General features: G+C 29.8%; 7 protein-coding genes across 7 annotated transcripts in view; all 7 read left to right on the plus strand.

Moving 5' to 3' along the window:
• The first annotated feature begins 4,818 nt into the window (after positions 1-4,818).
• On the plus strand, positions 4,819-33,033 carry LOC145243074 (protocadherin alpha-7-like). The gene is made up of 5 exons (XM_080106176.1): positions 4,819-5,572; positions 16,102-16,869; positions 27,213-29,676; positions 32,190-32,337; positions 32,726-33,033. The coding sequence occupies exons 3-5, from the start codon at positions 27,259-27,261 to the stop codon at positions 33,007-33,009; spliced, it is 2,850 nt and encodes a 949-aa protein (XP_079962302.1). The 5' UTR covers positions 4,819-5,572; positions 16,102-16,869; positions 27,213-27,258; the 3' UTR covers positions 33,010-33,033.
• A 561-nt stretch (positions 33,034-33,594) lies between these two features.
• LOC145243075 (protein dachsous-like) lies at positions 33,595-62,621 on the plus strand. Its single transcript, XM_080106177.1, has 7 exons — positions 33,595-33,731; positions 37,074-39,534; positions 39,910-40,072; positions 40,357-40,643; positions 47,559-49,994; positions 50,566-50,713; positions 62,305-62,621. Exons 2-7 carry the CDS (start codon positions 37,135-37,137, stop codon positions 62,586-62,588), a joined length of 5,718 nt encoding a protein of 1,905 aa, XP_079962303.1. The 5' UTR covers positions 33,595-33,731; positions 37,074-37,134; the 3' UTR covers positions 62,589-62,621.
• Positions 62,622-68,589: 5,968 nt separating this feature from the next.
• Positions 68,590-74,087, plus strand: LOC145243076 (protocadherin beta-15-like). Its single transcript, XM_080106178.1, has 3 exons — positions 68,590-71,042; positions 72,214-72,361; positions 73,804-74,087. Exons 1-3 carry the CDS (start codon positions 68,637-68,639, stop codon positions 74,085-74,087), a joined length of 2,838 nt encoding a protein of 945 aa, XP_079962304.1. The 5' UTR covers positions 68,590-68,636.
• Positions 74,088-82,710: 8,623 nt separating this feature from the next.
• On the plus strand, positions 82,711-89,458 carry LOC145243002 (protocadherin beta-15-like). Its single transcript, XM_080106126.1, has 3 exons — positions 82,711-85,182; positions 87,001-87,148; positions 89,100-89,458. Exons 1-3 carry the CDS (start codon positions 82,774-82,776, stop codon positions 89,381-89,383), a joined length of 2,841 nt encoding a protein of 946 aa, XP_079962252.1. The 5' UTR covers positions 82,711-82,773; the 3' UTR covers positions 89,384-89,458.
• Positions 89,459-106,253: 16,795 nt separating this feature from the next.
• LOC145243077 (protocadherin beta-15-like) lies at positions 106,254-112,173 on the plus strand. The gene is made up of 3 exons (XM_080106179.1): positions 106,254-108,623; positions 109,409-109,556; positions 111,890-112,173. The coding sequence occupies exons 1-3, from the start codon at positions 106,254-106,256 to the stop codon at positions 112,171-112,173; spliced, it is 2,802 nt and encodes a 933-aa protein (XP_079962305.1).
• Positions 112,174-112,758: 585 nt separating this feature from the next.
• LOC145242924 (protocadherin beta-15-like) lies at positions 112,759-131,497 on the plus strand. The gene is made up of 4 exons (XM_080106034.1): positions 112,759-112,886; positions 125,671-128,133; positions 128,723-128,870; positions 130,645-131,497. The coding sequence occupies exons 2-4, from the start codon at positions 125,722-125,724 to the stop codon at positions 130,926-130,928; spliced, it is 2,844 nt and encodes a 947-aa protein (XP_079962160.1). The 5' UTR covers positions 112,759-112,886; positions 125,671-125,721; the 3' UTR covers positions 130,929-131,497.
• A 10,408-nt stretch (positions 131,498-141,905) lies between these two features.
• Positions 141,906-144,179, plus strand: part of LOC145242921 (protocadherin beta-15-like) — a 3,930-nt gene continuing 1,656 nt past the window's right edge. Inside the window, exon 1 of the mRNA XM_080106032.1 lies at positions 141,906-144,179. This exon is cut by the window's right edge and continues 189 nt beyond it. Within this exon, the coding sequence (XP_079962158.1) occupies positions 141,978-144,179 (2,202 nt within the window). The 5' untranslated portion in view covers positions 141,906-141,977.

The raw sequence follows: 144,179 nt of genomic DNA on the forward strand, positions 1-144,179 counted from the left end.
AAAGAAACTATATTTTCAAACCAATAAAATATGCCCACATTTGCCTACATTTATATATATAGTGTCATGGCAAGCCAGCATTTTGGTTGTCTCCCTTGTGGCCTTGCTAGATCGCTAATATATAACAAGTAGAATTGTTGTGATTTAATTTTGTTTGTTATGCAACTTTTGTCCTATCATTTTTATTTATTTCTGTATCTGATCATCTGAAAAATAAAATAAAAAAACACATTGGCAGTTCCAAGGGAAGTAACTCTTCTGTGTGTTTTTTTTTTTCACCCATTTTGAGTTTACTTTTCCAACTCAATGGAAGACATTTTCGTAAATATTATTGAAACGTCCTCGCCCATAAAGAAAATTCAATAATTCTCAAATGAAATTAAAACAAAAAAGCATGCACAATATAAAAGAAGCATCTGTGTTTAAGTAAGTAAAGTTGCTTGAAAATAAATCATAAAAGGGCATAATTTCAAATTTCTATTTTAAACTAATTTTAAAGCGTCTAAAAAACAAAAAGAAACGGGTTTGCCGACATTTAATTTTAATTCCATTTTAAACAAAGAAGGTTTCACCTTTTTATTTTTATTTTTTTATTTTATTTTTTTATAAATTGGATTTTTAAAATTACCTGCGAGGATTTGAGGTAAATGTTTAAAATTTGTTTTTAAACAGGTTCTAGGGGTCGCTGACAACGAATCTAATATTCAAACCAGTCGCAAATTTACCGTTTGCATGGGATTAACCCCTGAACCCTCGCACTATTTTGTGCCAACTCACCGCCATCGTTTATGCTATTCTTACATGATGCGTTCGCGCATTGACGCGCGTAGTAAGGTGACTTGTCACATCGCGGAAGAATTCTTAAGCAGACATTTGAAATAACAAGAAAGTTTTCAAAAGCCATTTTTCTGTGTTACGTAGTTTTTAATGCTTTTTAATTGATCTAAAAAGATTAAATTTTCACGAGCGGTTTACAAAAGCATTTTTCTTTTCTTTTTCTTTTTTTTTGGGGGGGGGAGGTGGGGTTATTCAATGATAGAACTTGTACTTGTACAACATTTAAGAGGTGGTTTCTGCAGTTTAACTTACCGCCCCCCCCCTCATCACCGTTTTACCGTAAGTAACGCGCCGACATACACCGAGCAGACCTGTTTAATTTTTCACAAAAATTCTGTTTACATTGGGGGATAGGGCGGTGAGGGGCAGGGAGGGGACGGGTGGTGTCGCGACGGGTTTGAATATCAGATTCGTTGTCAGCGACCCCGAAAACCTATAAAAAAAAAAAAAAAATTTTATTAGTCGGTGTTGACTGTTGGTGTTCTGTTGTAGTTAAAGTAAACATTTACCGGGTTTAAGCTTTAATTTAAAATCGTAAGACAAATATTAACGTTTTGAATTTAAAGTATTATTCTATATATATTATTCCTTAATTGGAATTCATTTTTTTTTTTTTTTTTTTAAAACAACTAATAAAGATGAGACTAATAGTCCGGAATAAAAAATAAATTAATAAAAGTATTATTCTGTTTTCAGAAAATAATTTAAATTTGAAACTGTAAATGACTTTGACTCGAGAAGACAACACAATAAATATCCACCCAATGTTGAAATGTTGACTTTCATGGGTGCTTGTACAGTTTAATCAAGACATTAAAAAAATGAAAATATCGAAAAAGGTTATATTGTATGTATCCGTTTTGGAATGAAGTTCCCCGAAAAAAATTCACTTAATTTGATTGAGTATGTCTTTTTTTTTTTTTCTTTTTTTTTTTTACAACAGAAAAACACATTTTTATGACAGCACGTTGAAGGTAGACATCTTTGAATTTTTAAATTTTCTTTGGATTTTTAGAATACGCTACGGGGAGATAACTCAATTTAAAGCACCGATACTCCCTCCCCATCTTTAATACTAGTACCCTTTAGTTCATTTATTTATTTTCTTTATGCAAAAATAAATAAAGAAAGAATAGGCGGAATTTATATTAAAAAAATGCTTTGAAATAACGAATTTGATGGTTTTAAAGAGAACAAACCATTAAAGATTGGGTACATATACAGAGAAAGTTACTGTACTGAAATAATAATGTTATTAATTAGAAAACTATTCGGTATTTAATTATTTATTTATTTTTCTTTTTTTCTTTTTTACTTAAACAGCAACTCAGTATTCACCGTTAAAATGACAACTTGGATAGGTTATGATGAAAATGAATATCACATTTAAATTTGAGGCAGACAAGTAAATTTCTGGATATTAAGACTTTTATTATCCATTATGTTTTCACTGGCGGCCATGTTTTCCCCAATTGAAAAAATACTGATGCGCATGCGTTTTACAAAAACACCCCCTCTTCCTCATGTTAAGAATGGCGACCGCCACTGACATTCATTAAGTAAAATACATTGGAAAAAATAATAATAATATCCAGAAAACTACTTGTCTGCCCCAAATTTGGATGCATAATTCGTTTTTAGCAGACCCGAAAACGTATAAAAGTCGTAATTTTAAAGGTGAGTGTGAGATAGTTGCCGGTTAATGTGGGGAGGGGATATTGTTGCGTAAATATTCTATGCTTTCACCTAACAATTTATAAAACAAAAAAATACTGTAAAACTTTAATTCAACTTGAAAATGCTATTTTTAAAAAGTGGGGTACTTGTTAAGCTATAGTCGACAAATCGATATTCGTTCTCAGCGTACTCGAAAACTTATAAAAGTCGACAAATTAAAGGTGAATTCCGAGGGGTCGGTAAACTAAAAAATACCGAAATAATATTAAAACATCAAAATTATATTTTTATACAATACATGTTTCGCTTTTCCTATATTTTTGCGTTATTTATTTCCTAATTATATATTTTTGTGTTCTCGAAGACACTCGTTTATTATTTGAGTTTCACAGAACGGCCGGTAGTGGGCATTTCTCATTATTCAAAGAACAGGGGTCGATAACGCGTCTCAGTCGCCTCATGGCACTGTCATGCAGAGTACTAAAAAACTATTTAAAAGTAGCGTGGTACCAAAAATGCATAAGCACCTTTTATTTTTTACAAAAACATTTTAAGTATTCTATTACCACAGCAGACGCGTGAAGCCAAGCCTTAATAAGGATAGGTGTGCTGATTGATCACAAGTTGGGTATCAATTTATTAAAACGTTATAATTGAAAAGTGACCCCGATCCCCCACGTTAAAATTCATTGAATATATATATATATTTTTTTGTCAATTTTTACGACGTGCCCCAGCGTATTATAAACACCCCATCTCCCCATGTTAAGAACGGCTTTCGAGGTTGGGGGGGTGTTTATTCCGAAAGCCGTTCTTTACATAAGTTGGAGCACGTCGTAAAAATTGACCTTTTTCTTTCTTTTTTTTTTTAACCCTAATATAAAAGTTAAGTCTGTTATCGACGATAATACGCGGAAAATTAAAGGATGGGGGAGCTCGTTCAGGTCCGTCACAAAAAGGTTAATTTAAATGATTGTTTAATAACCTAATTTTTAATAGGTTTGCTTTCTTATGAACTGTTTTTATAATTTATGATTTAATGCCTACACAATACCGTAATAATATAACCTAATTATTGCAGTATTGTTTTGTCATTTACCAAATAACGACTAACCGTCTTAAAACTAGAAATATTCGAGATAATAACCTTGTTTTCGTATGCATGTAGCCATTATTTAAACGATTTTGTTGTGATTTATTATTTTTTTCAAATCTAGATCCAATCATACAGAGAGAAGTATCGAAACAAGTAAATAGGAAGTGAATCAGAAGAATAGGTGACTCGATGCCAGTTAATTATTTTTGTGCAGAAAATACTAAATGTCATTGTTTCAATGTTTTCAACTTGGTTTTAGTATTATAAAAATATATTACTTTATAAAATATTTATTGCAATGAAATTCAAAAATAATGACTCATCTATTTTTAGATTTTTTCCCCCATTTATTTACATACAACGTGAAAATTGAAAAACGGATAAAATAACTCAAATTGTCGTCTGCTTTGTAAACAAAACTCATTTGGTTCTTTAATGCTACATGGGCGCTTTCGAAAAATCGAGTTTTCCGTATATTTAGGAATACAAATGAATCAAAATATTTCGCTCTTTTTTTTTAGACTTTAAGTCAAGTCATAAAATATTTTATTAAAGTTTAAAAATCTCTTTTGAATTTCAAATGGCGGCCATTTTATTTTATTATTAATAAATTAAAAAAAAAAAAAAGAAACAATTCCCGGCGTTCTGTTTACTTGTCGAGATTGTTTTGAGTGGTTCTGAAAACTGATTTTATTTATTTATTACTATTTCATTTTTGGGGTTTGTATTAAAATCCACAGAGGTACAAAAAGTAGTCAACAAATTTTTTTCAATATAAATATATAACAAATAAATGTTATCAAAGGCAAGATAAATTACTCTTCTACTTATCTGGAAAGTTTTTAGTGGTTTTAATCACTTTAAAACGTTCGATCGATTCGAAAATTATAGTGTTTATCGATAAATGGAAACAACAAGACAAATAGCGGTGAACTTGTGAACTGACTCTTAAATACGTGAAGTTTGGAAAATTAGTTAAAACTAAAAAAATTATACAAAATACTGTTAAAAACCCACCGAATTGTCACGGTAACATATATGCGGTGGGTGGGTTTCTAATAGTATTTTGTATAATTTTTTGGTTTTAACTAATTTTTCCAAACTTCACGTATATAATAGTCAGCTCGCCATCATTTGTCTTGGTCACATATATCGATAAACACTACGATTAAACGTTCCCAAGTGAGTAAAACCTCTAAAAACTTTTCCAGATAGGTAGAAGAGTAAATTATGACTGAGACCATTTTTAATTTTTGTTCCTTTCTCCACGTTAAAAAACGACCCAGGTGTCTAACTCTGTGCCGTGGGGAGGCATCGTAGGAACTTATATTGCCTTTGATAACATTTATTTGTTATATTTTATTTTTTACTTTTGACTACTTTTTCCTACCTCTGTGGATTCAAACCTCGTTATTTATTTATTTTTGTGGGGTGAGGATAAACCGAGAAAAATAAAATAAACTCTCTTTAAATTGTCGGTACTTATGCATCTATGTTACCACGATAAAGCGTCTCTGTGCAGATAACGGAAAGAAACGGTATATGCTAGAACGCGGAGCCAATCAAATTCAAGTAAGCAGACGATAAAAGAATTCAATCAATTTTTTGACAAAGTTACAAGAACAACAATTTATCGATAATAATTTAAAAAAACATGAATTTATTGCAGCTGAGTGACAAACTACAATCTGGGAAAAGTGATACAATTCTGCCAAGAAAAAAAAAATCTTATTGGCAAAATGAAAAGTTGCTGGGCATGCGAGCATCCTTTCAATTTTTCCTGACGATGGCGATGAAAACTTACCAAATCACCTTCCCCTCCCCCCAAAAAAATCTTTTAAAAAATCATATAACTGGCAAAAAAAAAGAATAAAAAAAGCAATTCTAAAATCAAACACTTTTTCGTGTTTCTGAAAAAAAAATCATAAGATTCCTTCCAAAATTACCAAATCTACCAAAAAAGTAACGACCAAAGTTTTTCATATTTGTTTTATAATTTTTTTTTTCCTCCCCGTTTTAAAAAAGCTGAAACATTAGCAGAGATTTACATTTGCTGTTATCATTTTTCTGGTGCTTATTCTGAGAAGTTATCATGCTGAAATAATAATGTTAATATTTAGAAAGCCATTCTTAACACGAGGAGGGGGAGGATATTTTGTAGTTATTCTGTACTGTCACCTAACAATTTAATAAACAAAAATATCGCAAGACTTTAATTTAACTTGAAAATACTATTAAAAAAATAGCACGGTAATTTCTCATGCATAAGCACTTTATTTTCGTATACATACGTTTCGTCATATCTCGATTCTTTATATTATCTGTTCAGAAACACTCATGAAAGTTCAGTTTTATCGTGGTAACATAGATGCATAAGTACCAAATTGTCTGCATTTTAACAAATATTTTGTATAAAAATGTCTCGATTTATTTCATGTTTTTATTATTATTGTTGTTATTGTTATTATTTATTTATTTTTTAACTGAGAAACTGATAAAATAACACCTTGTCGTCTGCTTAAAACTGGTAAAATTTTACCCTTTGCCCCCACACTTTTGTAGAAATTTTTGATACTTTTAATACGGAACTGCGAGTAAAATATAAAAAGAAAAACTCGTAATTTCTCAAAGTGGGTTGTTTATTTTCTTTATGGATTATACTTCCAAAATAAACTATTAAAGTTGTATAAAAAGTAATAGAAATATTATTTTTTTATTAAAAAAAAAAAAAAAAAAACAGTAATGAAATTAATTGAATTTTACGAGCTCAGTGTTTTTCAATTTTTAAACTTTAAAAAATCGATAAAAAATTTTCTATTTTTACGATATTTTCAGGGTCAATGTGAAATTTTATGCTCTTTCCAATAAACCAAATATAATATTTTAGACAAACGTCTTTTTTTAATTCACGCCCCCTTCATTTTGAAATGTCTGTTAAAAAGTAAATAATTAATTTACTCACCAAGGTTTTATGTATCACAAATTGAAGATAAAAGATTAATAAATAATTAGGCACCGCCAAAACTGGGGGGGGGGCAGGTCAGTACTTTTTGACGGACCGTCTTTTCAAAAATCTACCAAAAATCAGGTAATTATCCGATCAATACGAAATTTTCAGCGATTATTAGAAGAATGAACTTTATAACAGTGTACTTATTTTTCATAAACGATATTTATATATATATATATTTTTGCTTACAACCCCCCCCTTGTTTTGAAGTGGGAACAAATATGCTTAAAATAATCATCTGAAACTGAAATCAACATATTGTGTTGTTGTAAGGGACAGAATTATAGATTCAAAAAAAAAAAAAAAAAGGTACTCCTGCAGTATTTTACCCACCGATTTCACGATCTTAGCCGAGCGTTGATCGACATCCGTCGTAAAACGCCGGAACATGGCGAGCGGTACGATACTCTATCAGCCAATCAGGGCGCTTCAAACGAACGCGCAGCAGACGAATAATTTTCATTGAAATTACACACATAGCGTTTCATTTCAGTTATTTTATTGTTCAAAGTAAAAATACACAGCCTTTCATTTCAGCTATTTAATTTAGCGATAAAAAAAAAACAAAAAAAAACGGGAGTTGTTGGAAACATATTTATGCGAATTTATGTGGAGACAAAAATTTGGACACAACCCTTCTTTTGTCTCTATAATAAATCAAATCGCGGAAGGCTACCCGGTTTGGGAAGGAGCTTCTTTCCACATCCTCTGAAAACCCTTTGCTCCCTACTGTGCCTCTCTACAGTCAGTAGAAAATCTTCCAGTCGGAACTAAAGATAAACAGTAATTGTTGTCCCCCCCCCTACAAACATTACTGAAAAAAAACAAAAAAACATTGTTGTTACTGTTTAATAACGTTTTGTTAAAAACACAAAAAAAAAACATTGAAGTGTTTATTACTGTTGCTTACCCCCCCCCCCCCCAAAAAAAAGCTATCGGAAAACAAAATGAACCAAAAAAAAAAAAAATATTCAACAAAATAAATTTATTTTACTTTAAAAAAACTTACGGTAAGTGTTTGTGATTTATTTTATCCAAATTTTTTGTATTAATTTTATCCATTTTGTTGTGTGTGTGTGTAATATCTTTTCCTTGTAATGTTGTTGCTATTCACATACTTTTAGCGTTCTTGCACCGTAGCTCCGAATTCTCGGCTTTCGTCGGCGTTAACGCCGAAAGCGTTCGTCAACGCTCGGCTAAGATCGTGAAATCGGTGGGTAAAATACTGCAGGAGTACCAAAAAAAAAAAAAAAAAAAATTGTTTGCATACCTTATTTTGACGGCTGAATATCAGAACTTCGATTGTGTTTAATTATCCCGCTTTTGAGTTTTGAAGTGTGAAATTCGGTGAATATGTTAAGTAAAATAATTAATTTAAGTTAAGCAAAACAAAAAAAATTTTTTTTTAATATTTATACGAAAAAAGCTATTTTAAAATTTTTGATAAATAAATTAACAATTTTTTTTTAGCGAGCCGAATAATGCATGACCATTATTAAACAGGGCATGCTTTGAATAATCGATACCAAAAAAAAAATTCGATAAATATTGTGCCCTTTGTGTTAAAAATAGCATTATTTTTTTCGATCCCGTTTGAAAACGTTTGCCGCCTTTCGACTACGGTGGACCAAACGCGCTGAAATAATTTTTTTTTTATTCAGCTTTAAATTGCCCCCCCCCCCCCATTTTGGGGAGCCTGCCCCCCACACACATACACATTAAAAACCAAACGCATACAAATGGTCACCCATCTGGTACTGGCCAGCCTCAGCTTAATAATACATTGAAATTTTCGTCACTGAAAAATAAGTTTTTTTTGGCCTGTTTGGTCTTCCATAGTTTTCTTATCATCAAAAGAAAACGTAAACAGAGTCGATCTGAACTCTTCGTCAACGCGAAATATTTGGTTACCTATATGAATAAGTGGAATTATTTGAAATTCAGGTACTTATATTATAATATTTTTGCATATTCTCTTAGAAAATCATCCTAAATCTTAGTTAGACAATAAATAAATTAATTAATTATTTCAAAAACCCTTTTTTTTTTTAAAATATTTAAGTACGTTTTTTGTGCAAGACAAAAAATGTCAATTGTTAACTTTTTGGGAAAATTTAACATTTAAAATTGAATTAAAAATAGTAGAAAAAGTTTTACATTATTCTGTTTTCTATATGATAAAATTCAGGGTTTTATCTTTCTGGAAAAAAAAAGTTACTCAGAAATAATGGATTTTAATAAATGTAATTTCGTTTTAAAAAACAACAACAACTTGATTTTGCGGCCATTTTTGGCGGTGCCTAAAATAATATATTCAAATTTAAAACAAAAAAGAAGTGTTTTTTAGAAATTTACCTGTAAAGTCCGAAGTTTAAAACCTCTTTTTTTTTTTTAAATCACGTTGTTGTTGTTTTTTAAAATGAAACCTTGGTCCTAGCTCCTTTAATTGAAAAAAAAATTAGGGTTTGAATTACATTTTTCGAGTAGTTATAAGCTTGGAAAGACAGGGGGTCGAATTATTCAATATTTTTCACGAAGTTTCTGACATACCTACCCCCATACTGTTAATAGCAACAAAAAAATTATTTAATTTTATCTATTTATTCATTTTGTGAAATTACATACTAATACTCTAGAAATACCTGAAATAAATAAAATATTGAAAACTTTACAGTGGAGTGTCACTTTTGCTATGTAATTATAGTGTAAACTTATACACTTTCTGACCAGAATGTTTCTAGTTCTTGGCCACATAGCTTAGGAAGACAGAATAAATTACCATTTTCACAACTGGGACTTAAGGTTAGTGTTGCGGTTACTGAAGAGCATTTTTAGGGTCTTTTATTGTTTGTTTTCTGCTGAAAAATAAGGCCTCCACTTCATTTTTTTTTTTTAATTAATTTATTTATTTTTCCTTGTTTTTAAGCAGAAAAAAGCAAACCCCCTAAAAAAAACGTGTCCTTTATTGACACAAATTTTAAGTTCAGTATAGCAACACAAAATAAAAATTAAAAAAAAAAAAATGAAATGGCAATATAAGTAATAAAAAAAAATCTAAAATGTAATAGTTCTGACATTTTGGGGAGGAAAGGTATTTATGCAGAATACGAACTGCGTTATCATCAGCATATTTCAGCAGATTATGTAAATTGCCAGAATGTGCCAAATGAAAACTGTGACTTTTTTTTTTAAAGATGCTGACCAACGTTAAAACACTAGCAAAAAAATAAAGATATTTATTTGATGGCAGATGACAACTTCAGGTTTTATTTATTAGTTTCGAATAAGATGGAGAGATAAATGAAAAATTTCACATATTTACAAATCTTACTTTCATACAAAATGTACAAAATTAAGCCATGATATTGTGATGCAGAATTAAAAACGTAAACATTTTTTATCAAATAATTTTTATTGACTCTGCGTTTGTCTTTTTCACAACATATCAACTCATTTGTCAATTAACACTGAAATATGAAGTAAAACCGTAACATGAGTAAATGTAGAAGAAACCAGTCATCGAATGATAATTTCAATAAAAAAATATTTTTATGTTGTTTAAAAAAAAAATGCAATGAAAAATTAATGAAAAAAATTAGATTTTAAAAATCAACAAAAAAAGTTCAAATAAAAAAAGAAAACACTCATCGTATGATAAGTTTCATGAATAAATATGAAAATTTTGTTACAAAGAAAATATAGTGCAACAAATTCTAGCAAACATTTGTTTTTTGTTTGTTTTCCTTTTATTACTTGTACTGTTTATGGCTTGTGCTAAAATAATAATATTATGATTTATAAATCCAATCTCTACACAGGGATGAAGGCTTTCTTAACTATTCAGTACTTTCACCTAACAATTTAATAAACAAAAGATATCATAAAAACTGAATTTAACTTGAAAATCCTATTAAAAATTAGCACAGTCTATAAATTGCGCAAGCATTTTTTTATCTACTCCTTTTCAACCCTAACTTTAACCAAATTTTGTTGGAAAATATTTTAAAGGAAATATTCTAATAAGAAAGTAAATGATGAAAAAAGGAAAAACGTTTACTCAAATTATTGTCCATTTTTTAAAAATATGTTTTTTTACAAAAAAAATCTTATTCATTTTTGTATGTGCCTTTCATTAATTTACAAAACGGGAAACCTTAAAAATAATAATTTTATTTCTTAAATTGTTGTCTTTAAAATTTATTTTCTAACAAAAATAAGTAATTTATTTATGTCTTGTTATTCATTTACAAACTGATAAACAAAATTAAAATCCTGTTGGATTCATTCCATACTAATTTTCTGGAGAAAAGTATTAACCTCTGCTTCCCACCGGCTATGAATAAACATTTTTTATCTCAACTCATGTTACCGTTTAACTTCATATTTCAATGTTAATTTACAAATGAGTTGATATGTTGTGAAAAAGACAAACGCAGAATCGATAAAAATTATTTGATAAAAAATGTTTACGTTTTTAATTCTGCATCACAATATCATGGCTTAATTTTGCACATTTTGTATGAAAGTAAAATTTGTAAATATGTGAAATTTTTCATTTAATAGAAACATCGAATTTTTTCATCTCTCCATCTTATTCGAAATCAATAAATAACACCTGAAGTTGTCATCTGCCATCAAATAACATTTTTTTTTGTTTTATAATAAATAATTTTTTTCAATTATTATTTTTTAATTGATTCAATAGTTAATTTTTAATATATACAACCCAATCTTGAGTTTTTCTAGGAATATCCTCAAACATCATTAAAAAAAAGACAAAATAAACCTTGTTAATTATTTTTATAATCCTTAAAAAAAATTTTTTAAGTGGGGACGTATTTTAAGTTTGTTATTTCATACACTTTTGGCACCATGCTGAAGGCCATTCTTAACATGGGGATGTCATGAAACTTGAATTTAACATGAAAAAAACTATTAAAAAATAGCACGGAGGCAAAAGTGCACAAGCACTCAATTATATAATGTTGCAGAGAGGAATTCAGAGGTGAATTTATTTTTGAAATATTTGTTAACTAAATTTAATTATTTGATCTTCTTAGAAAATATTCTAAAAATAAATATTGCTGTTTTTTATGGTGATTTATTTTCGTAAATACTATGTTCAATTGAATTAACCAGTTTATTTGTTGATAATTAATTTTTATTTAAAAAAGATACTAAAATTATCTTCTAACTTTTTGCATTTTGAATGTTTAATGAAACAAATCATTTGGATAAATATAATGTAATGTATTTAACAAAATCAACAGCAAACAAGTCAATTGTTATATTATGATTACCTCCCTTTTTAAAAAAATATTCCATCAAGAATCTGTGTAATGCCATAGAAATATAGTTGTTTCATTTTTAAATAATTTGAAACATTATTTGTTTTCTTTCTGTTATATTTGACTTGAAATAAAATTCATAAATTCATTGTTTCGGAGACCGCAAATATCCTATCGACTTAATACTGTGTATTTATTCACTTGAGTTATCCTTCTTTGTTAAACCAGTAGATGTGGATTGACTTAAGATATATAACTTATTGTTGAAATTGGATTATTGTTTGTTTTTTTAAAGATAATGTTTTGGGCTTCCTTTTCATTTGAAAAGAATATTTCAATAATATTGTTTGAACCATATTATTTTTAAATAAATACCCATTTTAATAATATATTTAAGAGTTCTCATATATATTCTATAAAACAATTTAAAATCTCTTTTCCAAAAGAAAACTGAATAAAATTTGAAAAATATATTTTTAAACTCTCACTTAAATTAAGTGAACGTGCTTAAAAATACAAGGAATTTAAACTACTAGTAAATAATAAAAAGTATACCATTATATTTTTTAATTTAATGAAAATGAGAATATGACCCAAATAAAATTATTATTGATAAAATACTGAATGAAAATATTTCTAGAGTATGACGTTTCTCAATTTTTGAGATGAGGATTGTTTATTCATATTATTTGGATTCATTGGACTACTGTTCTCGTCTTGAGTATGATTTTCACAATGTTTCAGTCAATGTAACTTCCAAGGTGTATTTTGTCGAACTTGGAAATGTTTCTGTCAAACTCAGGAATTTGGATGGAATTTGGAGCTGAACCCTTTATGTACTTCATGGGGGTAGCATGCTCTTGTTCCGTCAGCTATGATTGGATAGGGGTCTTAAGTAATTTGCAATTGTATTTTTCAGTTACCCACACTGAGGGTTGAACTTCAACCTTCAGGAGAATATCACTTTTTACAATTGCAAATTACTTAGGACCTCTATCGAGTCATGGCTGATGGAACAAGCGCATGTTATCCCCATGAAATAAATAAAGGGTTCCGTTCGAAATTTCCTAGTTCAACAAAATACACCCGAAGAAGGTCAGAGGTTACATCAACTGAAACGTTGTGAAAATAACACTCAAGATGCGAACAGTAGTTCGATGAATCCAAATAATACAATTTGTAGAGTATTTCCTAATTAATTCTATTACTAAATTAATCCTGTAACATAATATTTACCTTTATAGAAACTAATTTTGTTAAGTATTTCACATAATTATTAAACAGAAAAAATATTATCAAATCTCATTAATATTAGAAATAAAGGTTAAATTACATTTTCATATTTGATGATAAATTTGATATAAATTAAATATTTCCATTAGAGATTATAAAATAAGCTAATAATGCAAAAAGGTTTAGTAGAGTTTTATATTTCAGTAAAATATATGATTACTAACTGAAAATGTTTTTTTCCTGTTTCTTCAGAATAAAGATACATATACTGACAACAGCTATATATTAAGCAAATTCAATCTATAACTAAGAAAATAAATGTAAGAAAACATGGTTATAGATACATAAACAATAATTTATATAAATTTGAAGATATTAAAACAAAATATATGAATAATGCTCCTTTTTCAAAAAAAACTGTTGTATTTTTAGTTCTCTCTCTCTCTCTCTCTCTCTCTCTCCCCCCCCCCATTTTGTGGTGCTATTAACCCCCGAGGGGCTCAGCTGCTTATGGAGAGAGAAAAAGAATATGTCCATGTTGTTGACAGTTGTAGTAAATCTGTAGATTGTGTGTGTGTGATTTACTGCAAATTTTAAATAAGAGCTTGATCATATTATTGAAAACATTTTGTAAGGTTTATTTGAAGATATTAGAAAAACAAAACAATGTTATGAAATATTTTATTAAATGATTAAAATAGCATGGCATTTGTAGTATTTCATAGCATGTTTCATAATCTTTTTTATTTTTATAATCTTTTCAAGTTAATCTTACAAAATATTTTCAAACATATGACCAACATATGGACAAAAATCAGAGGCCTGCAGTATTAATGCTGGAGTCCCTCAAGGGTCAATCCTGGGCCCAACTCTCTTCCTGATCTACATCAATGACCTCCCTAAACACATGCTTAAATCATTCGTTTACATCTATGCTGATGACATGACCATCTACGGCAACACATCAAAGGCTGTAAATGACAAAGTTCTCTATGATTCTCTCTCCTCTGATCTCGAACGCGTGGTTCAGTGGGGGAAGACGTGGCTGATTACCTTTAATGCATCTAAAACCAAACTCCTATCCTTACATTATCAACGCTCTGATCCCCATCTGGCTTCAATTGGGATTGATGTCTCTAGTCTGGGAGAGGCCCCGTGTTTTGACAAGCTTCTGGGTTTGACCTTTACTCCTGATCTGAAATGGAACACGTACATCAAGTTTGTTGCCAAGGTCGCTGGAAAGATGGTGGGATCCTTCTACCGCTCCAAGAAGATATCTCACTGCTGATGCAATTCTCTATCTGTATAAAAGCCAAGTACGTCCAAGGATGGAATACTGCTGCCATATTTGGGCAGGAGCTGCTAAAACAGCCTATCCTGCCTTGACAGAGTACAAAATAGACTTTGTGGCTTAGTGGGGGATGCCCTTTTGTCTACCCTGCAACCTCTCTCCCACAGAAGAGACGTTGCGAGCCTATCCTTGTTTTATCGTTATTTCCATGGCAGGTGCTCATCTGAACTCCAATCTCTGGTCCCCGCTTGCCAATCTTTCATGAAAAACACCCGTCTAGCTGAATCCACTGTGAAAAATTTCCCCCACTTTTTATCTGTGCCTAAATCAAAACGTGGATTCCATGAACAAAGCTTCTTTCTTAGAACTGCACGCCTGTGGAACTCTGTTCCGTCTGCCTTCTTCCCACCTGACTACAACCTGGATGTCTTCAAGTCTAATGTTAACAAATTCCTAATGAACCGCCCCCTTAAGTAAACACTTCATCAAATCTCCACTAACGTACTGTACTTGTAATAACCCTTATCCCTGGGTTGCTTCCGGGCCTTGATAAGTGGTGACCACTATGTAAAAAAAAAATTTTTTTAATTCCTAATGATGTAATATATAAAACTATGGTTGTGACAACTTTTGGAATTCAGTTGGTTTAATTCAGTTAACTTTGTTTTAAATATTAAGAAAATAGAATTTGTGATTTTCAAAAGAGGAGAGATAATATAAAATTTGCATTACAGGAGCAAAAATACAAGGATTTACAAAATATATTTGACAGTAAAAAAGGAGTTTCTATTTCATTAATATTTAATAGATGTTCAACTTATATAATGAGAAAAACTTTTGTGTAAAAATGATCATTTCTGATTAAAATTATGCAAGATTTTCCAATCATTTGTTGAATATTTTTTTTTAATAAATTATGTAGATCCAGATCTAATATCAGATAAAATAATTTTTTATTGATTAAGAATAAAAATTATTTTTATTCATCTTAAATATTAAAAAATGTGTTGCATATTTGTATCCACAACTTTCATCCAAAAAAGGCCCGTGTCCATTTTGACCAAATTTGATTCTCTTGGAAATTTTTATATCTAATTTCTTCTAAAACTCTCCTTATTAAAAGAAAACATCATGCTCTTTTTAGCCTGTTGACTTTCTTCACTTTTTCAATACAGCTTTAAATTTTAAAATGTTCATTTTTTTTTATGCTATACTTCAAAAAATTTAAAAATCTCTAAATTCTCATACTATTGCTTTTGTTTTAATCTTCTCCAAGCAGCCAGATATTCATTTTTTTAAGGAAATTACTCCGGGAAAAGCATGAAGCCAGTTGATGTAAGGTACTAAAAAAATACTATTTTAAGGTCAAAAACTTTGCCTACGATAAGTGTTAGATAGATAGATTCTGATCCAGAAAACGGTAATTTTTCACCATTCATCAGAAATCATTAATGAAATGTAAGGACTAAAGGATAAAATGAGAGAAGAGGTACAAGGCTGACAAAAGTAAACTCAGCGTCAGTTTTCGAAATGTGGCTAATTTCCAAACTATGAATTGTGAGATGTATGTTTCAAAAGTTTGTGAAAGACAAATACCATATTTATAAAATAAATTGAATAAGTTCGAATAATATACAAAAATAATGATTTTATTTTTTACATTTTTCAGATTTAAAACCAACAATATGGATGTAACATATTACCCGCATCATACAAAGAACATCAACCAGATAAAGGCATCAGACAGTGACAGTCAAGAGAATGCATTTCTAAAATATGAAATAATCAGAGGCAATAGCAAACAGATATTCAGCATCAACCAGTACACTGGTTTGTTATGTTCAACTCATGTCCTAAGCCAACAAGATGCTGGCTCATATGAGCTGGAGTTTCTAGTGAAGGACAGTGGTAGCCCAGTTCTATCAGCCAGAACTACTATATATTTGACACTGACCGTAAGCAACAAGACATCAGAAATGTTAAATGCTGTTAACATCAAAAAAGATAACAAGATCCACCTGACTTCAGCAATTATCATTGTGTCTGTAGCAGTGACAATAGCTGTGATCATTACAGCTTCAATCTCAGTGTGTATCCTTCGCTGTTGCAATCCTCAAAGTGTTCCAGTAGCAGAAGGTGGATACGTGAGTAGTGGTCAGAGGCATTTGATAAGTCCTCCTTACCCAGCCAATCCTTGGTCTAATGTTGCTCTTCCTACAAGTGATGCAGTTGATATGAGAAGAAGCAGTCAACCACCAACACCCAGAATGCAAACCCATCCTTATGCAAAAGCTCAATAAATGCTGTCTTAAGAGCCTGACTCTTCATATAAGTGCTGTGATGTAAAGAAAGCAAAAGAATTGAAAAGAAAATATTATGCATAAATATTCTAATTGAGTATTACATTTCTACTCAGCATAGTCATCAAGATGCAAAGGTAAAATTGTTTTCTGGAGTTATTAATATTTACTTTATATGTTCTTAACAAATATGAACTTGTTTTGTTTTGTTTTTATGAAGTTTGTATTTTTATAAATTTAACTGTATATCAACTATTTGATTTTTAAGATTATTAAAGTTTTATATTTCATCATTATCTCTTAAATAAAACATTGAATATTCATTAAATTTCTGCCCTATGTCTGAAATGATAAAGATTTTTATATAAAAGTATATCAAATTATATTTCTTATTTTTTTGGTTCCTTTTGGTAAATGGTATATGCAAATTTGCAATATTTTAATGTTTCTACTTGAATGCTAATTTAATTCAAAGTGAAGCTAAAGAAAGAGGGCTATAAAAGGTGAAGATTCCATATCAAAAAGAGTTATGCAAAAGTATGCCAATGTCAGAATATAATCAACGAATCAATGTTTCTCCATGTCATAATAATGTTTAAATGTATTTTTGTGTTTGTTTTTTAATTTGAGCATTCGTCAAACATTTTAGGAGAAATAAGAAATATTTTGTTACTATTACATGTGTATATTGAAATACCAGTAGATATTTTTGTCATCAAATATCTTATATTCTTTTAATAAAATTTATTAAATAAGGTTTGTCAACTTTTTCATAAACTTATTCTCTGAGATTTTCAGGTTCTTTAGAATTATAATTATTCCCAAAATCTTATTATCCTCATTGTCTATGCAGTCACAATCTCAACTGTTAACATTATAGAGAAAAAGGTCACGAGGGATGATAAAGTCCACCAGTATCTGATGAAATTTTAACTTCTGCTGGAGAGTAACAACTGTTGGTGGACTTCAAACAATAACTGCAGTTCTTTAGGCATGTTGTGATCATATATTCTATTTATGTCTAATTTCACTGTTCTGTTAGAGCTGACATTCTCATGGGGAAATTGCTTAGAAGAAAGCTCTCTGATTATGTGGGATTGGTCAGCAGCCAGGATGGAGAGTTAGATGTTTTCCAGTCAAAATGAGGTTCATGTGATTTGCACCTAATACTTTTGCCAGAATCTTTATAACTTTGGACATTAAAGGAAAGCAGCAAAGAAAAACCATTCATAGTTTCTATAAAAGTAAGAGAGAAAAAAGGCATTAACGTGACTGTAGCTGAAAAGAGAACAATAGTAAAAAGCTATATACACAAACTAGGATTTGATCATGTCTGACTGTGCCACCTGGAGGAGGGTGTATGTTGAAAGATTGAAAACATCCGATGATTCCAAGAACATCACTGACAATGTGAATAGATGGAACAGAAAATGTATATTCACAGCTATATAAAATGTCAGTTAGAATTAAACAGAATTACCAGGTCTAGCTAATCTAATAGATATAAAGTTAAAAGTCAATACATCATTTTATTGCAATGTGAATTGAATAGTAGGTGTTGACTAAATCTTAAAAGACAATAGAGTTTGTGATGATATTAAAATATAAGTGAAAGTTAAAGATATTTTTTACAATTAATGTATGAAATAAAGATGAAAAAAGTAATATTTGGCCCTTGGAGATAAATCATGGTGGGATCACTTGAAAGATGTTAAACAACCCAAATCTTCTGACACAATACAAGCTTAATAATATCATTGATGACATCTATTTTGCAAATCTCATTAGTAACTAATGAAAACATCTTTTCTTGCATCGTGCAATGTAAAATGGGATTGATCACAGACAGAAAGAAGATACAGATATGTATGCATATTTCTTATCAGCAAAGGTACATGTGTTCACTGATGATGAGATGATGCTATTCAAAGTTATTGGATAACAGGTGTCTTGAATGTGAGCTGTAGAGATGACATAGAAATGGTGATTTCAAAGGAATGAGGTGGACAGTTCAGTTGTGTCAGCAGAAAGTTATGGTGTTCAGAATGGGGGAAAAAATGAATAGACAAGAAAGTGGAAGTCAGTTGATTTGAGTTAAACCTTATAGATAATAGAGTTGTATGAAAAACACCTTTCGTGATTAATTATAGTTGAAAATTAGATTGAAGAGTGCCAGCATTGATTTTTACAATATTTTATTTTTCTAAAATTCAGCTTGTCACAAATAAATACATCAGAATGCATGGAAGCTATATTGTATGGTTATATTGTATGGTTATATAGACTTGCATAGTCAAATAGACAATTGAAAAGTTATTACTGATGTTTGTTTATAATCTTTTGTAATCTGAGAAATTCAATTTTATGAAATATATTATTGCTTGATTTTACAGCATGAAATGTTTGTTGTTAAAAAACAACTTCAAAATAAAAAATGTTATCAGTATTATTTCAAAGTGTAAAAATTTTTCTAAGCATAAAATAATTGCATTGAAATGTAATACTAATCAAGTTTTCTATTAAAAATATTAAACCACTGAAGTGAAACTGTACTTGTTGAGTATTTATACATTTTTTCTTATGCTTAGAAGTATATGATAAATGTTGAATGGGTTTAAGGAACAATGAGTAATTTATTTTCATTTACTATAAAATAGCAATTAAAAAATCGTTATTTAAATGGTTTGTCATTTGTTTTAATAAATTTGTCACTAAAATATTCCAAGTTTAATTTTTAGAGTTTACAAAGAAAATCTGTTTAAAAAATGAATTTTGTTTCTCAAGTTCTAACTTATTTTAGAAATCTTAAATTCATTAAGCAACAGTTGAAACTTAGTGATCTCAGAGGAAACCTGGGGTAATTTTAAATGGTGTCAAAAATATAACTTTTATTGAAATTAATTTGAATTATACATTTCTATAACAGCCAAACATTCAAACCTTTTCCATAATTTGTCTTCCTTTTTTAAGTTTTAATTTGATTTTATTATGCAGTTTATCTCTATATAAATAAAATGAACTCATTTTTTCCCGTCTGATTTTGACATTAATAGGATTAAAAATCAAGGTATTTCATGCAAATATAATATGCACAAACGGCAGAACAATATCTGAGGTGTGTTATAGGCGTATTATTTCTCAAATTCCTCGATAATCTTAGATTTCTATACTTTTTCTGCTGAGAAGTCACGGCCAAACTCGGTTAAGATCAATGGAAGTGGTAAAATATTTTCTCTCTAATAAATTCCTCCTCCCCCTGCCACCACTTAACACCGTTTGGGGATCGTTCACAAGGAACAGTTGAGAAGAGAACACCGGTTTGGCTTCGTAGTTCTTTCATGTGAAGTTATTTAAAATCACTAAACTAAGCTGCAGTGCTCTGTGGCATATTGGTTAGCATGCTGGACAATTCACATTATATTTTCACGTTCGCGCCCACCTACCGTAGTCGTTTTTTTTTGTTTTTTGTTTTTTTTCCTAAACAACTGGAATAGACTTTTCTTGGTGGTCGAACTGTTAACGTTGCAGATGTTTTTTTTTTTTTTTTCACACTTTATTTTCCTACTTTTACACATGACTCCGGGTTTGATCCTTCCTACTTACCTACCATAACATTTTTTAAAACTCCCCCCCCCCCCGTCCCGGAAACAAACACTCGGGCAACGCCGGGTACCCCCGCTAGTATAGTTAATATATCTGCACATTTTTATTAATTGCTATTCACCCTTTTCTTTAATTTTAGCATCACTAGCAAAAGTTAAAGAAAAGTGTGAATAGCAATATTTGCTAGTTTTAAATAGCTAAATTTGTGACGTTATGACATCTGTGTCCTCGTGTGACCATCAATAAGGCGTTCGCTTACTAACTTGAGTTATGCAAGTTCTTTCCTGGCATGTGTCGATTATTTTTCTTTTCTTTTTTTTTTTCGTTTTTTTGCTTATAAAATTTTGCTTTCAGTTTCGCTTTTGGCTGATGCCACCCAAGATCCATTTTTTTTTTTTTTTAAATGCTGTTTTATCTTTCCAAACATTAGTGCTGAATAAAATTATTACTTTATAATCCAATCAAAACACTTGTTGCCATACTGATTAAGCAGAGAGATTACTGTTAACAGATTGGTATATTACTTATGTCATCCTCATACTCTCCTTTTATACTGCTACTACTCCCATCATCTAAAAGATTCAGTATGCAAACAAACAAGCAAGATTATCAGAGTTTTATTATTATATGAACAGACATTTTTTTCTATTTTCATGCTAGAATATATATAATAATAAAATTCTGATTATCTAATATATAAAAGGCTATATATCTATCTGTCTGTGTGCCCATCTGTGTCTTCATATTTTCAAACTATCTTCTCCAAAACTAAAAGTCATAGATTGGCGCTAGGAGCCGCAAATGATTGGATTTTTACGGATCGTTCTTTTATGGGTCTTTAGCTTGTTAAAATAATTTTTAAGGGGTCAAAAATGGGTCAAAATTGAAAAGATAGTTATACATTTTATACATTCATTTTAGTTTATTTTTAATTTTTAATCAGTCAGTATGCATGTCACGTTGACACAGTGGTAACATCACCTGCTTTGAATGCTATAGTTTCGGTTTCGATTCTAGATGATGGCACCCAAATACTTTTTTTTTACTTTTAAAATCACGACTCAATAATAATATATATGAAATCTGGACATATTAAAATATATTCAAATGTATTTTATACCTGAACAAAGCTAGATGCCCCCCCTCCGCCTATATATAGTAAACTAGGTAGCCGTCTGGCATTACCTGGTCATAAAATACACTTAAATATTTTGATTAATGCAGATTTCGTATTTATTATTATATTATATTGGACCCAATATATAGTAATGATTTAAAAAATTTAAAAAAAAAAATGACTTGTGCATCACCAATGAGAATTAAAGCCAAAACGTTTAGCTTATGATTTACTTTTTCCTTTGATGTTAATGCCTGAGTTATGAAAACATGTTTACTGCAAGGCTAAAAATTACAACATGAACCAATAGATATTACATTACACATGAATATTTGTAATGCTGTCATTTGACCGTCACCTGGCAAATTTAATTTTTTTTATTTTTACAATTATGCACTGATTTTCCCTGGCTTAAACCCAAAAATAAAGGTTTGCATGGGTTCGAATACCCTATATATTAAGTTTCATGTCTATAGACCAAAAACTGACAGAAGAGTTTGGTAGGCAAAATTTTTTCAACAAATATATATACGCATACATAAACATATATAGAAAGAGGTTTGTGTTTACTATAAGCTTTTTACACAAATATTACGCAAGTATAAATCATGTAGAATATCTGCATGAATATAATTACAGATAACAGTTAACTAAAGATGAATATTCCTATAAGAAAACCGAAAAAACTAATAGGAAATTAAAATGAATGTTTAAAAGAATATGCAAATTAGCTAGATCTTTTACTGATGAATGCATTTCCACGACCCATATATAACAAAGTTATATTTTCTTTTTAAATAAATAGAAAAAAAAGGTTTTTAATATGAATATCAATGCACAAAATAACTCAACTTCATAGGAGTATAGATAATGACAATATATAGAACAATCTACAAAGTCTTTTGCATTTTATTCCTATAAGGAATCATCAGGTTAATTTAATTCATCCCAAACAAAGCACATTGTCACTGAGACATGATTTTTTTGTAAATGCTAAATAGTTTGTTTAAAGATTAGTTCAACTACCAATTTGTGCTTATATGATTAATAAATACGTAATTGAGTTATGAAGCTATTATTTGCAGTCTCAAAATATGTTTTCAATAATATGTCTTGTTGTTTGAGATTATGTCTGTATTTAATTTTTAGTTTTCCATTTTAAGGCAAAGCTAGCATATTTTTTACATCCTGTTTGAGTTATAATTAAGAAATATGTAATTAAACATTATAATAATTTTTTACATTAAATAAATTCTTATTTGACATATTCATATTTATGCAAACTTGTATTCAGATTATTCCTTGTTTTCTTATAGTTTTTAAACATTTTCTGTGATATTTCTGCAATATAAAGAAACAAATACAATGAATTTCTATTTACTAAATTAAGAAATAAAATTTAAATCTCTTTCAAGTTTTATATGAGTATGTCTATATTTTTTTAATAAATATCTATATAATTATGTAAATTTAAATTGTCATTGGGAATTAATACTAAAAATAAAAAAAACAAAAATTCAGTATTGAAACATACCAGATCTTTCACAAACGGCCGCCATTATACACATAACACACACCATAGGACTGCTAGTCTCCTATTAACATACACAAGACAAAGATGGACATTTTTGGATGTAGAATAATTGCAGCTGTCGTGATTTTTTTCTCAGAATATATCTTAAATGTTATGTAGATTCCAGTGGATTTTACACTAAAGGTAATTTTGTGTTTAAATTTTTCATTTCATTTTCTTAATTCAAAAATCCAAGTTTAAAGCAGAATTATCCTGTCAAAATGTATTCCTACAACAGCCATTGTTACACCTAATGCTACTTTACATGCTTTGTTTACTCTTAGCTGTTTTTTTTCTCTTCTCTTCTACAATCCCTATTTTTTTTTTCGTTTATCTTGTTTGATATTATATTTCTTTTTCTATTGTAATGTGTGAGATGTTATTTGAAAAAATAACTAGTTTATAAAATTAATAATAGTTCATTATATACAATAAGAAAGATTTTAAAAATTCTTTGATAATATTTTTATTGTACAATTTTCTTTTTTTAATATTTTCATTTCAAATCATAACTACTCGTACCTTATATAAGTATACTTCATAAAGTAATTATTTACTAATACAGAATAAAAGAATATGCATATCTGTAAAATCTTATATTTTGTTTTCTTATTTAGCATTTTCGTTTTAACAAAATGAGTTATATATGCTAAGTATACTGATTACTCTTTATCTTTAATTCAGTATGACTATAATTATGAAATTCCAAGCACATAATGATAATTTGCACATTAGAATTTAAAATGGTGATAAAAATGATATAGGTTAATTTGAACTCTTATAACCACACACAGAAAAAAAAATCCTGTGATTAAAAAAATACAAGATGGCGACAGTTCTTTTTAGGCTTTGTTTAGTGTATGATAAATTATTTATTCACGTTATTGTATTTAAATTTTATTTATATTCACAAATTAATTAAATTTTACAAAATATTTATCTATAATATGACATGGAATAAAATTTGAAATTTTATTTGATATTTATTAAGAATTTGTACTAAATTTAAATTTGCTGAGTTATATGTTACCGTTTAAGGAATATATTCATGATTAAAGATAATTTTTATAGGAAATTTGTCATTTTTACTCTTTTTGCCATTAATAAAAAAGTTGTTAATATTACACATTTTCTATCTATTTACATCAAAGCTGTGTTCATTGTTGGAATTTTTTGAAATCTTTGAATGATTACATTAAAAATTCTTTAATGAGTATAATATTTAGAAAACGCTGATTAAAAAATATTTTTAGCCTTTTTTGATGAGCATGATATCTTAATGTGTTTATTGTATTAAAACATTTTATAAAAATTGCATATATTTCTGAATTATTTTCTTAGAAGATTATTCACTCTAATTCAGTAAAGGTTAAAGAAGGGAAAATTCTTATAAATTAATATTGATACACACATTTTTATAATCAACAATAGAAAATAGAATTATTAAATGTAAGATTAAAATTTATGTGAATATTTAATCTTTTATTTAAATTATTATATAATTTGAAAATAAAATTAAATTATGTATATATATTGGACAAGAAAAGATTAAAAAACACTTGCAAAAATTATCAATAATTATAAAAAATATGAAAATACAAAAAAGACCTGATAATGCTCTGGATTGAATGATGATTATAACTATATATATTTTTACAATGTTCATAACACCACATTATTTTCTTTGTTTTAACTCACCTCCCCTTTTCCCATTTCGCCTTCTATTATAGTTGGAAAAAGCTGAAATATTGAAAATTTTTGCATTAGTATCTTATACATATGATTTAAATTTTATTAAAATTGGATATATGTATTTAAAGTTTATGGGGTTCTGTTCCCGTGGATCACTTAGAGATTAAAAATAAAACTATTTGATCAATTTACATTATTTTTGGAATATAATATTTTTTTGTATCACGAGTATATACATCATACAGAGTATTCTTAATTTTTGTTTTTTAATATAGGGAAAATTCTGGACAAGTACCATGTTACATTTACTGAATACCTCATTTAGACATGGATTCATAAATGTAATGTTATAGCAAGATAAATAGATAAAAATACTATTAAACTGACTTTTAAAATCTATTTTATGCATTATTCTTTAATATAAAGACATTATTTAAAAATGAAATTTCATTTCATTTTTAAATAATGTCTTTATATTTTTAATTTAAATTTCTTTTAATTAACTACTAAATAAATGATGAGAATATTAGTTTTACATACTGACAAATTAAAACAAATTATGTCATAAGTATTGAAATTCATCATTTTTAAGGAATATTTAATATGTTGGAGTATGTAAACATTTTTGAATGAGGGTTATATTAAAGGGGAATAACTCTAGCTTAAATGTTATGTATTCTATTGAATTGGAAGATGAAATGTATGCCGTTTAGATATTTATGAATTACATTTTTTATTTGGTTTGAAAGTTTGGAAAAACTTAATGTTTTTGACAATATTAAAAACTAAAATACATAAAATCAAATTGAATGAATGTTATAAGCTTATACAATATTATATTTTATCAATATAAATTTGGTTTCAAGGATCTGAGAAATAAGCAAATATGAAAGGATAAAAGGGATGAATTTTGGTCTACACCAGTTTCGTTGATCTTTGCTTGACCTTTGCACACTGTAAGCAAATGGATAATTAATCTGAGTTGTTTATTTTTTCATGACAAGGCGGATTTTTAATATAAAGAAAGATTTGTTTAAAAAAAAAGTGGGAGAGTTATTACATATTTATCTTTGGTGCATTTTTTTCTTTACAAAACATTCTAATAAACAAACAAAACATTGTAGAGATTGTGTTTGTGTTTACTTACCGCACCACAAGGGTGGAATGCATAATAAAATAAACATGTTATGCAGGCATCTTTTTTTTCTTTTTCACAAAATTTTTAATAAAAAAAACAGAAGATTTTTTTTTGGGGGGGGGGGTATGTATGCTTCATGTGAACTACATTCATATTTTCAAATTACTTCTCTATGATTATTTAATTCATATTTAAATTATTATAATTTTAATAAAGATATACATTTTTTTTGTTTTAAAGAATAATAAGCATTTTACATTTTAATATTTATATTTTTTCCTAGTATTTTAAGTTTTAGTGTCTCAAGTTCACTTTTTGTTATTCGATTTGTAGTTTTAAAATTACAGGTGGGTTCAAGTAATTTTCTGTTTTGTAGTTTCAGACTAAAAAAAGTAAGTTTACAAATTTTTTTCTGTAAGCAAAACGTATAAACAAACGAAATAACATTTAACTTTTTTTTTTAAGTAAAATTATTCTGCATCGTTTTGTTAATATTTTGTAAGCAATTTTTATTTTTGTCCCAATCCAGAGTGCCCTCTTTTTGTCAGGGTTGGATTTTTTCTATATTAAAAACTGACGGTAGAAATTTATAAAATAATAATTTTTTTATTTTAAAAAGTTGCAAACTTTTTGCCTTCTTACAAGAGCAAATTAGACATGAAGTTGATTTTTAATGTAGGGAAAATCCAGCTCCCCCAAAAGAAGCATTCTGGACTAGGATAACAATTAAAATTGCTTCAGTCTACAAGGATTTCTCTGTCACTGACCAAGTAGAAGAAAGATGAAGTAAAGTATCAGAACAGATACTATACTTTGCTACTAGCGAAAAGGTCAAGGACAAAAAATATATAAATAAATATTAGATTGTATTAAAAAGACATACAGAAAATGTTTTATTCAAATTCATAATGAATGAAATAATTTTAAAATGTGAATTTAGATGATTACACAACACAAATAAAGGCACCATTTCTGCAAGAATGCATTACTTTATTAAAATTTTTATTAAAAAATGCACTAAAATATTTAATATCTTCCCCACCCCTATTTATTATTCTTAAAATAAATCTTTCATTATATTTAAAATCAACCTTGTAATGACAAAGCAAACAATTTGAGTTTATTCACTGTTTGTTTACAATATATGAAAGTCAAGCCGAAGTCCAAGCAACAAGTGTAAACCTGAATTTGTTTTGTTCATATTTGCTTGTTTCTAAAGTGCTTGAAACTTAAACCTTATACTCTTGCTGTATTTAGAGATTTTAAGCTTCAAATATTTTATTTTATTACAAAAAAACTGATTTATATTATATTTTTTGAATGAGGAATACATTGCTGTTTTTTTTTCTGATTTCAGATATTGCAAAATTTCAAAGTGGATATAATTATATTTCACCAGAAGTATGATTTTTATAAAAGTATATATTCTATGGATAGTTGTGCATATTTCGCTATGTGTAGATCTCACCTATTATGTGGAAGAAGGAAAGAGTTCAAATACTTATTTGGGTGACATTGCTGCAGATACTCACTTGATGGATGATGTAAATATTAAGGAACAAAAGCAAATTACATTCACTCAATTACGGAAAGGTACTAATGGGAATTCTAAATTATTCTATGTTTCAAAGAACACAGGAAAATTGTACACAGCCCAAATATTAGATGCTGAATCACTTTGTACATATAATGTAGAATGTTTCCAAATGGTTGATGTTGCTGTGAAAAAGGCATCCACATTCATTAAATTATTAGAAATTAAAGTTATCATTAAAGATAGTAATGATAACCAACCAGAATTCCCTCATAAGCAAGTCAGTTTACAGTTTTCAGAAGATGATAGAAAAGGCGCTAAAAGACCAATTCCTAATGCTATTGATAGAGATGTAGATATTCAAAACTCTGAAATTATTTATGAACTAATTAAAGAAAAAGATGAACCTTTTGAACTATTTGTTTCCAAAAGTGTAGATGGAACCTCACAACTTGCTATAATTTTAGAAGAAGATAAGCTTGACAGGGAAGCTAAAGAATTATACAAAATTCAAGTGATAGCTAAGAATACCAAACCACCGGAAAAAGAGAGCGTCTTAGATATTCTTATATCAGTTATTGATGTGAATGATAATTCTCCAATCTTTTCTCAAAATGTTTATAATGTTTCAATCAAAAACAAACCTGATGCTGTTTTGCCTATTGCTTCATTATCCGTGGAAGATTTAGATATAGGTAAGAATGGGAAAATATTATACAGTTTTAGTTCTAAAACATCAGACATTGTTAAATCACATTTCAATTTGAATACAGAAACAGGAGAAATTTTTCTAATAAAGAAATTTACAACTGGCCAAAAACTAAAATATAAACTTTATGTGAAAGCTTCTGATGGAGGCAATCCTCCATTAAGCTCTCTGGCCATGGTTCAAGTAAATGTGATCAATGAACAAAATAATGCTCCAGTAATTGATATAAATTTTGGATCTGCGTCGAAAGGAAATACAGTTGATATTTCTGAAGATATTAAGGTGGGAAGTTTTATTGCCTATGTGAAGGTTACTGATGAGGATGCTGATCAAAATGGAAAGGTTACTTGTACTCTTGATCACAATAAGTTTCAACTACAAAGTCTGGATACAAAGAAATATCAAGTAATTGTAAAGAAACCAGTGGACAGAGAGAGTGAAGATCACCATGACATTAGGATCAGTTGTGAGGATAAAGGAAATCCTCCTCTTGAAAGTGAAAGCAGATTTTCAGTCCAAGTGATGGATGTGAATGATGAACAGCCACAATTTTCTAAACAATTATTTAAATTCTTCATTGATGAAAACCAGAGATCGAAAATTCCTATTGGCACAATCAATGCCACAGATCCAGACTTGGGACTTGGAGGTAAACTGTCTTTTTCTTTAGTGAGCACCAATAAACAATTTGTACCATTTCGAATCACTGAAAATGGATTAATCTCTTCAATTATGTCTTTAGACCATGAGTTTCAAGATACTTATAATTTTGAAGTGTTTGTAAAAGACAAAGGAAGTCCATCATTGAATAACACAGTGAATGTGATTGTTAAGGTGAGAGATGAAAATGATAATGCTCCATATTTCACATTTCCCAGTGTTAATCCTTATAATATGGATGTAACATATTACCCGCATCATACAAAGAACATCAGCCAGATAAAGGCATCAGACAGTGACAGTCAAGAGAATGCATTTCTAAAATATGAAATAATCAGAGGCAATAGCAAACAGATATTCAGCATCAACCAGTACACTGGTTTGTTATGTTCAACTCATGTCCTAAGCCAACAAGATGCTGGCTCCTATGAGCTGGAGTTTCTAGTGAAGGACAGTGGTAGCCCAGTTCTATCAGCCAGAACTACTGTATATTTGACACTGACCGTAAGCAACAAGACATCAGAAATGTTAAATGCTGTTAACATCAAAAAAGATAACAAGATCCACCTGACTTCAGCAATTATCATTGTGTCTGTAGCAGTGACAATAGCTGTGATCATTACAGCTTCAATCTCAGTGTGTATCCTTCGCTGTTGCAATCCTCGAAGCGTTCCAGTAGCAGAAGGCAGATATGTGAGTAGTGGTCAGAGACATTTGATAAGTCCTCCTTACCCAGCAAATCCTTGGTCTAATGTTGCTCTTCCTACAAGTGATGCAGTTGATATGAGAAGAAGCAGTCAACCACCAACACCCAGAATGCAAACCCATCCTTATGCAAGTGCACAACAAAACAATAATCAACAGACTCTATCAGCTCCACAAGCAAATACTCAATCAGCTTCTGATTCAATTTCTCAGGTAAGCTGACACAATCTATTTAGATTATTTTGTTTAATTTATATCTTGTTGGTATATTTGACTAAAGTTTATTTTACATTTTAAAATAGTCATTTTTTTTTTAGAAAAAATATATCTTACCGATGAACACAGAAATAAATTAGTCATCATTAATTCAATAATGTTATCACTGTTTTTAGAATATATAATTATTACTACTTTAAAGTGCGTACATTTCTGTTGAGTTTTCCCATATACTTTAGTTTAAATTCTGCTCTCATACATATATATTGCATAATTTATAGAAAATGTAATGTATTTTATTATGAAAATATGCATTTTGCTGTGTATCAAGAGAAATTTTAGTCACTTTTTATTATTAGGAAGTAATCTATATACAATAGAATCCCAGGATATGGCATTAAAAATTAGGAACAAAATACAGTAGTGTATATAATACACATATATATAATCAAATAACATTATAAATAACACTGTAAGGCAGGTAAATACCATAACCAGCAGCCAGAAAAACATTGCATTCCATATCATAAACTGAAAAAAAAATGTATGCTAGGGCCACCATATCCTGGGGTTCTTTCTTTTTTTTTTACACAAAGGAGTCACCATTTATTAAGGCCCAGAGGCCACTTGAGGATAAGGGTTAATGGGTGTACAGTAGTCAATGGGATTATAGCGTAGTAATCGTAAGTAGTGGATATTCTGCAAATTAGATTACTTAGGAGGACGGTTGATCAAGAATTTGTTTATGTTGGACTTGGAGACAATCAAATTGTAGTCAGCTGGAAAGCAGGCAAACAGAAGAGAGTTCAACAGGCATGCAGTTCTAAGAAAGAAGCTTTGTTCATGGAATCTACGTTTAGGTTTTGGCACAAATAAAGAGTGGGGAAAATTATTGATAGTGGTTTTGGCTAGACGAGTGTTTTTCATTAAACTTTGACGAGGGAGGACCATAGATTGGAGCTCAGACGAGCACTTGCCATGAAAATAAGAATAAAGCAGGGACAGGCTTGCAACATCTCTTCTGTGGAAAGGAGGTTACAGGAAAAAGAAATGGGCATTCCCCCACTAAGCTACGAAGTCTATTTTGAACTCTGTCAAGGCAGAATAAGCTATTTCCAGCAACTCCTGCCCAGATGTGGCAACAGTACTCCATCATTGGATGTACCTGGATTTTATATAGGTAGAGAATTGCATCAGGAGTGAGATATCTACTGGAGCAGTAGAAGGATCCTACCATATTTCAAGCAACCTTGGCAATGGATTTGATGTATGTGTTCCATTTCAGATTGGGTGTAAACGTCAACCCCAAAAGTTTGTCAAAACATGGAGCCTCCTCAAGACGAGAGCCATTCATTTCAATTGATTCCAGACGGGGAGCAGAGCGGTGATGATGTAAAGATAGGAGCTTGGTTTTAGATGCATTAAAAGAAACCAGCCACCAGTTTCCCCATTGTACCACATGCTCAAGATCAGAGGAGAAAAAGACAGAGAGAACTTGGTCATTTATGACCTTTGATGTGTTGCCATAGATGATAGTGTCATTAGCATAAATATCAACGAATGATCTTAGGATGTTATTTGGAAGATCATTGATGAAGATCAGGAAGAGAGTTGGGCCCAGAATGGACCGCTGAGGAACTCCAGCATTAATACTGTGAGCTTCTGATTTCTGCCCAGCAACCATTACTCCTATCAACCAATCTGACAGAAATGATTTAATAATTCAGAAAACATTTCCAGCTATACAGTAGCTGGATATCCTATGAAGTAGGCTAGGCCTTTATGCCATACCCTATCAAAAGCCTTTGATATGTCAAGAGCAATTGCCCTAGGAAGGAAGCCTCCCTCAAGAGATTCACTAATTCTATGAGATATAACCATTAGCACATCTGCTGTAGATCTAGCAGAATGGAAACCATTTTGCATGTCACTAAGAAGGTTATTTTTGCTGAGGTGGTTGACTACTATTTAACACAGATTCCAGCAACTTACTCATGACACACAGTAGACTAATTGGTCTGTACTGAGAGGAAGATGATCAATCACCTGAACTTTTAAATACAGGGCATACTTATGAGGTTTTCCAGGGTGTTGGGAAGCAATTCTCCTTAAGACAATGCTTAAACAGCTTTGTAAGTATGGGAGCTAGTTCTGGTTGGAGCCTTTTCAGCACTATAATTGGAATGCCGTCAGGGCCAGTTGCTTTACTGGAATCAAGGTTTTTGATTAGCTTGGCAACATTACGCACAGATATTTGTATGTTGCATAACGTGATACAGGCAGAAATAAGGGGATTGATGGCCTACTGTTCTACTGTACTTATAAATTTGCCTTAATTAATATAAAATGTAAGCATTAATTGATGCAATATGACAGTTTTTTTTTTTAATTATTTCTGATTAACTCTAGTATAAATTCTGATTTTATACTTATAATTTTTTTAACAATGTAACATTCATTTATCATGTATATTTTTCTACTTTTAAATTCTTGAATTTTATTTTGGTTAGATGTATATTCAGGACATAGCATTTCCTTCAAGCAGAAATAGAGACAAGAAAAGAACTCAAGATTATTCTAATAAAAGTTCTTTGAAATCTATGCATAGTGGAAATGGAAAAGGATGGAATGAATCAGATACAAGACAAGAAGTATCTGGTAAGTTATATAAACCAAATGATGATTCAGGATTTTTCTATTGAAATTTGTTTGTATTGATTTTTGTAGTCTGAAAGTTTATGAAAATTTTGCATCAATAAAGATGAGATCTATTATTAATTTAATTTTTATAATCGTAACATTTTACAATATATGTATATAAAATGCTTTATGATTTATGTCATCGTTTTCTTCTGAGTTTCTTTTTCTTCTGATGTCTTAGTGAACATAAATTTATATCGATCTTATTCGTCAAAAAATTGTCATACCTTTTCCCTTTGTTTTTATTGGTTTTGTTTATATTGTTTAAAAGAAATTAATTGAAACTTTTCTTAGTTGAATTTGAATTATAAGACTAATTTCTTAAATATAATTTACTATTTTTCAGATGACTACTCTTCTCAGTATTGTAATCCACCTCTTTCACAAAAAAGCCACCAACATAATACAGATATGCGGCCATTGGGACAAACTGTCAACTATCCCAGCGATACAACAATTGTAGCCAGAGGCTTTTACACACCATATATGAACGAAGACAGTCCGCACGTAGAGTCAAAATCTTACTCAGGTGTTGACAGTCAATCTACTAAATATGTACAATCAAGAAATGTCCCTCCAAGTGGGAGTCAGACATCTATCAATAGACCTCTACCTCCTGTACCTCAGTAAATATGCTGACATACATACAATCTTGAAAATACTTAAACAAATACCTTAATTATGTTTTAAATATTTACATTTCTATGTTCATGAATAATTATACTAGAAATATAAAGAATAAAACTTAGTTATTTAATGTTTTACTATGAACATTTTATAAAGATCTATTTATAAAAATTATTTTTCAATAGTAACGTTTAGATAAAATCAAAATTATTTTATTATTTGTTTAATTTATTTATATTTTTAAAATAGTAATCAACATCTGCAAAATATTAATATTAAAATATTTTTATTGAGGTTAATGATAAAATCTGCAACTTCATCCCATCAATTTAGCACATCACTTCAATAAAAAGAAAACAAGTCTAAAAAGGAAAAAAAAAAAGAAAGATCTCATTTATTTTAACGTTAGGTATTAATTTCATAAAATTATCTTTTAATCTTTTAATAACATTGTTTTAAAAATATTAATATGAAACTAGAGGAATAATAAAATATATATAAATTAAAAATATTCCTATTATTTGGAAAAAAAAAAAAGATGTGAACTATTTCATCATAGCAGCCATTAAACACACAACATGTAAAGTAGGACTACTGGCTTCTTCCCTCTCACATAAACAACACAAAGGAATCGTCAAGATGTCATGCAATAGCAGCTGCAGATGAAAACGTTTTTGTGGATTTGCTTTTCATTTTTTTAATTATCTATGAATTTCATATCAAAAGTAAGTTTATTTAAAAATATTATTTTATCTTATCTTTTTGTTGCAATTATAATTTTTAAGATATACTTGAAGAGATATTTTACCAATAATTATTGTGATACGCCATTTTTATTTTGATGCCAGATAGAAATAATCATTTTTAGATGATAATTTTTAGTTTTTTGTTTTGCTATTAGATTCAATTTTTATAAAATAATTTGCTGCAATTATTATTTTAAAAAGTGATAAATTAAAAGATTTATTAGTTCACTATTTCTTAGAAACTGATTTCTTTGTGGTAATTCTTTGTGCTATACATGTGCAATATTACAATAGAGAAATTCATTTATTTGTTATTATGAATTAATTTCTCTTTTGTTATATTTATTATACACTATGATAACAATGTTTAATGTTTTCATTAGTTCAGCAAATATTAGGTATTATAAATGCTGTAATTATCAAGTTTTTAATGTATTTATTAATCAATCAACTTAATTTATCAATGACCAAACATAATTGTGTTGTTCCAGACAAGGTAATATGTTAAAAGAACCATTTAAGGGAAGCATTATAATGAATTATTTCAGAAGTGCACAACACAACGTTATCAAAAAATCCAAGTGTTATCCATAATATTATTTATATTACAGTATTTTATCCGATTCAAATTATATAAATATATGCATATATATTTTATTATAAATATAATAAACATTTCTCAATAATTTTTTAACAATATTTGGTTTACAGTTGTAGATGTATTTAAAAAAGATGTATATATAAAAATAAATCAATAAACCTAATGATTATAGAATACTAGCAGGCCGTCTGACATTACATGGTCATAAAATACACTTAAATATGATATTTTGATTAATGCAGATTTCGTATTTATTATTATATTATATTGGACCCAATATATAGTAATTATTTTAAAAATTAAAAAAAAAATAATGACTTATGCACCACCACTGTGAATCGAAACCAAAACATTTAGCTTATGATTTATTTTTTACTTTGATGCTAATGCCTTACCCATGAAGACATGATTACTGCAAGGCTAAAAATTACAACATGAATCAATTGCTACTACATTACGCATGCATTTTCATAATGCCATCATTCGACTTCACCTTGCAAATTTCATTTTTTTGTTTTTAATTTTCACACTTTTGTACTGATTTTCCCCAGCAGTATCTGTTCCAGCAGATACTACAATCAAAGACCATATGTGGGATTGCCCCCATATATAAGACCATTGCTCTTGAGCAATCAATTTTGGTCAATGTAGGGAAAACCCTTCATACCAATTGTCACTATCCAGTTCCCTCTCGGGGAAGCTGGTCCCCCTCCTCTCTTCTCCACATTAAAAAACGGCCTTGTGCCTAATTTGCTCAGTGGGGAAGCAAATAAATAACTAAATAAACAGAAAAATGTTCACCTTTTTTCTTCTTGGCCTTTGGGCCAAGATCTTTTTTGTTATCAAAGTGTAATATCTGTTCTGGCAGATACTGCAATCAAAGATTATATGTGAGGGCAACCCTACATATCAGACCATTGCTCTTGAGTAATCATTTTTGGTCAATGTAGGGGAAATCCTTCATACCAATTGTCACTATCCAGTTCCCTCTTAGGGGAGCTGGTCCCCCTCCCCTCTCTCTCTCCACATTAAAAAACGGCCTTGTGCCTAATTTGCTCATTGGGGAGGCAAAAAATAAATACAAAAAAGGGGTTTTTAATATGAATATCAATACACAGCAAAAAAGAAAATTTATAGAAGTATAGATATATTACTAATGGTATTCACCTGACATTGACGGTAAGAGATATATTATGTATTCGAAAGTTTTAAAAAATTTATTTTGTAATTAAATTTTAAAATAAAACCATTTTTACACTAGAAAGGCTAAAAATAGCATTTTTAATAAAATTTTAAGTAATAAAAAAGCACTTAACAAAGTGATGTTACTACAAAAGTTAGGTTTCTTACAAACAGCTGTAAAACAGAAAATGGCTTTAACCAAACAAATTCAAATAATTTTTTGCATTTTTAATCTTAAAACTATCAATGAAACTAATTATTTAAATGTTTAAAGCTTTCTAAATACATTTTCATTGATATATTCTTTAATTTTATTTATTTTTATAAAACAAAGAACATCTATATTATAAAATAAATTTTGTTTGTTTAAATTCTAATATTTTTCAGTTATTTTATGGACTAATTTCTGTTTTATGACTCAAGATGAAATAAAGGGAAAATGTCAATGCTGTCTTTGAAAAATGTCAATGCTGTCTTTGAAAATGTCAATGCTGTCTTTGAAAAGATTTACACTTATGGAAAATTATTTGAATGTTCCAACTATAACATCAATTTCTATAACACACAGCCATCGACTATTGATATATGTTTGTATTTGTAATCTTGTTAGAAAACACTGCTTTTATCCTTTCATTTATTTTGTTAAAAGCTTTATCATGTTGATATATATAAGTATAAATTTTATTTTGCGCTTCTTCATTATAATAGTGAAACTCAAAAATCAAAATATTGAATTTAAAGTAAAACCAATCAAATCTACTCTTGTCATGTAATGAACATATCCAAGAATTACAAAGCATAACAAGGTAGAAAAATAATTATTAATGAAAATAGTTTTCAAAGACAATGAGCGAAAATTGAGTTTTGCTAAAACATAAAATAAGAAACCGGAGAGTGTGAATCATAACAAGAGAGGTAATTATTTTCTGAAATCTTTGAAAATCTTAAGCCAATTTAGTAAAACTCGATTTTCACTAATTATCTTTGAAAACTATTTAATTAATTTTATACCTTATCGTTTTTCATAATTTTGGGATATGTTCAATACTGCAATATGACAATTAAGTAGATACTATTGGTTTTACTTGAATTTCAGTATTTTGATTTTTTTTATTTCACTATTATAATAAAGAAGCCTCAATTATTGGAGTTTGGGAACAATTATAAAAAGCTTGACAAGAAAACTATAAGAATTAATTTAAGATAATAATACAAGAATGACTGTTTTATGTGTCTAGTAAAATACCAAAAAAAGTGATGTTTTATATTTTATAACTAGAATGTCAAATACAGTCAACAAAATTATTTTAGCTTAAACAAAATAAATAATTTTTTAATATTTTATTAGTAGTATTTTGCATTAGTAAACTGGGATGTATAGTTTTTAATCAATATAAATAACAGTGACGAATATTTTAAAATAAAAATGAACAGATGGATTTTTCCAAGCATTGTAAACAAAAGTAATTATAATTCTTTAATATTGACATGCACTTCTTTTGTTTCGTTAAAAGAAGTATATTATTTTTTAATTTCAGATTTACAGAATCTCTTCATTTCAAAGTATATACTGCTTGTAGTATATACTTCAGATGAATCATGGACATGTTGATACAAGTATATATTTTATTAGCTCTCCTTCATATTTGCCTATGTGTAGATCTTACATACTATGTGGAAGAAGGCAAGGGTGCAAATACTTATTTGGGTGACATTGCAGCAGATACTCATTTGATGGATGATGTAACAATTAAAGAACAAAAACAAATCACTTTCAGTCAATTACGAAAAGGTTCCAATGGAAATTCTAAATTATTCCTTGTCTCAAAAAACACAGGAAAATTGTACACTGCACAAACATTGGATGCTGAATCACTTTGTACTTATAGCATGGAATGTTTTCAAATGGTTGATGTTGCTGTGAAAAGAGCATCCACATTCCTCAAATTATTAGAAATCAAAGTTATAATAAAAGATATAAATGACCATCAACCTGAGTTTCCTAGCAAACAAATCAATATTGAATTTGATGAAGATGATAGAAAAGGTGCCAAAAGATCAATTCCAAATGCTATTGACAGAGATGTAGATATTCAGAATAATGAAATTATTTATAATTTGAGAAAACGGAGAGATGAGCCCTTTACATTATTTTCATCAGAAAGTGTTGATGGTTCTTCACAACTTGCAATCATATTAGATGGAAACCTTGACAGAGAAACAAAAGACATGTATCAGATTCAAGTAATTGCAAAAAATAAACAACCTCCTGCTAAAGAAAGTATCTTACATATTCACATCTCTGTGACAGATATCAATGATAATTCTCCAATCTTTTCTCAAAATGTTTATAATGTTTCAATCAAGAACAAACCTGATGCTGCATTGCCTATTACTACTTTGTCTGTGAAAGATTTAGATATAGGTAAGAATGGAAAAATATCTTATAATTTTAGTCCCAAAACATCAGACACTGTAAAATCACATTTCAATTTGAATACAAAAACAGGAGAAATTTTTCTAATGAAAAAATTTACTACAAACCAAAAAATGAAGTATAATCTTTATGTGAAAGCTTCTGATGAAGGAAATCCTCCATTAAGCTCTCTAGCCATGGTTCAAGTGAATGTGATCAATGAACAGAATAATGCTCCAGTAATTGATGTTAATTTTGTATCTGCATCAAAAGAAAATACAGTTGACATCTCTGAAGATATTAAGGTTGGAAGTTTTATTGCCTATGTGAAGGTTACCGACCAGGATGCTGATCAAAATGGAAAGGTTACTTGTACTCTTGATCACAATAAGTTTCAATTACAAAGTCTGGATACAAAGAAATATCAAGTAATTGTAAAGAAACCAGTGGACAGAGAGAGTGAAGATCACCATGACATTAGGATCAGTTGTGAGGATAAAGGAAATCCTCCTCTTGAAAGTGAAAGCAGATTTTCAGTCCAAGTGATGGATGTGAATGATGAACAGCCACAATTTTCTAAACAATTATTTAAATTCTTCATTGATGAAAACCAGAGATCAAAAATTCCTATTGGCACAATCAATGCCACAGATCCAGACTTGGGACTTGGAGGTAAACTGTCTTTTTCTTTAGTGAGCACCAATAAACAATTTGTACCATTTCGAATCACTGAAAATGGATTAATCTCTTCAATTATGTCTTTAGACCATGAGTTTCAAGATACTTATAATTTTGAAGTGTTTGTAAAAGACAAAGGAAGTCCATCATTGAATAACACAGTGAATGTGATTGTTAAGGTGAGAGATGAAAATGATAATGCTCCATATTTCACATTTCCTAGTGTTAATCCTTATAATATGGATGTAACATATTACCCGCATCATACAAAGAACATCAGCCAGATAAAGGCATCAGACAGTGACAGTCAAGAGAATGCATTTCTAAAATATGAAATAATCAGAGGCAATAGCAAACAGATATTCAGCATCAACCAGTACACTGGTTTGTTATGTTCAACTCATGTCCTAAGCCAACAAGATGCTGGCTCATATGAGCTGGAGTTTCTAGTGAAGGACAGTGGTAGTCCAGTTCTATCAGCCAGAACTACTGTATATTTGACACTGACCATAAGCAACAAGACATCAGAAATGTTAAATGCTGTTAACATCAAAAAAGATAACAAGATTCACCTGACTTCAGCAATTATCATTGTGTCTGTAGCAGTGACAATAGCTGTGATCATTACAGCTTCAATCTCAGTGTGTATCCTTCGCTGTTGCAATCCTCGAAGTGTTCCAGTAGCAGAAGGTGGATATGTGAGTAGTGGTCAGAGACATTTGATAAGTCCTCCTTACCCAGCAAATCCTTGGTCTAATGTTGCTCTTCCTACAAGTGATGTAGTTGATATAAGAAGCAGTCAACCACCAACACCCAGAATGCAAACCCATCCTTACTCAAGTGCTCAACAAATGCTGACCTCTCAAACACCAAAACCACAACCAAATTCAGACTCTGTATCACAAGTAAGTTATTTATTCTTTTATTTTTAAAGTTAAATCATACCATTGTAAATATATCACTCTTTTAGAATTTATTTATTATGTATTTAAATTTTTGTTTATCTTTGGATATTTTCTATGGTGGAGAATGTTTCTTACTTTAAAGAAGAATAAAATTTTTGTTTTTGTCAGGTTTCATGAATTAAGTAAGGTAGCTAATGCTCGTTTTTATAAATATAAAATTATTTACCTCCAAATTATCATTTTCAATACATTTTTTTTCTTCTTTTAAACTAAGTCATAAGTTTAGTAGGACATCATTAATTTTATTAATATTTATCAAGAAGAAATGGTCAATTTAAATTTCTTTAAAAATCTTTGTTGTTTTTTTTTAAATAGATGTATGTCCAGGACATTGCATTGCCCTCCAGTAGTAATAAAATTAATAAAAGGGCAAACAGGGCACCAGACTACTCCAGTAGAGGCTCAATAAAATCTTCTCACAATGAAAATAGAGAAGATTGGAACAAAGTAAATTCTAGGCATCATGAAAGTGAAACTGGTATGTGATATTTTCTGTTTTCCTTGTTTTGTTTAAAATAGAAATACATAGAGATACTTGAATTAACTAAACTTTTTTTTTATATATATAATTTTAGATATTTTAATTCCAATATTGAATTTCTGAATTTATTTAACTACTAAGTATACTGCATCTATAGATACATGATTGTTTTTTAAAACGAAATTTTCATGTAATAATTGTTTATTTCAGATTTAAAATGTTTTTTATATTGAAGTGTTATAATATGCCAAAATAGACTAATATTACTTAACATTTTTCAGATGTGTATCCATCACAATATTGCAACCCTCCTCCTTCACATAGTGACCAACAAACAAGAATAGAGACACGACCTTTGGGGCAAGTTTCCAGTTACCCTAGTGACACCACAATAGTAGCCAGAGGCTTTTACACACCCTATATGAATGAAAACGGTTCCCAAATAGATGCCAAGTCTTACTCGGATCATGACAGTAATAGTCTTTCTGGAAGAAATTTACAATCAAGAAATGTACCTGCAAGTGGAAGTGAAACTTCCATCAACAGACCACTGCCCCCCTTACCCCATTAAACATTGCACAAAAGCTACCATGTAAAAACTACTGTGAGAATATCTTAATTAGCTTTAAATATTTTAATTACTGAAAAAACTTTGAAATACAGGATGTCCAAAAAATCACTAAAGGATTTTGAACTTAAATAGATTCTTTATTTTTTGATGATATCTTTCTGTAATTTTAACATAATCCGTCTAAGACATTGGAAAATTTAAAAAAAATGCAAAATTCAAACAATCTTTATTTATGAAAAATAATGTCTTTTAAATGTTGCTCATTTTCAGCCTTGCATATTTGTGCTCTTTCATGACAGATTGCAGAATCTCTGGATTGCGATTTAACTCCCTTATTTTGTTCTTGATGTTTTCCTTCAATTCTTGCAGGGTTCAGGGTGTCCAAAAGTCACTGCAAGAATTGAAGAAAAACATCAGGAACAAAATCAGGGTGTTAAATCGCAATCCAGAGATTCTGCAAGCTGTCATGAATAATGTTTTGGAAATAGCACAAATATGCGAAGCTAAAAATGGGCAACATTTAAAAGACATTATTTTTCATAAATAAAGATTGTTTGAATTTTACATTTTTTTTAAATTTTTCAATGTGTAAACTGATTGTGTTAAAATTATAGAAAGATATTAATTATCAAAAATAAGAAATTTATTTAAGTTCAAAAACCTTCAATGACCTTTTGGACAGCCTGTACTGTTTAAAATATACAATAATATTCAGGAAATTAAAAACTTTATTATTAATGAAACTAATGATTTTTTTCAATGCATATAAGGCATATTATTTTATTAAACTTATCTTTTGTCTATGTTAAAAATATTTGTAACATTTTATCAAAGTAATAAATATATCAATCTGTATAAACATTTATTTTTTAGACTCAAATAATGTATTTGGTTTGGGTAGATTGTGAAAAGTATAATCTATGTTTCTGTATAAAATATAAATTTAATTAATTAATGTTAATATTATTCAAATTAAATATTCTGTTGATGCGATTGTGCAGATAAATTTTTTCCTAAAATATTAATTTCCTTTAATTTTAATTTTAATGAAAAAATCATGAACAGATAGGAAAAATATTTGCCCCCCCCCTAAATTAAAGTAATTATGATAAACAAATTAGTTTTTCTATCAACTATTAAAAATAAGAGATAACAGGAAACATAATTAGAAATGATTTTATTATATTTTTTATTGCAAATATGTTGTTTTTTTTTCATTTAAATGGTTACATAATTTAATTATAAAATAAATTGTATAATTAACATACTACTACTTTTAGTATTTGTTATTAAAAAAAAAAAAAACAAAATGAACAATTTGATTCAGCAGCAACCATTACATACACATCACACAAAGTAGGACTGCTAGGCGCCTTTCACTATGAACCATACAAAAAGGACACTCATGAACATTGTTTAATCATAGCAGCTGCAATTTGGAAAATATTTCTTTCTTTCTCCACATGGGAATGTAAATGTATTTCACATAATTTAATTTCATATTTAAGGTAAGTTTGTTGAAAACAATCTTTTCTTATTATTTATGTTTAATTGTCAAGTGTGTAAATATCTGAAGTGTTCTGCTTTGTAATAGCCTTAAGACGCCATTGTTGTTATTAGAATAAATGCACTTAGGAAATTCTTTGTTTATTTTTTATTTTTCTAGTCATTTGAGAAAGAATAACTTGTTTCATTCAGCTATTTTTTAAGCAAATGTTTTAATTTTTATTTTATAACTGCTTCTTGACTGATACATTATTTTGAATAAGATACATTTTTACTAATTTGAAAGATTTTTTAATTTGTTTGGAATTCATTTTAACTTAGAGCATCCGATAAAAATATAGCTAGAAATTTGTACAAAGAATTATTTTACAAAAGATTAATATAATTTTTTTAAATCTTATGTTTTAATATTCAATTAATCTGAATTGAAATATTTTATTTTATATATTATATAGTATTTTTAAATATTTTATCTCTGGACTTTTTATGAAATAAAAGGCTTATGATTTAATTTAATCCATACATTCACAAATAATTTTATTTATTATTAATTATTTTTCTTATTTGGACAATTTTCATTAAATATTTTCATTATTATATTTAGTGCTTTAGGTAATTTATTTTCTTTTTGTTTTTTATGTATAATTTGTGCTCTGATAGTAGTATTAATACTATTGTCTGCCAAAGCACAATACTTTTCAAGCACATTTCCCAGAAAAATCATAAGAGTAATGATTTTGCTACTCACTGGCTGCCATAGCATTATGGAATTGTACCATAACATTTCTTATATTAGTTTAAATTAATTTTTTTCATTAAGTAAATACATTTTCAAACTACTTTGTTGCAAGCCACTTTTCTATTTATTTATGTTTTTTAACAGTTTTATATTTTATTTTATAAAAGTTTAATAATTAAGAGTAATGTTCTTTTCTCATTTATTAATTTAAAATAACTGTCTCTGTTATGGATATTAGAAAAAGATTCAAAATTAGCTTCTTATTTAGTATGTAAAACAAATTATATAATTTAAAAATATTTTCATTCTCTTTGAATATTGTAGCATTTTTCTTCATTTTTTAATTGATGAATTTATTGCATTAAATTTTGAATCTCAGAATTTCAAGAAATTAAAAATTATATTTATAAAAACTAAAACAGTTACAAATGAAAATGTTAAATCTAAAATAGTTTTAATACTAACATTTTTTATTTGGATTATAATTTTATAGTTAGGTGTTGAAAAATTAGAACCAAGCATATTCTTTTTTTTTTAAAACCACTTTATCTAGGAAAAATTATGATGTCATTCATACAGATAAAAAAATTTGCTATCAAAAATCTATTCAGAATGAAAACTGTTAAAAGAAAAGTAGATAATTCAGCAATTTTATTGTTTTGAAAACCTTTTATAATAATAATAAAAAACTTTTTGCAATTAAAACAAATGTTATTTTATTTTTTCATGAAATTGACTTGCTCTTCTATTATTATTTTGTTAGTGTATATTCAGATCTGTCTTTCTCTCTCTCACATCCACACACACATATATATAATTGACAGTTTTTATAGTAATTGTCTGTATTTTTTAGATGAGGTGTTTTCATTTATTGAGATTGTCGGACTGACTTCCTCATCTTGGTTGTTATAGTCACAAGGCAGTGAAAAGTAACATTCAAAACAGAGAATCAGCAACTATGACCCAGAGTCTAGCTGGAGTCCGAACACGGTATCCCCGTAATAATAATAAAGGGTTGGGTTCGAAACTCCTAACAAACGCTTCCCCACTTCGATACAAAACACCTGATGAAGGCCGGAGGGCAAAACGGCCAAAATATTGTGACTATAACAACCAAGATGAGGAAGTCGGTCCGACAATCTCAATAGACAGTTTTTATATTTAAATTTCATTCAGAAAAAGTGTAAATTTCAAAACAAAAATTTATTGTATGGACAAAGAATACAATATTTATATTAATTTTCTTAATCCATGGATTTTCAGTGTAGGCTCATCTCCTCAGGGGAAAAGTCATTAGCAAAATATTAATTTTGGTTTGATATAATTTTGCTATTTAGCACATACCTAGAAAATATATTTTAAAGACTTTAAGGGACATACAGAAAGAAAATAAAGGTTGAAACAAAAAAGGATATTAGATTTTAATATCCAAATAGAATATTAATTCTTTGAATAGAATAGAATGGTGTTATTACGTTCCAGATTGGTTGAAGATTGGCACATTGAAGGTAAAATCCAGTTATATTCGATGAATCATCCAGAGTAACATGCTGTAATCTTTTGCAAATGGAAAATTTAGAATTGTTCCGTCTCTTTTTTGGTTATATAATATCAGTAGAAATATGTTCTCTTTTCACAAACCACAAGATTCGTTAATCTGTGATCTAATGCATCTCATTATTCTTATATATATATATATATATATATATATAAGTGAATGTGTCTGTGTGTACATTTCCCTACGCAATAACTCTGTCAATTTTAATTCTACAGACTCGAAATTTGATATACAGGGTACTGAGATTTGGGAAAATCTTTGTGATCCGGTTTCGGACAGAAATTTGGCTGTTTAGGGATTAAAGTTCAACGATTTGACTTTTGAGAACTCTACCAAACTCCTCCGATAATTTTGGGTCTAAACACTTGAAATTTTAGATATAGGTTCCCTGGACATGGATCTAACTTAATAACTTGATTTGAGCCCAAAACAAATGTTAAGGGGTCATAATAGGGGTCAAAGTTAAAAAAAATTGACCGTTTTTTTTTTTTTTTTTTTTTTTTTTGCTCAACATACACCTCCAAACACCCAGGCAACGCCGGGCACCCATTCTAGTAATATGATAAAATTGTAGTTCTGATTTGTTTACAAATTTTTACTAGAATTTTGGAGACAGATTCCTGTGATCATATATTAATATATCGTAAAAATATATTACCCATAGTACTTGAATAAGTATGTTTCACTTTGCTCACAAAGGGTACAACATTATCGTGGAGTTTAAATTTGTTCTTAGCATTCATTTAAAAAAAATATGATTTACTTTATTTTATTTATAACTTAAAAAATAAGACTAGAAATATTAATAATAACAATAATGAGTTCATGGCTTCGAGTAGGAATTCACAGTGGTCCTCATTGATTCCTGATAATAACAGGATGTGTTGACTGGGTCGGTGTGTATGTGTGTGTGGGGGGGGGGCTAAAGACTACAAATTTACCAAAATTTATTTTAGTTAATGTTACTTTACTTACACTCCCTGCTTGCGATTCAATCAATGCTGAATATATCCTCTTTGAAACTAACCCCAACAATGAATATTATAAAATGTAAAAAAAAAAAAAAAAAAAGTAATATGGTATTATTGAGTGGGTGAAAAATGGATAGGTTCCTTTTGTAATCTCAGGTAATATTGGGTTTTTCTGCTGTGATCATAAATTTTGATCTAGGCATTTCAAAGTATATGCTTCTCTTATGAATATTAGTACCAGATGAACAATCTTTTGTGGTGAAGACAATGGTCAACTACAAAGACCTATGGCTAACTACAAGAACTAATGTGTACCATCAGGTTATATGTTTCTTTAAAATGTCACTCCTCATCTGGGGAGGGGGAGGGGCATCACATTAGTGAAGGGAAAATTATTTTCAATGAGCATTTAGGTAAAAATGCACTTTCGGATAAATTACTGAATCCATTCAGAAGTACTGCAAACAAAAGTAAGTAAATGGCATCTATAATAAAATTGTATATTTCAAAAGTTGTTTGTTTCTATGATGAAATGTGTTAAATGATGCTTTTGAAATCATTAATAGCAATTAAAATTATTGGCTCAATATTCTTTATAAAATAGATGTTTTAATATTTCTTGGGCTAAAATCTCTGACTAATGTCGTAAAGGGAGATAACTAACCTCACATTTTTTTTTATGTGCCAAAAGCTTATGATTGATATTCTTTTTGACTATATTTAGCAAAAGTGTAGCAATAGAAAAATTATGAAATTTTTCATTTCTCTTATAAGAGAATAATAAAACAATGTTCAATCTACAATATTTATTATGGAAAGAAAATAAAATATATGATTGACTTTAGTAGGAGTCTACTCTACTTGTCACTTTTAGGCATTTAATTTCTTGTTAATGTCCTACAGTACTAAGCATGCATTGATAAACATATGGTCTACTAATAACATTACACCACATGTCACCTTGCATTGTGAATTCTAACAGGCTGGTTGGATTTGAATTAACGAGCAAAATATTTTTCATCTTAAACTATCCTGGCCCAGCAACATTCATCACCAATTAGTTTCATATCCCAGTGTGAATCTCATTACATAGCACATACATCATAATGATTAAATGAGCCTATTAAATAGCACATATCAAAGATTTCATTTCATTTCAAATACTTGGAAATTTATTTAATACTCTAGTAGGGATACCCGCTGTTGCCTGGGGCATATATAAAAAAGAAAATGAAGTTGCATTTGGCTACACTTGCTAAATGATTTTTTTGTTTTAATTTAATTATTTTTACTGTACAATAATTTATATCAGTTTGAAATATGTTAAACTTATAAAAGAAAAAACATTGTTAATGATCGTTTTGGTAAAGAAAAGAAAATCTGATGTCGGCCCATTGCTATGCATTCGGAATAGGGGTATGTGAGTGAGAAAAAAGTGTTTTAAGCAGTTACGATTAAAAAAATATATTTGTGATTTACGTATGTGATGCATTTGATAATTATCTGATCTTTAAATCAACCCTCAGCTAAATCATCCATCAATAAAAAAAATTCCCTCTGATTATTTATTTTGAGCCAAGTAAAACAAAATATATTTTTTAAATCTTGATGTTAGTTATAATGTTGCATAGCATCTTCAATATGAACCAGAGTTGTTTCTTTATTGGCCTTATAGTCTAGGTTTGAGGGGTTTTTTATTAGTCAGTAGTTGGGCTTGTGCTCAATCATGAATGGGAGAAAGGAGACAATATTTAAGTTATTTATTATTTTTAACTGTTAATCATAAAAGACATCAAGACTATGTGTTACTACAGTTATATTCTAAGTTTTAGTTGCAACTAATTCACACTTATATCTATATCAAGTCAAATGATCACTGCAATTCCTTATCAAGCTACACTGACACTAGAGTAAAACTGTGCATTAAACTTACTAACCCTTTATGTCTATCCTGAGAACATATTCAAACTTTATATGTTACTATAATTTACTAAAAAAGCCTATTTTTGATGATAATCAATTAAATTTCTCTACATGAGTTTATATGTATACAGAAAATATAATTCTTGATTGTAAATGTGACTTTATCTTTTCAATTTCAGATACTATTTGAGAAGCAAACATATGGGTAATTTGTAATTAATATTATGAAATACTTAAGAACAATGTTAGTGCAGGTATGTATGCTAGTTTTCATGATGAATACTTGCCTATCCAATGATCTTACCTATTATGTGGAGGAAGGAAAAAGTCCTCATGCGTACCTTGGAGATGTTGCTGCTGATTCAAATGTCATTGACAGTGTATCATTTGAAGAGAAAAATGAAGTGACATTCAGTTTATTGACACAAGGAGTGACAGGTACTTCTTTGTTTCATGTGTCTAAAGAAAGTGGTAAATTGTACACAGCCCAAACCCTTGATGCTGAGTCTCTATGTATATACAATGCAGAATGTTTTCAAATGGTTGATATTGCAGTGAAAAAGTTGACAACTGTTCTTAAGTTATTAGAAGTAAAAGTTATCATTCAAGATATTAATGATCATCAACCTGAGTTTCCAGAAAAACAAATAGATATATCTTTTTCAGAAGAATCCTTAAAAGGAGCTAAAAGATCAATTCCCAATGCAGTAGACAGAGACATGGATATCGCAAATTCAGAAATAATTTATAAACTAAAAAAAGAAAAAAATGCTCCATTTACTTTATTTGTTTCAAAACGTGTTGATGGATCTTCGCAACTTGCAATAAAATTAGAGGATAAACTTGACAGGGAAGCAAAAAATATGTACAAAATTCAAATAATTGCAAAGAATAAACAACCTCCTATTAAAGAAAGTGTATTGGATATTCAAATTACAGTTATTGATGTAAATGATAATTCTCCAATCTTTTCTGAAAATGTTTATAATGTTACAATAAAAAACAAACCAGATGCTGCTTTAGCTGTTATCACTTTATCTGTAAAAGATTTAGATTTAGGTGAAAATGGTAAAATCTCATACAGTTTCAGTTCAAAAACATCAGACATTGCTAAAACTCATTTTGATTTAGATTCAGAAACTGGAGAAATTTTTTTGATGAAGAAATTTACAACTGGGCAAAAACTGAAATATAAGCTTTATGTTAAAGCTTCTGATGGAGGCAATCCTCCATTAAGCTCTCTGGCCATGGTTCAAGTGAATGTGATCAATGAACAGAACAATAGTCCAATTATAAAAGTGACATTCTTTTCTTCATCTACAGAAAACACAGTTGATATCTCTGAAGACATTAAAGTCGGCAGCTTTATTGCTTATGTGAAAGTAACTGACCCTGATTCTGGCCAAAATGGAGATATTAGTTGCCATCTGAATCATGATAAATTTCAACTCCAAAGTCTGGACACAAAGAAATATCAAGTGATTGTTAAAAAGCCATTGGATAGAGAAAGTGAGGATCACCATGATATTATTGTTCATTGTGAGGATAAAGGATCTCCTGCTTTGGAAAGTGAGAAAAGATTTTCTGTTAAAGTGATGGATGTGAATGATGAAAAGCCAGCATTTTCCAAGAAGACATTTCAATTTAAGATCAATGAGAATGAAAAGTCTCGAGTTCACATTGGCTCAATCAATGCCACAGATCCGGATTTGGGAGCTGGAGGTAAATTAAGTTATTCTCTTTTGCCAAGTAATAGACAGTTTTTACCTTTCAAAATTACTGACACTGGCTTGATTTCAACAATTATGTCACTGGATCATGAATTTCAAGATCTTTATGAATTTCATGTGTTAGTGAAAGATAATGGAAAGCCATCATTAAATGCTTCAGTGAATGTTGTTGTTGAGATCAGTGATAAAAATGATAATGCTCCATATTTTACATTTCCTAGTGTTAATCCTTATAATGTAGATGTTATCTACTATCCACATCATTCAAAGAACATCACTCAGATAAAGGCATCAGACAGTGACAGTCAAGAGAATGCATTTCTAAAATATGAAATAATCAGAGGCAATAGCAAACAGATATTCAGCATTAACCAGTACACTGGTTTGTTATGTTCAACTCATGTCCTAAGCCAACAAGATGCTGGCTCATATGAACTGGAGTTTCTAGTGAAGGACAGTGGTAGTCCAGTTCTATCAGCCAGAACTACTGTATATTTGACACTGACCGTAAGCAACAAGACATCAGAAATGTTAAATGCTGTTAACATCAAAAAAGATAACAAGATCCACTTGACTTCAGCAATTATCATTGTGTCTGTAGCAGTGACAATAGCTGTGATCATTACAGCTTCAATCTCAGTGTGTATCCTTCGCTGTTGCAATCCTCGAAGTGTTCCAGTAGCAGAAGGTGGATATGTGAGTAGTGGTCAGAGACATTTGATAAGTCCTCCTTACCCAGCAAATCCTTGGTCTAATGTTGCTCTTCCTACAAGTGATGCAGTTGATATAAGAAGTAGCAGTCAACCACCAACACCCAGAATGCAAACCCATCCTTATGCAAGTGCACTACAAAACAATAATCTGCAGACTCTATCAGCTCCACAAACAAATACTCAATCAACTGCAGATTCAATTTCTCAGGTAAGCTAACACAATCTATTAGAATTGTTTTGTTTAATTTACATCTCTTCACTGTATTCTATTTAAATTATATAGATATTTTAAAATACCATTTTAGAGAAATTATATGTGTAAATATTAGTGTTCAAGACCAATGCATATACAAATAAATCAACTCTAGTTAATGAAATTAGTAAAATAATATGTTAACAGTATCTTTTTTTTTGTATATATTAACATTACTTTAAATAAAATAATTTTTTTATTAAGTTTTTCTCATCCTCTTTAGTATAAATTCTGATCTCTCATATATATTGGATGAGTTAAAAAGTAGTCATATTTCTTTCTCATGAAAATACTTACTTTTTTCCCCAGAGATATTTTCTTTACTTTTTGTTAAGACCTAATTAATACACAAATAGATTTACTTATTTCATATAATTATTACTTGATACAAAAACAACCACTATCTTGTTTCTGTCTTTTCTAGTGTGAATTCTAATTTTATAATTATCAGGGTTTTTTTAACAAGGTAACATTTCTTTATCAGGTATTTTTTTTCTTTTTATTTATGAATTTTATTCTTGGCCAGATGTATATTCAGGACGTAGCATTTCCTTCAAGCAGAAACAGAGACAAGAAAAGAACTCAAGACTATTCCAATAAAAGTTCTTTGAAATCTATGCATAATGGAATTGGAAAAAGATGGAGTGAATCAGATAACAAACAGGAAGTATCTGGTAAGTTATATAAGGCAAATAATGATTCATGGTTTTTCTATTGAAACACTGAACGTGTTTGTATCAATTTTTGTGATCTGAAAGTTTATAAATATTTTGCATCGCTAAAGATGAAACTTATTTTTAATATTAGTTTTTAGTATACCCAATGCATGCATCTTTGAAAGATTTATATCACATTAAGAAATAAAGATGAAGTTAGATATAAGCTATACAATTGTAACAATAAATTTTAAAAAATGTTTTACATCTTCATTGTATTATATAGTAAATATTGAAATTTGTTTCCGATGATATATAATGAAACCTGTGTCCTGATGGTGCCCAGAAAAATTGATGAATGTAAAAAACCTATGAAACATATGCTACATTGGCTTTATACTTCCACAGCTTTTATGTTGAGTACTAATATAACAGCTACCTTAGTGTATAAATAATCACAAAAATGAGATCATCCCAAAAAGGATGTTTATTGTAATCTTCAATATATAATACTAAAAAAGATCAACCCCAATTTAATTATTTCATTTCATTTTTTTTGTTTTAATTTTCTTATCATTTCGTTTTTTAAGATTCTAACCTTCCTTTGAGTTCAATTGTTTGGTTTGTACTTGGTTCACTGGATATATTTAATAGATAATTTTTTAAATTTTTTTCATGAGTTTGATTGCTCCTATAATTGCTGAAATGATGGAGATCTTAAGATTCCAGTTTCTTTTAATATCAAACATAGGGCTTTTATATTTTGTTATCTTCTCCCTCTCAGCTCTGTTAATGCTGGCATTGTTAAAAACATTTACGTCAACTAGAATTGCTGCTTTCTCCCTCTTGTCCCATATCTCTATATCAGGCTTTTCTAGGTATATAGCTGCAGGAATTTCATAGTCATAATCGATGGTGTATAACTTATTTCCAACTGTTATGCTCCCACGACTTGTTGCTACACTGACTATTCAGCATTTTACAGATTTTCCAGTAGAGATATTTGCACGCACCATTGACTTGAATTGTATAATTGCCATGCCCTAGCAGAACTTTACAACTGAATATGAGGTGGTTCACGCTCTCTACTTTTGTGTGGCAGGCCCTGCACTTGTTGTTGGTCCCCCAATTTATCGAAGAGGGACCTATGTTTTAGTGGCGTCCGTTAGTCCGGACTATTGCCAGATAACTGTCCATTAGTTTTTCCTGAAATTTTACCACAAATTGTATTTCATTAAATAGATGTGCACAATAAAAAATTTTTTTTTACAAAACTCCTGTTGCGTTCCCAGGGGCTCAAAAGAAGTCAAAAATGCCCCAAAATGGGCAAAAATGACACATTTTACCTAATAATTTTTTATCCATCCATTAGATTTTTTTTAAACTTGGCCAAAATGTGGAGCCCATTGTTCTTAATATAAATCCAGTATGGGTGACCCTGACAAAATTCTGGTTCGCATTCCCGGGGACTACCAGTGATAAAAATTCCTCTTTTTATGGCTCTTTTTTCATATTTCTCAACAAAAACTTGATATGTCTGACTATATAGTGGTTTTTCACGGTGGTCAACTTAAATATACATGTGTTCAGGCTTGAAACTGTACCGTTATCCATTTACACTGGGATTCGGCGTCCCCAGGGGCTCAAAAGAGGTCAAAAATGCCCCAAAATAACCAAAAATTACACTTTTTGCCCCATAGCATTTGATCCATCCGCTATGTTTTTCTGAAACTTGGCCAAATGTGGAGGCCATTGTTCTTAATATAAATTCAGTATGAGTGATCCTGGCAAAATTCTGGTTTGCAGGCCTCTGGGACTTTTAGGGCTAAAAAAACATGTCTTTTTAGAGCTCTTTTTTCATATTACTCAAGAACTTGATATGTATGTCTATATAGTAGTTTTCCATAGTGCTGAATTCAAATATATATGTCTTAAGGCATGAAACTGCATCGTTTGTCCATTTTCACTGGGATTCAGTGTTCCCAGGAGCTCAAAAGGGGACACAAATGCCCCAAAATTGCAAAAAATGATACTTTTTACCCAATAACTTTTGCCCCATCTATTAGATTTTTCTTAAATGTGAAGGCAACTTTGGCCCTTCACACTTCTCACATTCATCATTTCTTCAGTATTTTTGTGGTATCATCTCACATGCAGCACAAGAGAGAGATAATGTACGTACGGCTTGTTATTACTGAAACTACTCATCTTTTTAAAAACATTGGTCATCAAGCCTTGGTCTTGGGCAGCTATTATCATTCTCTCCTGATCATAGTTAAGTATCCTTTTTTCAGCCAATCTATAGAGCCTTTTTTTTTATATATATATATATATACTCCTGTGATATTTCATCCAGGAAATATTTGGCACACTGTTGGTTGGCCCATTCTTCCAGTTTTTTGTAGTGAAGGGTTTTCATGTATTTTTGTCGACTCTTCTGGGCTATTTCCGTTACAGTCTTGTTTTCTGTTTCTGTGTCATTTGTAAAACAGTCTTGTCCCAAAAGTTTTGTGATGGAGGTAGTTCTACTGCTCTTGTTTCTTGGTATTCAGATACTATCTTAAGATGGGGCTTCTGGAAGCTCATGAGATATTGGCTGGTGCTCACAGTAGTGGCTCAGTATTAGTGGTCAATCTCTGAAAGACTCATACCACCTGCTCCTCTGGGTAGATACAATCTTGGTAGACACTGGTTTCTGTACATTACTCTGTACAATGTCAGCATTTCTCTTGCTTTAGTGTTTAACCTGTTAGTGTCCTTTTGTGGCCAGTTAATAATGCCTAAGCTGTATGTTATTACTGGCATGGAAATTATTTTGTGAGGTGTGTTTTGTAAAATTTCCATACCTGACATGCATATTCTCTATCTATTTTTTCTCTCATTTTGCCATGTTGGATTGAGTCATTTTCTTCTATGCCAAGGTATTTGTACTGTTCCTGTTCTTCTAGATTTTTTATGTCAGTACACTCATCAAGCTGTATGTTTTCTGCTTGGACCTTCTTCCCAGCTCTGATCAAGTATTTGGCACACTTTTCCAGACCAAATTTCATTCCAAAATCTTTGGAGAATTTATGTACAATTTGTAAGAGTCAGCTTAAGTAAATGTCTGAACTAGCATTCAGCTTGAGGTCATCGATGAAAAGCATGTGATTAATTATTTTGTTTGGGTCTTGTTGGCAGCTGTGGCTCAGGTTGTAAGCACACCAACTTTTATTAAGTAGTTTACTTAACAGATTTGTTGCTAAGCGAAAGAGTAAAAGAGACAAACTATCCCCTTGGAAAATTCCACTTCAAATCTTCACATCAGAATTTGTTATTCTCCCATTACTGTGGTTTAATGTCATGGTTGTCTGTCATATCTTTGTGTCCATACATTGTTTTCTTGAGTATGAGATGGATCTTATATAAGTTAAGGCATTGTAGCATCCATATGTGGGCCACACTATCATATATCTTTTGATAATCAATAAGAGCCATGCTTAGATTTCTCTTTCTTCCTACTGTCTTTGAGAATAATCTTATTAGTTAAAAACTGGTCTTTGGTGCCTAAGAACCTCCTCCTGCTTGTTCTTTTTTCAGGTATGCCTCAGAACAGAGGTGTTCTTAGATGCTGTCTGAAACCAGGCCAGTGAAGAGCCTTTAGGTCGTAGTAAAATGGGGCTATATTTGCTAGGATGTTGTATCTCACTCGATTTAGTTATGAGAGTGGTATCACCTTTTAATAGCCATGCTAGTGTATCCTCCTCCCCACCAACAGTCTGATAAAGCAGCTACCATAATGATTATGAAGTGCTGTTAATTGTTTAAGCTAGAAATTGGATGAGTTATCTATTCCAGGTTTTTTGTTATTCTTGAATCAATCCAACTTTCATTTAATCATTTCAGACATTATCTCTAGCTCTGGCATTTCTGCTTTGCTTTCATTTCTTTTGGCTATATCCAGGATCCATGACCTCTTGATTGCAGTGTCCCTCATCCTCAAACAAAGGATGTATATACTATTGTATGCAACTGCAGTTGTATTTGTATCACAATGATTTTGGTAGTTATGACAATTTGTAAATTGGTATAGTAGGTCATCAGCAAAGAAAGGTTAATGAATAAACAACAATGGTAGACTATATAAGAATAGTCTACAATGAAGGTCTGGAGTATTTTAATCAGCAACATTAATTGCAGATATTAATAAAATGTCTTTACACAATAAAGCAATTATAATAACAATAAATGTAATCTTTTATGTTTTATGTAATGTTTTTTATGTGAAACAAAATCAGAGTTGTTTCTCTTGTGGCAATTATATTTTCAAGACGTCAACAAATTAGAAAGTAAATTGAAGTGTGAATGCAAGAAATTGATCATTATAAACTGCTAAATCTGTAATAGTTAACACAACCACAAAAGACTTTGTTTGTGAAAAGGTTTCTCAAAATTTAATTAAATGTAAATGAATATTGAATAAAATGTTTATATGTATTTGTAGCAAATCATGAAGTATTTCTATAACAATTAAATTTAATGAATGGAAGCACCTATCTGTAACAATATCGGTGATGTTTTTATATGTTGATCTTATTTAAAATGTATGCAGTGTATGCTGGGTAATTTTATAAAGTTAAATTAGGAAATATATCCAACTAGTAAATAGTGTTTACTATATGCTAAATAATTATTCCTGAACCATTTAAAACAATTTATAAATGATATGCGTTTGATGTAATGAATATAAGTAAATTCAGGTCTTTCTTCCTGCAATATTGTGATTGGCGGGTTGTCATAAATACTGACTGGTAGAGTCATTTGGGAGAGATGTTGAAAGGTATACAAGCCTAACGCTAAGAACTCCTGCTTTGATTACGATACTCCACCATGCTGCGACACACCAGATTTATTACTCAAACTGAAACAAGACCACTTATCTATTTCAGACGATATATATCCATCTCCTGGGATTATACCAGTGTTAATACTAGAAAGATTGTTACTACAATAGTGGTGCTAGTAACTGTTGAAGCATAAAAATGTTTTATTAAGTAAAATACTCTTGTGTAATTGGTGGTGAATGTATTACATATTGATGACAGAGTAAAACCTCTGCCATCTTTCTCTTAAGTCAAAAAAAACCCTAAAATATTGAAATCTTATAGATTGAAAATTAAAATGTTTTTGTTTTTATCATGAGACAGATCAATTCATGGCAAAAATGAATACTGAAATAATTTTTTCATGTATCGTTTGTTCATTAAGTAAATAAGACAAATCTCACTTTACTTTATATATCAGATATATCTCAATGTTTTTTTGTTGTTAACACGTTGTTTGCGTGAGTATTAACCTTAAATAAAGGGTTCATAGTGCTAAGAATAAGTAAAGAAAGCACAGAGAAAAATGAGACTCTTATAAGATTTGAACCTGTGCCTCAGATAAGGTAAACCGCCTCTTGAAGATGTCACTTTACTAAAAAAACCCAATTGTCAGTGAAAGTTGAATTCATACAAAATAACTTGTGTCTTAAGCTTTCTCATAAATCTTTGTTTTTATTGTCATAAATTGTCATCTGGAGTGTGCTTCAAATGGCAAATACAGTTTTTAAGTCATATACTATATATATTCGATATTACAAGCTTTTTCAACCTAGAGTTGCCTGAGAGGATTTGTACTTGCATTATTATTATTTTGCAACTAAACATTATTTTCATATCTATTAAACCTCTTTACAAAATTAAATTCAAACCTTTTAATTTTTAAAATATAAATAATTAGATGTTAGAAGCTTCAGTGTTTCAAAGCTTTTGTATTTTCAAAAAGAATATGTGTGAATATCACTGAATTCTGTGTTTCAGCTATTTCTCAAATCTGAATGCAAGTCTCTCTCTCTCTCTCTCTCTCTCTCTCTCTATATATATATATATATATATATATATATATATATATATATATATATATATATATATATATAGGCAGCAAGTCATTATTAAAGCATGTCTGATTAAACACAACCAAGTTCTTCCTTTTTCCAATTTTGTTGGATAATTTTTCAATTCACCGAGTAGTCTTTTTTGTTTCAGCTGGCAGGTTGTATATTATGGTGCCCAATAGTTGCTGTGTGTGTGTATATATATATATATATATATATATATATATATATATATATATATATATATATATATATAGTTGTATACTGTAGTTATTAATAAAAGAATATATATACATTAGAAAATAAAGGTATACAGTTAAATCTAGTATCCAGATGTTAAAGTTTTAAGTTGAAATAAAGAACTTTTATTTATAAAATAATCGAAATATAATTGTAAAGAAATATAATTTGAGTTCAAACTTGAAAATTTGGTTGCAAGTTTATTTAAAAGAGGGATTAAATAAGAATCTGATTAATTTGTTTGTTGATTACTGTCGGTTCTAAGTAAATAACTCTCAATAAGAAGCCAATGAAAAGCTAGAAAATCTCTTTTTTTGCTTAAACATAGTTGCTAACGTATTCTAAACTGATAAAATTGTTGGCCAGGGTATCTTGGTGTTCCTGTGCTTTGATATCTCTGGAATAATTATTATCGTCCTTGCACAGACCTCCAGCTTCCAGGACGTACAATAGTTATATTCCCTGATTTGAATTGCAGCAACTCTATTGCTTATATATTCAAACACATATTTTGAAAAAATTTTAAACCTAATAGCCTTGTGCCATTTGAATGTGATTCTGTCGTTTGGTTTGACAGGTTTTTGCCATCATTAATTCTCCCCAGCTGAGAGTAGGGATTCTCAGCTGAAAATTAAACACGTAATGAAGAAGCAAACAACCATTTTATATATAAAAATATAGAATTTATTTTTCTACATTTTGAAAGACAAACATTCAAGAGCTGGCTTGCATGCAGCCATTCTTTGTAACTGTTAATTTCTTTCCTGGTGATAAAAACAAGATAAAGAAGGTAGAAACCTTCAACAAAAATAAAGAGAATAAACAAGAATACATATCAAAATGAAAAAGGACAGAGAGCAAGAAAGAGAAAACAAGTTACTCACTGTATTGTATTCAGATTAAAAGCTTCAACATCATCAGTGTCATTGTGTTCGTCTTTTTAACCTTTCAAGCCTGTAATTTCATAAACACCTTCTTAGGTAAATGCTGGGCAATGCCAGGTAGAAAGCATTTATTCAGTTATCTATCTATCTGTCTACCTAATTATCTATCTGTCTAGTGGAGTAAATAGCAGAGATTGAATCATGGGAAACGATAAGTTGAGCGAGCATGTAGGCACAGAAAGGGTCCAAGGATCATGTTGTGACATATATTAAACTAATTAAACTAGGTAACTATTGAGTTGCTACGGAAAGTATACAGACATGACATGTCAGGGGTTCCGATTTGAATAAGCAGAGTTAATTTTAATGAGTTGGTTTTGAGATGCCAAAGAGACAAGATGGGTTAAACGTCTCCCCATAAGGGAGCGACAATCTCAAAATGAAGACAGAGAAACCACAAGCCAAGATTCACCCCAGTTCTGCTGTGACGAGATACCTGAAAGTGAATAAAGCATATATATACTTTGCTTATCAGCATTAATAAGTAACTATTTTCCTTTATATTTTAATATTTTCCAGATACATCTGCCTTACTTAAAAAATACTAAGTCTATTTATGGTGTCTTTTATATATATAAAAAAACCCATCCAATATTTTGCTGATGAGGAAACTTTGTTTAAAAAAAAACTATATTTCAAAATTATTGTCCATGACTTAATGTCTATCGCAATAAAAACATCAACACCGTTTCCAAAACGATCGTACAAATTATTAACTTTGTTGTGTTCCTTCTTATGAAACAGATTTTTAATTTTGAATTTGAATTTGAATTTTAAATTATCAATCACATTACTATATATATATATATATATATATATATATATATATATATATATATATATATATATATAAACATACAGCATCTTGTGTCTGTCTTGAAGCGTTTCCTTTAAACAGAACCCAGCTCCCCAAGACATTGGTGAATCCCCCAAGAGTGAGCAGTAGAAACAGTTATGTCATCATGTTTCATATATTATATGTTCTGACACACATGCACACACAAAGATTAGATAAGTCACGGGCCATTAGTAAATAGACATTAAGAATCTGAGGACAACAGTCCATTAAATAAGACTGTTAAAAAGAGTTAAATAAACATTAAATAAAGAGTTAGAACACACAGAGTTAGATAATAATAAGAATGAGGCATTTATATATAACAATCTGTCAAACTTAGTAGATTTGATTGATGATACACATTTTAATGACTGCTGTAGTGATTTTTCAATGTGACAACACCATTGTTTCAATTTACTTGTCTCCCCACAAGAACAAACTCAAGCACAAACTTTTCAAAGTAAGGAAAGGTGTATCCATCTTTATACTCCAATTGTCACCCAAGTTTTTTGATCTTTGCTACAATTATCCAATGTTATAGTTTCATTTTTGTTAATCTGGTACAAGGATATGATTTGTACAGTTTTCTTTCTTCTCTTAACCTTCCCTTTCTTCTGAAAAAAAAGATAATTAAACATTTGCCTCTTGTCATGAGTAAGTCACTTACTTTTCAATTTTATTGTTTCATTTTCTTTTTATCCTTAAATTTCTGACATTTTGTTCTAGTTCTAGCATTCTCGGTCTTAACCATAGCTCGCCAATAACCTTTCCCTTGACACCCAGTGCACACGTTTTGCACAAATTCATTGGCCATTCCAAAGTCTTTTTTGTTTTTGTTTTTTTATTTGCCTGCCACTGATAATTTTATATTGTTGGTGGTTTCAATTTTGACAACCTTTTTAATTGAGGTTTTCTCAAATTTCCTATCCAAGTTTAGAAGTAATTGACCTTTTGTAAGGAAGAGAAGAGGTAGTCATATCAAGTTCCTTCTTGACCTGAAAGTTTGGTAAAAAATGACAAGATCTCTGACGCTCCTACAACCCACAAGCATCTCTAATGTGCATAGTCAGAGGGCACCTTAATTGCATCTATCACAGATTTCCCTATTTGGACTAAAGTTCAATCCTGATGGGGTGGATTATTTTTTAGCAGTTTGTTAGAAAAAACAATCTGTATAAGAAGTGGTGGTGTATGGTGACAACTCCACTGTCTCCGTTAATGATTTTTCAAATTGTTATATTTACTAATTCTTACCTTTAATTGGTTAGAATGAAAGTTTACTTGGACTCGGTTACTTTTTCACCAATCTGTGCCTAATATCAACTCTCTATCCAAGTCTAGAGTGATATACAGCCTTGATGAAGCTTTCATTTTCCTCGCTGTAATGGTTAAGTGGACCATGCTATTTAGCATCATCCATGCCTCTATTGATGCACTCCTAATTTTTACTATGCATCCTATTTTGGAGTCATTGTTGAGGAGTTTGTATCTCTGGATTCCTCTACTTCAAGTTTTGTTCTTTAATTTTTTTTTTTTTTAATGGTTCGGTTTCGAACAGTTTTCACCAGCTTTCTAATACTCATGTCCTCTGGGGTTCATATTTCCCTGAAAACCTTTGTTCTTCGCGGACTTGGTATGGTTACATGTCTTTGCACCCAGCTTCTGATCATCAGTGGTAGTGAGTGGGTTTTAAGGGTACCCTGATCATTGATTTTCTAGGGGCATCATTTATTTCTTTTTCAGCTAACCATGTTCAATCCTGTTCTAACCAATTGTGGCTTAAATGCCCTTGCTGTGGCCTCTTAAATTTTGCCAGTGTACCCACAAAACTTACTTTTTATAGCTTTGGTTGATTTGCTACAACAGTATCAACTGTTGACTTTTTGGTTTTGGTATCTTTAATCTAGTATGGATCTCCTTGGTCCCTATTACTAGTGGACACTATTTAATGAGCTATTGGGATCTTGAATCCAGCTGAAAGTACTCTCTTCAATGGAGTTGTTTTATTGGTGTTAACCATCTAGTCTATATATATATATATATATATATATATATATATATATATATATATATATATATATATATATATATATATATATATATATATATTCATTGATTGATATAATAATTACATGAATGACTTTGTGCTATGAAACAGTCACTGTGAAGAATCACAAGAATCATAAATGTCAACATAATTAAAGAAATAAATTTAAAGATGGTCAACATCATGAAATTTGGAATATAGACTTTTGTTATTTGTTTGTTATATGCTCTGTAATTACATTGAGCTTCATAAATTAAAGATTAGTATATAAGAAAATGTGAAATATAATTGAAAAAAATCATATTTCCACATTTCTTTGTATCTTCAATTGCTAGTTTGTAGTATTTCGTTTGATTGTTTTATAGTAGATTTTATCATTTTTGTTCTCTCCCTTGCAAAACATGAATGAGTTTTGCAATGGGAGAGGGAAATTAGTTACAGTATTAATGTTTGGTCCATTTTAAGTTAGGAAACCAGTCAGGAAGTGAGGGAGATAGAAAGAGAAAGGGGAAATGGGAAGAAGGAAAAGGGGAAAAAGGTTAGCTTTTTTGTAGTTTACAATGTGTGCTTTTTTCTTCTGTTGATGTGTGCAGTGATTATTCCAGATTGATGTTGTTGTTCTGTAACATTGAGAGTGTTTTTCTTCAGTGGAGAAATTCCCAGGTTGTTTCTGCTGTACATTTGTTGTGGAACTCTTCCCTGAATATTCCATGAATGTTTTCAGTAGCAAATGTTGTCCTATAACTTAATGGAGATTCCCTTGATTGTTTCGTGCACATATTCCTACATCGATTCTTTCTTTGTTCGTATTGTATTGAATTCCAGCTCTAACAAAAGGATTGCCCATCATTATACAACACTAACATCATTGGAGAGTGTTTAAGTGAAATGTAAAAAGAAAATAGAAAATAAAGTGAAGTATGTAGATGTTGTCACAAGGAAAGTAAATGAAGGTATATATAAGTTATAGTAAAAATGGTTAGTAATAGTGAAATTGTGAATATTATTTAATTTTGTCCCATGTGAATAAAAGTATATCTGAAATATTGAGGAAGTACTACCCTCTTCCTTTATGTATGGATATTTTGAGCAGAACTAAATATTAAAATCAACAATTGAGCAGAACTAAATATTAAAATCAACAATACTAAATATTAAAATCAAAAGAAAATCAGCAGAAGTAAAAAAAATATGTAACTGAAATCACTAATTGAACAAATTTATTTATGTGACTTCTGTTTAAAAGGAAAATACTGACTTATTATATAAGATGTATACTGTCACTTTTTTTTGTTCACGCTGTTTTCACACTTATATGAATAAACCATTTATTTAAGGGTATTACCTATATAAATGGAGTGCAAACTAAAACAAAAACAGTGCTGTACATGATATATTGTTTTTTTTTAACTGATGGTATTATTGATTTATTAGGAAGATAAATATAATCTATTATGAGTTTTTCATATGCAATAATAGTTTTCACCTTAGTAAAACTCAAATTTAAATCTAATGCTCCTGTCATGAAAGTATACTTACCTTTAAAAAAATAATTTAACACATATTTTTAGTTGAATTTGAAGTATAAGACTAATTTCTTAAATACAATCTATTATTTTTCAGATGACTACACTTCTCAGTATTGTAATCCACCTCTTTCACAAAAAAGCCACCAACATAATACAGACATGCGGCCATTGGGACAAACTGTCAACTATCCCAGCGATACAACAATTGTAGCCAGAGGCTTTTACACACCATATATGAACGAAGACAGTCTGCACGCAGAGTCAAAGTCTTATTCAGGTGTTGACAGTCAATCTACTAAATATGTACAATCAAGAAATGTTCCTCCAAGTGGGAGTCAGACATCTATTAATAGACCTCTACCTCCTGTACCTCAGTAAATATGCTGACATACACACAATCTTGAAAATACTTATTTATATACAACTATGTTAATTATGTTTAAATAAATAGTTTCATTTCTATCATTAAAAATAAAAATATAATATAAAAATTAACCATTAATAATGATAATATAATATAAACAATAATAATTAGTTAATTAATATTTTACTTTCAAAATTTCTCACAAATCTATTTCATAATCTTATGCAAAATATAAATTTAACTTTGCATTAATGCAGTTAAATGAAATCAAATTTATTTTATTACTTGTTAAAACATGTAATTAATTCAAAAGTAATACTCAATATCGACAAAACTTCTAAGTTCCAACTAGTTGCAAGAAAATTTTTAAAATATTTTCATCAAGATTAAGGATAAAATCTTCAACTTTAATTTTTAATACAGTTTGCGTAGAATGTTGTTTCAATGAAAATAGAAAATTAAAAACAATTCTCATATATTTCTTTTGTAACATTCAGTATTATCTTTTCACAAAACTCTATTTACTAATATTGTTAAGAAAAGTATATAAAAATAATATGTATTTAGCCTACTAGGAATAGAAAAAAAAATTAGTTAAAAATCATTATTACTTTTCTGAAGAACAAAATCTGTCATAGTAGTTGCCATTGAACACACAACATGTAAAGTAGGACTACTGGCTTCTTCCTTCTCACATAAACAACACAAAGGAATCGTCAAGATGTCATGCATTAGCAGCTGCAAATGGAAACGTTTTTTGTGGATCTGCTTTCTTTACATTATTTAAGCAATTATATATTTTCTATCAGAGGTAAGTTTATTTAAAAATATAATTTCATCAAATTTCTTGTCTTCAAGTTACTTTACTTTTTAGATTCAAATGAAGGAATATCTGAATAGTAATTGCTATACGCCATTTTTGTATCAGACTCCTTCTCAGTGGCCATTGTTTGATGACTGAGTTTTACATTTATTTTCTTGTATTTTACTTTTCACTACATTTTTCGTAAAAAGATCTACATCACTTACTATCTTGAGAAAATATTAGATTTAAACAGTTTATTAGTTCACTGTTTTTGTTTATTTTTATTTTTAGAAATAATAATTTCTGTGTAATAATGTTTTTTTGATATGTATTTTAAATTAACTTAAAATTTATTACACATTTGAACTTTTAATTCTAAAGATAACGTTTACATCATGCATTATATTATTTTGGAATATAATTTAGCCAAATGTCTCTCTTCATATATATTTTAATAGAACGAATAATAAAAAAATAAATTTTGTTTAAATAAAAATATTTTATTTTGTTTCACTCAAGTAAAATAATTTTTTATTTTATCAGGAAACCAAATAGATTTTCATTAATAATCTTTATCAGTATTACAGGTATTTATTGCATTTAAATTAGAGCACACACACACATGAAATTATTTATATATATGTAGCTGGAGTACGGGATTATAGTATTGGGTTATCTATCTATCTATCTATCAAGAGAGAGAGAGAGAAAGAGAGAGAGATAATCCAATATTATAATTCAGTACTCCAGCTACAAATATATAAATGATTTCATTTATTATCTTATTTCTTTTTCCTGGTGTTACTAAATCAAAGTTGAATCAATAAATCGGTTTAGCTTTATAATGGGGGATGTTTTATCCACAAAATATTAATTTCTCAAACTAAGCTAATTCCTTATGAATATTGATCAAAATCTTGAAAAAGGTAAAAGTTGCATAACTTATTTATAATGACCCTTTGCACAACTTTCATTTAAATGAATATAACGATTATCTACAGCTTTTTCTTGTTGCTAAACATACTTTCACATGAATTAAATATGGTCTTGAAAAATGTGCGAGTAAATAATATGGTCCAAATAAGGAGGATGAGCACAGATGGTGTGTCCCAGTTAAGAGAGTGGAAAGATATGAGGGGAAGTGAGGAAAAAAAGTGAAAAACTGTAAAGAAACAAATAGCTGTCTTCATTTCATGGAAAATATTACAGATTTATTTTTAATTAATTATTTTTAAAAAAGAAATGGAGTGGGCATGTTAAGATTGTGGTTTGAACTTCTTACGTAACATTAATATGAATTCATTTTAAAAACAATTACTGACAAAATTATAAATCATGAAGCATTTGAAGCAAGCTTTACCTTTTCAGAAATATGCTTAACAAAATATAAATAGAGTAAAATAAGAGAGAAATATTTTCCTTGATAGATTTATTTTCAAAAATAGCCTTTTTGATAATTATAATATTTCTAATAAAAGATTTAACTTTTTGGGAGGAATTAAGTTCTGTTTTATTTCCACTATTATTTCAGAAAGAAAATAATTTGTTGTTGTGAAATCAGTTTATTATTTTATGTATAAAAAAATATAAAAGTACCCAAAAGTGCAAATTAAATGCAATATTTAAACTTCTTTACACAAAAAAAAATTCCAAAGTAGTTTGTAAAAATTTATTAATAGATAAAATTGAATTATTGTTGGAAAGTTTAACATACTCCGTTTAAGTATTAGATATTGTCCATTGATCTTCTTATCCAGTTGTAGACAGATTTCCATGGTTTGCATGGGTATGCCTTTTGATGACTACTTGGACGTCTGTTCCCAGTTCGATCCATGGTATTCCCCATCCTCATGAAGTTACCAACCTTCTTGATAGGACAATGATAGGCGAAATCCTCTGCTAATCAACCTTTTATCCCACTATACATTTTTGTGAATCTACAGTGTACAACCCTTGCATCTAATCGAGTTTGCTCTTACTTATTTCCTGCAAGCACTACAAGGATACTTTTCTGAGTAATGGCATGAGTTTAAGTTACATCTACTGAACATTATCTTTGTTTTTAACATGTTAATTTGCATATCCCTAGCTTCTATCCATTCTTTCCACTGCTGCAGTTTTGACACCAACTCATCAAGTATCTGTCATAATCAGTAGTTTGTTAGGATAGAATATCCTCCATTGACAGCCAGTTTGGAATTCTTCAGATAGTGTTTCAAGTACAATGATAAATAATAGTGGGCACATAACAGCTATGATGAACTCAAACCTTCATTGAACTGATCAGTGTATGTCATTGATTCTCACATAGCTTTTAATGTTACAGCATAGCCTGAACAACAGAGACTATCCATTTTTTAATAATCATTAAATTTAATTTAATGCTTTTTCGTTATAATAGCGAAATTCAAAATATTGACTTTCAAGTAAAACGAATCTACTTAATTGTCATGTTGCAGTAATAAAAAAATTTCAAAAAATAAAATAAGGTAGAAAATTGATTATTAAAGACAATTAGCAGAAATTGAGTTTTGCCAAATTTGCCTATGATTTTCTGAAAATAATTACCTCCCTTGTTATGATTTGAACTCTCCAGTTTCTTTTGTTAGCAAAACTCAATTATCACTAATTGTCTTTAAAAACTATTTTTTATTAATTATTAATTTTCTACTTTACTGGTTTTTGTCATTTTTGGATATGTTCATTACTGCGATATGACAAGTAGATACCAGTGATTTTACTTGAAACTCAATATTTCGAATTTCACTATGATAATGAAGAAGCACCTGCATTTTTGACTAGAAACAGTGAATTATGAAATAATAAATTTCTACTGAATAAAAACAACATCTTGATTAACTTTTCTATGATGACAATTCTTTTTAATCATAACTTTAAATTATAAATAATGTTACATCAAAGTTAACGGTTTATGTTTTTCAAAAACACTTTTGACATCAATATATCTCTAAATATTTTAGTTAATATACTTATTTTCTTGTAAATATAGATTTAAAAAAAATTAATATTGAACATTTTTTTATAGAGAATAATTTTTTGATTAAAAATATTGCATAGCGTTTTATTAGGAAGAGTTAAATTAATTTTTATATTAAATTTTAATTTTTGAAGTTCATGAATTTAACATGTTTTTTGAGGGGTGTGTGTAAAGTTTACAGTTTGTAATATATAGGCTTGTTTAAAAAAATTAAAGTTTTATAGTAAAAGGTAAAGGGGAGATAACTCCAAATGTAAATGAAATAATTTCATCGTTTTAAGTAATTTTGTTTAAAAGTAATCAAGAATATATATATATAACAATAATAATAAGATTGATACAGACTAGAAAATTAGCAAAAATAATAGGCAAACAAAAAAGAGTATATTGATTTGTGCACATAGCAAAATCCAGCAAATCAGACTTTGTAAAAAGATATTTAAACATGCCAATTGTGATGAACCTGAAAGCTTTAAAATGTGACCAGAAAGCAATCTGATGAGGTCTCCTTAAACCAGTCAAGGGATAGCACAATTGAATACTGAATATTTGAGTATTTAAAAAACTTGCTATCATTTAAATTATGAAAACAATCAGTCAGAGATAGTGATACAAATCTAAACAATATTGATAATAGTATAATCATAGAACCAGACATGAGCCCAAAACATTGGATCTGGTCTATTATTGTTATAAAAGAAACAGTTCATCTTCATGCAGGTTAGCTCTGTTATCAAAAGCTTGGACTAATTGTTCATTGGGAAATCCATTCTGAGCATACCAAGAAATGCTTTAAGAATTAATGCCAAATAGTTACATATCAATACTTCCCTATGTTAAAGGAAACTTTTAAAAGTATAAACTGTATCTACCCAGTGTTAACCAGGAGTACTTTACTTTTTTATTATTCTTTTTGTAAAATATTCCTTTTTTATTTTCCATTTTTAGTAGGATTATTTTTTTATTTTTAAAATAAAATTTTAAAAGTTACATTTAATTATTACAGTATCCTTTGGTTATGTACTTATTAATTTAAATAAATTGTTACAAATTTTGTTAATATTGTAAAATGAAAACATGAAAACTTTCTAAAAATTCAAAAACCATAAATAACTTTATATATAACAGTTTAAATACTTCCTAATTTCTTTAAATTTCAAAGGATCATTAAGTAATGTATTTTTTTAAACTATTAATAAAAGATTAAAATGCTTCACTTGTTAAAAAAAGAAACAAAAATGTTCAGTGATTTTCTTTTTCTTTTAATCCTTTTGTCAATTCTTATTTAGTCACATAACTTATTTGAAATGAAACTCGGATCCATTCTTAAAAGGAATTCAGTATTTTTATCAATCATTAATGTTATATTTTACTTCTAAAAATACATTGTTCCTTTCAAAAATACATTATTCATTTCTTTGTAAAAATTGCTATATTGGATGACATCTATCTACTGACTTGAAACAACTACAGCAATTCGTGAAATCTATAACATATGTCAATTGACCAATCAAGGTGCATATTACAGAAAATCAATCTGTACATATTAATTTTTTAACAGGGAATGCACTGTTTTTCCTATAAAAATATAGAATTTAGAGACAAGCAATAATTTTTTTATGTATTCAGTGACAAAGGACCATATAAATGGTCAGACAATTTTAATAAAGTAAAGGTTTTAACTTGCAATTCATATTCCAAGCAAAATTAAAATATGAATTGAAACAGTGTAATGACAAAAAAGATGTTACTAAATTTGTTTCACATTTCTTTGATGGAAAAACTCCTCTGTATAATACTAAGCAGAAATTGAAGCGATTAAGAATAAGTATGTAATCAATAAAATAGATTTGATCTACTATTTTTAAAAATCAGATTTGAATATAAACTAGATGTTTATATTTAAAAAACGTAATATTGAGTCAATATGTACTAGTTTATTTAGTCACTATCTATTTATCCATCTATAATGCACAAAAAGCACAAATAGATTTTATATATTAAATTATTAAGTAAATATTAAAATCAAGATTTAGCATTTTAAGCCAATTGATTTATTAGGAAAATAAAATATTGTATCCTTAACATGTAAAGGATATACTGTTTTTTTTTTCAAAGATTTATTTAAAGAAAAGTTATAAATCTTTGCTATTGTTGATTTATTTATTTCAGTTTTATTTAATTTTAATGAATGTATTCTTTTAAATTTCAGGTTCATAGGAAAATCTTCTTTGGATTTATCCTACTTATATCAGAAACATGTGGATACAATTATATATGTTCCTGTCTATGCTGCACATTTCGCTATGTGTAGACCTCACATATTATGTAGAAGAAGGCAAAGGTACAAATACTTATTTGGGTGACATTGTTGCAGATACTCATCTAATGGATGATTTAACAATCAAAGAACAAAAACAAATCATATTCAGTCAATTACGGAAAGGTATCAATGGGAATTCTAAATTATTTCATGTGTCAAAAACAGGAAAACTGTACACTGCACAAACATTGGATGCTGAATCACTTTGTACTTATAATGTAGAATGTTTTCAAATGGTTGATGTTGCTGTGAAAAAGGCATCGACATTCATCAAATTATTAGAAATCAAAGTTATCATTAAAGATGTAAATGACCATCAACCTGAATTCTCAAGTAAAGACATTAAAATACAGTTTGTTGAGAATGAATCAATAGGAACAAAAATATCGATTCCAAATGCTATTGACAGAGATGTAGATATTCAGAATAATGAAATTACTTATAGTTTACGAAAAGAGAAAGATGAACCCTTTACACTATTTACATCTGAAAGAGTTGATGGAACATCTCGACTTGCAATCATATTAGAAGACAAGCTTGACAGAGAAACAAAAGACATGTATAATATTCAAGTAATTGCAAAAAATAAACAACCTCCTGCTAAAGAAAGTATCTTACATATTCACATTTCTGTTTCAGATATCAATGATAATTCTCCAATCTTTTCTCAAAATGTTTACAATGTTTCAATCAAGAATAAACCTGATGCTGCATTGCCAATTATTACTTTATCTGCAAAGGATTTAGATTTAGACAAAAATGGCCAGATATTATATTATTTCAGTTCCAAAACATCTGACATTAGTAAAGCTCATTTTGATTTAAAATCAGAAACTGGAGAAATTTTTCTAATGAAGAAATTTATAACTGGCCCGAAAAAGTACAAGCTTTACGTAGAAGCTTCTGATGGAGGCAATCCTCCATTAAGCTCTCTGGCTATGGTTCAAGTAAATGTGATCAATGAACAGAATAATGCTCCAGTAATTGATGTGAATTTTGGATCTGCGTCAAAAGAAAACATGGTTGAAATTTCTGAAGATATTAAGGTTGGAAGTTTTATTGCCTATGTGAAAGTTACTGATGAGGATGCTGATCAAAATGGAAAGGTTATTTGTACTCTTGATCATAATAAGTTTCAACTACAAAGTCTGGATACAAAGAAATATCAAGTAATTGTAAAGAAACCAGTGGACAGGGAGAGTGAAGATCACCATGACATTAGGATCAGTTGTGAGGATAAAGGAAATCCTCCTCTTGAAAGTGAAAGCAGATTTTCAGTCCAAGTGATGGATGTGAATGATGAACAGCCACAATTTTCTAAACAATTATTTAAATTCTTCATTGATGAAAACCAGAGATCAAAAATTCCTATTGGCACAATCAATGCCACAGATCCAGACTTGGGACTTGGAGGTAAACTGTCTTTTTCTTTAGTGAGCACCAATAAACAATTTGTACCATTTCGAATCACTGAAAATGGATTAATCTCTTCAATTATGTCTTTAGACCATGAGTTTCAAGATACTTATAATTTTGAAGTGTTTGTAAAAGACAAAGGAAGTCCATCATTGAATAACACAGTGAATGTGATTGTTAAGGTGAGAGATGAAAATGATAATGCTCCATATTTCACATTTCCCAGTGTTAATCCTTATAATATGGATGTAACATATTACCCGCATCATACAAAGAACATCAGCCAGATAAAGGCATCAGACAGTGACAGTCAAGAGAATGCATTTCTAAAATATGAAATAATCAGAGGCAATAGCAAACAGATATTCAGCATCAACCAGTACACTGGTTTGTTATGTTCAACTCATGTCCTAAGCCAACAAGATGCTGGCTCCTATGAGCTGGAGTTTCTAGTGAAGGACAGTGGTAGTCCAGTTCTATCAGCCAGAACTACTGTATATTTGACACTGACCGTAAGCAACAAGACATCAGAAATGTTAAATGCTGTTAACATCAAAAAAGATAACAAGATCCACCTGACTTCAGCAATTATCATTGTGTCTGTAGCAGTGACAATAGCTGTGATCATTACAGCTTCAATCTCAGTGTGTATTCTTCGCTGTTGCAATCCTCGAAGTGTTCCAGTAGCAGAAGGCGGATATGTGAGTAGTGGTCAGAGGCATTTGATAAGTCCTCCTTACCCAGCAAATCCTTGGTCTAATGTTGCTCTTCCTACAAGTGATGCAGTTGATATGAGAAGAAGCAGTCAACCACCAACACCCAGAATGCAAACCCATCCTTATGCAAGTGCACAACAAAACAATAATCAACAGACTCTATCAGCTCCACAAACAAATTCTCAATCAGCTGCAGATTCAATTTCTCAGGTAAGCTAACACAATCTGTTTGAATTATTTTATTTATGACCATATTCGACTGAAGTTTATTTGACATTTTAAAGTGTTCATTTTTTTAAGTATCTCTTTAATGTATACACAGATAAATTAGCCTAACTAAGTGAATAATGTTGTTTGTAATTTTTGTTTTCCTCTTACAAAGGAGTCACCACATTTCAAGGTCCAGAGGTTATTCAAAGATAAGTGTTATTGAGTGTACAGTAGTCAGTGGGAAAATGCCGTAGTAATTGTTAGTAGTGGAAATTAGGTAAATTGGATTATTTAAGGAGATGACTCATCAAGAACTTGTTCATGTTGGACTTGAAGATGATCATATTGTAATCAGTTGGAAAGCAGGAAAATGGAACAGAGTTCCACAGGCGTACAGTTCTAAGAAAGAAGCTTTGTTTATGGAATCTATTTTTAGGTTTAAGCACAGATAAAGAGTGGGGAAATTATTGAAAGTGGTTTCATCTAGATTGGAGCTCAGATGAGCACTTGCCATGAAAATAACAAAAAAGCAGAGACAGGCTTGCGACATCTCTTTTGCAGGAAAGAGGTTGCAGGAAAGAGAAAAGGGCATCCTCTACTAGGCTACAAAGTCTATTTTGAACTCTGTCAAGGCAGAATAAACTGCTTCTAGCAGCTCCTGCCCGTAGTATTTATTCTGATCTTAGATATATACAAGGCATCAATAAAAGATAAAGTAAAATTTGTTTCTTATAAAAATATCTTTTATTTTTTTCAAGAAATTTGTCTTAACTTTTATTAGGAACTAATTCTTACAACAATAGATTTGCCTTAATATATTAATATCAGAAGCGCCTCCTTTGAACACAACAGACAACCAGTAAAACATATTTATACAAGGCATCAGTAATAGACAAAGAAAATTGTTTCTTAAAAAAATATCTTTTTTTATTTTTTATAGAAAATTGTCTTAACTTTTATTAAAAACTAATACAACAATAAATTTGCCTTAATTAATATATTAAAACAAGTATTACTTGATATACAATATAACCATAATTATTTTCTTTCTTTTCTGATCTACTCTTGTATAAATTTTGATTTTATACTTATCAATTTGTTTTATTATAGTAATAAGGTTTTATCTTATATTTTTAATTTGTTTTGAATTTATGAATTTTATTTTGATCAGATGTATATTCAGGACATAGCATTTCCTTCAAGCAGAAATAGAGACAAGAAAAAAACTGAAGATTATTCCAATAAAAGTTCTTTGAAATCCATGCATAGTGGAAATAAGAAAGGATGGAGCGAATCTGATAATAGACAAGAAATATTTGGTAAGTATGTAAGATGATTAATGCTTCATGATTTGTCTATTGAAACTTGTTTGTATCTATTGATTTTTGCAATATGAACATTTGTAAATATTTTTATCACATATGATTAGATGAATTACTAATAATAATTTTATAGCCCTGAAAATTTATACAATGCATGTATTTGCAAAATATTTATATCAAATAAAGAGATAAAGATAAATATATATAAACTACACGATTCTAGTCGTAAGTGTAAAAACTGTTTAAAACTGTCCTTGTGATTTAGATATCTCATATTGATTTACTATCAGTAATTACTTGACATTGTATGGGAGACTTTTTAATTTTCATTTTAGTATCAATTCTTTAACTTTGCAGTTTTATTTTGTGGTGTTTTTTACTATTTTGTTCAATAAAGGACTTTGCAAGTTAAATTATTTAATCCTTCAGTTCTTAAATTATTAACTGAACCGAATTTTGTTAACGTGAGACTTTTAATCTCTAAAATTATTGGATGTAAATAGCTCCAAACATTTATCTTTCAATACTTAAGAATCTTAAAACTAAAAATGAGTTTTGATTGAACAGTTTAAATGCTTTAAAATTTTGGAAAGATTACAAAGTAATTCATTCACTTCTTTTTTTTTTTTTTTTTTAACTATTTACAGAAGATTAAAATGGCTGGTTTGTTGTTGAAGAAACAAAAATTCATTGTGTTAGATTTAATTTTATAGTTAAATCATTTTTTTTTTAATAAGATCTTTTAAAAGTTTGTTTGGGACTTTGTGCTATTATGTTTTTTATTTCATTAAACCACAATGATAAAATCACAATGCACTATTTCAATTGAATTCAACTTTATATAATAGGTGGACCATCTTTTTAATATACTGTATGTGTATATGCATGGTTAATTTATTTGTATATTTGTTTTAAAAAAAAAAGCTCTTTATTGATTAACCATTATTTAATACTGCTTTCTAAATCAACGATTGTTTTGATTTTAATATTACAAACACTTCTGCTTTGCAAATTTGTTTTATTTCCTTGACAAATATTTATCATAAGTGTTCAAATGTTTCTTTCTTTAGATAGATTGATTTGATTTTCAACAAGTTGCTTTTATTTTTTAAATTACCAGTTAAATAGCTAATTGATTTTTTTTTCTTTTTCTTTCTTTATGGTCAACTTTAAAAGATTAATAAATTTGTATTGAAATTACGAACATTTTTATCGATACGTATAAATGAGAAAGATTTTAATTTCATGATTACAACAAAGTTATGCGATGTTTATTTTAAATTATTCTTTCAAATATTTCAAGTACCAAAATTATTGTGAATCAGAAAAGCCAGCTAATTAAATAATAAAAAAGTTTTCAGTATTTACATTTTTTAAAAATTTTGGTCAGATTTGAATTTAAATTTTTTATTTTTTAAAAACGATCTATTATTTTTCAGATGACTACTCTTCTCAGTATTGTAATCCACCTCTTTCACAAAAAAGCCACCAACATAATACAGATATGCGGCCATTGGGACAAACTGTCAACTATCCCAGTGATACAACAATTGTAGCCAGAGGCTTTTACACACCATATATGAATGAAGACAGTCCGCACGTAGAGTCAAAATCTTACTCAGGTGTTGACAGTCAATCTACTAAATATGTGCAATCAAGAAATGTCCCACCAAGTGGGAGTCAGACATCTATCAATAGACCTCTACCTCCTGTACCTCAGTAAATATGCTGACATAAACATACATTTTTGAAAATTATTATATTTATATGTTAATTATGTTTTAAATATTTCCATTATTAGTTATGTTAGAAATACAAAGAATAAAACTTATTTAATCTTTTACTATCAAAATTTTCAAAAATCCATTTAATTTTAAGATAAAAATTTACATTCTGATAATTGAATTTAAATGAAATAAAAATGATTTTATTGTTAAAATATGTAATTACTTGATATTTAAAGAAAATGATAGTCAATAACCACAAAATTTTAATTTCTAACTATTTCTAATTAAAATTAATTTAAATTAAACATTTTCATGAAGATTAATGATAAAATTTTCAACTTAATTTTTAATGCCATTTATTTAACGTATCACCTCAATGAAAATGATAATTAAAAACAAATCCGTTTTTTTAATTTCTAACATTAGGTATTATCTTTTAAAGAAATTGCATTCACTAATATTGTTAAGAAAAGTATATAAAAATAATATGTATATATACCTCTAATAATAGAAATTGTAAATTAAAGCTATTTCTGTTCCTTATTCTGAAAAAGACATTTCATCAGATCAGCAGCCATTGAACACACAACATGTAAAGTAGGACTACTGGCTTCTTCCCTCTCACATAAACAACACAAAGGAATCGTCAAGATTAGCAGCTGCAGATGGAAACGTTTTTCTGGATTTGCTTTTCTTTCTTTTAACCATCTATGAATTTCATATCAAAGGTAAGCTTATTCAAAAAAAATTTTTTTCATTAAATTTCCTTTTGTCAAATTATAATATTTTTTTAAGATTCAAAAGAAAAAATATCTAACCAGTAATTGTTATACGCCATTTTTGTATTAGGCTCCTTGTCAATGGCCATTGTTTGATGATTACGGTTTTTTTTTCCATTTATTTTCTTGTATTTGGCTTTTATGTACAATTTTGATAAAAGATATCTGCATCACTGACAATCTAAAGAAAATATAAGATTTAAACAATTAATTAACCATTTTTTAGAAACAATGATTTCTTTATGGCAATATTTTCTTGACATATATTATAATGGAATTGAAATTTTATTACACACTTGAATTTTGAATTTTTCCAGAAAATATTAAATGTCATAAATGTTATTATTTTAAAACTATTAGTTACAATATTATTTTTAAGTATGATATAGCATTAAGTATCACTCTTAAGGTATAGGTTAATATATTAAAAGGGTGAACAGTAAAAACAAAGAGTGAACAGTAAAAAAAATATATATATATATATATTATACAAGCTTTTTTATTCTATTTCTTTTTATCCATCTATATAAAGTCAAAACTAAATTGATAAATAGGTTTAGTTTAATAATGAAAATAATATATACTTCATCCAAAAATATTAATTTCTTAAAATATTTAAATTTTTATCAAAATTAATGAAGATTTTGAAAAAGATGGAGAATACTTAATTTCATTACAATACCTCTTTACCTAACACTTATTTAAAATGAGTACACATTTTATTTGAAACTTTTTAATATTTCTAATCATACTTACATGTTACACGTTACGCTTTCATTTAGTATTTACTGAGAATAGTTAAAATGTTATAGTAAATTCCAGTATATAAAATGTTTACCTTAAAATTATAAAATTAATGCTTTATTGTATTTACTTATTTATAATTCTTTAAATGTGTATAATACATTCTCTGTATCATTTTACTCAACTTTATTTTATTCAGTATATTTACAATAAGGATTATTTAACATTAAACTTTATATATTTAAACATGTTTTAATATCTTTACAATAAAGATTACCTCGTAATTTAAGATAACTGTAAAGTAAACTGATAATGAATAAATAATAGATGTAAAGGTTTTTAAATGATGTTTAGTGAACTAGTAAATCTCTTAAATAAAAGAAAATTAATATGTATTAAATATAGGTTTGTTTGTAGGTTTACACTTTCCATTACTGAATGTATGGTAATTAACACTTCATATGATGAGATGGGGTTTGAAGAAAGGTGTGAGATCAGAGCAAGATTTCAAAGAGTTTCACCGAAACAAGAGGCTAAAGAGGTATAAGGGGATAGTGAGGAAAAGAGGTTAAAAAATGTAAAGAAGCTTTCTCTATTAATTGCATATTTATTTTTAATAAATTATTGTTTACTAAAGAAATGAAAAGGACATAATTTTTAAGATAATAATTTAAATTCTCTCCTGATATCAATATGGCTTCAGCTAATTTTAAGAATCAATCACTGATAAAAATATAAATCCTAAAAAATTCATAGCAGATTTTACCGATTCAGAAATATGCCTAACAAAAACAAGAGATTTACATTTGCTTTTAAAATGTGTTGCTAAATGTTTTTGAGAATTGTATTTTTAATAAAAGCATTGACTTTTATTAGAATTTTCGAAGTTTTGTTTTATTTCTATCTGTAACTATTTTAGAAGGAAATAACTAGTTGTGAAGTCAAACACTTTTTATACACAAACCATGTCAAAATATCCAAAAGTGCAAATTACATTCAATAGTTAAAGTGTAACCCCATAAAGTAGTTTATTTAATTTAAAAGCATTTTGTCAAATGTGATTGATAAAAAAAATTTGGAATTTATGTTGAAGATTTACTACATCCCATCTCAATGTTACATATTTATTATACATTGATCTCTTAAAAATAATAAATCCATTATTTATTAGAAATTCCTAAAACGATGAATTATAAATGAATAATTTTAACTGAACAAAAACGATATTTTAATTAATGCATGTTTTGTTTTAATGACAATTCTTTACAATCTTCACTTGAAATTGTAAATAATTTTAATATTTAAAAACATTTTGTTTTTCAAATGTATTATAGTAAATTAATCTATAATATTTTGATGAATAGGACAATTATCTTCTCTTAAAAGCTAATCATATAGACTGTTATAAAATTTCATATTAAATATATTTAGAAATATATTCCTTAATTTAAGGTAATTGTATGATGTTTATTAGAAAGAGTTAAATTATTTTTAAATACTTGTACAGTTTGTGACCTATGCTAAAACTGACATTTTGTCTGCATATTCTGGCAACTTATGCAACCAGCTCAGAAGTGGCCAACGCCATTCAGATTGCATTAGATGAAAGTTTTCAATTATGAATTGGGTAAACCGTAAAATTCATTAAGACAATTGATTAAAGTGATGATGAATTTCATCGTTTTAAGACAGATGAATCAGGATTTAAAAAAATAAACTTGTGTTTTTTGTTTTGTTTTTCACCATAACTCTAGAAGACATATAAAAAAATACTGTTTTTCTTTTTCACCCTAATTTTTAACCCTAACCTTATATAAAAAAAAATGTAAAAAAACTGTTTGCTTTTTATTCATTCCAACCCTAAATAAACCCTAACTTAACCGGTCTGGTTCAAAAGCTGTATATTACAAAAAAATATATTAAGACAAAAAAAAAATAATTAAACAAATTTTAACTTTCATGAAAAAAACTTAATTTTCTTGCTAAAACAAAATTATAATAGCTGTTGTATTATATTTTCTTCTTCAAAAAATTTAACATACACTGACTTGTTTTGTTGCTTTAAATATTGTTTCGTTATTTTTTTTATTTTTTTTTTCTTTGATAGCACTGCCACATTTGGATTTTGACACCTGGCCATTTTCATTCAGCTTTTTCAATCTGTTTATGTAAACAGTTAAAAGATGCTGATGAAAATTGGTTCAAGCATAGGTCATAAACTGTAGCAGTATCTATTTTCATATTATATTTTATGTTTGGAATTGCTATTTTTTTAATTTATAATTAAACTAAATAATTGATTTTATTCACTTACATGTATACAGGCAGATATTTGTTATTAGAATAAAAAGACAAAGTTAAGAGATGTGTTATAAATAAATATTGATTTTTATCATGTCCTTTTATGATAAACTACTACATACTGTAAGTGTTGTATTTTTATATGTTTTTTTATAAATGTAAAATGGAAAATTTTGGAAGTACAATCCATACATGTGTAGGTTTGTTTAGAAATCCATTCATTATACAATAATTTAGAAACCAAGGGGAGGTAACTCCAAATATATATTAGTTAAAATGATTTGTTATAAGTTTTGAAAGTAACTTCAAATTCTCATTATTTTAAGTAATTTCTGCATTAAGTTAATTAAAAATATTATGGGTTAAACATCCTTCCTACCCCCTTAATTAACTTGAATCTGTCTAACAATTTTAAGTAAAGATTATATAACCCATGTATTATTTCGGTGTGCACTTTTAGCTAAAAACACTTTACTAAGGAATGCGTGACTTGGCTTCTTTCTTTTTAATTCAGGATAATTTTATTTGCTAAAAGTCAAAAGAAGAAAAAAATGAACAGAATACTGTGACCAGAGAGATTCAATGTGGAATCACCAACAACTCTGCAATCAGAAAGGCAGTATAAGCATTGGAGACTGACGTTCGAAAATTATCCTAGTGTGATTGGTAATGACAGTGAGATTGGGAATACTTCTAAAAACTATTTTGCAACAAGCAACACTATATCTGCAGTAGTATACGAGATAATAATTGACATCAATGACTACTACAGTAGCTATGGAAGCATTAGACGCAGCTTATATAAAACCGGTGAAATTGATAGATAATAGAAATCAGCTATTAATGTTCAAACAACAACCTACCCAAACAATTGAAGCTTATATACTCCAATTAGATGTTCTTGCTAAATCCTGCAAATTCCAAGTTGCTAATACCAAGGCAATAAAAGACAATACATAAGGGCACATTTATCATCGGCATCACCTCCTCTTCTATTTACCAACACCTACTCAAAAAATCCTGACTCACTCTCTAAGAAACATATGCTATGGTTAGATCACTAGAACAAGTGGTAAAACACTCTGAATACCAGGAAAATAGTAGCAATACAATGGCTGCAACCATAAGTCCTCCAGAAGTTGTCTATGTTGCCACTATGCGAAAAAATATTCAACCCTTTAGTGCTTGTTTCTTATGTGGAAACCCATGTCATTTGCGGCTACTATGTCTGGCACATAACGAGTGCAGAAAATGTAAAACAAAAAAAAAAAAAAAAAGGACCTTGGGCTAAGGTATGCAGAGCTTCACTTGTTACAATTTACAAATCTGGCCCTTCCTTGTCCTGTCGCATTGGATTTGAAACAAAAACAAAAGACATTACATTAATGATATGTAAAATAAAAAGCTATATTGTTAATGTTCTGGTTGCAGCAGTGTAGGGACTTCATAAGTAAAAGTATTGTTAAATAATGAATTCTCTTAATTATATTGAAAGAAAAAACAATAGCTCTAACAGATCCTATTTAATATGTTAAAATCATTGGCAAGACAATAGTAAATATGTCACTGGAAAATAAGATACATTCTAGCATCATAAAATCTCTTTACTGACATTATTGTAAGAAAAGTTGTCCTAAAAGAATACAATACAGTGAAATAAAAATTTCATGGTCCAGAGAGTTGAACTTATTGGAGCTATTAACAAAAATATTTCATTTCCATCTATAAATATTCCTCCTTCTCCTCTTTTCTTGCACCTCTGTCCTCAAACAATGCCTATTGCTACTAAATCATGCTTCCATACCATCAAATATATTAAATTTATAAAAGAGGAAAAATAGAATGTTAACAGAAGGCATAATAGAACTCCCTGTGTCTCTGTGGTGAGCTCAAGTATTAGTGATGTCCAACAAAATCCATAAAAAAGAATGATTGTTGATTATAGTGATATGATAAATAGATTTACTGAACTTGATGCCTATCCTATGTTTAACATTGCAAAAATAGTGGATGACATAGCTAAGTACAATATCTTCCTTTCTCTGGATATCAGGTCTGCTTATAATCAGATCTGATTAATCTTGATGATCGTAAATACACTGCTTTTGAGGTATGTGGAAAATTATACGAATTTACTTGTCTTCCCTTTGCTGTTACTAATGAAATAAGTACCTTCCAAACAAGCATCGACAATATCGTTGATAAAGATACATTTGTGTTAATGAATAACATTACTATATGTAGGTAAACTCAAAAGAAACAACTATAATCTTCAAAGATTGTATGATGTAGTGAAAAGATACATCATTCTAAATGAGAATAAAAGTACTATTTCAGCTAATTCGATTACATTACTTGGATATACTATTCATAACAACCAGATCGCACCCAATTATAATAGACTTAAACGCTTTCTCGATATGTACCTCCTAAAAATCTTAAATCTCAAAAACGAATAGTCAGAATGTTTTCTTATTACGGCAAATTCATTCAAAATTTCTCTCACAAATATTGTTATTAAACAGAAATATTACCCTCTACCATCCCCAGTCTTACATTCCTTTAGTATACTGAAAAAAAAATTGTTACTCTTATAATCCTTGATCCCAACAAAGAATTTGAATTAAAAATCAATGCTAGTACTGCATAGCTAAATCAACAAGGTCGACCAGTCGCATATTTCTCAAGGACTCTTAACTCCAATGGGATCAAAAACCATGCAGTGAAAAAAGAAGCTGACGCTATAGTCGAAGCTCTCCAGAAATGGCACCACTTCCTATTTGGCAAGCATTTCAAAGTCATAACAAATCAAAAAAGTGTTAGCTTTATTTTTGATAACTATAAAAAAAATTTTAAAATATTAAAAATGACGAAATATTCTGTTTGCAAGTTGAACTTTCTCAGTTTAAATTTAATATTGTTTATCGCCCTGTCACTGTAAATGTGACTGCATATACCTTTTCTCATATCTCTGCGCTCACACCTTGAAAGACCTTTGTAATTTGCACATTCAATTATCAGCTAATATCCTAGTATTACACAACTCTGCCACATTACTAGAGTGAGAAATCTCCCATTCTCTTTAGAGCAAATAAAAAGTGTAACTGATTTGTGCACTTTCTGCCAGTACCTAAAACTTAAACTTATTATTGTAACCAAAAGATACTTATAAAATCAATGTTAGCTTGCAACAACTAAATATTGATTTTAAAGAACTGCTTCTGAATTTTGTATACAGTAGATAATATCTACTTACTATAATCGTTGGTTTATCCAGTTTTCCTTTCGTTTTCCTCTGCAAGGATATGATAAGCAAAATCATCATATGTTGTTTGTCAACTATTTTCAATTTTTGGGATACTTGTTCTGGTACACACTGACATGGCCGTGGACTTTCTTGTGGAAGAGACTAAAAGGTTTTTTTAGTAAAAAAAGGTATTGTCACTTCTATCTCGAAGGAAATGGACAAATTGAGAAACTCAATGGCACTTTATGGAAGGCGATTCAAATAACTCTACACTCTCGTAACATGAAACTATCTTGTTGGAAAGACATCCTGTCTGATGCTCTCCACTCAATTAGATCACTACTTTGAATGACATTTTAAATATACTTGTATGTCAACTTCTGGGACCCCTATTCCTATTTGGGCAAAACCAGGTTTCATATATATTAAAATTCATACTAAAGCAAGTAAATATGATCCTCCTGTAACACTAGCTACACTTTTAGAAATCAACCTGCAATATGCACATATACGCCTACCCTCTGGTGTAGAAACTACTTTTAATATATTAGATATAGCCTCTAAATCTTCCAATGATAATTATAATAAAAAATATCTCTATAAGCACTGGGAGTTCTAAAGAATTGCCTATTGTTGATCTAGAGAAACTAAATACTTTGCCAGAAGAAGAAATCAATGTTTCTCAAAAAACTAATACTATGCATTTAGAACCTCAAGAACCCATATGAAGATCATCTAGGATAAGAAAAATGCTTAGTAAATACAAAATCTTCATACCTTAAGACTATATCCCCTTTCTATCTGTCATAATAATTCTTGAGGAGAAAAATGTAATAGTTCTAACATCCTTCCCAACACCTTGATTAACTTGAACCTGCCTAACAATCTTTAGTAAGATTTCTTTAGTAAAAGTCTTATTCGGTAAAAGTGCACATCGAAACACTACATGGTTTTGATAATCTTTACTTAAGGTTATAAAAATCATGTATTGTTTCGATGTGCACTTTTACTGAATAAGGCCTTTACTAAAGAAAAACATGACTTCTTTCTTTTTTTTTTTTTTTGTTTACTTGCCTCCCTATGAGCAAAGAGTTGAACACAAGGTCAGCTTCTTTCTTTTTTATTCATGACAAATCACAATAATAAAATAATTTAAAAGAACTGCTATATTTATAGTAAGTAAGCAGAAAAAATATTTTGAAAAAGCAAGCAGGCAAGAATTAGCAAAAAAAATTATGTAAAAAATGGAATATAAAATTATATATCAATTGTGAGGAGAAGATTATGAAAAATCCCCAAAAATTTTATAATGAGATTAAAACAACTGCTAATTGGGTGGGGGTGTTTGAAACAATTTTTTTGACTCATTGATCTCCATCCATTCGCTGTTTTGGTACCTCATTATAATACAGCTTGTTAAATTATAAGTGATTTATATTTATAACAGATATTATAATTTTATAATATCTTTGATGTCTAATTTACTTTATATTTTAATAAATATATTCTTCATTATTTTTGTACTAAATGTATTCTTTTAAATTTCAGATATATTTGAAATTTTAATTTCATTGAAATTTCTTTCAATTTATCCTTCTTCATATCAGAAACATGTGGACACAAGTACATATGTTCTTATCTATGCTACACATTTCTCTATGTGTAGACCTGACATATTATGTGGAAGAAGGCAAGGGTGTAAATACTTATTTGGGTGACATTGCAGTAGATGCTCATCTGATGGATGATTTAACAATCAAAGAACAAAAACAAATCACATTCAGTCAATTACAAAAAGGTTCCAATGGAAATTCTAAATTATTCCGTGTTTCAAAGAATACAGGAAAATTGTACACTGCTCAAACATTGGATGCTGAATCACTTTGTACTTACAATGTAGAATGTTTTCAAATGGTTGATGTTGCTGTGAAAAGGGCATCTACATTTCTCAAATTATTAGAAATCAAAGTTATTGTAAGAGATATAAATGACCATCAACCTGAGTTTCCAGATAAACAAATCAATATTCAGTTTAATGAAGATGATAGAAAAGGTGCCAAAAGATCAATTCCAAATGCTATTGACAGAGATGTAGATATTCAGAATAATGAAATTACTTATAATCTGAGAAAAGGAAGAGATGAGCCCTTTACATTATTTTCATCTAAAAAAATTGATGGAACTTCTCGACTTGCAATCATATTAGATGGAAACCTTGACAGAGAAACAAAAGACATGTACCAGATTCAAGTAATTGCAAAAAATAAACAACCTCCTGCTAAAGAAAGTATCTTACATATTCACATCTCTGTGACAGATATCAATGATAATTCTCCAATCTTTTCTCAAAATGTTTATAATGTTTCAATCAAGAATAAACCTGATGCTACATTGCCAATTATTACTTTATCTGCAAAGGATTTAGATTTAGACAAAAATGGCCAGATATTATATTATTTCAGTTCCAAAACATCTGACATTAGTAAAGCTCATTTTGATTTAAAATCAGAAACTGGAGAAATTTTTCTAATGAAGAAATTTATAACTGGCCCGAAAAAGTACAAGCTTTACGTAGAAGCTTCTGATGGAGGCAATCCTCCATTAAGCTCTCTGGCTATGGTTCAAGTAAATGTGATCAATGAACAGAATAATGCTCCAGTAATTGATGTGAATTTTGGATCTGCATCAAAAGAAAACATGGTTGATATCTCTGAAGATATTAAGGTTGGAAGTTTTATTGCCTATGTGAAAGTTACTGATGAGGATGCTGATCAAAATGGAAAGGTTATTTGTACTCTTGATCACAATAAGTTTCAACTACAAAGTCTGGATACAAAGAAATATCAAGTAATTGTAAAGAAACCAGTGGACAGAGAGAGTGAAGATCACCATGACATTAGGATCAGTTGTGAGGATAAAGGAAATCCTCCTCTTGAAAGTGAAAGCAGATTTTCAGTCCAAGTGATGGATGTGAATGATGAACAGCCACAATTTTCTAAACAATTATTTAAATTCTTCATTGATGAAAACCAGAGATCAAAAATTCCTATTGGCACAATCAATGCCACAGATCCAGACTTGGGACTTGGAGGTAAACTGTCTTTTTCTTTAGTGAGCACCAATAAACAATTTGTACCATTTCGAATCACTGAAAATGGATTAATCTCTTCAATTATGTCTTTAGACCATGAGTTTCAAGATACTTATAATTTTGAAGTGTTTGTAAAAGACAAAGGAAGTCCATCATTGAATAACACAGTGAATGTGATTGTTAAGGTGAGAGATGAAAATGATAATGCTCCATATTTCACATTTCCCAGTGTTAATCCTTATAATATGGATGTAACATATTACCCGCATCATACAAAGAACATCAGCCAGATAAAGGCATCAGACAGTGACAGTCAAGAGAATGCATTTCTAAAATATGAAATAATCAGAGGCAATAGCAAACAGATATTCAGCATCAACCAGTACACTGGTTTGTTATGTTCAACTCATGTCCTAAGCCAACAAGATGCTGGCTCCTATGAGCTGGAGTTTCTAGTGAAGGACAGTGGTAGCCCAGTTCTATCAGCCAGAACTACTGTATATTTGACATTGACCGTGAGCAACAAGACATCAGAAATGTTAAATGCTGTTAACATCAAAAAAGATAACAAGATCCACCTGACTTCAGCAATTATCATTGTGTCTGTAGCAGTGACAATAGCTGTGATCATTACAGCTTCAATCTCAGTGTGTATCCTTCGCTGTTGCAATCCTCGAAGTGTTCCAGTAGCAGAAGGCGGATATGTGAGTAGTGGTCAGAGGCATTTGATAAGTCCTCCTTACCCAGCAAATCCTTGGTCTAATGTTGCTCTTCCTACAAGTGATGCAGTTGATATGAGAAGAAGCAGTCAACCACCAACACCCAGAATGCAAACCCATCCTTATGCAAGTGCACAACAAAACAATAATCAACAGACTCTATCAGCTCCACAAACAAATTCTCAATCAACTGCAGATTCAATTTCTCAGGTAAGCTAACACAATCTGTTTGAATTATTTTTTTTAATTTACATCTTGTTGGTATATTTTACTAAAGTTAACTTAATATTTTAAAGTACTCATTTTTTAAAGTATCTCTTCTATTCAAATGCAGATAAAATATCAGGACCTAAAAATGATTTTAAAAAAACATGTCCCCTTAAAGAAATCAAGTTGTAATATGAGCAAGTGGCCTAATGAAAAAAAATCTTAAGAAATACTTGGAAACAATTCTTGGAATACCAAGCTAGCATGAAGTACAAATAGCAGTTATAAAGAGAACAGCGTCTCTTCTTAAAAGAACCCTATGAAATGAATTCAAATAATAATGAAATCAAGTGTTAGCTCCAGGACGAAGAACCTTGATGTCTTAAAATTAATCAAAGTAAAATAATAAAAAAAATAATAAATTAGCCTTAATTTAATGAATAATGTTGTTTGTAACTTTCATAAAATATATCTATTTATTAATAAAATAGTGTGTGTGTTATTTTCGGCGTCACCCTTACATCCGGGTCATTTAATTTTTATGTACTTCCATTTCTTATAATAAATAATTTTACCAAGAATTCTTCATAAGTTTTGGTTTCAGTTTCAATTATAGCTAATGGCACTTAAGTCATCTCTTTTTTTTTTTTATAAATACTTTTACAAAGAATTCCTCGTAAGTTTTGGTTTCAGTTTCGATTATAGCTAATGGCACTCCAATAATCTATTTTTTAAAAATAATTTTATCAGGAATTCTTCATAAGTCTTGGTTTCGGTTTCGGTTTTAGCTAATGGCACCTTAGTAATCTATTTTTTTTATAAATAATTTTATCAAGAATTCTTCATAAGTTGTGGTTTCAGGTTTGATTATTGATGAAGAAACTAAAGTTTATATATATATATATATATATATATATATATATATATATATATATATATATATATATATATTCATAAGTTTGGGATTCGGTTTCGATTCAAGCTGATGAACCGAAGTCATATAGATATTTTTTTTATTTTTGAAATTGCAACTTTATAACATATAAAAATCGATAGAACATTAACTCTATAATAATATATGTGAAATCTGCAAGAATTAAAACATCATATTTAAGCATACTTTATGACCTGGCTTTGCCGGGTGTTCGTACTAGCTTATATATATACTTTTGCAGTTTTAACAAAAATGCTGCAATAATATCAGAGCATCTCCATTTACATTGAACATCTACAGAATGCCAACATCAATATATTACCTATAAATGAATCCCCTACAGAATTTCCACAGGTCCCGTTAGTAATAATTATTGAGTTAGTAGTCATTTTCATCTGTGATATATACAAGACATCAGTAGTAGACAAAGGAAGATTTGTTTTTCATAAAAATATCTTTTCATTTATTTCTAAGAAATTTCTCTTTACTTTTATTAAGAACTAGTTCTTACAACAATAAATGATTAATATATTAAGATCAAAAACGTCTTCTTCAATCACAACAGACTACCAACAAAACATATATTTATACAAGGCATCAGAAATAGACAAAGTAAGAGTTGTTTCTTATAAAAATATTTTTTTTTACTTTTTAAAAAAAATTCTCCTAACTTTTATTAAAAACTAATTAATACTACAATAAACTTGCCTTAATTAATATATAAAGTAAGTGTTACTTAATGTGCAGTTTAACCATAATTTTTCTTTCTTTTCTGGTCTACTCTTGTATGAATTTTGATTTTATGCTTATCAATTTGTTTTATTAAAGTAATAATGACATGTTCTATTTTTCATTTCTTTTAAAATCTTAAATTTTATTTTGATCAGATGTATATTCAAGACATAGCATTCCCTTCAAGCAGAAATAGAGACAAGAAAAGAACTCAAGATTATTCCAATAAAAGTTCTTTGAAATCTATGCATAGTGGAAATGGAAAAGGATGGAGTGAATCAGATACAAGACAAGAAGTATCTGGTAAGTTATATAAGACCAGATTCATGATTTTTATATTGAAACATTGAAAATTGTTTGTATCTCTGGATTTTTGTGATCTGACCATTTATAAATATTTTTTAATATTATTAATATAATTAAATGAATTACTAATAATAATTTTATAGCCCTGAAAATTTATCTAATGTATGTATTTTCAAAATATTTATATCACATAAAGAAATTAAGATAAATATATATAAACTGTACAATTATAATTATAAGTGTAAAAACTGTTTAAAACTGTCCTTGTTGTGTAGATGTTTGATATTGATTTACTATCAGTAATTACTTGGCGTTGTATGGGTGACTTTTAAACTTTCATCTTAGTACCAATTCTTTAACTTTGCAGTTTTATTTTGTTGTTGTTTTTACTATGTTGTTCAATAAAAGAATTTTGTGAGTTAAATTATTTAGTCCTTCAGTTCTTAAATTATTAACTGAACCAAATTGTTGTAAAACTATAACTAATTTTGTTAACGTGAGACTTTGAAATTAAATTAAAATTATTAAATGCAAATAGCTCTGAACATTTATCTTTTAATACTTAAGTATTTAAGAATTTTAAAGCTAAAAATGAGTTTCGATTAAACAGTTTTAATGTTTAAAATTTTGGAAAGATTACAATTCATTCGCTTATTTATTTTATATTTTGTGCAACTATTAACAAAAGATATAAATGGTTGACTTGTTTTTGTGTTAGATTTAATTTTATAGTCAAATTATTTTTTTTAATGTTTTAAAAGTTTGTTTTATTACTTTGCACTATTGTATTTTTTATTTCATTAAACCATAAAGGTAAATTCAAAATGCACTATTCTAAGTGAATTCAACTTTATATGATAGGCAGGCCGTCTTTTTAATATACTGTATGTGTATATGCATGATTAATTTATTTGTTTATTTGTTTTGAAAAAGAGCATTTTATTGAGGTTTGAAAAAGAGCATTTTATTGATAGTTAATATTCTTTTCTAAATCAACTAGCTTGAGTGCTCGGCATTTCCTGGGTGTTTGGAGGTGTGTGTTGAACAACAACAAAAAAAGTGGTAATAGGCAGGCAGGCTCGAACCCGTACCGCGAAGGAAGAAAAGAATGTAAAAAGAAAAAAAAAACGTGATGTCTTTGCAGTTGTGTCCACCGCCAAACCGGAAGTGACAAAGGTTTAAATTAAGGCTGGTCAATCAAAAAGAGGGGATGACTTTCGAAAATATCAGTAAAAAAAAAGCGACTCCAACCTGTAGAAATGTGCCCAGTTGAGGGTGAAGGAATTAAAATTTTTAGCCATTTTTTAATAAAAAATATTTTTAGCCATTTTCAATATTTGTCGTCCGAAGGGTTGAGCTTAAAAACGTTACTGACTTCATGAAAATCCATCACATCTGTCGGCAGTTTTAGGCAGACATACATACATACATACATACATACATTCAAACATACATTCAAACAGACAAGTGACATTTGTATTATTGATGATTGTTTTGATTTTAATATTACAAAAACTTCTGTTTTGGAAATTGTTTTATTTCCTTGACAAATATTTATCATGTGTTCAAATGTTCCTTTCTTTAAAGGAATTAATTTGATTTTCAAAAGTTGCTTTTACTTTTTAAATTACAAGTTAAATAACAAATAGATTTTTTTTCTTTTTCTTTTTTTATCGTCATATTTAAAAGATTAATAAATTTGTATTGAAATTACGAACATTTTTATTAATATGTATAAATGAGAAAGATTTTGTTTCATATTTACAACAAAGTTATGCGATGTTTATTTTATTCTTTCAAATATTTGAGTACCAAAATTATTGCGAGTTAGCAAAGCCAGCTAATTAAAAAATAAAACATAGTTTTCAGTATTTACATTTAAAAAATAATTTTGGTCAGATTTGAATTTAAATTTTTTATTTCTTAAAAACGATCTATTATTTTTCAGATGACTACTCTTCTCAGTATTGTAATCCACCTCTTTCACAAAAAAGCCACCAATATAATACAGATATGCGGCCATTGGGACAAACTGTCAACTATCCCAGCGATACAACAATTGTAGCCAGAGGCTTTTACACACCATATATGAACGAAAACAGTTCACATGCAGAATCAAAATCTTACTCAGGTGTTGACAGTCAATCTACTAAATATGTACAATCAAGAAATGTCCCTCCAAGTGGGAGTCAGACATCTATCAATAGACCTCTACCTCCTGTACCTCAGTAAATATGCTGACATAAACATACATTTTGAAAATGATTATATTTATATGTTAATTATGTTTTAAATATTTCCATTATTAGTTATGTTAGAAATACAAAGAATAAAACTTATTTAATCTTTTACTATCAAAATTTTCAAAGATCCATTTAATTTTAAGATAAAAATTTACATTCTGATAATTGAATTTAAATGAAATAAAAATGATTTTATTGTTAAAATATGTAATTACTTGATATTTAAAGAAAATAATAGTCAATAACTACAAAATTATAATTTCTAACTATTTCTGATTAAAATTAATTTAAATTAAACATTTTCATGAAGATTAATGATAAAATTTTCAACTTAATTTTTAATGCCATTTATTTAACGTATCACTTCAATGAAAATGATAATTAAAAACAAATCCGTTTTTTTAATTTCTAACATTAGGTATTATCTTTTAAAGAAATTGCATTCACTAATATTGTTAAGAAAAGTATATAAAAATAATATGTATATATACCTCTAATAATAGAAATTGTAAATTAAAGCTATTTCTGTTCCTTATTCTTAAAAAGACATTTCATCAGATCAGCAGCCATTGAACACACAACATGTAAAGTAGGACTACTGGCTTCTTCCCTCTCACATAAACAACACAAAGGAATCGTCAAGATTAGCAGCTGCAGATGGAAACGTTTTTCTGGATTTGCTTTTCTTTCTTTTAACCATCTATGAATTTCATATCAAAGGTAAACTTATTCAAAAAAAAATTTTTTCATTAAATTTCCTTTTGTCAAATTATAATATTTTTTTTTAAGATTCAAAAGAAAAAATATCTAACCAGTAATTGTTATACGCCGTTTTTGTATTAGGCTCCTTGTCAATGGCCATTGTTTGATGATTACAATTTTTCCATTTGTTTTCTTGAATTTTGTTTTCATGTACATTTTTATTAAAAGATATGTAGATCACTGACAATCTAAAGAAAATATAAGATTTAAACAATTAATTAACCATTTTTTAGAAACAATGATTTCTGTGGCAATATTTTCTTTATAATGTAATTATTATATTTTCTTTATAATGGAATTGAAATTTTATTACACATTTGAATTTTGAATTCTTCTGAAAATATTAAATATCATAAATGTTATTATTTTAAAATTATCAATTACAATGTCATTTTTAAGTATGATATAGTATTAAATATCACTCTTAAGGTATAAGTTAATATATTAAAATATCTTTAAAATAAATTTTATTTTGTGTATCATTCCAGATATATTTTTTTACTTTGTAATTAAAAAAATGGTTTCATTAATAATGTATATTTATATGACATTATATTTTGCATTTAAATCATAAAACATATTAGGGCTGCCATTTATTCATTGATGCTTTATAAATAATAGTGATAACTGTTTAAAAATTAAAAATTTGCTATTCTATTTCTTTTTATCAGTGTATATCATGTCAAAACTAAATCAATAACTATGTTTAGTTTAATAATGAAAGCAGATACTTCATCCAAAAACATTAATTTCTTTAAATATTTAGTGTTTTATTAATATTAATGAAGATTTCGAAAAAAGTAGAGGATTTTATTTTAATACCTCCTTACTCAAGATTTATTTAAAATGAGTACACATTTTATCTTAAACTTTTTCATATTTCTACTCATACTTACACATTACATACTTTTTTATTTAGTATTTACTGAGAATAGTTCAAATATAATAAATTCCAGTATATAAAGTGTCTATATAAAAATTATAAAATTAATGTTTTACTGCATTTACTTATTTATAATTCTTTAAATGTGTATAATCTGTGTCAAAGTAATATTCATAAATGTTGAAAATTTGCAAATTCATTTGGAAAATGATCCAATAAAGGAAATGTATTAGCATGATAAGTAGAAGTTTACTGTCAGTTTTGATGCCAATCACATTTTTTCTAATGTTTTTTATTTTTATTAAAACAATTCCTTTTAAAAATCAGTTGAAATATTTTTCAGATAATATTGTAAATCACTTTTTAAAACAATCAAAATAGGTTTTCTTAGTTTTCTGACATAACCTGAAATCTTAGGATTATACGTAATAAACCCTCTGTGTAATTTGTAAAATTTTTCCATAGAATCCTTAGAACTAACTATAGAAATTAGTTTTATAATTAGTTTTTATTCAGAACATTTACAATAAGGATTATTTAACATTAAACTTAATATTTTGAAACATGTTTTAATATCTTAACAATAAAGATTACCTCATAATTTAAAATAACTGTAAAGTAAACTGATAATGAATAAATAATAGATGTAAAGGTTTTTAAATGATATTTAGTGAACTAGTAAATATTTTAAATAAAAGAAAATTAATATGTATTAAACATAGGTTTGCTTGTAGGTTTACACTTTCCATTACTGAATGTATGGTAATTAACACTTCATCTGACAAGATGGGGTTTGAAGAAAGGTGTGAGATTAGAGCAAGACTACAGATAGTTATATCCAGACAAGAGGATAAAGAGATATTAGGGAGGTGAGGGAAAGAGGTCAAAAAGCATAAAGACGCTGTCTCTTTATTAATTCCAAATTTATTTTTAACTAGCAGGACCCGTTTCTCAGTGTTGCATGAGGAGTTATGAAAAAGTTTTAATTTAAGTTTTAATGCAATTTTTAGTTTCATATTAGGTATAAGAAAAGTTTGGCACTCTAACAAAATTAGACTCGGATCCTCGGAATTTGGCATTATGGTCGGGTTCGACTTGCAATCACCGGATTAAGCCTAGCAAAGTAATAGATGCAGTCAAATATCCACACAAAGGAAAAAAAAGTATAAATACAATAAATTAAAAATAAAATCTACTGTAAACTTACTGAATATATATATATATATATATATATATATATATATATATTTTTTTTTTTTTTTTTTTTTTTTTTCAAGAAAATTTGCACTTTGTATAGTTTATTTATATTTATATAGATTTTTTTTTTTAAGCCAAAGACAATGTGGGGAAAGACCGGAATTATGAAAGTAAAGAAAGAAAAACAAACAAACAAATGTAGACAGATGTGCTTGAGTAGAGGAGTGTCTAGCCTTTATTCGTCTATCTTTCCTCACCTCAATGTATAATTATTTATAACCAAGTTGCTGGTATGTCCGGTGTATGTAAAGTCCGTGGGTGGTATGGAACTTTGATTAATTTCGAGAGAAAAGGACCTCTCTTTTTCAAAAGACAAAAGTGGATTCAAGATGGCAGATTTCGCGTTCTTCTCTGCCATCTTGAATCCACTTTTGTCTTTTGAAAAAGGGAGGTCCCTTTCTCTCGAAATTAATCAAAGTTCCATACCACCCACGGACTTTACATACACCGGACATACCAGCAACTTGGTTATAAATAATTATACATTGAGGTGAGGAAAGATAGACGAATAAAGGCTAGACACTCCTCTACTCAAGCACACCCGTCTACATTTGTTTGTTTTTCTTTCTTTACTTTCATAATTCCGGTCTTTTCCCGCATTGTCTTTGACTTTAAAAAAAAAAAAAATCTATATATATCTTTACCAACAATGCTTCAAGCAAACTACTACCTACTCTTATTTATATTTATTATTATTATTTTTTAATTTTTGGTATTTTTTACGACAGTTCCCAGCATAGTATAAACACCTCGAATCTGTCCATGTTAAGAATGGTTTTCAGAAAAACACCCCAACCTCAAATGCCGTTCTTAACATGGGTAGGTAGGAGGTGTTAATTCCATAAAACATAGGAATGTTGAGGGTGTTTAAACTATGCTTTGTACTGTTGTCAAATATTGGGTAATTTTTTACAAATATTTTAGTACTCAGCATAGTATAAACACCTTAACCTCCCCATGTTAAGAAGGGCTTTTGGAATAAACATCCTCTAAAGCCGAAACATGGAGAACTTGGGAGTATTTATTCTGAAAGAGGTTTTTAACATGTGAATGTCAGAGGTGTTTATAGCACAGTGGGTGCTGTCATAAAAAAATACCTGATTTTTTAATAAGCAAAATTTTTTTTTCAATAAAAGATGAATTTTTTTGGTACTTATGCACTTATTGTAGCGTGTTAAAATAACATAATTATGTAAAAAGACATTATAAATCTAAGTAGTGTAGGGTGTAACACATTAGCACGTTACCAAATGTTTAGTTTAAAGTACAGTGTATCTTTACAAAAATTCTCAAAAAATTTTGTTTATTTAACAGAAATTTGAAAAGAACTTTTGTTTGTCTATTGTAAACAGATTTTTTTTATATAAGAAAAGATGAATGATATAAACAACAAAAAAGACAAAAGGTATGTTTTACAGAAAAAGTAATTAGTGTGGCCAATGTTGTGTTTCCTTAATGCAAATAGTGGGAAATCATGGGAAAACTGCTAGGTATGTGAATAAAGAAAACAGTTTAGTTATTTATAAAACTGTGGACTGTTCACTTAATTGAATCATCAGCAATTACAGGGCTCCATAGATATTGTCATCTCACCACATTATTGGCCAACTGAGGTTGAGGGAATAGCTAGCTGTAACTTCGGGAAACAACCATGATGTAAGCTGAGGACAAACGTCTGGATTTAAATGAACAACAAAAAAATAACTAATCAAATAACAAAATAAAATAATGCATATCATTAATGACAGAACGTTAAAAAAAAATTATAGTTCCGAAATGCAAAGGTAATGTCGATAATTCAGGGAAAAAAAATAGAAACGAGTGGATATGTAAGTAAATAGTAACATGTTTATAAGTGTCAAACTGTTCCTTGATAAACGAATAATGAGAGAGTGATTAATGACAAGAGTAAGTGAAGATAGAAGCAATTTTGCATAGCTTTGTATACGTTTAGTCTTAATTTACGTGGCCGAATAAATATAATGGCAAAAGTAATGACTTACTATAATATCGATAAAGTTCTGAAATGCAAAGGTAATGTAGATACTTAAAAAAATAGAAACGAATGGATTTAATGTCAACATGTTTATAAGTGTCGAACTGTTCATCTAATGGTGGAAGATGTGAGTATGAGAATGTTGTCATTGCAGCTAATCAGTGGGGCCAGATTTCGAAAAGGGAGAAATTATTATCTAAAAAGAAGAAAATGTAAAGGTTATGGTATGTGTATGTGTCGAATAACCAGTTAAGAGCAGCATATACCCAACAGAGTAGGAATATGTAGAGATAGTGGTGGTGTATAGTGGGAGCACAGAATAGGTAGAGAGAAAAATAGGAACTACTTCCTCTAAAGATGGTGAGGTTGTGATTGTTTCGCTCCTCAGAAATTATGTAAGATTTTAATGCAACACCTAAACGTGTATATAATAATGTTCTAAAGGTACATAAGATAGTGGCTAATAGGCTAGACTTAATATAGGTATCCCAAACTAGCATAGTTTAAAATGCGAAAACTGGTAAATAAAGTTAAATTTCCCTTAACTTCAACTTGCAATATCTCATTTATTTTTTGGGTTATTTTGATAAAGTTTTCATTTAAATAAAATTTAATCTTTTTGCTTTATAGATATATAATTATTTTTTTTGTGTCTTTAATAGTTTTTTTTTCCAGGTTACTTCGAGTTATGTTAGTAATTTTGGTGAACGCCGCTTTATTTTTTACACACAAAAAAAAATGTTGGTGCTTTTCAAATTTGGTGCATGCGATATTGTGAGTCTCTAGGTATAAAAAAATAGTACCATTTTAAAGAAAAAAGGTCACTTATCAATATGGTGAGCTTAAAAAAGAGTTTTAAGTTGATTTTCACAAAAAAATCCAACTTGAAAACTTCAGTGAAAGAAATATGAAAGAAATTCAATTGAAAAAATTCCGAAAATAACACCATTTTGTAGAGAAATATCTCCTCTTTAATAATCTGTTGGTGTCATATTACTACGCTCATAAATCAAGGAGAGCCACTAATAAAAGTGACTGTACCTACACATTGAGATTTACAACTTAATCCTAAGTGAGAAGTACTAAGTATCATCAAGAAAATCAATTGTCAGCACAAAAAGCCGCATGACCCAACAAAAACATAAACAAGCAACTTGTTTCACTATATACATATATCAAAGTTCTTAAGTAAGTTTGTTTTTGTTTATTTAAAAATTATAGAAAGTTATTGTTTAAAATAATATTTTTAGTGCGACAAGCGCATCAATAAAAGAAATGAAAAAATGTCGGTTTATTTTCTATATCTTCTTTCAAACTTTCATATGTTCTTTGCTTTATCTTCTTTCAGTTGGATAAACTTCAGCATTGTTAAATTATCTTTTTAAAAATTAAACTGGGTACATTTTAAACCAAAAAACATTTTTAGTTGCATGTGACTGACAGAAAAAGTTTTTTCATTTAAAAAAATGTTTACTTATTTCTCTTATGTTCTGTCGGGCGTTTATGATATATCTAACATTCTTAAATTATTTTTTATTAGACTGTACTGTTACATTACTATAAAAACTATTAACAAAATATAGCTAAGTTTTAAGTTAGGTGCAACAAGGCACGTGTAAATAAAAAATTAATTTCCTGTTAAAATGTGCATTTTTTTTGTTTATATTCTACCGGGCGTTTTTGATAAATTTAAAGATTTTGTTAAATTATTTTTTTATTTCACTGTTCATTACTTAAAAATAACAACTGAAAATATAATTAAGTTATGTGCACATGGCGCATAAATGAAACAATTAATTTCACTGTAAAAATCATTTTTTTTTTTAATAATTCCTGAGATGGTACTTTTACAGTTTATCGCCGAAAATGGAGATGCCATTTTTTTTCGTGCACCTGTTGTTAAAATTCGAATGAGAAATCAGTATTTTAAACTATGACCGAAATTAGAAATAAATAACAAAAAAATTAAATTAGATATTAATTACTTCCGAAAAGAACTATGAAAAAAGTAAATAAAGAAAGTGAAAGAGAACATATATCCGTAATTGTTTAATTGAAAATGTTTTGATTTAATTAATGAAAACGGGAATGTTTTTCATGAAACGTATATATATTTTTATTATTAAAAAGAGAAAATGAAAACATTATTAAAAACAAAAAATGAAAATGACATATTCCTAATTGTGTAAACTGGGCCAGCTACATTTGAAAACCAAAACATTTACTGTATAAAGATTTATCAAAATATAATTGTAAAAACATTTATTGAAAAGTTTGCATAAGAAAATATACTGTTAATAAAACAATTTTGTAATGAAAGCAACATTGGATTTTTATAAAATAGGTTTTTGTTTTTGTTTTTTTTCCGAACAAATAAATAATTTTAATGAAATATTTTTTTGAATTAAAGCAACTTTAAAGGGTTAACAACAAATTAATTTAAATGAAACCGAAAAATTATTATTTAGTTTAATTTTTTTTTTTTGTTATTTATTTCATGCTTCGGTCATAGTTTAAAATACTGATTTCTCCCTTGGATTTTAACGCTAGGTGCACGAAAAAAAATGGCATCTCCATTTTCAGCGATAAACTGTAGAAGTACCCCTGAGACCTATATGTTTTATCAGGTGTTTTTGATAAACTTGAACTGAGATATCTCAAGGTTGTGTTAGGAGTCAAAATCAACACCAGCGAAAATAAAGTTCAACTGGAAGTTGCTTTCTCTGACTATTTGAGAAGAAATCCAGTTGATTCATTTCCACCTCCAAAGCAACAAAAAAAGTCCCTTAGTGAATCTGCTGAACATTCAGATAACTCCTGCAGTTGTGATGAAGAACCATCTCAGGATATTTTCAGTTATGAGCATCAAGGACAATGGGTTGCTGTCGACTATGACACCAACTTTTACATTGGCCAAGTCATTGAGGTTATATCTGCATCCAGCGCTGTAATAAAATTTTTATCGCAAACCAAAGTTAGAAAATATTTTTTTCGATGGCCTTTGTCAGATGACATTGCACAGGTAGAGTCAGCATTTGTTTTACAGATGGGGTTTTGAGGTAATGCCAGATTCAAGTGATGGTAGGATTTGGAGTGTTCTTGATATATCTACCATAGCAGAAGCTTTTGAAAGAATTCTGAAAGAAAATCAATAAGGAAAGGAATCGTAGTAAGACCTCTGCCTATAAAATATCTTACTTGTTTACTTGTCTTTTAAGTTGAAAGTTTTTCAATGCTTGAAAAAAATGACTTGTGACGTTTTGTATAACAAATTTCTAAATCTTATTGTTGTCGGTCCTTTTTTGGCGAGTTTAAATTCCCCAAAGTAAAAATCTTTCTGTGGCAAAAAGTTTTGTTATTAGAAACAAGGCAAACATTTTTTTGAATTCCTCACCCAAAAAGGAGTAAAGTTGCAAAGTTTTAAGCTTCTACCTCTAATTGTTACATTTTTACAGCAATTTCAGTAACGTATATTTTGACTCATTTTTTAACACTTTTTTGCCCTTTTCACCAAGTTCGACTGCTTTTATATGGTCCACAATTGAGTGGTTTTATCAATTTATAATTAAAAAAAAATTATCTTGATCTCTAATGTGTTATGAATCATACTAAGAAGATTCAATACATTAGCTATTGAAATGAAATTGATATGATCAGTCAAAGTTGCATTTCTGGGTCATATTTGCACTTTTTCCCCGTTGGTAGTGGGATTTTTCCTAGTGTTTAGGTTGGTTTCATCTAATAATTATTGCTTTCATTAGTATTAATTTTCATTTACCATAAGATGACATTACATTTATAAGGATTTTTCACTTGTTAGTAGCTTACATTTTTAGTTATATACTATGAAATTTGGCTTCTGGACCATGATAGCAAATTTTCAACTTTCCAACAAACTTTGAATGATCATAACTTGATGGCTAATTGAGCTACCAAAATAAATTTGGTACTTTTGTTTATGGTTTACAAAAATCTATATGACCACATCTATTTTTTTGGATATAACAAAAATAAAATTTTGGTTTGGGATACCTACTTAATAAATATGCATGTGACATGTTTTTTTTTTTTACATGGAAGTAACCACTTATCAAGGCCCGGAGGCCACTCGAGGATAGGGATTATTGCGTGTACAGTAATCAATGGGATAATATCGTAGTAATCATTAGTAATGGAGATTTGATAAATCAGATTACTTAAGGGGGCGGTTCATCAGGAATTTGTTTATGTTGGACTTGAAGACATCCAAGTTGTAGTCAGGTAGGAAACAAGCAAACAGAAGAGAGTTCCGCAGGCGTGCAGTTCACAGAAAGAAGCTTTGTTCATGGAATTTACGTTTTGATTTAAACACAGATAAAGAGTGTGGAAAATTATTGACAGTGGTTTTAACTAGACGGGTGTTTTTCATGAAAGATTTGCAAGGGGGGACCAGAGATTGGAGCTCAGACGAGCACTTGCCATGAAAATAACAATAAAACAAAGATAGGCTCGCAGTGTCTCTTCTGTGGGAGAGAGGTTGCAGGGAAGAGAAAAGGGTATCCCCAACTAAGCTATGAAGTCTATTTTGTACTCTGTCAAGGCAGGATAAGCTGTTTTTAGCAGCTCCTGTCCAGATGTGGCAGCAGTACTTCATCCTTGGACGTACTTGGCTTTTATATAGATAGAGAATTGCATCAGCAGTGAGATATCTACTGGAGTGGTAGAAGGATCCCACCATTTTTCCAGCGACCTTGGCAACAGATTTGATGTACGTGTTCCATTTCAGATCAGGAGTAAAGGTCAATCCCAGAAACTTGTCAAAACATGGAGCCTCCCCAAGACAAGAGCTATCCATTTCAATTGATGCCAGATGGGGATCAGAGTGTTGATGATGTAAAGATAGAAGCTTGGTTTTAGATGCTTTAAAAGTAACTAGCCACCTCATCCCCCATTGTACCACGCGCTCCAGATCAGAGGAAATAGAATCAGAGAGAACTTTGTCATTTCCGGCGTTTGATGTGTTAACATAGCTGGTAGTGTCATCAGCATAAATGTCAGCGAATGATCTAAGTATGTGTTTTGGAAGATCATTAATGTAGATCAGGAAGAGAGTTGGGCCCAGGATGGACCCTGAGAGACTCTGGCATTAATACTGTGGGCTTCTGATTTCTGCCCATCAACCACTACTCTTATGAGCCTATCAGAGAGAAATGATTTAATAATTGAGAAAACATTTCCAGTTGTACTGTAGCTGGAGATCTTGTGAAGTAGGCCTTTATGCCATACCTTATCGAAGGCCTTTGATATGTCAAGAGCAATTGCCCTAGAAAGGAAGCCTTTGTCGATAGATTCACTAATCCTATGAAATATAACTGTTAGCACATCTGCTATAGATCTAGCAGAACGAAAACCATATTGCATGTCACTAAGAAGGTTATTTCTGCTGAGGTGGTTGATGACTTCTTTATTTAATATGAATTCCAGCAACTTAATCATGACGCACAGGAGACTTATTGGTCTGTACAGAGAGGGAGATGACCTATCACCTGAATTCTTAAATACAGGGCATACTGATGAGGTTTTCCAGGGTGTTGGGAAGCAATTCTCCTTAAGATAACGCTTAAACAGTTTTGTAAGTATGGGAGCAAGTTCTGGTTGAAGCTTTTTCAACACTATAATTGGAATGCCATCAGGGCCAGTTGCTTTACTGGAATTAAGGTCCTTGATTAGCTTAGTGACATCATGCACAGATATTTGTATGTCGCATAGCGTGTTGTCTGTTATAGGAGGAAATACTTGATGGCCTTCGTCGCATAGGGTAGAATTAGCTGCAAAGTTCTTGGCAAATAGTTTGGCTTTGTCTGATGCTGATGAGATGACCTCGGGTCCATTGATAGTGGTTGGGATAGAACGCACACTTCTGTTCAGGATCCTGTTTGCTATTTACCAAAACTGGTTGGAACCAAGCTGCTGCTCAGCTACTTTTAACGGACTGAGCATATAACTCTCTTGCATTTTTATTACTCTTTTACAGTGGTTGCTGGCAGTTCTGAAAGCAGCTTTAGTCTCAGTACATCTGTTATGTTGGTAGCTATAAAAAAAAGTGATTTCTGTATGCGATGGCGGCAGCACATTCTGGGGAGAACCATGGGTGGCTGTTAGATTTTTGCTGTAAGTGTTGTTGCAAACCCACGGTATTTTGGTCCAAAGAGGAATTTTTGCAATCAAATTATTATATATAGGATGAATTATTGTTTAATAAAGAAATAAAGAGGACATAACTTTTAAGATTGTGGTTTGACATCTTTCCTGATGTCAATATGGTTTCAGCTAATTTTAAGAAACAATCACTGATAAAAATATACATCCTAAAAAATTTATAGCAGACTTTACCTATTCAGAAATATGTTTAACAAAAACAAGAGATTTACATTTGCTTTTAAAATGTGTTGCTTAATGTTTCTGAGAATTGTATTTTTAATAAAAACATTAACCTTTTATTAGAAATTGTGAAGTTTTATTTTATTTCCATCCATAACTATTTCTGAAGGAAATAACTAGTTGTTGTGAAATCAAACAATTTTTTATACACAAACCATGTCAAAATACCCAAAAGTACAAATTACATTCAAAAGTTATAGTGTAACCCCATAAAGTAGTTTATTTAATTTAAAAGCATTTTGTCAAATGTGATTGATAACAAAAATTTGGAATTAATGTTGAAGATTTACTACATCCCATCTCAATGTTACATATTTATTATACATTGATCTCTTTAAAATAATAAATCCATTATTTATTAGAAACCACAATGAATTATAAAAGATGGATCATTTTTACTAAGCAAAAACAATATTTTAATTACTGATTGCTTTGCTATAATGACAATTCTTTGCAATTCTCATTTGAAATTGTAAATAATTTTGATACTTATAAAATACTTTTAAACATTTTGTTTTTCAAAGATATTATAATAAATTAATCTATAATATTTTGATGAATATACTTATCTTCTCTTAAAAGCTAATTATGCAGACTGTTATAAAATTCCATATTAAATATATTTAGAAATCTATTCTTTAGCTTAAGGTAATTGTATGATGTTTATCAGAAAGAGTTAAATTATTTTTAGGTACTGGTACAGTTTGTGACCTATGCTAAAACTGACATTTTGTCTGCATCTTCTGCCAGTTTATGCAAACAGCTGGAAGTGGCCAAAGCCATTCAGGTTAGATAAAAGTTTTCAATTGTGAATTGGGTAAATTATAAAAGACAATTGATTTTAAGACAGATAAATCAGGATTTAAAAAAGTAAATTTGTGTTTTTTGTTTTGTTTTTCCGTAGAAGCCATATAAAAAAACAAAAAAAAACTGCTTCTCTTTTTCAACCTAACTTTAAACACTAGCTTACACAAAAAATGTAAAAAAAACAAACCTGTTTGCTTTTTATTCACCCCAACCCTAAATTAACCCTAAATTAACTGGTCTGGTTCAAAAGCTGTATATTACAAAAAAAACTAATTAAACAAATCTTAACTTTCATGAAAAAAACCTTAATTTTCTTGCTAAAACAAAATTATAATAGCTGTTGTATTATATTTTCTCCATCAAAAAATTTAACATACACTGACTTGTTTTGTTGCTTTAAATATTGTTTCGTTATTTTATTTATTTTTTTTTTTTTCTTTGATAGCACTGCCACATTTGGATTTTGACACCTGGCCATTTTCATTCAGCTTTTTCCATCTGTTTATGTAAACAGTTAAAAGATGCTGATGAAAATTGGTTCAAGCATAGGTCATAAACTGTAGCAGTATCTATTTTCATATTATATTTTATGTTTGGAATTGCTATTTTTTTAATTTATAATTAAACTAAATAATTGATTTTATTCACTTACATGTATACAGGCAGATATTTGTTTTTAGAATAAAAAGACAAAGTTAAGAGATGTTTTATAAATAAATATTGATTTTTATCATGTCCTTTTATGATAAACTGCTACATACTGTAATTGTATTTTCAGATGATTTTTTTTATAAATGAAACATTTTTTTTTTTGTTTTGGGAAATTTTGAAAGTACATACATGTGTAGGTTTGTTTAAAAATCCATTCATTATACCATAATTTAGAAACCAAGGGGAGGTAACTCCAAATATATATTAGTTAAAATGATTTGTATAAGTTTTAAAAGTAACTTCAGATTCTCATCATTTTAAGTAATTTCTGTATTGAGATAATCAAAAGTGTTATGGGTTAAACATCCTTTCTACCCCTTCAATTAACTTGAACCTGTGTAACAGTTTTAAATAAAGATTATATAACCTATGTATTATTTCGATATCCACTTTTAGCAAAAAAAAAAAACCTTTACTAAGGAATGCGTAACTTAGCTTCTTTCTTTTTAATTCAGGATAATTTTATTTGCTAAAAGTCAAAAGAAGAAAGAAATGAACAGAATACTGTGACCAGAGAGATTCAATGTGGAATCACCATCAACTCTGCAATCAAAAAGGCAGTATAAGCATTGGAGACTGACGTTCCAAAATTATCCTAGTGTGATTGGTAATGACAGTGAGATTGTGAATACTTCTAAAAATATTTTGCATCAATCAGCACTATATCTGCAGTAGTATACGAGATGATAAATAACACCAATGACTACTACAGTGCTATGGAAGTATTAGATGCAGCTTATATAAAACCAGTGAAATTCATATATAATAGACATCAGCTACTAATGTTCAAACAACAACCTACCCAAACAATTGATGCTTATATACGCTAATTAGAAGTTCTTGCTAAATCCTACAAAATCCAAGTTGTTAATGCCGAGGAAAATAAGACAATATATACAGGGCACATTTATCATCGGCACCACCTCCTCTTCTATTTACCAACATCTACTCAAAAAATCCTGACTCACTCTCCAAGAAACATATGCTATGGTTAGATCACTAGAACAAGTGGTAAAACACTCTGAATGCTATGAAAATAGTAGCAATGCAATGGCTGCAACCATAAGTTCTCCAGAAGCTTTCCATGTTGCCACTATACAAAAAAATATTCAACCCTTTAGTGCTTGTTTCTTATGTGGAAACCCATGCCATTTGTGGCTACTATGTTTGTCGCATAACACCAAATATAAAAAAAAGGACATTGGGTTAAGGTATGCAAAGCTTCACTTGCTACAATTTATAAATCTGACCCTTCCTTTCTCCCATCTCACCGGATTTGGAATAAAAACAAAAGACATTACATTAATGATATGTAAAATAAAAGGCTCTATTGTTAATGCTGTGATTGATTGCAGTAGTGTATGGACTTTTGTTAGTAAAAATATTCTAAATAATCTAATCTCATTATTATACTGAAAGAAAAAACATTAGCCTAAAAAAATCCTACATAACATGTTAAAATCATTGGCAAGACAATAGTAAATATTTCACTGAAAAATGAGGCCCATTCTGGTGTCATAGTGGAAGTACTTAAAGATCTCTTTACTGACATTATTGTAGGAAAAGATACCCTAAAGAAATACAATAACTGGCATTAAGATTTAATGGTCCAGGGAGCTGAAATTATTATTGGAGCTGTTAACAAAAATAATGCATTTCCCTCCATAAATATTCCTCCTTCACCTCTTTTCTTGCACCTCTCTCCTAAAACAATGCCTGTTGCTACTAAATCATGCTTCCATACCATCAATGATATTAAATTTATAAAGGAGGAAACAGCTACAGTGTTAAAAGAAGGTATAATAGAGCTCCCTGTGTCTCTGTGATGAGCTCAAGTATTAATGTTAAATCTCAAAAACAAATAGTCGGAATGTTTTCTTATTACGGCAAATTCATTCAAAATTTCTCCCACAAAATATTGCTATTAAACACCAAAAAGTTCTATCTACCCCCCCCCAGTTTAAATGTCTTTAAGATACTGAAAAATAATTTTTTAAAAATTGTTACTCTTATAATCCTTGATCCCAAAAAAGAATTTGAATTAAAAATCAATGCTAGTACTGCATAGCTGCTACTCTAAGTCAACAAGTCCGACCAGTCGCATATTTCTCAAGAATATTTCTATTTCTTAACTCAAATGGGATAAAAATCTGTGCAGTCGAAAAAGATGCTGCCGCTATAGTCAGAGCTCTCCAGAAATGGCACCACTTCTATTTGCCAAGCATTTCAAAGTCATAACAACTCAAAAAAGTGTTAGCTTTATTTTTGATAACTCTAAAAAATAAAAAAAATTAAGAATGACAAAAATATGCTATTTGCGAGTTGAACTTTCCCAGTTTAAATTGAATATTGTTTATTGGCTTGGGACTGTAAATATGACCCCATATACCTTTTCTAATATCTGCACTCACTCACACCTTGGAAGATCTTTGTAATTCGCACGTTCAATTATGCCATCCTGGTATTACACAACTCTGCCACATTACTAGAGTGAGAAGTCTCCCATTCTCTTTAGAGCAAATAAAAAGTGTAACCAATTTGTGTACCTTCTGCCAGTACCTAAAACTTGAACTTATTATTGTAACCAAAGGACACTTATAAAAACAATGTTAGCTTGCAACAACTAAATATTGATTTCAAAAGACTACTTCTGAATTCTGTATACAGTAACTAATATCTACTCACTATAATCATTGACTTGTCCAGTTTTCCTTTCGTTTTCCTCTGCAGGGACATGATAAGCAAACCATCATATGTTGTCTGTCAACTATTTTCAATCTTTGGGATGCCTGATCTGGTACACACTGACATGGCCGTGGACTTTTTTGTGGAAGAGACTAAAAGGTTTTTATTAGAAAAAGGCATTGCCACTTCTTAAATGAGTAGATACCATTCGGGAGGACACAAACAAATTGAGAAACTCAGTGGCACTTTATGGAAGGCGATTCAAATAACTCCGCACTCTCGTAACATGAAACTATCTTGTTGGGAGAACATCCTTCCTGCTGCTCTCCACTCATTAGGTCACTATTGTACACCATAATGAATGTGATACCACATGAAAGACTTTTTAAATGCTTGTAAGTCAGCCTATGGAAGCACTATTCCTATTTGGCAAGACCAGGTCTCATATATATATATCAGAAATTATACTAAAGTGAAAAATGTGATCCTTCTATAACACCAGATTTTAAGAAATCAACCCGCACTATGCACGTGTACACTTACCCTCTGGTGTAGAAACTACTATTAATGTATGAGATATAGCCTAGTAAATACAAATACTTTATACCTTAATAATATATGCCCTAATTCTGTCATAATAATTCTTGAGGGTAAAAATCTTATGGTTTTAACAATCTTTCCCAATCCCTCGATTAACTTAACTCAAAGAACCTGCCTAACAATTTTAAGATTATAAAAACCATATATTGTTTTGATGTGCACTTTTACCGAATAAGACCTATAGTAAAGAAATACATGGCTTCTTTCTTTTTAATTCATAACAAATAACAATAATGAACTGATTTAAAAGAACTGCTATATTTATAGTAACTAAGTAAGTAAAAATAAATATTTTGAAAAAAAAACAAGCAGGCCAGAATTAACCAAAAATCATTTAAAAAATAGAATATAAAAGTATATATCAATTGTGAGCAGAAAATTATAAACAAACCCAAAGAATTTTATAATGAGATGAAAACAACTACTAATCTGGTGAGGAGTGTTTGAAACAATTTTTTTTTGACTCGTCAGTCTCCATCCATTCACAATTTTGATACCTCGTTGTAATACAACTTAATAAATTATAAGTGATATATATTTATAACAGATATTATTATAAGTGATTATAATTTTATATCTTTGACTTGATCTTTTTTAATTTATTTTTTATTGTAACAAATGTATTCCTTTAAATTTCAGATATACAGGAAATTGGAATTTTGACATTTCTTTTGATTTATCATTCTTCATATCAGAGACATGTGGATACAATTATGTATGTTCTTGTCTGTGCTGCATATGTTTCTATGTGTAGACCTCACATACTATGTGGAAGAAGGCAAGGGTGCAAATACTTATTTGGGTGACATTGCAGCAGATACTCATTTGATGGATGATATAACAATTAAAGAACAAAAACAAATCACATTCAGCCAATTACAAAAAGGTTCCAATGGAAATTCGAAATTATTCCGTGTTTCAAAAACCACAGGAAAATTGTACACTGCACAAACATTGGATGCTGAATCACTTTGTACTTACAATGTAGAATGTTTCCAAATGGTTGATGTTGCTGTGAAAAGAGCATCCACATTTCTCAAATTATTAGAAATCAAAGTTATCATAAAAGATATAAATGACCATCAACCTGAGTTTCCGAGTAAACAAATCAATATTCAATTTGATGAAGATGATAGAAAAGGTACCAAAAGATCAATTCCAAATGCTATTGACAGAGATGTAGATATTAAAAATAATGAAATCACTTATAATTTGAGAAAAGGGAGGGATAAGCCCTTTACATTATTTACGTCTAAAAAAATTGATGGAACTTCTCGACTTGCAATTATATTAGATGGCAACCTTGATAGAGAAACAAAAGACATGTATCAGATTCAAGTAATTGCAAAAAATAAACAACCTCCTGCTAAAGAAAGTATCTTACATATTCAAATCTCTGTTTCAGATATCAATGATAATTCTCCAATCTTTTCTCAAAATGTTTATAATGTTTCAATCAAGAATAAACCTGATGCTACATTGCCAATTATTACTTTATCTGCAAAGGATTTAGATTTAGACAAAAATGGCCAGATATTATATTATTTCAGTTCCAAAACATCTGACATTAGTAAAGCTCATTTTGATTTAAAATCAGAAACTGGAGAAATTTTTCTAATGAAGAAATTTATAACTGGCCCGAAAAAGTACAAGCTTTACGTAGAAGCTTCTGATGGAGGCAATCCTCCATTAAGCTCTCTGGCTATGGTTCAAGTAAATGTGATCAATGAACAGAATAATGCTCCAGTAATTGATGTGAATTTTGGATCTGCTTCAAAAGAAAACATGGTTGATATCTCTGAAGATATTAAGGTTGGAAGTTTTATTGCATATGTGAAAGTTACTGATGAGGATGCTGACCAAAATGGAAAGGTTATTTGTACTCTTGATCACAATAAGTTTCAACTACAAAGTCTGGATACAAAGAAATATCAAGTAATTGTAAAGAAACCAGTGGACAGAGAGAGTGAAGATCACCATGACATTAGGATCAGTTGTGAGGATAAAGGAAATCCTCCTCTTGAAAGTGAAAGCAGATTTTCAGTCCAAGTGATGGATGTGAATGATGAACAGCCACAATTTTCTAAACAATTATTTAAATTCTTCATTGATGAAAACCAGAGATCAAAAATTCCTATTGGCACAATCAATGCCACAGATCCAGACTTGGGACTTGGAGGTAAACTGTCTTTTTCTTTAGTGAGCACCAATAAACAATTTGTACCATTTCGAATCACTGAAAATGGATTAATCTCTTCAATTATGTCTTTAGACCATGAGTTTCAAGATACTTATAATTTTGAAGTGTTTGTAAAAGACAAAGGAAGTCCATCATTGAATAACACAGTGAATGTGATTGTTAAGGTGAGAGATGAAAATGATAATGCTCCATATTTTACATTTCCCAGTGTTAATCCTTATAATATGGATGTAACATATTACCCACATCATACAAAGAACATCAGCCAGATAAAGGCATCAGACAGTGACAGTCAAGAGAATGCATTTCTAAAATATGAAATAATCAGAGGCAATAGCAAACAGATATTCAGCATCAACCAGTACACTGGTTTGTTATGTTCAACTCATGTCCTAAGCCAACAAGATGCTGGCTCATATGAGCTGGAGTTTCTAGTGAAGGACAGTGGTAGTCCGGTTTTATCAGCCAGAACTACTGTATATTTGATACTGACCGTAAGCAACAAAACATCAGAAATGTTAAATGCTGTTAACATCAAAAAAGATAACAAGATCCACCTGACTTCAGCAATTATCATTGTGTCTGTAGCAGTGACAATAGCTGTGATCATTACAGCTTCAATCTCAGTGTGTATCCTTCGCTGTTGCAATCCTCGAAGTGTTCCAGTAGCAGAAGGCGGATATGTGAGTAGTGGTCAGAGACATTTGATAAGTCCTCCTTACCCAGCAAATCCTTGGTCTAATGTTGCTCTTCCTACAAGTGATGCAGTTGATATGAGAAGAAGCAGTCAACCACCAACACCCAGAATGCAAACCCATCCTTATGCAAGTGCACAACAAAACAATAATCAACAGACTCTATCAGCTCCACAAGCAAATTCTCAATCAACTGCAGATTCAATTTCTCAGGTAAGCTGACACAATCTGAATTATTTTTTTTAATTTACATCTTGTTGGCATATGAAGTTTTCTTGATATTTCAAAGTACCCATATTTTTTAAATATTACCTCTTATTCAAATACAGATAAAATATCAGAACCTAAAATATGATTTAAAAAAGACATGATCTTTTAAAGAATCTATTTGAATTATTATGTTTAATTTACATTCTTTTTTACTATATTTCAGTGAAATTAACATTTTAAAGCATCCATATTTAAAAAAAATATTTAACTTTTAATCTTCCAAACTAATTAATGTACAAATAAATTAGCTCTTAATAAATAATGTTATCACACTATTTTTCTTAATATATAATTATTTATTCTTTAGTATTAATTCTGATTTCAGATATATACACCGAATAATGATTCTTACAACAATAAATTTGCTTTAATTAATACATTAAGATCAGAAGCATTTTATTCAAACACAACAGACTACCAACAAAAATATATATATACAAGTTATCAGTAATAGACAAAGTAAGATTCGTTTCTTATAAAAACATTTACTTTTATTTTTTAAAGAAATTTGTCTTAAGAACTAATTCACACAATTAATTTGCTCTAATTAATATATTAAAAGAAGTATTAGTCAATATGCAGTATAACCGTAATTTATTTTCTTTCTTTTCCGAACTACTCTTTTACTAATTTTGATTTAATACTTATCAGTTTGTATTATTAAAGTCATATTTGCTCATCTTATATTTTTCTTTTGTTTTTTATTCATGAATTTTATTCTTGGTTAGATGTATATTCAGGACATAGCATTTCCTTCAAGCAGAAATAGAGACAAGAAAAGAACTCAAGATTATTCCAATAAAAGTTCTTTGAAATCTGTGCATAGTGGAAATGGAAAAGGATGGAGTGAATTCGATAACAAACGGGAAGTATCTGGTAAGTTATATAAGATGAATAATGCTTCATGATTTTTCTATTGAAACATTGAACGTCTTTGCATCTATTGATTTTTGTGGATTTAGAAAGATGTTGCATCAATAAAGATAAGAGTTAATGTAAATGTTATAAGTATAAAAAAAATTAAACTGTATTTGTCTTGTAGAAATCTGATATTGATTTACTATCTGTAATTGTGTGGAATTCTTTTTGCTTTCATTTTAATAAATGTTCTTATTAACTATGCTGCTTCTTTTTTTTGGGTTTTTAATAATTTTGTTTTTAAATATAGGATTTTGAAAGTTAAATTTAATTATTTTGGTAATCAGTTATTAAATAATTAATTCAACCAAATTGATATAAAACTAATTCATAAAATTATTGGTTGTAAATAGTTTTAAATATTTTCAAACTTTTACATAAATATTATTGTAGGATTTTAAAGCTAAAAATGACATTCTACTGAAAAGTTTAAATGTTATAAAAGTATGGAAAGATCACAAATTAATTCATTCATTTTTCTTTTCTTTTCAAAGGATTAAAAAACTTTAAAAGACTAACTTGTTTATGAAGAAACAAAAATAGGAGATTTTTACTACATCTAACAGAACAAAAATGGAGTGATTAATAGGTAACAAATAAATGTTACCAAAGGCAATATAAGTTACTCTGCCTACATAGATAAATTTCTTCATGTTTTAACTTTAAAGTGTTTTAGTTAATGTCCAAGTTTGTTAGTTTACAACGAAAAAATAATGGCTGCTGTTATGCTACATATGGAGTCTCAATAATCGCTCAAACATTGAAAATTATACAGAAATTCAGTTAGCAAATGTAACCGATTGTGTGAAAATGCAATGTTTAAACGAGCTGTATATTTTTTAATCAGTATTTTAGTTTAATTTTAATTTTGGAGAGATTATCGAGACTCCATGTGCCATATAATAAGAGCCATTATTTTTTACATGCTAACTTCTTTCTTTAAGACTTCATTTTTTTCTTTAATTTAATATTTGTTTAAAATAAGTTAAAACGCACAAAAACAAACTTATCGAGGTAGGTAGAACAGTAGCTTATTTTTGTCTTTGCTAACATTTGTTTACTTTTTCATTTTATTATGTTCTGTTAGGTATAGTTAAAAATAAAAAATTGTCCCAAAATGCATTGTGTTAGATTGAATTTTGTAGTTAAATTATTTTTTTAAATAGGTATCTTTAAAAACTTGTTTTATTTCTTTACACTATTGCAATTTTTATTTTGATAAGTAATTGATTAATAATAAAAAAAATGATGTGCATATGATATAGAGGTGGGAGATGCACGCACTTGCATACACAGACACTCAATAAATTATCAGATATTTATATTAATATAGAGATTGTATAAATATAATGTATTGTTAGATTATCATATGAAATTATAGTAGCTGTCCCAGTTAAACGCAAATTTGAATTTATCTCATTGAAATCTCTACATATATATATATATATATATATATATATATATATATAAAATGCACCTTGTGTGTGCATGTGTCTGTGAAAGTTTTCTACAGACTCTGAAATGGCTTTGCTGATTATTTGGAAATTTCACACTAATGTATTTTATGTGTCTGGAATTGTTCTTAGATAGATTCTGTATCTGAATGCCTCCGATAAGTATTGAAAATTGATAATAAAAAAATCCCAAACACTCTGGACACCAAATCACATATTGTAAAGGCAAGCAAAAACAATAGATCACTGCAAACTGCTTCACCAAGCACCTGTTTGAGAACCTTGATATTATTGACGTATTTAAAAAAGAAATTGATTAATTTGGTTCTTATTTAAAATTTGACTTAATAGAAAAACAAAAGTACAGAAAATACATACATGCATACAAATCTTTATTGTGTATGTACCCGTCATAAAACTAAGATGTTATATTCCAAAAATCACATAAATTGATCAAGTATTTTTGTCTTTAATAAGACATTCAAATTTTCTGACAAGCGAGGTGGGAGAGCCGGGAGATGCAATGTTTTTTAAAATGTGTTAAAATTCAAGGGCAGACAACTCCATCGATTACCGAGATTTTGTTTGCATTCAAAATAATTAAAACCTTTTGTATCATTAAAAATCGTAAATTTTGATATTCTTACTTAAAGTAATTGATTTTTAGAAAATGACATCTTCATTCCATTATGAGTACATACATACATCATAGATATTTTTCTGTATTTTTGTTTTTTAATTAAGTCTAATTCTAAATAAGCCTCTATAATTCTTTTTTTTTTAATTTAAATTATAATTTTTTTCTGAATTTCTTAAATACAATCTATTATTTTTCAGATGACTATACTTCTCAGTATTGTAATCCTCCTCTTTCACAAAAAAGCCACCAACATAATACAGATATGCGGCCATTGGGACAAACTGTCAACTATCCCAGCGATACAACAATAGTAGCCAGAGGCTTTTACACACCATATATGAATGAAGACAGTCCGCATGCAGAGTCAAAGTCTTATTCAGGTGTTGACAGTCAATCTACTAAATATGTACAATCAAGAAATGTCCCTCCAAGTGGGAGTCAGACATCTATCAATAGACCTCTACCTCCCGTACCCCAGTAAATATGCTGACATAAACACAATCTTGAAAATACTTAAACAAATATCTTAATTATGTTTCAAATATTTCTATTTTAATCATTAATTAATTTAGAAAAAGGAGAATACAAATTAGTTAGTCTTTTATTTTTGGAATTTCCCAAAAGTCTTTTTTAATTTAAAGATAAAAACTTACATTCTGATAATTTAAATAAAATAAAAATTATTTTATTATTCACACATGTACTTAATTTAGAAATAATAATCAATATTTACAAATATTATAATTTCCAACTATTTTTTTTTAAATTTCATTTAAGATTAATGATAAAATCTTGATTTTTGATGCAATTTATGTAGAATGTTGCTTCAATGAAAATGAAAGATTAAAAACAAATCTTTCACTTATTTCCTGTCTAACATTAAGTATTATCTTTTAAAGAAATTGCATTCACTAATATTAAGAAAAATGTATAAATATTATGTACGTAGACCATTAGAAATAGAAAATATAAATTAAAAATATCGCTATCACTTATTTTGAAGAAAAGATATCTCATAACAGGAGCAGCCATTGAAGACACAACACATAAAGTAGGACTACTAGCTTCTTCCCTTTCACAAAAACAACACAAAGGAATCGACAAGATGCCATGCAGTAGCAGCTGTAGCAAGAAACGTTTTTATGGACTTGCTTTCTTTATATTGTTTAAGCAATTATAGCTTTTATATCCAAGGTAAGTTTATTTAAAAATATAATTTTATTAAATTTCTTTTATTCAACTTACAATATTTTTTAGATTGGAATGAAGAAATATCTAACCAGTAATTGTTATACGCCATTTTTGTATTGGGCTCCTGGTCAATGTCCATTGTTTGATGATAATATATTTTTCTTCAGTTATGTTCTGTTTTTTGGTGTGAATAAGATTTTCTGGAAAAAAGATTTACATCACTTATTATATTGAGAGAATATTAGTTTTAAACAATTTATTAGTTCATACGATTTCTCTATGGTAATGTTTTCTTTGCCTGAATTTAAATTAATTTTAAATTTATTAAATTCTTCGAAAAATATTAAGTACAAATTTTTTTGTCTGAAATTATCAATTAGTTTATTATTTTAAAATATATAGTATAAATACCTCTTTTTCAGATAGAGCAATATATTAAAAGAATAAATTTAACAAAAAACAAAATAAAAATCAATCAAAAATTTATTTTAAATATTTTTTATATTTAATAAAATGGTTCTTTATATTCTTTATTTATATTACTATATTTTTATTCCATTTTCATTATAATACACACACATATTAGAGGTCTCCTGATTCATTGTATGTAATAGAATTATTTTAAACATAGCATGTGTGTGTGTGTTTAGATATAGATACAAATTATAATGCACTTTCATTTTTAAATATTCACCAAAATATCTGGTATTTAAGCTACAAAATATACATTGATGTTTTGTTATTCTATTTTTTTTCCGTTTTATACAAATTCAAAGCTAAATCAATAGATCTATTCAGTTTAATAATGAAAACAAGCAGTTAATTCACAAAATGTTTATTTCGCAAAAATGATTTAATTCCTTATCAATATAAATGAAAATCTTGGAAAAAGTAAAAGTTATGACTTCTTTATAATAACTATTTACACATCTTTTATTTAAAATGAATATGCATATTATATTCAGCTTCTTATTTCTAAACATATTTTCACATAACACTTTGTATTTGGTATTTACTGAGAATAGTTCAAATGTCATAGTCAATCCTGGTATATAAAAATGTTTCACTTAAAATGATAAAAGCAATGTCAATGAAAGTGTCCTGTACCTTTATTTATTCTTTAATAGTTCTTTAAATGTAAATCATTTATGTGTATAATTATAATGCTTTTAGAGGTTGAAATTAATTTAAAAAATGATGTCACATGCAATGCTGCCAAGACTAAACTTGTTTCCTTCAATAGTTAGAAGAAACCTTCTCTACCACTAATAGCAATGACCAATGACTCTTTATCTGAAAAAGATACTATCAGGGGCTACTATCAGGGACATAGGCATCAGGGGTACTGTGTAGGGAGTTGGGCAGCAAGATATCGGTTCACGTTGCACTTGAACTTCTGCATGTCTATACAGTTGGGGAAGCAGGGACCCGGCAGAGAATTCCAAAGTCTAGCCTGGGGAAGAAACCACTGATCTAGGGATTACTGTGAAGGTGTGGGATTTAGCTGCTTGTCGGGGGTATTTACGTTGAGGGGGCACAAGTGCTTGCAGTTCGTCAGGGCATTCACCATTAAAGTACTTGTAGAAAAGGCAGAGGGATGCAACATTTCATCGATGGGACAGGGGCTGGTTTAGATGACAGTTCAGGACCTATCAGATTGGCGACTCTCTTTTGAACCTTGTCTAGGAGCGCGAGACTAGTGGCAGATGCACCAACCCAAATATGACAACAATACTCCATACATGGGCAAATGGTGGCTTTATAGAGGTATAGGATACTTTTGGGTGTTAGTATCTTTCTAACACAGTAGAGAGAAGCTTCTTCGCAGCGGTCCTGGCAATACTCTCGATGTAATTGTTCCAACTAATGTTTCCTGAGAACATTAGGCCAAGTAGTTTAAAGGATATACTTTCAGATAAAAAGTCATTGGCCATTGCTATTGGTGGTAGAGAAGGTTTCTTGTAATTATTGAAGGAAACGAGTTTAGTCTTAGCAGCATTGAATGTGACTATCCATTTATGTCCCCATTCCACTAGAGATCGGAGGTCATCCTCTAGTACTTCTGCCATTTCTTTAGATATGTGTTGATTTGTTTTCCTGTTGTGTCTGTTATAGAGTGTGGTGTCGTCAGCATATATACCCATCTCACAGGGAATTTTTTCAGGGAGGTCATTTATGAATATTAGGAATAACAGAGGTCCCAAGATAGACCCCTGAGGCACTCCTGCATTTATATCGCATTGTTTAGATGCACGACCGTCGAGGACAACCTGGATTTTTCTCTTATCTAAGAAGGATTTAATTATGTCATATATTCTTCCAGTGATACCATATGATCTGATTTTCTTGAGAAGACCTTCATGCCATACCCTGTCAAAAGCCTTAGATATATCTAGAGCTATCGCTCTACCCTCCCCCGCTTTGTCCAGTGACTAGTATATACGTTCTGAGATTACAGTTAGGATGTCTGCTGTTGAACGGGCTTGTCTAAATCCATATTGTTGGTCAGTCAGAAGTTTAGCATCTGCAAGGTGATGAACTAGAGCTTGGTTAATTATTGTCTCAAATATTTTTGTGAAAAGTGGAAGGAGGCTAATAGGGTGATAATTTACTGGGTCAGTTCTTTCACCAGAATTCTTGAAAACTGGTACTACAGAAGCAGTTTTCCAGCAGGCAGGAAAGCAAGATTCATTAAGGCATTTGTTGTAAAGTTTAGAGAGAACTGGAGCTACTTCGGCGAAGCACTTTTTTAATAGCACAGCCGGGATGAGAGCAGGTCCACATGCTTTTGCAGTGTCAAGATTTCTAATGATAGCATGCACCTGAGAAGGGGTGATTTTCAGATTGTCTAGTGTGGCGTCTGTCCGCAAAGGAAAGTCAGGGAGGGGGTGGTTGGCAGGGTCCAGTGTGGAGTTTAAGGCAAACCGACTGGCAAGCATGTTAGCCTTATCAGTTGCAGAGCAAACAACCTTATGATTGTTGGATAGTGGGGGGATTGTTGATTGCCCATTATTTACTACACTGTTGTAGATTTTCCAGAAGTCGCGGGTTCCTAATTTCTGTGCTTCAATGTTTTTTTTTAGTGGTTCCAGTAAATTCTCTCTTAGCTGTCGCTATTTCTTTCTTACAGTTACTTCTGGCTTCTATATACTTTTGCCTGTTTGAACTGGACTTATGTCGGTTAAATCTGCAGTACGCATGCTGCCTTTGCGCGATGGTGGCTGCACAAGTAGAAGTAAACCATTGGGGAGAGTGGGGCTTGCTATAAAATTTCCGTGTGGGAACATGTGCTTCAATTGTTGTTTTGAAGCATTCAGTTGTCTCATTTGCGCACTGTTCAGCAGGAAATGAAAAGATATTTTGCCATGGGGCATCCCTAATGAGATCCTGATGGCTTCCCAGTCAGCCTTTTTATAATATCTCGTTGTTTTGAGCATTGACTCTTCAGTTTTGGCTCTAAAGTTTAGGGCTATTTCAACTATTACCACTGCATGATCGGCGTTCCCAAGTGGGCTGTGGGCATTAGTTAGACAGTCATCAGGAACTGTGGTCAGAAACAGATCTAGAAGTGATGCATGTTGTTCTTGCTGGTCTGGAAAACAGGTTGGAAACGTAACCATCTGTGATAGGGAATGAGATATAGAGAAGTTATATGTAGTCATACCAGCTGCGTCTATGTGAGTAGAAAATCCAAGCTGTTGCTGTGGTGGATATTGAAGTCACCAAACACATGCGCTTGTGCGCTAGTGTCGAGGGAAAGTGCTGTGTCTATGCTGTCAGAGACTTTGTTTATTAGGGTACAGTCCTGGGTCGAGGGAGAGTGGTAGAGAAAATAAAAGTAGCTAATGTTACGTTGCACATGATGGCTTGATCATCCGATTCTAGTTTAGTTTCTCTAGTCAAGGGGAGGGTGTTCCGAATATATACTCCAAGCCCGTGCATATGTCTGTCCGAGTCCTTATTGTTAAAGTAGTTAGAGGGGATGGAGGAGTGTAGATTAGTCTCACTTAGTGCTAAGATATCCAGGGTGTTTGTTAGGAGAAATGCTTCGACATCATTTAAATTAGTTCTAAGCCCACGGATGTTCATAAATGCAAGCCTCAAGGGAGAAGGCAGGTTGGTTTTGTTTGAGTTTGGGCCTGGTTTTAGCGTAATTTTTTATTGTACTGTCACCATTTTTTTTAAGAGTTTCAGTTTAGGTAAAGGATGCTGAACAAGTGGTTATGCAGAATACCAGACATGCAACACAAGCAGACCATCAGTTGTCCTGACTTGAAGTCTAAAGCGTTTAAATTTAGCGTAGTCAATTGAAAACAAAAGATGACTTGGAGAAATGGCATCGGAAAATCCGACCCCACCTTATACAAAACTGCCCAGTTGAAGGTGAAGGAATTAATGATGTTTTTAGCCAATTTTTTTTATATTTGTCGTCCAAAGGCTCCAGCTTCAAAATGATACCGATCTCGTGAAAATCCACCGTCTCTGTTAAAAGTTTTAGGCAGACATACAAACATACATAAATACATACATACATTTAAACAGATAGATGAGATTTATATAATAGACTAGCCTGCATGCCTGGCGATACCCAAGTGTTTGGAGGTGTGTATTGAGAAAAAAGAAAAAAGTGGTAGTAAGCAAGCAGGTTTGAACCTGTACCATAAAGAAGGAAAAGAATGTGAAAAAAAACAAAATATGACATCTTTGCCATTGCATCCATCGCAAAACCGGAAGTGGCGAAGGTTTAAATTAAGGCTAATCAATCGAAAAGAGGCAATAACTTTCAAAAATATTGGCAAAGAAAGTGACCCCTCCTTGTAGAAAAGTGCCCAGTTGAGGGTGAAGAAATTAATGTTTTTGTCCAATTTTTCGATATTTATCGTCTGAAGGGTTGAGCTTCAAAATGATACCAATCTTGTGAAAAACCGTCACATCTGCCGAAAGTTTTAGGCAGATGTACAAACATGCATACATTTAAACAGACACGTGAGATTTATATTATAGATGGTTTGTTTATGTGACTACTGAATGTTGTTTTTTATATATACACATATATATATATATATATACATATATATATATATATATATATATATTATATATATAATGTGCCTTTTTATACTTCATGCAAGTAGGTATGCCGAGAAGGGGTGAAAGTATACAGTATGGTTGAAAAGAGTAGAAAGATTTCAAATAGTATGACCCAGAGGAGAGAGTGGTATCTTTTCTTAATATGAAATAATGAGAGATTTATTTTTTATATGTACTTTTAAAATGTGATGCTTAGTTTTATAAATATTTGACATCTTGTTAGGAATTTAATTTAGTTCTATTTTATTTCCTTTGGTAAATATTTAAAAAGGAGATAATTTGTTGCTGTGATACCATCCTATTTCTTTCATGATAAATGTAAAAATGCACAAGTTAATGTACATGTGTACAAATACAATGTTATAAGTATAAATAGGCATAGGGCCAACCACTTCTCTAGACGAATTCATAATTAAAGGATACTCCAAATCTGACCCCCAAGATCGCCATGGGCATGGAATATGTGCCTATATCAAAGATGGCTTTCCATGTGGTAGGAATATCTTCAGAGAAGACCCTAATTTACCTTATATGTGCTTCTGGATAGCACTAGCTTACACCACTGCATTTATATTTGCCCTCTATCGCCCCCACAACAGTGGGGTTACTATCTTTAAGAGCATATCTGAGAAAATTGACCACATCCTGTCTGCTCATCCTTCGGCTAACATTCAGATTTGTGGTGACTTCAATGTCCATAATGTGGAATGGCTTACCCACTCAAATAAAACCGATGATGAGGGGAGGTTTTGTCATGATTTTGCCATTGCCTATGACCTCACTCAGATTGTTCACGAACCCACCCATGTGCCCGATACACCCGGTCAATCTGCAAGCCTTCTAGACCTTTTCCTCACAACTTCCTCTGAGCTGTGTTCATGTTCCATTCTATCACTTCTGGGATCCTCTGACCACTCTGTTGTAGTAGTTAACATAAAAATGAAATGTAATAAGTCTTCAGACGTACCTCTCAACCGTACTGTATATCGATACTCTATGACTGACTGGGATAGCTTCTGTACATTTCTATCTGACCTACCTCTGCATTCCATGTTTAAAAAGGATGTGCCCTCTATAGTATAAGACCTGACCGAATGGTTAATTGTAGGCATAGACCGATTCATACCATCCAAAAAATTCCAACAAAAACCTAACAGCCAGACATGGTTCGCCCCTGAATGTGTTACTGCCATCACGCACAGAAATCACTTTTTCCATTGCTACCAACGTAATAGATGTACTGAGACTAAAGAGTAATAAAACATGCAAGAGAGCTATATGCTCAGTCTGTTAAATCCAAAGTAGCTGAGCAGTAGCTTGGTTCCTACTAGTTCTGGCAAATAGCAAACAGGATCTTGAGCAGAAGCGTGCATTCTATCCCAACTATCATCAATGGACCTGAGGTCATCTTGTCAGCATCAGACAAGGCCAGACTATTTGCCAAGAAATTTGCAGCTAATTCTACCCTATGCGACAATGACCATCAACTCCCTGTATTTCCTCCTATAACAGACAACACACTATGCAACATACAAATATCTGTGCGTGAGGTCACCAAGCTAATCAAGAACCTTGATTCCAGTAAAGCAACTGGCCCTGATGGCATTCCAGTTATAGTGCTGAAAAAGCTACAACCAGAACTTGCCCCCATACGTACAAAACTGTTTAAGCGTTGGCTTAAGGGGAAGTGCTTTCCAACATCCTGAAAAACTTCATCAGTATTCCCTGTATTTAAGAATTCAGATGAAAAGTCATCTCCCTCTCAGTACAGATTAATAAGTCTCCTGTGTGTCATGACTAAGTTGTTGGAATCCATATTAAATAAAGAAGTAGTCAACCACCTCAACAGAAACAACCTTCTTAGTGACACACAATATGGTTTCCGCTCTGCAAGATCTACAGCAGATGTGCTAACGGTTATATCACATAGGATTAGTGAATCTCTTGACAAAGGTTTCCTTTCCAGGGCAATTGCTCTTGACATATTGAAGGCCTTCGATAAGGTATGGCATAAGGGCCTACTTCACAAGATTTCCAGCTATGGTATTACTGGAAATGTTTTCTCAATCATTAAATCATTTCTCTCTGATAGGTTCATAAGAGTAGTTGTTGATGGGCAGAAATCAGAAGCCCACAGTATTAATGCTGGAGTCCCCCAGGGGTCCATCCTGGGCCCAACTCTCTTCCCGATCTACATTAATGATCTCCCAAAACACATACTTAAATCATTCGTTGACATTTATGCTGATGACACTACCATTTATGGCAACACATCAAAGGCCGTAAATGACAAAGTTCTTTCTAATTCTCTCTCCTCTGATCTTGAGCGCGTGGTACAATGGGGGAAGAGGTGGCTGGTCACTTTAAATGCATCCAAAACCAAGCTTCTATCTTTACATCATCAACGCTCTGATCCCCATCTGGCATCAATTGAAATGGATGGCTCTCGTCTTGGGGAGGCTCCATGTTTTGACAAGCTTCTGGGTTTGACCTTTACTCCTGATCTGAAATGGAACACGTGCATCAAATCTGTTGCCAGGGACGCTGGGAAAATGGTGGGATCCTTCTACCGTTCCAGAAGATATCTCACTACTAATGTAATTCTCTATCTGTATAAAAGCCAAGTATGTCCAAGGATGGAGTACTGCTGCCACATCTGGGCAGGAGCTGCTAAAAACAGCCTATCCTGCCTTGACATAGTACAAAATAGACTTCGTGGTTTAGTGGGGATGCCCTTTTCTCTTCCCTACAACCTCTCTCCAACAGAAGAGACGTTGCGAGCCTGTCTTTGTTTTATCGTTATTTCCATGGCAGGTGCTCTTCTGAGCTCCAATCCCTCATCCCCCCTTGCCAATCTTTCACGAGAAACACCCGTCTGGCTGAAACTACTGTCAATAATTTTCCTCACTCTTTATCTGTGCCTTAATCCAAACGTAGATTCCATAAGCAAAGCTTCTTTCTTAGAACTGCACGCCAGTGGAACTCTCTGCCGCTTGCCTGTTTCCCACCTGACCACAACTTGGACGTCTTCAAGTCCAACATAAACAGACTCCTGACAAACCGCCCCCTTAAGTAAGACACTCTATCAAAACCCCCAATACTAATGATTACTACAATACTATCTCATTGATTACTGTACATGCAATAACCTTTATCCCTGAGTGGCCTTGGGGCCTTGATAAGTGGTGACCCCCATGTAAAAAAAAAAAAAAATTGTTAAACACTATTTGTCCAAAATCATTATAACTAAAAATTATGATTAATATTGTAATGTTCAACAAATTCTATCTCAGTATCATGTATGTCATATATTGATATCTTGAACCATAATTAATGAATGTATAATATAAAAGGCACAATGTATGCGTTTGTATGTCTCGCAAAAACTTCCAACAGACATATCAAAACATAACAAAACTTGTATCATTTTAAAGCTCGATCTCTTGGATGACAAATATCGAAAAAATGGTCTAAACCATTACTTCTTCCTCAACTGGGCAATTTTCTACAAGGGGGAGGCACTTTTTTCATTGACATTTTCACAAGTTATTGTCTACTTTCAATTGATTACCTTTAATTCTAACGCTCGCAACTTCCGGTTGCACGATGGATACATCAGCTAAGATGTTACTTCTTTTTCATCTTCTAAGCAGTTGACCTTTTCACTTCCTTTTCCTCTTAGAATTACAGGTTCGAGCCTGCCTGCCTGCTTACTTTTTTTTTTTTTTGTGCTCGCACGAGTATTTACTGCTATTTTCATTTTTCTTAAAAGGTTTTGAAACATGTTTTTTTAAACCTCCGTTCATTCATACCCTTATCTCTCCACACTTGGGTAACGCCGAGGATCCCCGCTAGTAAATAAACAAAATCAAAGAGAGTAGAAAGTGAACTTTGCATTTACTTTCAGCAGCCTCATAACTTTTGTTTCCTTTATTTTGTTTCTTAGTCCTCACATTCCATGAACGATATTTCTAAGAAAGTGTGAAGAATTGCTGTTTTCTTGATTGGAATCTATCTATGTAACATTTATTGTTAGCTAGTTTTTGACCTTGAAATGTTTTCTTTTTTTAATTTTTTTTTTTTAGCTCCTTACATCAAGTGAAATCATGCTTTATTTGGAGAAATTTACATAAACAATAGAAAAACTAAATGATAAGATTTATTAGTATTACAAAAAAAAATAAATTAATCTTTTCTATAATATAAATCTCCAACGTCTGTTAGTGTGCGTGTATGTTTGTATGTCCCACTAAAACTTTCAACACATGCGACCAACACTGACAAAATTGGTACATATTTTTTTTTTTTTTTTTTTGCACTTTTTTTGCATGGGTACTCGCTGCTATTTTCATTTTTCTTATAGGGTTTTGAAACATTTTTTAGGGCTCCGCTCATCAGTACCCTTACTTTTCCACACCCGGGCAACACCAGGGACTCCCGCTAGTCTGTTATATAAAAAGGAAATGTGTGTGTTAGTATGTCTGCCAAAAACTTTTGACACACGCGACGAACACTGACAAAATTGATATCGTTTGAAAGGTCAGTTTCTCGGACAACAAACATCCAAAAATTGGCCGAAAAGATTAATTCTTTGACCATCAACTGGCCCATTTTTCACAAAATGGCATCAGTTTTTGCATCAACAGTTTTGCAAAGTCATCATACACCTTGCAATGACTAAGCTTATTTCGAACACTGGTGATGTTGTATATCACGGTGGGTACAGGATTTAAGCAGTTGGCTTTTTTTTTTTCACCTTTTTTTCCTCCTTCACATTACAGATTGGAGCCTGCCTGCCTATTACTTTTTTTTTCACAACTCTCTCCACCCATGCTGCCTACTGTGTCTAATTTTTTTTTTTTTTTTTCTAGGGGTTGCTCAATATTCTTACTTCACCACCTCTCCACACCCGGGCAACACCAGGTAACCCCACTAGTTATAAAATAAAACAAAGCATTTTTACTGAGTAATATTATAATTTTGTTTGTCATGATTTCTGATGAAGAATTTTTCTTGATATTGAAAATACTTTGAAGTTATAAATGATTTTATTGGGATTTTTTATAGCATCTTTTGCAGGAATATGAAACGTGTTGATATTCTAGTGAATATGCTTATTTTCTTGTAAATTCTTAGTAATTATACAGATATTTGCTATTTATTTGCTACTGAATATAAAAGTTTTGTAATTAAGGAGACTTGCATAATATCTTAGGAATAAACGTTGCTTTGTTTTATTGTCTTTGTAAATTTAGATTCAAACTGAATAATTGAATTCGATACTTGTACAGTTTAGTCAAGACATTAAAAAATGAAAATATCGAAAAAAGTTTTAATTATATGTATCCATTAAAAAACGAAGTTCTCCGAAAAAAAATTCACTTAATTTCATCAAGTAATTTTTTTTTTTACAGCGGAAAAGCACGTTTTTATGAGAGCACATTGAAGGCAGACATCTTGGATTTAAAAAAAAATTTTGTTTGAATTTTAGAAATGCCAAAGGAAGATAACTCTAGTTGAAGCGCTGACACCCCCTTCCCTATCTTTAATACTATCTTTTCTTCCTAAAAATCGAACATTTTGCTTGGTATCATAACTGTAAAAAAAAACTACTCGTTGAAATTAAGTGAAATTTTTTTCCGGAGAACTTCATTCCATAACGGATACATACAATTTAAACTTTTTTTTCGATATTTTCATTTTTTAATGTTTGACTAAACTGTACAAGTACCTTGAATTCTTTTATATGTACAATGACTGGCATTTTTTAAAATAAAAAGCCAATGTTAATTCTTGTATTATACATATACATTTTTATAATGTTCTTTACTTGTAAAATGTTTGCTGCAATTGTATTTTTATAAATTGTGTTTTATAAATGCAATAGGATTTTTGGTTGGCTTAGATAAATTTCTAGATTAATGTATTAATTATAAGTGGATAATATGCATGCAATCAAATTATGTGTATTGTGTATGTTTAGAAATCTATTCATTGTACAATTTAGAATTTAATGAGAAAGGGGAGATAACTCTAAATGTTTTTTTTAAGAACCAGTATTCCTGTTTAGTCAAAAATGACTGCATGCTTTTTTATTTTCTTGCCAAATTTTATAATTAAAATCATTTGATAAAATCAGTTGTAATCTTATTAATAAATAGGGATGTGACAACAGCATATTCTTTTCATTGTTCTGACTCTTGAGTTAATATATATGTTTTTATATAGACTGATGTGCTTCTCGGTTGATTGACTGTGTCTTACTATTTCGGATATATACTTGAGAGTCAAAACAATGAAAAGAATATTCTGTTGTCACAGACCTATTAATAAATAATACTAATACTTCAAGTGGGTTGCTGCTGATGTATTGTATGTCGTTGTTTGACAAACAGATGCACAAAGCAACATGAACATATTTTGCTGTTATAAGTTGTACATATTTATATATTAATTCTATAAATGTTTGGTTTCGAATTTACCTACATCTTTTATAATTGAATTCAATTGGAAAAAAACAGTTGTCATCATTACACAAAATAATATTTAGTTAATGGCTGCTAGCATTTGTTTGAATTCTGAATTACCACTCCACACACACACACACACCTTACTGTTACAAGTGAAATAAATAGCTATTTATAAATATAAATGTCATTTGTTAGTATCACTGTAGAAATAATACCAAAGAGCTTAACACTAAGACTGGAGACTCTGGAAGTCTGGTATTTTTATTATTTTTTTATTACATTTTCACCCCAAACAAGGCACATTGCCACTTTGTTGTAGGGGGCTACTATCAGGGACATAGGCATCAGGGGTACTATGTAGGGAGTTGGGCAGCAATATGTCGGTTCACATTGCACTTGAACTTCTGCATGTCAGTACAGTTGGGGAAGCAGGGACCCGGCAGGGAATTCCAAAGTCTAGCTGTTCTGGGGAAGAAACTACTGGATTAGAAGGCTCTTACATCTAGGGATCTCTACTGTGAAGGGGTGGGATTTAGCTGCTTGTCGGGGGGTATTTACGTCGAGGGGGCACAAGTGCTTGCAGTTCGTCAGAGCATTCACCGTTAAAGTACTTATAGAACAGACAGAGGGATGCAACATTTTGTCAATATATTGGATCTGAATCAAGTAGATGAGAGTACTACTGTAATTTGATTGAATTATAATGCAGAAATATTGAGAAGGCTTGTTGTCATTAAAACTCCTGTGGAAATCTAAATTATAATACTAAAATCATAGAACCCTGGATGAGATTAGTACATTGGTGCTTGGTTAACTATTGATATAAAAGAAATCTTTTTCTATCTTAATGAAGATTGACTCTTTTTAAAAGTTTGGATTAAATGGACCTCTAGAAAACTGTCAGTACCTACCAAGGCATGCTCTAATATATAATATCAAATACTTTCACATCAATAAAGGTGTATATTAATAGAAACTTAATGAAGAGCTATAAAATATGGTAATTTTAATGGTGAGCTATATGTTATTTCATCTGTAATTATTCATGCTTTGTCAGGGATAATTAAGATTTATCATTTGCAAACTAATATATTACTTATCATAATAAAATATGTGACATAAACATGTAATGCACATATTGATATAAAACATCAAATAAATGATGGTATTGTTGACTTGTTTTTTCTGATGTTTCATCTTAACAAATGTATTCCTTTAAATTTCAGATATACAGGAAACCTTGACTTCATTTGATATAGCTTTCTCATATCAGAAACATGTGGATACAATTATATATGTTCTCATCTGTGCTAAAGATTTATCTATGTGTAGATCTTACATACTATGTGGAAGAAGGAAAGAGTCCAAATACTTATTTGGGAGACATTGCAGCAGATACTCATTTGATGGATGAGGTAAATATTAAAGAACAAAAAGAAATTACGTTCACTCAATTACGGAAAGGTATTAATGGAAATTCTAAATTATTCCATGTCTCAAAGAACACTGGAAAACTGTACACTGCCCAAATATTGGATGCTGAATCACTTTGTACTTATAATGTAGAATGTTTTCAAATGGTTGATGTTGCTGTGAAAAAGGCATCCACATTCATTAAATTATTAGAAATCAAAGTTATCATAAAAGATGTAAATGACCATCAACCTGAATTTCCGAGTAAAGAAATTCGGATTCACTTTCTTGAAACTGAAGCAAAAGGAACAAAAATATCAATTCCAAATGCTATTGATAGAGATGTAGATATTCAAAACAATGAAATTACTTATGATTTAAGAAAAAAGAAGGAGGAACCTTTTGCATTATTCTCATCTGAAAGTTTTGATGGAAGTTCACAACTTGCTATAATGTTAGAGGGAAATCTGGACAGAGAAACAAAAGACATGTACCAGATTCAAGTAATTGCAAAAAATAAACAACCTCCTGCTAAAGAAAGTATCTTACATATTCAAATCTCTGTTTCAGATATCAATGATAATTCTCCAATCTTTTCTCAAAATGTTTATAATGTTTCAATCAAGAATAAACCTGATGCTGCTTTGCCTATTACTACTTTGTCTGCAAAAGATTTAGATTCTGGAGAAAATGGCCAGATATTATATTATTTTTATGCAAAGACTTCAGAAATTGGTAAAGCACATTTTGATTTAAACTCAAAAACGGGGGAAATTTTTCTTGCGAAAAAGTTTACCACAAGCCAAAAATTGAAATATAAACTTTATGTAAAAGCTTCTGATGGAGGCAATCCTCCATTAAGCTCTTTGGCCATGGTTCAAGTGAATGTAATCAATGAACAAAATAATGCTCCAGTAATTGATGTGAATTTTGGATCTGCGTCAAGAGAAAACACAGTTGAAATTTCTGAAGATATTAAGGTTGGAAGTTTTATTGCCTATGTGAAAGTTACTGATGAGGATGCTGATCAAAATGGAAAGGTTACTTGTACTCTTGATCACAATAAGTTTCAACTACAAAGTCTGGATACAAAGAAATATCAAGTAATTGTAAAGAAACCGGTGGACAGAGAGAGTGAAGATCACCATGACATTAGGATCAGTTGTGAGGATAAAGGAAATCCTCCTCTTGAAAGTGAAAGCAGATTTTCAGTCCAAGTGATGGATGTGAATGATGAACAGCCACAATTTTCTAAACAATTATTTAAATTCTTCATTGATGAAAACCAGAGATCAAAAATTCCTATTGGCACAATCAATGCCACAGATCCAGACTTGGGACTTGGAGGTAAACTGTCTTTTTCTTTAGTGAGCACCAATAAACAATTTGTACCATTTCGAATCACTGAAAATGGATTAATCTCTTCAATTATGTCTTTAGACCATGAGTTTCAAGATACTTATAATTTTGAAGTGTTTGTAAAAGACAAAGGAAGTCCATCATTGAATAACACAGTGAATGTGATTGTTAAGGTGAGAGATGAAAATGATAATGCTCCATATTTCACATTTCCCAGTGTTAATCCTTATAATATGGATGTAACATATTACCCACATCATACAAAGAACATCAGCCAGATAAAGGCATCAGACAGTGACAGTCAAGAGAATGCATTTCTAAAATATGAAATAATCAGAGGCAATAGCAAACAGATATTCAGCATCAACCAGTACACTGGTTTGTTATGTTCAACTCATGTCCTAAGCCAACAAGATGCTGGCTCCTATGAGCTGGAGTTTCTAGTGAAGGACAGTGGTAGCCCAGTTCTATCAGCCAGAACTACTGTATATTTGACACTGACCGTAAGCAACAAGACATCAGAAATGTTAAATGCTGTTAACATCAAAAAAGATAACAAGATCCACCTGACTTCAGCAATTATCATTGTGTCTGTAGCAGTGACAATAGCTGTGATCATTACAGCTTCAATCTCAGTGTGTATCCTTCGCTGTTGCAATCCTCGAAGTGTTCCAGTAGCAGAAGGCGGATATGTGAGTAGTGGTCAGAGGCATTTGATAAGTCCTCCTTACCCAGCAAATCCTTGGTCTAATGTTGCTCTTCCTACAAGTGATGCAGTTGATATGAGAAGAAGCAGTCAACCACCAACACCCAGAATGCAAACCCATCCTTATGTAAGTGCACAACAAAACAATAATCAACAGACTCTATCAGCTCCACAAGCAAATTCTCAATCAACTGCAGATTCAATTTCTCAGGTAAGCTAACACAATTTATTTGAATTATTTTGTTTAATTTATATCCATTCACTATATTTTATTTAAAATATCTTGACATTTTACTGTATGCTTATCTTTTTGAAAAAATCTCTTAAATTTAAAGCATACACAAATAAATTAGTCTTAATTAAGTGAATAATGTTGTCAGTAACTTAGATATATAATTATTATTACCATAGTAATAATTGTGATCTGATATATATATATATATATACATATACATATGCATATATATATATATATATATATATATATATATATATATATATATATATATATATATATGGCATCAGTAAGACTAAGTAAGTTCTTTTTATTCCAATAGCTATTTTTATTTTTTAATGAAATTTCTCTGAAGTTAAGAATTTATTAAATTTGCCTTAATTAATAAATATGGAGCAATTATTACTCATATGCAGTATAACCATCATTGTTTTTTTTCTTTGTTTTTTATCTATTCTTGTATGAATTCTGATTTTATACTTATCAGTCTTTTTTAACAAAGTAATAATTGACTTTCTGATATATATTTCTTTCATTTTCAATTCATGAATTTTATTTTGGTCAGATGTATATTCAGGACATAGCGTTTCCTTCAAGCAGAAATAGAGACAAGAAAAGAACTCAAGATTATTCCAATAAAAGTTCTTTGAAATCTATGCATAGTGGAAATGGAAAAGGATGGAGTGAATCAGATACAAGACAAGAAGTATCTGGTAAGTTATATAAGACCAGATTCATGATTTTTATATTGAAGCATTGGAACTTGTTTGTATCAATTTTTGTCATCTGAAAGTTTATGAAAATTTAGCATCAATAAATATGAGCCTTATTACTAAGAGTTATTTCGTCACTAAAAAATTATCTATGTATTTACAAAATATTGACTTTGCATAAAGAAACTAAAATGATGGAGTTAGATATAATCTGTGCCAATTGTGATCATAAGTATATAAAGTCGCCTTAGGGAGTTACTCTCCAGATTTTCTGTCGGGGTTTACTTCCTTAGCCTTTCCCTTGATGATGTAATCCCACAAGGGTGCGAAGGTTTTTAATCAGAGTTGCCTTATCCTAGGTACGCTATCATCCAAAGCTGGCAAGCCTCACTTGTCCAAAGTGATTGATTTTAAGGTGCCAGTGGACTGGCTTTGCCCCTTCTCTCAGTTAGTATAAACAGTTTTACCTGGCTTAGTAGTTAAATGACATGAGAAGGCCCGGCGCTGGGCTTGATTGTCAGAGGCTATTTGAGATACACACAATGAGAGTATTTTTAGGGAGAGGGAGTTTATTCTCTGTACCACACTCAGTCGTGACCCATTTATGTAATGCTGAAACCTATTTACATAATACTGTTTTAATATCTATCTAATACTGAAGCTCATTTATGTTATACTATTTTAATAGTAATATAAAATGATTAGATGTAAATATCTAGATTGTTTTTTAATCTTTGGATACATAAGTATTGTCTAAAAATTTTAAGGCTAGAAATGATTTTACTGTTCAAATTTTGGAAGGATTTACAAAGTGATAGATTCTTTTTTTATATTATTATCATCATTATATTCTTTTTGATGAATGTTTTACATGCTGGCATGCATTGGACAGTTCCAAACTAATCTATCTCTCGGCAGGTCTTTATCCATCCCTCTTTCTCTGAAGTCTACTTTTATCACTGCCTTGAACTAGATTGATATCTTAAGTGTTCTACATTTACTGGCCCAAGAACTCTCATCCATTCTTTCAATGTGACCATAACCACCAAAGTCTCCTATTCTGCACATATTTTCCTATACTCTCCAGATTTAATCCTACTCTGATGATATCATAACTAAGTCTGTCTTTAAAACACTAATTACATATCCATTACATCATTCTCATTTAATTTTTCTCCATTCAACGCATTTCCACAACACTCCCTGACTAGGTTCCACTTTCAGATATCATTATACTGCATTCACATACTTGATAGACTCTTTCCTTAGTGTAAAGTTAGAAGAATTATGAAAGAAATTAATAAATGGCTGACTTGTTTGTGAAGAAAACAAAATACTGTGTTTTAGGTGTAATTTTGTAGGTACATTATTATTTTTAAATAGGATTTTAAAAATAAATTTTTAGTACTTTATGCTATTGAATTTTATATCTTAAACAATTGAGTTATAGTAAATTAAAAAAATAAGGTTTAAGTCACATAGAGGTGGGAGACATACACATGTATACACGGACAGACACGAATGCTCACACAATTATATTAATATAGAAACTTTTGTATGAATATAATGTATTGTTAGACTAAAATATGAAATTAATGTAGTTATCAGATTTGAATACAAATGTAAATCTAGCTCTCCAGTCATGGAAATCTGAAATAAATAAAATTTCTCAAATTAATAAAAGTATAATTTTCCGTATTTATATTTAGAAAAGATTTTGGTATGATTTGATTTATAAAATTTTATTTCTTAAATACAATCTATTATTTTTCAGATGACTATACTTCTCAGTATTGTAATCCCCCTCTTTCACAAAAAAGTCACCAACATAATACAGATATGCGGCCATTGGGACAAACTGTCAACTATCCCAGCGATACAACAATAGTAGCCAGAGGCTTTTACACACCATATATGAATGAAGACAGTCCACATGCAGAGTCAAAGTCTTATTCAGGTGTTGACAGTCAATCTACTAAATATGTGCAATCAAGAAATGTCCCTCCAAGTGGGAGTCAGACATCTATCAATAGACCTCTACCTCCCGTACCCCAGTAAATATGCTGAAATAAATACAGCCTTGAAAATAATTATATACAACTATGTTAATTATGATTTCCAATTTCTATCATAAATTCAGGTAGAAAAATGGATAATGAAAATTTTTTACTTTCAAAATTTTCCAAATATTTAGTTCTTAATTTAAAAGAAAAATCTTACATACTGATAATTTAATTTAATTAGAATTAAACTTATTTTATTGTTAAAACATGTGATTACTTGATATTCAAAAAAATAAATCATTAACTGCATGAATGACTAACAATTATCAAAAAATAGATTAAAATTAAAATGTTTTCATTGAGATGATTGATACAATCTTCATATGTATTCATGTAGCACATCGCTTCAATGAAAATGAAAACTTAAAAATAAATCTTTCATTTATTTCTTTTTTTATATCTTTAAAAAGAAATTGCATTCACTAATATTTTTAAGAAAAGCATATAATTAATTAACAAAAAATTGTGTTCACTACTACTGTTAAGAAAACATAAAAATTATATACATGTAGACCTCTAGGAATATAAATTACAAATATTCCTGTTATTCTGAAAAAAAAAAAATTTCACCTCAGCAGCAGCCATTGAACACAGAACACGTAAAGTAGGACTGCTGGCTTCTTCCCTCTCACAAACAACACAAAGGAATCATCAAGATGTCATGCGATAGCAGCTGCAGATGGAAACGTTTTTGCGGATTTGCTTTTCTTTCTTTTAATTATCTATGAATTTCATATCAAAGGTAAGTTTATTTTAAAACATTATTTCATCAAATTTCTTTTTTTCAAGTTACAATATTTTTTAAATTAAAATGAAGGAATATCTAATCAGTTATTATTATTATACACCATTTTTGTATCAGGCTTTTTGTCAATAGCCATTGTTTTATGATTACGTTTTTCCTCTTATTTTCTGTCTTTTGCTTTGAGCTACACTTTTAATGAAAAAAATCTACATCATTCACAATGTTTTGAAAATATTCGATTGTAACAATTTATTAGTTTACTGTTTCTAAGACATTATAGTTTCTGTTTGGTAATATTTCTTGACATGTATTATGAATTAATGCATACACATTTGAATTTTTTAGAAAGTATTAAGTATGATACATTCTATTATTTTGAAATTATCCATTTATTATTTTGAAGTATGATATAAAATAAATAATTCTCTTCAGATAGAACAATGTATTAAAATAGTGAATTCAACAAAGAACGATAGAAAAATCTGTTTATTGTTTTTTATTTATTATGTATTATTACTCCTCTGATAAATTCATTTTTTCATTTGTAATAAAAAAAAAGAAAAAGTATTTTGTTTTATTTAAATTATCATAAATATATATTAGTGGTGCCATTTTTATTAATATATTGTATATAATAGTGACAATTATTTTCAAAGTAACATTAATATATATATATATATATTATGCTAAATTCCTATGACAAAGTTCTTATTCATTTTCAAGATGAAGGAGATTCAATGACTTTACTTGAATATCCTTAATCTTGAAAAATGAATAAAAACTTGGTCCTTGAAATTTAGCGTAATTCATAGGTGGTTTATTGTTATAATTAACATTTATCAAGTTTCTATTTTGAACATTTTGACTATATATATATATATATATATATATATATATATATATATATATATATATATATATATATATATATATATATATATATATATATACACACACACTTTTATTTTTAAAATATAATTATCCACTGACAGGTTTTTTGTCATCTACAACTCACCAGAGTGGCTAAATCTAGTAAGATTCGAAATCAGGACTCCATGGAAAGAAGCATAAACCTCTATCACCAGGCTATCTTGCACAACTGCTTGAATGTATCACGTTTTATGTAGATATTTTTTTTTTTTTTTCGTAATACTTTCTTTTGAATGAATTATGCAAAAGTGCATCCCTCCTTGTCATCAGCAAAATAAACAAGATGGATGCTACCCAATCGATCTCATTATAATTTGATTTTTCTCTGTAAAAAAAAACTACTTGATCAAATTAAGTGATTTTTTTTTTTTGTATGAAAAGTTTATTCCATAACGAGAATATAATTTTTTTTTTTCAATATTTTCAATTTTTTAGTGTCTTGATTAAACTAAACAAGTACTGACGCATCGCAGTCCTTATCCATGAAATTCTTTATTTGGCCAATCAACTCTGGGGTTCTGACTTCCTAACCCCTCCCACACCTCCCTCACAGACTCTCTGCCTTCCTTAAATCTCTTATGCCATTCAAAAACTGATGCTTGATGCATGCAAGATATTCCAAAAGCAGTTTGAAGCATGCCATATGTGTCTGGCATTTTTTCCAAATTAAAAACAGAATTGTTTTGTATATTGGGTTTTAAAGTGTCCTCATATCCAGATTGCATTTTTGAAATTCACCAGTTGTGACAATCAGATTTTAGTATGGTATATTCCAATTCCTGCTGTAACTGTTCTTTCGAACTTGAAATCATAAAAATTGGTTAGTCATCTCATAAGATGTATAGCAATAACATACTGAAATTTCAAAAGTCTACAACAATATTAAATGCTTGTACAAAAAAAATCTTAAAACTTATTGAAGGCACTTCATACTTTATCCCAAACTTTTTTCTTATTTCTAATTATACTTTCACATAACATTCTCTGTTATCTTCCATGTATTTATTGAGAATAGTTCAAATGTTTAAATTCTTATGCATAAAATGTCCACATTAAAATTGTTAATGTAGTGTTCATTTATTCATTTATAGCTCTTTTGATGTAAATCACATGTATAATTGTAATAATTTCTGAAAATGATACAAGAAAGTAAAAATATAAATATAATGAGTAAAAATTTGCCATCAGTTCTAATTTCACTCACCTTTTTTCTAATGTTTTCCATTTTTATAAAACATTTTAAAAATCAGTTTATATATCTTTTCAAATATTAATGTAAAGCACTTTTCAAAAAATCTAAATAATTTTTCTTAATTTTCTGATACAACCTGAAATTTCAGTTCATTATACTTAATAAACCTTCTGTATAACATGTATAATCTTTCCATACAATCTTGAAGTAATGATCAGTTTTACAGGGTTTTCATTGACTTTATTCATTTTATATAAATTATTTAGTAAGAAATTTTATATTAATCATTTTATAAAAAATTACCTTTAGATCCTAAAATAAAATGTCAACTGATAATTAATAAACAATTCAATTTCTAAACTTGTACTGTAATTTTTTTAACTCATGTTCACCCCAAGCATGTTATATGAACATAAGGGACTACTATTTGGGGCCATATTTACAGATGAGTGAGATGTCAGTTTATATTACATTTAAACTTCTGCATGTCAGTACAGTCAGGCAAGCGGGTAACCAGGAAGGAATTCCCAAGTCTAGCAGTCCAAGGGAAGAAGTTATTCAAGTAGAAGGCTTCTCAGCATCTAGGGACCTTTACAGTGAAGGGGTGGGATTTTATTGCTAAACAGTTTTGTTGGGAGTAGGTACATTGAGTTGATCCTAGCACATTCAATTAAAATACTTGTAAAACAGGCACAGGAATGCAACATTGGGGTGATGGGACAGGTGTTGGGGCTTAGTTAACAGTGTGAGACATTAGATTCAAAACTCTTTTTTGAGCCCTGTCCAAGAAGGAGAGACTAGTGGTAGATGCACCAGCCCAGATATCACAACAATACTCCATGCATGCATGGGCAAATGGTAGCTTTGTAGATATATAGAATATTCCCAAGTGTGATTAATTTTCTAACACTATAGAGTGAACCCACCTTCTTTGTAGCAGCCTTTGCAATGTCCTCAGTTCCAGTTCATATTGCCTGTGAATGTTAAGCCGAGCATTTTGAAGGAAGAGCTCTCAGACTTTTATTAATTATAGCTATCGGTGGTTGAGAAGGTTTCTTGTAATTGTTAAAGGAAAAAAAGCTTAGTCTTAGTAGTATTAAATGTTACCATTCATTTACAACTCCATTTCACTAAGACTAAGGTATGGAGATCGTTGTCTAAGGATTCTGCCATTGTCTTGGATATGTTTATATCCGTTTTTCTCTCATGCCATTTATAGAGCATTGTATCATCAGCATATCTTAGACACTATTTTATCAGAGAGGTTGTTTATAAATATCTATCCATCTATCTATTATTAGATGAAAGGAACTGTGTGTGTGTGTGTGTGTGTGTGTGTGTGTGTGTGTTTATTCTCTATGGACTTCTAAACGGTTGGGCCGATTTTGAAATTTGATATAAATGCACTTCATGTGCCTGGCATTGTTCTTAGATTTTGTATCAGAATGTCTTCAATAAGTATCAATAATCGAAAATATCCAATGAAAGAAGAAACATGCAATTTTGATTGAAGCCATTGCCTTATTCAGCCTAACATCACAAGTGCATTTGAAAAGTTTTAATATAGCACAAGCAGAAAAACCTGACATATAAAATCAACAGTAGGTTCTTTGATATGACAGGGGCACATTCAAAATGAATGTTTCTGTTTAGAGCATGATTTTTGCATTTTAAACTTTAATTCAAACCATTATATAAAAATACTTTTATAAAATCAACACTAGGTTCTCTACAGTGCAATATAAACTACAATGTATTGTAAACTAAGTCACTGTGGGGAGGCATGTGAAACTTCCTCCCAGTGAACCATGGTGAGTCCCCAACTAGAGTAGGCAATTAATCAATTTGAGTGAAAAATGGGCATTTCACTGATTTTGATAAACATGAAATATGAGAGGGTGAAACATTCGTTGATCGCTATTCAATCCAAGGCAACATCAGGTTTCCCTGCTAGACAGGAATAATAAACATCCAAAGATTGCACCCTGAGATACTCCTGCATTAATATTAAACTGTTTAGATGCACATCCATCAAAGACAACCTAGATTTTTCTTTTGTCTAAGAAGGATCTAATTATATTTAGCATTCATCCAAAATACTGTATAATTCAATTTTCATTAATAACCCTTCATGCCAGACTTTGTCAAAGGATTTGGATATATCAAGGGCTAAAGCCTTTGCTTCTCCACCTTATCCAGGACATGATATACATGGTTAGAGATGACCATTAAAGTATCTGCAGTAGAACAATACTGTCAGTCAAAGAGATGATTAGTTTTTGTGAGGTGATTGATTAATGACTCAAAGATTTTAGTCAAGAGGGTGGGGGACTGATAAGGCGATAATTGAACAATTTAGTTCTTTCATTCTTGCAGTATCAAGTGAATTATTAAATCTTAATAAATGAAGAATCATATTTATTGAACATTGGTTTGTTTGTGTCACTACTGAATGGAGCTACATAATATATATATTTTATATTTCATCAAATTAAGATACCCAGAAAAACAAGGGTGAACATTTATAGTATGGTTGAAAATAGAAGAATAATTTCAAACAGTATGACCCAGAAGAGAGGGTGGAAAGCATATGTAGATATAGTTGGGGAAAGTAAGTAAAAACATTACGGAATGGTACCTTTTTTTAATAGGAAATATTTTTATATTTAGTTTTTTTCCAATGAACTTTTAAAATTTTAAATTTGATACTTGGCTTGGAAAATATGTGACCGTTTGTTAGAATTTTAATCTATTATATTTCCTTTGGTAACTATTTAAAAAAGAGATGATTAGTTTCTGTGATATCTAGTTATTTCTTTCATGGATGTGTAAAAATCCAATAAAATAACTATGAATAATGTCAGTATCAAATATGTATTATGCACTTATATCATAAACAATATTAATTAGTGTCATCAAAACAATGACTTATAAAATGAAACAAAACATTTTGACAGAGTAATATAATTTTGTTCTAGTATACTTATGAAGAATTCTTGTTAATACTGACAATTCTTTATAATCCTGACTTATAAATGATTTTAAGGGCAGGTTTTTTTAAAAGCATTTATTACAGGCATATAGTGGATTAAATTTATTGATATTTTAGTGAATATGCTTATTTTTTCATAAAAGCTAAGTAATTATATAGATTTTTTTTTAAGTTTGATGATAAATATTTTTATAAAAATAAATTTTGTAATTAAAGATATTTGCATAATATTTTATTAGGAAAAATGTTACTTTGTTTTATTTTTTTTGTAAATGCAGAATCAAACTGAATAATTGAATTTATTTATATCAATGTACAATGATTGACATTTTTAAAATAAAGAGCTAATGTTAATGTTTGTATTATACATATACATTTTTATAATATACTTCGATGATAAAATACTTTCTACAATTATTATACTTTTATAAAGTGTCTTTCATAAATGCAACAATGTTTTTGATTAGCTTAGATAACTTTCTAGATTAATTTACAGCTCAGTGTGCATACAATCAAAGCACATGTATTGTGTAAGTTTATTTAGAAATTCATTTGTGTCAATCTGGAAATTAAAGATCATGGGGAGATAACTCTAAATATATATTTTTAAATATCAAATATGTCTATTCAGTCAAAAATTACTGCATACATTTTATTTTTTCCTAACTTTTATGATTAAAGTAATTTGATAAATCATCTTGTTAACAAGGAATACTAATAATTTAAGTTAAGTGTTGCTGGTGTATTGTATGATGTTGCTTGGTGAAAAGGTACACATAGCAGCATAAACATAATAACTATTACAAATCTCATGAATTTATTCTTTTTACACAAAATCATGTTTTATAAAAATTGTGAAACTAAACTGAACTATTTCTGTGACAAATTTTGTTTCCTAACTTAGTAACAAATTTTATAATCGAATTCAATTGGAAAAATTGTTTTTATACAAAGAATAATTATATTAAGTCAACTGCTGCTAGCATTTGTTTGAATATATACTGAATTTCTATCCTCGTTTTTACAAGCAAAAGAAATAACTATTTATAAATATAGGTGCTGTTTCTGATTATACCAGAGCAAAGTATCACTGGTGCTATATTTATTCTGAGAGAAATGTAAGAACAGTATATTAGTAAGAAGATCCTGCATTTTGTTTTTGTGGATTCAGCAAAAGCTTTTAATAGAGTGCTAATTGATATTGTCTGGTAGATTTTGCATAAATTATGCCAAATGAATGGTTGATGAAGGTTGTTCAACCAATGCACAAAAATGCTCAAAAATTGTGTTAGAATTAACAGCACACTTAATACCAGCTTTAAAGTCCATTGCTTTTCATTTGTATCATACAAGCATTGTCCCAAGAATTTCCTACAGCTGAAAGAGATGCTGTATGCTGATGATTTAGTACTTGTCTGTGAAATAATAGAAAGTCTACTTTTCATATTAAAATACTTGGAGGAATGCTATGGAAAGTAAAGGCCTAAGAGTGAATGTTACCACGAAGTGATAATCAGATATTGTAGTTTTGAAAAGCTCTCAGAAAGAGGAAAAATGCCCTATTGAGTTTGTAGAAAGGGAATTAGGTGTAAGTTAATATTTTGTAGCATTTGTAAGAATTAGGTACACAAAAGTGCAGTGGAATTACATGTAGGTTGGGAGATGCTAACCAATTTCTAAATCAAAAATATAAAATAATGGAGATGGATGAGAAAGTATATTTGGATGGTAAGGCTATTGAGGTTGTCCATAAGTTGTATTCCTTTGGTGATACTATTGGAGTAGAGGAAGAAGCTGGTGCTGTTGTGATTGTAAAAGTTAAGTTTCCATTACTAACCACAAGAGCATTGCTGCTGTCTATCAAAGGAAAAGTTTATCAGACATGTATGTAGTGTGATGATGTATAGAAGTTAAATCTGGCCAGTGAGTGTCAATGATCATGGTTGTGGTTGTAGTCACAGGATTCACCCTGCGTTGATTGGGCTGGCTCTTTCAAAGAAGTGCACCACATCCCAAACACTGACTGACCAGGCCCGGTGATTCAAGATTGCTTCTGTTATAAGTGCAAACCATTCGCGCTTCCAGTAATAGATCCTGTAAAGATAAAGACCCAGAATCAGTTTAGCATCCTGCTTAGTTGTCCTGGGCCAGGTTTTGAGTTTGCCACCACAAGGTTTCTTCTAACCTGGTGGTGCTGGATCAATGACTTCATAGATGATGTCACCTGGGTGTTGTCGAAGGACATGGCCAAACCAGCAAAAGCATCTTGCAAGGAAACATTTTTGAAGGAAATAGATCTTACAGCGAGTGCGATTGTACTGTTGTGGATAAACTGTTAACAGAGGACATGGAGAATGCCACATAGGTAATGATTGTTGAATGTCTCCAATTTGTTTAGGTCAATACAGGTTAATGCCAAAAATGATATAATAAAGTATGATGTGAGTCATAAAGCCTTTGTATCTGATAATTTCAGAGGAAAGTTAAATCTGGACAATATAGGGAGATGTGTGCAGAACAGGATAGTTGTTGGTATGGTTATGTTGAGAGAATGTATGAGGATTCTTGGATTAGTAAATGTAGAACAGTTGAAGTAGCAGAGTCGGTTGACAGGGCTAGGCCAAGGAAAAGATGTGAAAACTGAAAATAATGAATTAGAAAGAAAGAAGGATAAATAAAGACTTAGCCAGATATAAGTTATTTGGGAGGAAATTTATTTCTTAAAGCTTTCTAACACATGCCAGTATGTGAAACAGATGTGAGAAAGAACAAAAAAAAACAACTTGATAATAGAATTAGATGATAGTACTATAGAAATCTGACTGAATTGTAAATGCAGAAATATGCATAAGACATGTTATCCTTTAAACTTCTGTGAAAATCTACATGAAACAATTGAGATGATCTATTATTGTTATAAAAGAAATCTTCTTCCATTTGAATGCAAGTTAATTAAAAGCTTAGATTAATTAGACCTCTGAAAAACTATGATAGCATCTACCAAGTTATTTTCCAAGACATAATGTAAAATACTTTCACATTAATACTGCTCTATGTTATAGCAATTTTTTGATAAAGATCTATTAGGTGTATATATATATATATATATATATATATATATATATATATATATATATATAATGTTAAAAGTCCATGTATGCTTCTAGGATAGTGATTTAAAGGTTATGAGGGTTTTTTGAAGCATGAAAAACGATGTTACTTTTTGTATTTAATATTTTTATTGTTATTTTTTTTATATTTCAAGCGGACCTCCGCTCTTGGTCACAAAAAGTATCGAAATGAAAAAGAAAAAGAAAACCATTGAAAGAACTGGAGATTTGTAGCGTGGACAGCGTTCATTCCTTGCAATCATGTTCGAAAAAGTTCACGTGAAGCATTTTAGTCGTTTGTGGAAGAAGATTGTGCTTTTTAATGTTTTTTTTAATGTTGCAACGTAAAAGCATTTAATTCAAACGGCAAAAATGAGACGCAAATGATTTCAATATGTATAATGGAATAGAAATGAAATTGTTAAACGGTAAAAATAATGTAATTATTAGTTATGAATAATAATAATAATAAAACTACTGAAGAGGGCAGAGTTAGAGACAATGTCGGCTTTTTTAATGGTGAGTAAATTCTGTCTCTCCCTCAATAAAGATGAGACGAACATAGATAAATAAATAAATAAATGAATAATAATAAAATCAATAAAATTAATGTTAGTTAATAATTAAATGAGAATACAAATAGTCTCGGTCCTGAAGGAAAATTGTCTCAGTCCCGAAGGAATTCTCATACACAGACCGAGGATAATATCAGAGCAGGTACTTAAATGTATGTGCTTTTGGCTCGAAAGTCACTCTGTGTGTATTGATAATAAAGACAATATTTATAAAATATTAATAATAATAATAATAGTATAAATAATAATATTTATATTTAAACCATAGACCAATAGTAGCTTTTACATAAAAATCATGTGCATAAGAGTACAGATATATATATGCATGCACAATTAACACCCATATATACGCATACATACCAATACACAGTCATATTCAACGATCATATGTATATAATATATGCACCCCCCCCATACATATAATGTGTATATAAATAATAATATGCATAAACAGAAATGCACACACATACATGCATATATATCCATACACATGTATATGCATACAATGACATGTACAGGTCCAGGCATGCATACGTGCCCCCATATGCATACATACATGCATGCACATATACCCATATGCGCACATGTACACACATACCATATATACACATAAGCACATACACATGAATATATATATATATATAGAGAGAGAGAGAGAGAGAATATACAAATACACATACACATGAATACACATATACATACAAATATACAAATACATATATACAAATACAAATATACAAATATACAAATATACAAATACAAATATACAAATACACATATACATACAAATATACAAATACACATACACATGAATACACATATACATACATATACAAATATATAAGCATAAAACAAAATATAAGAGCATGTAAGGCAGCACAAAGATGTGCACATCAACATAATTATGCATTACATGGACAGGAACGTACATACACATATATAAAAAATATAAAACCATATTTGTACAGATATATGTATACATATCCAATATAAACACATACATACATATATAGGCGCATATGCACATACTTATATAGTCAAACACAAATATCAATTACTATTTAAAGACGTATAAAATAAAGTGAGTGAATAAGTAGGGATATGAAGTTAACGATGTAAACATATATATAGGAAAATTGTGTATATATAGGAAAATGGTGCAGATAGAAGGTTAGGTACAAAAAAAATAATAGTAGTATATATATATATATATATATATATATATGATTGTATGTTAATTATCAATATTTTGTAAGATAAACTTGTAGTATGCTTCGAAACTACTTTATTAATTAATAACATAAAATATTTTATCGTTAACATGCAAAGTATTCATTTATTGCTAAGTTGTGTTTTTTTAGAACAGTGAATATGATTCCATAGTATTGTTAATGTGTTATCTTCTGATGTATTCCATCTTAACAAAGATGTATATTTTCATTTCAGATATATGGTAGATCTTAATTTTATTGAAAGCTTTTTTGATATTATATCAAGAAAATGTGGATACAATTATATATGCTTATGTCTGTGTTGCACATTTCTCTATGTGTGGATCTTATATACTATGTAGAGGAAGGAAAAAGTCCAAATACTTATTTGGGTGACATTGCAGCTGATACTCATCTAATGGATGATATAACAATTAAAGAACAAAAAGAAATCACATTCAGCCAATTACGTAAAGGTATTAATCAGAATTCTAAATTATTTCGTGTTTCAAAGAACACTGGAAAACTGTACACTGCCCAAACATTGGATGCTGAATCACTTTGTACTTACAATGTAGAATGTTTTCAAATGGTTGATGTTGCTGTGAAAAAGGCATCTGCATTCATCAAATTATTAGAAATCAAAGTTATCATCAAAGATGTAAATGACCATCAACCTGAGTTTCCAAGTAAAGACATTAACATTCACTTTCTTGAAACTGATTCAAAAGGAACAAAAATATCAATTCCAAATGCTATTGACAGAGATGTAGATATTCAGAATAATGAAATTACTTATAATTTGAGAAAACGGAGAGATGAACCCTTTACATTATTTTCATCAGAAAGTGTTGATGGTTCTTCACAACTTGCAATCATATTAGATGGAAACCTTGACAGAGAAACAAAAGACATGTATCAGATTCAAGTAATTGCAAAAAATAAACAACCTCCTGCTAAAGAAAGTATCTTACATATTCACATCTCTGTTTCAGATATCAATGATAATTCTCCAATCTTTTCTCAAAATGTTTACAATGTTTCAATCAAGAACAAACCTGATGCTGCATTGCCTATTACTACTTTGTCTGTGAAAGATTTAGATATAGGTAAGAATGGAAAAATATCTTATAATTTTAGTCCCAAAACATCAAACATGGCTAAAGCACACTTTGATTTGAACTCAGAAACTGGAGAAATCTTTTTGCTGAAAAAATTTACCACAAGCCAAAAACTAAAATATAAACTTTATGTCAAAGCTTCTGATGGAGGCAATCCTCCATTAAGCTCTCTGGCCATGGTTCAAGTGAATGTGATCAATGAACAAAATAATGCTCCAGTAATTGATGTAAATTTTGTATCTGCTTCAAAAGAAAATACGGTTGATATTTCTGAAGATATTAAGGTTGGAAGTTTTATTGCCTATGTGAAGGTTACTGATGAGGATGCTGACCAAAATGGAAAGGTTACTTGTACTCTTGATCACAATAAGTTTCAACTACAAAGTTTGGATACAAAGAAATATCAAGTAATTGTAAAGAAACCAGTGGACAGAGAGAGTGAAGATCACCATGACATTAGGATCAGTTGTGAGGATAAAGGAAATCCTCCTCTTGAAAGTGAAAGCAGATTTTCAGTCCAAGTGATGGATGTGAATGATGAACAGCCACAATTTTCTAAACAATTATTTAAATTCTTCATTGATGAAAACCAGAGATCGAAAATTCCTATTGGCACAATCAATGCCACAGATCCAGACTTGGGACTTGGAGGTAAACTGTCTTTTTCTTTAGTGAGCACCAATAAACAATTTGTACCATTTCGAATCACTGAAAATGGATTAATCTCTTCAATTATGTCTTTAGACCATGAGTTTCAAGATACTTATAATTTTGAAGTGTTTGTAAAAGACAAAGGAAGTCCATCATTGAATAACACTGTGAATGTGATTGTTAAGGTGAGAGATGAAAATGATAATGCTCCATATTTCACATTTCCCAGTGTTAATCCTTATAATATGGATGTAACATATTACCCACATCATACAAAGAACATCAGCCAGATAAAGGCATCAGACAGTGACAGTCAAGAGAATGCATTTCTAAAATATGAAATAATCAGAGGCAATAGCAAACAGATATTCAGCATCAACCAGTACACTGGTTTGTTATGTTCAACTCATGTCCTAAGCCAACAAGATGCTGGCTCCTATGAGCTGGAGTTTCTAGTGAAGGACAGTGGTAGCCCAGTTCTATCAGCCAGAACTACTGTATATTTGACACTGACTGTAAGCAACAAGACATCAGAAATGTTAAATGCTGTTAACATCAAAAAAGATAACAAGATCCACCTGACTTCAGCAATTATCATTGTGTCTGTAGCAGTGACAATAGCTGTGATCATTACAGCTTCAATCTCAGTGTGTATCCTTCGCTGTTGCAATCCTCGAAGTGTTCCAGTAGCAGAAGGCGGATATGTGAGTAGTGGTCAG

This window comes from Euprymna scolopes, chromosome 21 (genome assembly GCF_053919585.1).
Source record: "Euprymna scolopes isolate OS-2025 chromosome 21, ASM5391958v1, whole genome shotgun sequence".
Lineage (NCBI taxonomy): Eukaryota > Metazoa > Mollusca > Cephalopoda > Sepiida > Sepiolidae > Euprymna > Euprymna scolopes.

What these genes read in the sequence shown, in the direction of transcription:
- LOC145243074 (XM_080106176.1), top strand. Translation starts at nt 27,259, where the DNA reads ATGATTTTTATAAAAGTATATATTCTATGGATAGTTGTGCATATTTCG. An exon ending in CTTCTGATTCAATTTCTCAG is followed by an intron (nt 29,677 to 32,189) that starts GTAAGCTGACAC and finishes TATTTTGGTTAG; the next exon opens with ATGTATATTCAGGACATAGC. An exon ending in TACAAGACAAGAAGTATCTG is followed by an intron (nt 32,338 to 32,725) that starts GTAAGTTATATA and finishes ACTATTTTTCAG; the next exon opens with ATGACTACTCTTCTCAGTAT.
- LOC145243075 (XM_080106177.1), top strand. Translation starts at nt 37,135, where the DNA reads ATGGACATGTTGATACAAGTATATATTTTATTAGCTCTCCTTCATATT. An exon ending in GCATCATGAAAGTGAAACTG is followed by an intron (nt 40,073 to 40,356) that starts GTATGTGATATT and finishes AACATTTTTCAG; the next exon opens with ATGTGTATCCATCACAATAT. An exon ending in TAACAAACAGGAAGTATCTG is followed by an intron (nt 50,714 to 62,304) that starts GTAAGTTATATA and finishes ATTATTTTTCAG; the next exon opens with ATGACTACACTTCTCAGTAT.
- LOC145243076 (XM_080106178.1), top strand. Translation starts at nt 68,637, where the DNA reads ATGTGGATACAATTATATATGTTCCTGTCTATGCTGCACATTTCGCTA. An exon ending in CTGCAGATTCAATTTCTCAG is followed by an intron (nt 71,043 to 72,213) that starts GTAAGCTAACAC and finishes TATTTTGATCAG; the next exon opens with ATGTATATTCAGGACATAGC. An exon ending in TAATAGACAAGAAATATTTG is followed by an intron (nt 72,362 to 73,803) that starts GTAAGTATGTAA and finishes ATTATTTTTCAG; the next exon opens with ATGACTACTCTTCTCAGTAT.
- LOC145243002 (XM_080106126.1), top strand. Translation starts at nt 82,774, where the DNA reads ATGTGGACACAAGTACATATGTTCTTATCTATGCTACACATTTCTCTA. An exon ending in CTGCAGATTCAATTTCTCAG is followed by an intron (nt 85,183 to 87,000) that starts GTAAGCTAACAC and finishes TATTTTGATCAG; the next exon opens with ATGTATATTCAAGACATAGC. An exon ending in TACAAGACAAGAAGTATCTG is followed by an intron (nt 87,149 to 89,099) that starts GTAAGTTATATA and finishes ATTATTTTTCAG; the next exon opens with ATGACTACTCTTCTCAGTAT.
- LOC145243077 (XM_080106179.1), top strand. Translation starts at nt 106,254, where the DNA reads ATGTTTCTATGTGTAGACCTCACATACTATGTGGAAGAAGGCAAGGGT. An exon ending in CTGCAGATTCAATTTCTCAG is followed by an intron (nt 108,624 to 109,408) that starts GTAAGCTGACAC and finishes ATTCTTGGTTAG; the next exon opens with ATGTATATTCAGGACATAGC. An exon ending in TAACAAACGGGAAGTATCTG is followed by an intron (nt 109,557 to 111,889) that starts GTAAGTTATATA and finishes ATTATTTTTCAG; the next exon opens with ATGACTATACTTCTCAGTAT.
- LOC145242924 (XM_080106034.1), top strand. Translation starts at nt 125,722, where the DNA reads ATGTGGATACAATTATATATGTTCTCATCTGTGCTAAAGATTTATCTA. An exon ending in CTGCAGATTCAATTTCTCAG is followed by an intron (nt 128,134 to 128,722) that starts GTAAGCTAACAC and finishes TATTTTGGTCAG; the next exon opens with ATGTATATTCAGGACATAGC. An exon ending in TACAAGACAAGAAGTATCTG is followed by an intron (nt 128,871 to 130,644) that starts GTAAGTTATATA and finishes ATTATTTTTCAG; the next exon opens with ATGACTATACTTCTCAGTAT.